The sequence below is a fragment of the Lithobates pipiens genome, unplaced genomic scaffold (genome assembly GCF_037356315.1).
Source record: "Lithobates pipiens isolate NorthernLeopardFrog02 unplaced genomic scaffold, aLitPip1_a1.2 Scaffold_23, whole genome shotgun sequence".
In the NCBI taxonomy this organism is placed as follows: Eukaryota; Metazoa; Chordata; class Amphibia; order Anura; family Ranidae; genus Lithobates; species Lithobates pipiens.
In genome coordinates this window covers 335,635,254-335,779,432 of record NW_027507785.1, presented here as the reverse complement: position 1 = coordinate 335,779,432, position 144,179 = coordinate 335,635,254, and the positions used below count along the sequence as shown (strand labels likewise).

Here is a 144,179-nt window from a genome sequence, read left to right as displayed (position 1 = left end):
AGCGACACGACTGTGCTAAATTTAAGATCTGGTCCCCAATTCCAGGGGGGGGGCACTTGACCCCCCCTTGCCCCTACCTGCGGACGCCCATGTATGTGGTCTACATCTGGAAACATCTGGAAACAAGGCTCAGTCTCTCCCTTCTGAAGGAGGTTTCTCTAGTTCTAGAATCTACCCAATCAATCTTCTGCGGCTACCCGCGGCCTATGTGCCTGGTCAGAAGAATCTTCAGGCGACGAGTCTGGACGACAATGAATGGTCCAGACTACCGCAAGCCTTTCGAGGACTAACAGCGCTTGGTATTTTTCTTCCCGCGGTAGACCGCTCACATCCCCAGTCAACACCAAGTTGATGAAGTTCCATTTCAGGGCCCAGAATCCGCAAGCGATCGGGGGGAGGTTCTGACTGCAGAGTGGGTCTCCAAAGCAGCCTATGGCCTTTCTGCTGCTCCCTCTGATTCTCTAGAGCAGTGATGGTGAACCTCGGCACCCCAGATGTTTTGGAACTTCATTTCCCATGGTTGCTCATCTACACTGCAGAGTGCCAGAGAATCATGGGAAATGTAGTTCCAAAACATCTGGGGTGCCGAGGTTCTCCATCACTGCTCTAGAGGCTGTGGCGGGGGAGGGTGACAGTTCTGGTGATGATCCCTGATTGGCCGAAGGGGCCTTGGTACCCTTTGCTCATCCTTATAAGGGCCAAACATTGACTCCCTCTGTAAGATCAGATCTTCTCCAATGTCCCATTCATCCAGCATTCGACAGGCTCAGGCTTAGGGTCGCCACCTTTTCTTCAAGTCAAACCCGAACACTTTAGCGGCGCACAGCAATGTTTTTTTTATAGTATAAACTATACATATATTTTGCTATTAAATAACATTTCTAATCATATGAAGTTAATAACAAGAGTTCCCCTTTACATCAGAGCCCACAGAGTTCCCCTTTTACATCTGAACTCGCAGAGTTCCCTTTCACTGTAAGGGGGGACTCTGCAGACTCTGATGTAAGGGAGATCTCTGGGGACTCTAACATAAGGGATGCTCTGGAAAACCTGATTTAAGGGGGAACACTGAGAACTCTGGTGTAAGGGGAAACACTGTGGCCTCTGGTGTAAAAGGGAACTAAGGGGTGCTCTGGGAACCCTGATTTACCTTTGTGTACTTACTCAGAGACAGGAGAGAGAAGGGGGGTGAGACTTCAATCACAGACAGGGATGGATGGTGAGCTCACTCACCCTTTGGCAGCACCTCTCATCCAGATGTATTTGAGACTGCTCGACTTCACATTTCTGGCCCCAACTTTCCTTTTCTGAGGCACAGCGCCGGGGACTGGAGTGAGAGCAGACAAAGAGGGGTAGGGGTGGAGTAAGAGGTGCAGATTGAGCCCTCTCTCCTCTCCCATCTGTGTTTTTTTTTTTGGGGGGGGGGGGTGTTAGTGCTGGCTTTGGGCAGTGTGAAAGAGTGTAACAGACACTCAGCTGAGACAACTGCAGGCAGCAATCCTGCTGGGAAGCCATAGTCCAGTCTAAATAATGTGTCCGGGTCTCAGACAGTCTGAAACCCGGACACATGATTCCAAACCCGAACTGTCCGGGTGAATCCTGGACAGGTGGCAACCCTACTCAGGCTGATGGCCTGGGTCTAGACAGGCAGAGGCTAAAATATATTGAACCCTCTGTGAAGATTGTAAATACTCTTATGCAAACAAGAAAGGACAGCGCTAACCGTGCCTATAGTAGAATATGGCATAAATTCCCAGTATTATTGCTGATCAAGATTTTACGCTGGACTCTTCAGAGGCATGTTCTGAAATGCCTGCAGGCGTGGCTTGATTGAGGTCTAAGTATACTATAGGCACACATTTCAGCTATCTCTGCCTTCCCCGGCATACTGTGGGCATCCAACACTTAATTATACTGTTTTTCAAGATGCAATTTGGTTGAAACCTCAAATTGTTTCCAAAAATGGGATCTCCCATTGCTGTTGAACGTTATTGCGTCAGATGCCTTCAAGCACCCCGTGGTACCTCTCAATGAAAACTGCTTTACCGGTGGCAATAACATCAGCCAGAAGAGTCGGCATTGGTGGCCTTGGGGTTTAACCACTTCCCGACCAGCGCACGCCGATGTACGTCGACAGAATGGCATGGGCAGGCATATTGGCGTACATGTACGTCCAATATTCAATGCCGCCCCGCCATCGGGAGCGTGCCGGCGGCGGCACGCTCCCGCGCTGGTTGGGACCCCCGTGAGTCCAGTCGCGGGACCCGTGGACTCGATCGACGCGGGCATCCCCGCAATCGTTTCACGGGACGGCTGAATGGAGGAAATGCCGTGTAAACAGCATTTCTCCATTCTGCCTAGCAACTAGTGACGCTGATCTCTGCTCCATGGGATTGGAGCAGAGATCAGTGTTCACTAAATGAAAGCCCAGCCCCCCCACAGTTAGTACCACACCCCTAGGAACACTTAACCCCTACACTGCCACCCACTGGTTAACCCCTTCACTGCCAGTGTCATTTACACAGGAATCACTGCATTTATATAGCAGTGATTACTGTATAAATGACAATGGTCCCAAAAATGTGTCAAAAATGTCCGATGTGTCCGCCACAATGTCGCAGTCACAATAAAAATCGCTGATCGCCACCATTACTAGTAAAAAAAAAAAAATAATAAAAAATTATTAATAAAAATGCTATAAAACTATCCCCTATTTTGTAAACGCTATAACTTTTGCGCAAACCAATCAATAATCGCTTATTGCGATTTTTTTTACCAAAAATATGTAGAAGAATACGTATCGGCCTAAACTGAGGGAAAAAAATGTTTTTTTATATATTTTTGGGGGATATTTATTATAACAAAAAGTAAAAAATAATGCGTTTTTTTCAAAATTGTCGCTCTATTTTTGTTTATAACGCAAAAAATAAAAACCGCAGAGGTGATCAAATACCACCAAAAGAAAGCTCTATTTGTGGGAAAAAAAAGGACGTCAATTTTGTTTGGGAGCCACGTCGCACTACCGCGCAATTGTCAGTTAAAGCGACACAGTGCCGAATCGCAAAAAGTGGCCTGGTCTTTGACCAGCAAAATGGTCTGGTCTGAAAGTGGTTAAAGAACCCATACTCACATACTTCCAGACAGGGTGGTACTCATGCCAATGCTCAGATTATGTATAGTCCATATCACACAAGAGTTGTCCTCCGACGTTCCTTTTGGGGAATACTCAAGAAATTAGCCCATCGGATGTGGGCCAAGCTTTAAAATGTTTAATCAAGGCGACTTCTGCCATCAGGAGATCGGAGCGTCTGTTTGTCATTCCAACACATCATGTTTATACGGCTTCCAGCAAGATTATTGTCTCTCGGTTGGTAAAGCTCATCTCCTTGGCCTGCAAATTGAAAGGGTTGGCCGTGCCAGGAGAATCACGGCACCCTTCACTAGAAGGGTCTCGACCTTGAGTGTGGCAGCAGGCCGAGTGTCTGAAATGATCTGCAAGGCAGCTACGTGGGCACCAAAATATTCATATTCATGGCTTAATGACAGTTGAGTTTGGCCGAGGCACCCTGGCTTCTGTGTTTTTAGTCAGAATTGAGGAGTGTGTAGCACACGGGTCTCAAACTGGCGGCCCTCCAGCTGTTGCGGAACTACAAGTCCCATCATGCCTCTGCCTATAGGAATCATGCTTTTAGCCGTCAGCCTTGCAATGCCTCATGGGAATTGTAGTTCTGCAACAGATGGAGGGCCACCAGTTTGAGACCCCTGGTGTAGCATTATCCCTCCCCTGTTTTGGCTAGTTAGTTCCCAGCTGTGCTGACCTGGAGCCGTCAGGAAAACGAAAAATGTCATTCAAATACTTAAAGCGGTAGTAAAGTCTTTTTTACAACTTTGACCTACAGGAAAGCTTATAATAAGGCCTATATTAAGGCTTATCTGTAGATAAAAAAAAATATCTCCTAAACCTGTACGGTTTAGGAGATATTCCCCTCGCAATGCGCCACTGACTGCAGCGGCGCATGCGCACAGGGGATTCTCAGGCTGAAAGTCCGGCAGACGCCAGACCCTGCCGGAAAGAAATCTCCCACGCGCATGCAAGTGACGATATCACAGCGCCGGAGCCACGATACCCGGAAGACACGCCGAGGGAACTTGTCAGCTCCCTCGGCATGGATAGGGCCAGATGTCGAGTCCTCATTCTAAGGTAAGTATTTCATAATGAGCTAGTATGCGGTACATACTAGCTCATTATGCCTTTTCCCTTGCAGGTCAGAAAAAAAAAAAAAAAAAAAAAAAAAAAAACCTCAGCGGGTTTACTACCGCTTTAACATAATTTTCCTTTCCTGATGAGCTCCATGGCAGCACAGATCCCACCCAGCTTGGTAGGACTAGTTACAGAACGCCGAGGCTGTAGGTGGGCTCAAATTTATATGAGTTAAGTCCTGGAGGCATGGAGGGGGGCGGAGCCTATACCCAGCTGTGCTGCCATGGAAGGAAAATTACGGTATTTGAATTAAATTTTCAGTTTTTTGCTCAGCAGCTACAAAGAGATCTTGCGCAGGGCTCCACCTGCTGGCGGCAGGTTGAATAACATGGAATATGCAGTAGCGACTATTTTCATTTGCTAAAAAATACGAAAACTGTAAAATAAAATGTGTCTAACACAGAATATCCATATGCAATGGTGTATATTTACTGTAAAAAAATATATGTATATTTTTTTATATATATATATGTAGCTAACAGTTGCATATTTAGCAATAAAAATAAACAAAAAATATATTTATTTTAGCGCTGATTATACAAAAATGGAATCAAAATGTAAATTAAAGTCCAATCTAAAGGAGATCCACATTTATTACTCTCTCACCAAATACTGAGAAGTCTATATATAAAAAAAATAAAAATAAATAATATATAATTCATAGGACAGACCCTGGAAAATAATGTTACTGATGAGGATTGGGGGGGGGGGGGGGGGGGGGCGTCTTTTTTTTAATGTAAAAATCAAATCTTTATTTCATTGTAGAAATTCACGTAAAACGATTTTCAGAACTCCTCCCTCCACATTGTCATCTCTTGTACCGGACGTCTGTCCCTAGAGTATAGTCCATAGTGTACAGTCCATATGATACTGTATATCTTATTTGAAGGCTACATATTGATTATGATTACATCCTCTATTGATTGGGTGGTGTAAATTGATCTGCATTCAGCACTTTATTGGGCACACAATCGCACTCTGACACCTGAGTGTGTCACACATTATTGTTGTCTCACATTACAGCAGAACTTGTTTATTATTTCGATTCTCACACAACCTTTGCCAATTGTGGTGATTGCAGCTTCTTTTTTTTGCACTATTAGCACAGCATTGGTTTATGTAATAAATTGATGATTATGGGTAGCATAATCCAGAATATGGGAAGACACTGCCATCTGCTGGATACATGCAGACATTACAAAATAAAGATCATTCATTCGCTTATCATCTAAATAATTTTTTATGTATTTTATCATTTTTTTTTTTTTTTTTTGCACTTTTATAAACAAAGAAAACTTCCAAAACAATAAAAAAGGAGCAAATTAGAAAAACTCATTCTCAGAGTTTACTTACACTTTAAAACTGAAAAAATAAAAAGTCCCATGCAGTTAAACTTCGCACCCGCGCTATAGCCAAAAGACTGCAGTGCGGACGCTGCCGGGTGGACGTCTCTGGACGTCCTCCTGTTTACTTCCCCTCTGCGCCGCAGGCATGCATCGGAAAAGTTCTGTGTTGCCTGTGTCCCCTGGACACAGCCAATCACAGAGGCCATTTAGCACTCGATCGACGTGTCCAATGAGTGGTGATCTCATATGAGATCATCTCATCACCGGTGTTCTGCAAATAACTGTCCCCCCCCCCCCCCCATTGGATAGTGTCTACCCCGTACTGCGCAGCATGGAGGAAAAGGAGACTCGGAAAGTCTCCGAAGATGAACGGTGTCTGCACACTGAGTAAAGGTTCGAGCCCCACCATGCAAGTGGACATACGGTAACAGGGCCGCTTGCCACACTTCGGGCACGGCCTCGCTTGGCAATTTTTTTATTCTAACTCTATGTCCACTTGGATGGTGGGGGTTGAACCTGGCAATACAGGGCGGACACTACCCAATGGGGGACGGTATGTGACACAAATTTGTCACTTGATGTTGTGTTGATGCCCAGATAAAGGTTCCCTCTGCAGTGGATTGCCCACAGCCCAGCAGATTTTGGAAGCAACATCTTGGAACTACAGTTTCTGCCTGGGTTCTATGACATGAACGAGTGGTCCGTCTCCCTATAGACATTGTTTACCATGTCATCTTCCATGCTCCCCTCATACAGTTACAAAAATTGTGCCCAGTGCCCTACTGGTGAGGGCAATGTAACGGCTCAGTTGGTGTGGGAGGAGGTTTTAGCAAAACTTTACATCATGGAGAAAAGAAAATGTCAAAGTCTTTGTCTGGTCATCAGTGTATGATGTCTATAGAGCGACAGGTTTGTGTTAGCAACAGTACAACCATGCATGCGCAACACCAACATTTAATTGGTGTCTGAACCGGTCACTGGGCTGTAGGGAAGACTCATGGACTACTAAGCCTAGTGACCGGAAGTAAAGCTTGAGGGCTCTGATGCAAACCCCCTCTCAATATGTAAAAAAAAATCTGAACATTTTGGAGAAGCCGCCCACATTGACACTTCTGCAATCCTTTTTAATACCCTGGATCTGATACCCCCTCCCAATATATGCAAAAAAGTCTATAAGAGTCCATCTAATTGGACTGAGGACCAAGGCTAAAAGCCAGAGACTGGACAGCAAGAAAGTCTTGTCAAAGTAGAAGTTGTAGGAATCGTGAGATTTCTACTCTGACAGCACCAGAGGACCTTCTCCCCCCCAATAACTTATGAATATAATCATCCATGACAGGTATAAATAAAATGTTCCCTGTAAAAGGTGGAAAAAAAAAAAAAAACATGCTTCCAATTGTAAAAGACCAGAGGGCACTAGGGACCAGGTGCCCGCATTGGTATCCCTACTAGGAGGATCCTGCGCTAGACAGGATGATCTGCCTTGTTTATATAGACTGCCGTTCTGTGCCTGATTGGTAGGTGTTGGCAGACAGACCGTGGTTCCCGCAGATCAGCTCCCACTGACCACTCAAATTTCACCACTTTAGATAGTATAAATAAGATCACAAGAACAGCAACGTGGTCTGCCTTTATTGTACTAACCTAGCATGGTACAGGAGACATCGAACCATCTCCTGTACCATGTCTGCATAATACCTCCTATAGGAGGTATACAGGAAGGGCCCCCCCCCCCCCCCCATACTGCCACCACTGTCTCTGCCATTGTTCTGTAGTGCTTGGGAAGCAACACACCACCCTCCCCCCATGTGCATAACAGTCACAGAAACCATCCCTACCCAATGTGGGGGCATGCGGTTGCTAGAGCAGGGTGAGGAATGGGTACCAGAAAGGGACCCCTTCACTATTCTCTGCTGCAGAACCCCTACACGTCAAATATTCTCCCAATTAAGGGCACATGGGCTTTGCCTAGTACTCCCCAGCTAGGGATCCCTGCCCTGAACAGAACCCTACTGGGACTGCAATCATTGTACAGGGACCAGAGCAAAATTTGCAGGCTGTCCAGGAGCCACATTTGGCCTGTGGAGCCCTCCGATGTGGCCTGCAACATCCTGCTCTGGGATTGTGGGTTGCCGACTCACCATCCCAAAGCAAGAATGTTGTGAACGAAGCCGGCGGTAGAGAAAGCAAGTGGTTGTGGAGCCACATGAGCTGACCCAAATGGAAGACTGATTTTAGTAATAAACTTAACTTTTAACAGTGTATATGGGCTGCTTTCAAACTGATCCGCAGGTGCAGCACAGAACACCTGAAGGTTACCTGCACTGAGCCATAGAATTCTATTAACTGCAGATTTGGTGCATTTCAGAAAGTGCATCACCCCTGCAGGATATAATACAATTCTACAGCAAAGTACAGCTAGGCCACAGGTGCGCTGCACCACCCTTCGTGTGCGCAAACCACAGCGTGTCAGCAGCCTTAGGCTGCTTAGGACACAATTGGTTCACTAGAGGTGAATGGAGTTCTATTTGCGACGGAACCACAGATGCGAGTGGACTTGTGGCCATTTACACCCACATACCTTCAATCCGATTTAAAAAAAAAAAAAAAAAAAAAAAAAAAGGGGGGAATCCATCCCTTCTATCTGGGCAGATCTGAGGGCCCATAGAGTTGAGGGGGCTGCATCAGCTCCGCATATGCAGAGCGCACTTGGACCCATCATCCACCTGCTCATTGTGGCCTGTGACTAGTTGCTTAAATCGCCCTCGCTCTTCAAGAGGTTGGGCACCCCTGCTTTAGTGCCCAGGTACAATTCCAGCGCACAATATTGTTTTCATAGTTCGTTGGGTTGAATAATGACACCAGTCCATCAAGTTCAACATGAGTGTCTACAATTGTCCCTATCCCTGTACATTGCACACTCACATCGGTCCATGCCCTTAAGGAGCCCACAATCCAAAGTCCCCATTCATATACTATGGCCAATTTCTTTTTGGACAGAAGCCAATTAACCTCCCTGCATGTCTTTGGATTGTGGGAGGAAACCTGAGTACCCGAAGGAAACCCACAGGCACAGGGAGAACATGCAAACTCCAGACAGGTAGTGTCGTGGTTGGGATTTGAACCAGCGACCCTTCTTACCGCTAGGCGAGAGTGCCGCCCTTTTTTTGATAAGCAATATCTGTAAACTGCCATCTGTTAAACCCAGAGACTGCCTAATGAATCACATTTATGTGCATTTTGTGTTCTGTACACGCTTCAGCCATTGAAGTCTATGGAACCTAAACAAGTCCCTGGCCTTTCCATAAAATGCACAGATATGAACTACACCCATAGGAAGCAATGTTAGTGCGTTCCTGAAAATGTGCCAAAAAAAAGTCACTGCAGCTTATTACCTTGGTGCCTCCCCTGTTTATGGGGGCTGCAGCCTGTCACCTCAAGGCTAATCCCCTTCTGGGGGGGGGGGGGGGGGGGGGGGGGGGGGGTAACCAGAGGGAAATGAGCCACTGGCATGCGGCCACATGACATTTGCTGCCTAGCTGTAGTAGTTCATCTTAGTATCCAATAACCTGAAGGTGGCAGCATGGTTTTATTATGGGTATGAGATGATACCCCCCCACCTCAGATGTATGATAGATTGCAGTTGGCATGCAAATCTTATGGCTGAAGTTTCCCTTTAAAATTAAGGCCATAGCCAAAATGCTGTTTAAAGGCGAGCAACATTTTGTTATCAAACAGGGACAAAAATCTCAGGTCTGCACTCTGATGAGAACCCCTCAGAGGTCTGCCGTGTCCTTGAAGACTACAAGTTACAATAGAGCAACATCACATGACCAGTTCAACTGTCATCACTGAGGGCTGAACACCCCACAAATCCCTCGTGCATCCAATAGGCATTCAGTATCACAATTACCAAGAGCAGCTTTTTCCTTTTTATTTAACCTTTATTTTGTTTTACAAAAAGATGCTTTGAACAAAAGTGGAAAAAATACAATTTATATACAAAAAGTCCCTTTAGGGTATATGCATCATGCAGTACTCTCCACTGGTGTGGTCTCCATTGGTGTCTGCTTCTCTGCCTGCGGGTGGAAAGATTGAAGTTAGTAACTAGCACAGATCTGTGCAATGCACCACCAAATGTAAAGGCCCCACCCAGCTCACCTCTTCTGCCTTTTCCACTTCCTCATTCGTGGGCACCACAGCATCCCCGTTCCCTGACCCATTCTTTGCTCCGTTCTCTACAGGCTCTGCCTTTGGTTTCTTGGCCTCTTTCAGGGGACTTTCCTCCTCAGGTTTCCTCTGGAAGTCCAAAAGGTTATATTTAGGCCATTATACAAACAGTCACCTCCCAGAGTTAACAGGTCATGCTTCCCAGATTGAAAAGTAAAAATCAGTTTGAAGGCCAAGCCTGTGGCCCACTAGTTATTACATGTAATAGTCAACTCAAGTAAAAATTAAACATGCCCACTACAATCATTGATAAGTACTTGCATTAACCCCTTCCTGCTGGCTTAAAGTCATGTCCAGCTATAGTTTCTAGTGCAGGTTTGTTTACTGGTTCAGATGGGCATTTAAACCTAAAGGGAGGACCCAAAAGCAGGACTTCGGAAAGTCTTGCAATGGTTCCATTGCACACAATCAAGATGTCCCACCAGCATAGTTGTCACATTTTATTTAAGCCCAGAGAATTACCATTTACTGTTAAAATGTAAAAAATAACACAATAAGGGAGCCCCCAAAGCTGCATAACCCATAAGTATACAAGTTACTGTTAAAATTACCCACAGCAGAGAGTACAACTAGCAGGACCAAGTTGTCACCTCATTAACCACTCAACTTTTACTGCGACAGGTCAGCTCTACTGCACAAAATGTACTTGTACATCACTTTGTGCAATAGACAGTGAGTGTGCGTTGCTGGAGGCATGAGAGTGTGCTGATTGGACGGTGAGGAATCCAGTCAGTGAGCCTGGTGGACCTGATGTCAGCTGGCCATCCACGATAATTTTTCAAAGCAAAGCAGAATAGGGATCTGCCCATGTAAATAACGCCAACCACCATTCTGCCAGAGGAGGAAACATGGATCTGTCTTTCCCTAGTCAGAAAGCACTAGCTAGGGACACCGATTACCTCCTGGTGTTAACCCCTTCCCACTACGGACCACCAAGGTTACCCCCAAAAAAGTGACAGTGAGGTGTCAGATTTGTCTGTGGCAGTCAAAAAAAAAAAAAAAAAAAAAAAAAAAAACGTACTAGTAAATAATGCCACAGAGTTAGTCTGTAGATGCAGTGACTTTTACACTAATACACTTATTGGGATTTTTTATTTATTTTTTTAAACCAAACGTGTAGCGGAACACATTGGCTTAAAAATTTAGAAGTTATATTTCACTTCTATTGGTTTTGTTGCATAAAGTAAAATTCTCTCCACCCAAAATGGTTGGTCTTTGTTTACAGCACAAACTGCAGTGGTGATTGTATAACAAAAGAAAGCCATGGGGGTGTAACAATTTGGATACAGGGTCAAATGGTCTGGTCATTTAGAAGGGGGGGGGGGGGGGGAGTAAAACCTTCTGGGGCTGGAGTGGTTAAAACCAATTTACAAACTGGATGTACACAACACTCACAAGATCAATAGTGCTGCATTTACCAAGCAATGAAGCCTGCAGAACCTGTGCTCAGCTTGTGGTGGATGCAATACACAGGTATTGGCCCAGTTTGAGGACACAATGCCAACTGACCAGTAAGAGGGACCCCTGTCACTGCATAGTCCAGTGCAGATAGGGCCAACTTCCATTAATTGTTCCTGATGTTAAGGAATCTAGTGTACATAATGATAATCATGTGTATACATGTTCCTTACTTATGTAGTATACAGATTGACTGTTCGGAGTTTAAAGCGGGAGTCCGCCTTTTTTTTTAAAGCCAGCAGCTACAAATACTGCAGCTGCCGACTTTTAAAATAATGACACTTACCCGCCCACGATGTCAGCACCCGAAGCCGATCTCAGGTGCTGCCGCCGCCATCTTGGGTATGGGAATCAGGAAGTGGAGCCTTTCAGCTTCATTTCCCGGTTCCCTACTGCGCATGCGCTGTCTCTGGGATCCATGTGTTACCCAGCAGGCAGTGGGGGGGGACTTTTGGAAAGGGGCGTAGATTCTGCAGAATCTATGCCGGAAGCGGGTGCAGATACCTGTACTGTACAGGTACCTGCATCCCCTGAAAGGTGCCAATTGTGGCGCTGGAGGGGGGGGTTCCAATGAGCGGAAGGTCCGCTTTAGGGTGGACCTCCACTTCAAGATGGCGTCTACATCCCATGCGTTAGAATGCATTTGAGATAAGGGAACCAGAAGCATCAAGTTTCTTCATTTCTCTTGTATTTTAACCAATAAGATGTACCAATTAGACTGACATAGCAATGACGTATCTTTCTGTACAAGATCAACACCGCCCACCAATAAATCACAAGTTAGAAGTACCCGAGCTGAACGCATCTCAGAGAGTGTTTACTTCTAATGTGCTGCACATTTATACTTTTTAATTGGAAATAGCAGCAGATAACCAAGAACTAGTTTGTAGTTCTTATCCATTTCACTGAATGTTGACGTAGCTGTGAGAAGCCAACACCGGATTCCCCAGAAGATGGAGGTTTCATGGGTGACACAGCCCAATGCAGGTCTACTGGCACCCACAAGAACAGCAGCGACATGGGACCAACTCCATGCATCACTGGTCATTTTTGCCTTGTACCTCATGGCAGCACTGCATTAGCTTGCTAGCTGGAATTCTAAGACAAACCTGCAATAGAGGATCCCAACCTACCTTCTTCCTCACAAGATGGGATATGTCAGACACGCAGTTGGTAGGCACAGTGCTGTCCCCATTTTTCTCTGCTGGAGCCTGAGGGTCAGAATAAAAAGTCAGTGGCTTGTCCATGTCAGAGCATTACAAACAACAAAACACGTTGGCAACTTACAGATGCTGCAGAGACAGATGATGAAGATACAGAGGATACAGCTGGTGCTGATGAAGATGAAGAGCTTCCATTCTCTTGGGAGAAGCCTGATGATCCTCCAATCTAAGAAAGGAAAAAAAAAAAAAAAAAAATAGCAAGTTTGAAGACAAATGTACATCACAGGACTGCAGATTTTTGCACTTGGTGCCACAATGCTGTAAACTGATCACAGAAATAGGTACAATGTAAACGTGTTTTTTCCATGGAAGATCCACTTTTCACCATACAATGGGCCCGTTATGCTATCAATACCGTTTCCATGTATACTAGGTTTGCATGTGATGGATATTTTACAATACGTGTTCTCAAACTAATCTTTCAGCCACCAACACCCACCTCATTTAAAGTAAAGGTTCACACAAAAATTGAACATCTGCTGTTTTTCAACCCTACCCCCTCCTGTAGGGCATTTGGCACCTTGGGGGGGGGGGGGGGGGGGGGTGCAGATACCTGTCAGAGTTGTTTGCACCCACTTCCAGGCATAGACTCATCCCCTCACACTGCTGGAACACACATGGGTTCCAGGAGATGCAGGAACCAATTAGGATGTGCAGCAGGGAACCAGGAAGTGAAGCCACTATACTTGGCCAATTCTCACCAAGAATGGTGGCAGTAGCCACCACGATTGGCTTTGCTGGACCCTGTGTTTATTTAAATTCAGCAGCTGCTATTTATTGGTGGACATGATCACATGTGTCATCTGCCCCCCCCTTTAAACTACCAAAATGCCCTTTTGTGACAGATATGGGGGGCGTGTAGTATGATGGAGGGGCCACAGGTCTGCACACCATTCAAGTAACATTATCTGCATCAGGCCAGGCTTTGATCTGCCAGTTTATGCCATTTAAGTTCTAAAAAAAAGGAAGTATAACTTATAGTATATGCATTAGAGTTAAAAATAAAACTTCCCCCCCCCCCCCCCCCACACAGGCTTCAAACAGTGGGAGCCATTGGCCACTACTAGTAAAGTCCAGCGAGGGAGCAGGACCAAGTGATGCTGCCTGTTACAGCCTGGCTTGGACCCACAAGCTTGCCAAGGGGCAAGCAAGAGCCTAGCATGCTGGCAGAGAACACCAGTAACACCACTGCCTGCCGAAAGCAACTTTCTTTCCTTTTAGAAATGTTTAGCCTTACACTAATTGCTATACTACAAACTGATCAGCTCTGCAGTTACTAACCAAAGTCTCTTTAAGTGCCTTTTCTGTTGCATCTGCAGTTTTCTGCGCTTCTTTGGAGTCTTCAATCTTCTCCTTGATGTCTGGAAGAAGTCCCTTCAATTCCTCCATCTCCTTCTTAAGTTCCTCAGTGGATTCGCCTGCAGCTTTTTCCAACTGTTCTGTGAGCAGAGCTGTAGAAGTGAATGGAAGGTTTGAGTACCAACAACTCTGCATTGGTTTTGTGTGAATATACCAATGGGGGGGGGGCACAGAATCTAAGGCATAATCCAGCACAATTGAGCCCCCACCTTGGCATTTTAAACCTCTACACGTTTCCTGCAGTATTCCAGCTCACCAGTCCAAACTGCAGCCCATGGGCCAGACGCATTTGCCTTTTTCTGGCCCCTGGGGCACCATTCTCAAGCCCCATACACACTATCAGATTTTCTGCTGATTTACCAAAACCATATAATATGAGGTCAAACCTTAGGAGTTTCAATTTGTATGCAATCAGACAGACCCTCACACTACATGGTTTTGGTAAATCTGAAGACAAAAATCAGCAGAAAATCTGATGGTGTCAGTAAAGCCCCATACACACTAACAAAGAACTATTCCTTCCACCGACAGTGGGGCATCATACTGAGAGCCATATTAACAAAAGCTATTCTTAACCACAGGCAACATGCATTCTTTACTGTTGGGGGGGCCCCAGTGGACATTAAGTGACTTTGTTTAGAAAGGCCCAAAGCAGATTCTTCCAGGAATGAAGAGGACTGTTATATGCAAGTGATGCTCAGTCCTGATACTGCAAGCTCAGCCTCCGTGATGTGCCCCCCCAATATTAAGGCACACGTTCCTGCAGAAATGGCTGTATTGTCAATTGAGTGCTGAAGTGACCACTGACTAGAACAGTAAACAGTCAGGAGTAAAGTCACCAGCACACCAGGATTTCCAATAGGTCAATTGTTAGAAGATACTGGTGACATTACCCTCCACTCCAGGGGCAAGTAATAAACCTAGGCAGGGCTCACAGGAAATGAGGGGGGGATACATGACAGACTAGTACTGGACTGAGGAGGAAGCTGGAGACTGGAAGTAGAAATGAAACTAGCATGGGGGGGGGGTCTATGTGGAGACTCCCTCTGGGCTAGAAGGGCACATCAATTCCATGAAATGCTTGCCTTTTAAGAAAGGGCAAAGGACTGGATTCACAACTCCTCCCATTCTGCACCTCAGGGTCACATTTGGTCAGTTCTTTTGCTGTCAGTCACATGGGGGGGGTTAAGTTAACTTAGCAGCACTGTGTAGACTGCTGTACTCACCCACTCTCTTCTCTATGGCCTCAGTGGACTGGGTGAAGTGGGATATGGCACTATCATGCTTGGTGCTGTACTGGTAGGCCAAGCCAAGCTGGTAATGGGTCTCAGCAAGGAGTCTGTCGTGCTCTTCTAAGTGCTCTTTCTGGATGTTCAGACATGCAAGGAAATCCTCTATTGCCTGGCCATAGTTCTCTATTACAGGAAGAAATAATGTGTAATAGATGTATATCCAATGATAAAAATAAAAGCTAGAAGTGGAAAGTTTTAATAATCTCACCTGATTCTATGCTGACCTCTCCCAGCTTGAGATGAGCTTGTGCAGCCTTTAGCTGGGATTCCTTGTTCTGCTGCCTGAAAGAACAATACATTTGATTGTAGTAATGCAACAACATTTTCAGATTTAAGTAATCCTTGTTTGTCCAGACTGAGCTGTCCAAACTTGTCACATGCAATAGAAGCAAACTAGAATACAGCCAATGAAAACCATTAATGATCATTGTTTGCTGGTATGAGTTACCTCTTGAATATAACTTTGGAAAGGTCCAGCATCTCCCAGGCTAGTTGCAGATTGTCAACATCTTCCTCGTCATTTTCCTAGAATGAAGGGGGGTCTTGTTAGAACTTTGCATGATGTGCAATATGGTAATAAAGACTGTCAGAGGCTGGAGGTGCAGAGTAGTGTTGGAACTGACAGTCACTCTGCTCAGGGCAGAGGTGATGCCCGAGTGACGGGACATATGCAGCACCCTCTTGGAGTAATTGTTACCCTGCACTTTTAATACTGCATTACTGGCAATTTGGTATCCAGACAGTTGTGATTGATGACCAGCATGCCAAGGTTTTGACACACATTGTGAAGCATAACTACAGATGACTGAAAGCAGAACTATGCCAAGTGTAATCAGGGCTTGTGAAGCTTCAGCGGGGCAGCATTGGCTGCCATTCTTTGAACCAGCATAATGCCAGGTTTAGTTAGACCTGACATCCTCATTACTACAAATGGATGAAAAGCCAGCTATACCCCTGTACAGTAATGAACTAACTTCTCATTCCTTCCACACTGGGTTTACCTAAATATTTTACATCCCAAATTAACTCCAGGGAAATTGGAGACCTGGCATTCAATATGCCAAACACTTGTTTCAACCCCCTCCAGGACAGGGTAGTTTTTACCTAAACCAGGATTCATTACTTGGAAAATAAAGTGTTGGGGAGGGGAGATTTTTTTTATTTTACCCCTCTAGAGCCAATATATTTGGTCTCTATGAATGATGTACAATTTGTCATGGAAGAACTTGTGTTTTTCATGTGCTCAGATTTCATACGATGCATACAAGATATGCTGGTAGGTATATTTGTTCTAGTACGAGTGGGTGCATACAATACCTACCAGCATATTTGCTCTAGTATGTATGCAAATAAAATACCATTGATTGTAAGCATCAAAACAGGGACTATGAGTGTACAGCAGGTCAAGTTCTATGCAAGATATCCAATGTTACCTTCTCTTCCGTTCCTTCATTCTCCTCCCCTTCTTCAGAGTCAGCACCTTCTCCCTCTAGAAAGCAAAGACCAGTTTAGATACAAACTGCTATGAAGTGGATGGAGACTTCAGTGTAATGCACATGCAGTGTCAGACTAGGCTATGTGTAGCAGAGCAGCCACTGTGCCACCAACACCACAGACTGGATGAAGTAGTGATCAGACCTCTGACTTCAGACTCAGGTGCAGGAACTCTCCAGACCATCGGCTGACATCAGTTTTCTATTAGCCATGCCTGTAACTTAGGGTTCTGCAGGCATTAGGAAGACAGGTAAACACAAAAGGCCATCTTCACCTCTGACACCCAGAAACGTCACATCCCCTCAGTTACCTTCTTCACCCTCCATTGGCTCAGCTTCCTCATCTTCAGTCTCCTTCTCAGGCTGTTCTTTTGAAGCCTTCTCCTCAGCTGGGGGTTTGGCAGCCTCCGTTTCTTCAGCAGGGGGTTTAGATTCTTCAGACTTCTGTGATGGGGGTTCAGGGTCAGAGGGTGTTTTAGAAGAGTCAGCTTCAGGAGCTGGGGGTTCAGAGGACTCCATCTTCTCTGTGGCTTCGGTCTCTTCTCCCTTGGATTCCTCAGTGCTCTTCTCTACCTTTGATGCCTCTGCACCCTTGGATTCCTCCTTGCCCTCTTTTGATGCCTCTGCACCCTTGGATTCCTCCTTATCCTCTTTTGATTCCTCTGTACCCTTGGATTCCTCCTTGCCCTTCTCTACCTTTGATTCCTCCCCACCTTTGGCTTCCTCTGTGCTCTTCTCTACCTTTGATTCCTCTGCAACCTTCTCTTTTGATGCCTCGGCACCCTTGGATTCCTCTTTGCCCTTTTCTACTTTTGATTCCTCAGTGTTTTTCTCTTTTGATTCCTCTGCACCTTTGGATTCCTCTGTGCCCTTTGATTCCTCTGTGCTCTCTTTTGATTCTTCTTTGCCCTTTGATTCCTCAGTGCTCTTCTCCTCACCCTTAGATTCTTCCATGCTCTCCTCTTCATCCTTGGCACTCTTCTCTTCAGAGACACCTTTAGCAGCGCTCTTCTCACCTTCATCCCCCTTCTCAGAGGTGGACACGGTAGGAGTTTCTTCCTTAGTTTTCTCTTCAGTGCTTTTCTCTTCAGATGGCTTGTCAACCTCTTCCATGTCCACATCACCATTCTCTGTCTTTCCATCAGTCTTGGCCTCTTCTGCATTGGATTTCTCCGGCTCAGCCATGGCATCATAGACCTGCTCTCTTAACTGCTCCCTTTCTTTCTCTAAAAGTTGTGGAGAGAAAGCCCTCGCTTTTACTGATGGGAATGGGACCATTTGTAAAGCATTACATTTACTTACATGTATGGGGCTAAAGAAAACCATGCACTATACAAGCCAAGAGTACATCAAGTCAGTGGAGGACATGCCGATAGATTAATGTCTGCAATACCAATGGAAAGCAAGCTACATAAGGGAGGGGGTAGATTTAGTGCCCAGACACCAAGGGCCTTGCACTCAGCATTTACACTACTAATTGGACTATGCAGTCCAGGTTTGGGCATTAGTTCAGTTAAGATGTTGTAGAATTTACAGCAAAGTGGCATGAAGGAGCTCAGTTATGAAAACTGCATTCACCTCAAGTGGGGCGATTAAGATTATGCAATGACATGTCTGCAGAAAAAAGGTTTAGCCTCTGTATATGGCTTTAAAGAGCCAAAAATGTGGACTAGTTGACCATGGGAGCCAATTCTAACCATTGCAAAACTTCTTGTGGTAAGATCTCATATTCCATTATAGGTAAAAATTGGAACTACACTCCGACACAGGTTTTTAATTCTCATGCTGCTAGCATTAGTAGCTAGGTTAGATTTACCTGTTTAAAATTTCTTCCTGGTTTCTCACCTAGGCAAATGTTATACATCCCAGAAGGGGGGGGGGGGTCTCAACCAAGCATGCTCTCCTGCCTGAGCCAAAGGCAGATTGATTCCAGGAAGCAAATGCTACATGAATCTGCCCTTACTCAAGATTGCAAAACCACCCCCTAGAATTCCTGGCTGTGGCAGAGTGATTTCTCATAATAAAGCATGGAGAAGGGGAGGTTGCTTTGAATATTATTTTTGGTGTGAAGCTCTGCTTTAAATACTGTATATTGTTGGTCTTGGAACATTGTATCACCTTTGCCCGGAGGGGGATTTTTTTTTTTTTTATTAATCTTGATTGCCAAAAGTTAACCAAGTTTGAAAAGACCTTCCCTTTGATCACTTGCAGGTTTTTAATTCTCTTGTTAACTCAATTGTAGAGGCAAGAAGTATAAAACAAAACCTCAGCTTGTTTTTCATTAAATGCCAGGCAGGCTGCCTGACCCCCTAGCCACCATACTCCAACTTCATATGCACCCCCCCCCCCCATACACAGAATGACTGGAAGTTTTAGACAAGCCAGTCTACACTTATGTAGTGACAATAGTGTCAGCGGCTCAGGGAAGGGGCAGATCTGTAGTCCATGGCATGTTCTGGTAGTCCAGTGTTGCAGTTCATTGTAAGACTGACTGACAGGCCCAGCACAGCACATGTCGTGTGGAGTTTGGTTAACACTCCCATGTTCTCATGAAGACTGAATATTGGACAACTTTTTGGCAGCACAATTCAACCTGCAGTGATCCGCTCACCAATACGACTAAAGGAAGCTGAAGAGAGAATCTTACCATCTAGATTAGCAGCACTGGGAATATTGGGGTCATCATCCTTCTCCTCAGCGTCTCCCTCTTCACCCTCAGGGATCCCTTCCAAGGCATTTCCCAGGACACCGTCCTCCATTCTGTACAGACAGGTGTACAATCCCAATTATAGAACAGTCACAGGGCAGAAGACACATTTTAGCTGAACTCTGGGCATAAAGTGATTTACATGTGTTCCAGGACCACCACAAAAAGGATAAATAGACTGAACGCCTCCACACACCCAGGTTACAGCATATGAAAATCCCAGCTGTGGGTATAGGATTGTGCATTTGTTTACCTGGTGGAACTGGATGGACATTTCCCCACCAGATGGAAAAAAAAAAAAAAAAAAAGGTGTAGCTATATACAGGCTGCAGTGACATCACCATGGTGCACCTAGCACAGGGGTAGGCAAACTTGGCCCTCCGGCTGTGGAAAACTACAAATCCCATCATACCCGTGAATGGCAGGGTCTTGTAAGGTCTCATGGGACTGAGACCACAGCTGGAGGGCCGAAGTTACCTACCCCCGATTTCTAGCCTTTGCAAAAGTGACCCAGAAGGTCCACAGAACACTATATGGGGGGGGGGGGGGGGGTGCGCTACAAGGCAAAGCCAGTCACCCCACACAAGGGGAGAACAGTGACTGGTCTTGTTTAAGACCATCATGCAATACTTGTATTTAGACAATCTGTTTATCCCAGAGTTCAGCATTAGGTTTTGTAAAGTTTATTTCAATCTAGCAAGGCCAATATAGTGTGTGCTTACCGTGCCAGCTCCAGGAGAGCCATGCCATAGGAGAAAAAGGCATCTGCACACTGGTCTGCTGTCTCACCATATTTCTTCCCTCTGAGAACAAAAAGATTGTGTTGGATATACAATATGCACATTTCAAACTTCTATACATCTAAAATAGAACAATGCAAAACTGATCAGAACCCCCCCCCCCCCCCCCCCCAACTACACACCTGGGCCATCCTTTGACAGACAAAGGGTGCCCCCTAGTACTATGGGCACTGCTCTATAAATAAGAAGCTTTGCCAGGACACGAGGCGCCAGCACTCGGTGAGTAGATTAAGATTTGTGAGCACTGGCCTGAAAGGAGTGGCGCTTGTATACTGCAGTGCACTTACCTCAGGGCTGGGAGTGTAGTACTGGGGAACTTAGAGGAAGTAAACCCTGATGAGTTTACTTCATCTTTCATTCCCTGTAAAGGCAAAGCATAATGGACTACATTATGTGTCACTTACCTGACATAGGAGCCAGCGAAGTCAACGCTGTCCCCTGTAGTTCCGAGCGTCCATCTTCTTGGTGGGTCTCGCTGCTCCGGCACTGATTTGCCGGAGCAGCAATGACGTCACTCGCGCATGAGAGCAGGGACTCGCGGCATTGCTGTCGATGATGCCCTGGGTGCCGCTTTCTACGGCGCATGCGCTGTAGATAGTGGTGCCTGTCTTCGGGCAAATATCTCCTAAACCGTATAGGTTTGGGAGATATTTCTTGGACCTACAGGTAAGCCTTAATCTAGGCTTACCTGTAGGTCAAAGTGGTTTGTAAGGGTTTACAACCACTTTAAGATCAAATAGCACAATTGCCAAAGTGATTTAACTGTCTCACCAGCAATTTGGGGCAAGACAATGGGGATGATTGACTAAAACCAAGTGCAAAATCTGGTGCAGCAGTGCAAGGGAGCCAGCCAGTTACTATGTAAAGTTCAAAATAAACTGAAGTTAAAAAGCCAATTGTTTCTATGCACAGCTGCACCAGATTTTGCAGAAAATTGGAAAAGCTTAAAATAACCGAATATCTCCAAAAACCCCCTCCTTGTGTGAAGTGTAGCATGTCCCTGAGACATGATCTAAGCCACGGGGTAGACAATCTTTGTCCTCCAGCTGTTTTGAAATGACAAGTCCCATGAGACATTGCAAGACCACAATCACAGGCATGACGGGATTTGCAGTTTCACCACAGCTGGAGGGCCAAGGTTGCCCCTTTTCATGACTTTAAAGGCTGTTGCATTAGCTTAAATTACCTTCAACTTGTAGGTAGTTAATGGGCGCTTTTGATCCTGAGAAATTGGTGCATTTTTTTTTAATTTTTTTTTTAAAGGGGGGGGCAATCACAAGGGATAGAGATGAGAATTTCTCAATGAGCCTCCTCTTGGCCTCATGAAGATCCAATTCAACCCCCCCCCCCCCAGCTTGTATATACACACACCTAGCCTCACCCCAACCTGCCTTTGAAGGGTGTACCCCCTTATGAAAGTTCATGGTGACCAGTCTGACCTTCCTTAGACTTCCAAAGAAGCCCTCACATGGCAGTGTTCTCTAGAGTTAGAAGGGGGGTCTGTATACACAAAGCCCATACTGTGCACAAGGAGAGAAGGTACTCAACTGGCATGAGAGCTCCAATGAAAATTAGAAGGGTCATTTGCAGCCCAGTTCCTCACACACCACAGAACTAGTCCAGGCTGTGTCTCCTGTGCACATTTGATGCTCTTCTACCCCCTTAGCATTAAACACTTGTTAGTTCATAGTACGATTACACATTTGTGATTGAATGAGTAATGTGAGTATTCTTACAGCAGGCTGCTGGCCTCTTGAAATGCATTCACCGCAGAACGGATGTCCTTCATGACCATGTGTCTTCTACCGGCTCCCATCAGTTTCTTGGCTTCAGTATCTACATCTTCACCCCTGAAAAAACAAAAGGTTTATACGCATTTCTGTACAGTTGTAGGAGGGTTTCTATACAGGGGTATCATCAGTGGGAGTTCCTATACAGCAGTGGTAAAATACTTACCCTTCAACTTGCTCAGTAGATGTTGAGGGTGCTTCAGTTTCCTCCATTCTGAAGAGAAAGAAGATTGTAACAATTAGGACCCTTCAAGCAATTCTCTACAACAAGCCAATGGCTGCTGAACACTGGTATACTACTACAAATCTATACAGCTATGAACTCAGCATTTTACTCGGCTTTAAGTGCTTCAATACCACCTTATGTACATACATGTGCTGGTATTGAAGCGGTTATAGCAGATTATAGTTGAGGCAACAAACATTAACTGTATTTTTAGAGCTGACAATTACACAAAGTAAAAGTAATCCTAGTGGCTTTACAGCCATTTGATTAGTGTGGCAGAAGGGTGTCACCCCCATCTGACCCAGTAGCTTGACAAGGATGCAACCAGCAGTACCAGCTTCCCCAGAACACAAGAGCCAATGTTATTCCTCCCACTGTGATGTCAGAAATGTGGATTTCATCACTTCTGATTTGTACACAAAGTAATGCCAGCTTGTGAAGCAGCTAAAAATGATCTTGGTTTTATCTGCCGCTTTGGAGGTCAGAGGAGAGATTTGGGGGGGTCTTATAGACCTCTCCATAATGAGGACCTGTCATGGCCCATGCTGTCACAGATGTTGTTCATACCTTGTGATAGCAATAAAAGTGGTCAGGTTAAAAGTAGAGTGTAAAGATGACATTTTAAAGCGCCCACAAATTCCCCACCGCCAATCTGGATTCACAAAGGCGAGTGCATGCGTTAGCCCCACATGTGAGGCATCACCGCAAACAGATGGAGAACTCCTCTACCACCAGACCACCCCTGAAACTCTAAACTGGGAACATGTAAAAGCTTTTAAAGTGTTACCTACGGATAATTTAAAGAGGAAGTTAAAATGATCGGTTTTTACTTCCCCTTTGTTTTCCTGCAAAAGTAGAGCATAATGGGCTAGTATGAATTGCATACAGCCGATTAAGCGACACCCGCAGGAGTAGCCAGCAATATCCCCGTCTTCCTCTCTAGCAGCGAGCGTCCATTCCTCACCCCTCTTCCTGGGCCACGAATGCCAGCTCTGTGACTGGCCAGTGCCATGTGACACCAATCTTGTGAGGCACCAATCCTAGCATGACCTGCGCTAGAAAAAGGCACAGCGTTCCCTTTCCAACTCGAACGCATGTGCAGAAAAAATCACCGTAAGGCGATTTGCAAATATCTTCTCAGGGTTAGGACATATTTGAAGCACCTACCTACAGGCAAGCCTTAATCTAGGCTCACCTGTAGGGGGTTCACAACCACTTCACAATGTACTACTGTAGCTCCCGGTTTCTTGGACTCAAGCAGTTTAAAGCTTGAAAATTTTGAAATCCATTGAATCTGCAAATCTTACATTTAACCAAAAGCTGGGTATCATTGTCCGATTAAAAAGGCAAAAAAAATAAAAAAATAAATAAAAAACACAAAGTTTGAAAATCTGTTGCACAAATACCATGTGACAAATCTATTAACACCCACCATTTTATTCCCAGGGCCTCTACTTTATAAAGAGAAGTTTACATGTAAAAACACAGCTTGTTTGGGAAGCAACATTTTGCAGATACACCACCAAGTACAAGTTGAATTGCCAGAAAACCAGCTTGCAGTTGCCAACCTGATTTGCTTATCAATTTTGCACAACTGACCCCCCCCCCCCCCCTCCAGGTTACCATGACAATCATGATTTTTAGGATGGTCATACATGTTACAATTTTCTTACTCCATTTCCTCTAGAAGTACCTTCAACTATGTAGTGTAATGATTAACCCTTCCATGCAAAGTTATTTTGCAAATAACCCACCACATGTTATACTTACCTGTTCTGTGCAGGTTGGATCCTCTTCTGGGGTCCCTTGCTTGCACTCCATGCCCCTCCCTCCTGCCAGGTGCCCCCACAGCAAACAACTTGCTAAGAGGGCACCTGAGCAGAGCCACTGCTGTGCCCATTCAGATGGAGCTGTGGTTTGGCTCAATGGCTGCAATTAACAGCAGCCCTGCTGCCGACAAAAGCCAACCCGAGTAGCACAGCCATGGAAGGTAATAGTGGAAGGCTTCAGATGCAGAGTATAGAGGGGCTCCTGGTTGAGGCTGACCATACATTGTACAATTTTCTTCCTTTAGACATAATGTAGCACTGGGGAGGCCGAGTCGCCTGTCCTCACTAAACACAAGAGATGTAATCTGCATGAAGTGGAATGTCCTTTGGGGCTGTACCTGGTTACTGCAGCTTTGATCTCACAAAACCGGAATGTCCGCCTGGCCCCGAAGGGATAGGAGGAAACCGAGGGGAAAAAACCCCCATACATACCACTAAAGTCACAAGATCAACACCAACCCCCCCCCCCCCCCCTAGAAAAACCAGGTCTCCTGAGCTGGGGCCCCTCAATCAGGAGAGGGGGCCCGCAGAATGCACAGCGGACAGGCTGTGCAAGGGGGTACTTTGTAAAGTTGCCCCAGCAGGTGAAAGATCAGAACCAAACCTGTCAGGTAGCTGAGCCCCCATTGTGAGCTTCGTTTCCTGTGAACCTAACCCAACTTTTGGGGTCTCCTCTGCAGCATCTATTGCCCCCCCCCATTCAGTGTGATCCATTGAGGGTGCAGGTCCAGCCGACTTCATGAGATCCACAGAGGAGAAGCCTCAGCCGCCATACAAGCCCAACAATGGCAGCCTCAACCCAACTCCATCCAGGCCACAGCCCAACGCGTTTCCCACAACTTAAAACCCATAGCTGGGGGTGAAACCTGTTGGGGTGTGGCCTGGGTGGAGTCAGGCCGCCATCACTTACATGTTGGGCTTGTATGGTGGCTGAGATTTCTTCTTTACCTTCTTGTGTGCCCAGTTTTAGGTGGGCAGAGCCACATGTGATGTCACACCACAATTAGAGAAATAAGAGCCCACACCTGCGCACGTAGTGCAACAGTACAAAAGCCTGCCACCCAGGGGGGCATTCAGGTAGAATGTGGGCTCTGTACACCATACAGCTGGTGGTCCATGGCATTGTGTGTTCTCTGCTGGTGAGAAGGCAAGCCCCCTGTTCACCCCCAGAGGGGCGCTTCAGTCAACATTTTTTATAATGCTCAGAAGACGGGGCATTGTGTACGCAAACCAGGGAGAAAGATGAAGCCGGGGCAGATTTTCCTTCTGTGGGGTCATTTAGTAGCTGTGCAATTACCACAGCTGAAGACTCAGGAAGAGGGATGGGGGAAGGTCTGAGCTGACGAGTTCTAGGTGTTCTGTTATACGGGTGAAGGGCCCCAAGAATGGACTGACCACAGACAAAGCTTTATTCAGCGATTGACAGAGACAAAGCTTTATTCAGTGATCACATCAATCACAAAAGGGGACTTCTGGAGCCGCACAGGACACCATCTGTCATGTGACATAGCTAAGGGGGGGGGAGGGGCGCTACGAGTACAATGCTACTGTCATAATACACCATGGCCCCCCCCGATACACAAGTATAGCAATGGGGGTCCCCCACCCTGGATACATCAGTCACCCTACACTGGAGACACGAGTACACCATGGGGCCCCCACCCACAATACACTGGTATGGTATTGAGGGGGGTCACCCTACACTGGTATGGCCATGGGGCCCCCCTTACACTAGAGGTACAAGTACAATGCAATTATAGCAAGCCATAGGGGTCCACCTACATTGGGGACAACACTGGTAGTTGGGGGGTCTCCTTACACTAGAATGGCCATGTGGGGGGACATGAGGTACCGGTACACTGGAGACACCGGTATGGTATTAGGGGGTGTCACACTACACTGAGGTATGAGTACAATGCTATTGTTAGTACACCATGGGGGTCCCCCCATCCTGGAGAAACTGGTATGGCAATTGGGGTCCCCCTACACTAGAGGTACAAGTAAAATGCGGTTATAGTAAACCAGGGGTGGTCCACCTCCATTGGGGACAACACTGGTAATGGGGGTCTTACACTAAAGGCAGTAGTACGGCTATGTGGGGGGGGGGGGGACTTGAGGTGCCACTATGGCAATTGGGGGTCTCTCTACACTGGGAGGTGTCAGTGGGGCAAATTGGGGGTCTCCTTACACCAGAGGCACTAGACTGGCCATGCAGGGGTCTCCAGTGGACCCCATATTACCATAGTGGAGACAACACTACGGTAATAGAGGTCACCATACACTGGTATGGTATTTAGGGGTCCCCATACACCAAAAGTGTATGGTGACCCCCCAAATACTGTCTTCAATATACCCCCCTCCCCCAGAACTGCTCCTATATTATTGGGGGCCCCACACTGGAGGGGCCAGTATGGCAAATTAGGGGGGTCTCCTTACCCCAGAGGCCCTGGAATAGCCATGTGGGGGTCTGGAGATGCCAGTATGGCAATTGGGGGTGCCCCTACACTGGAGGGGCCATGCAGGGGGTCTCCAGTGGACCCCCTAATACCATAGTGTGGACAACACCGTGGTATCAGGGGGTTTCCTTACACTGGTATGGTATTTAGGGGGTCCCACTACACCAGAATTGTATGGTGACCCCCAAATACTTCATCTTCAATGTAGCATATCCCCACAGCTGCTCCTATATTATTGGGGTCTCCATACACTGGAATGGCCATTTGAGGTCTCCAGTAGACCCCCTCTTACCATAGTGGAGACAATACCATGGTAATGGGGGGTCTCCTCACACCAGTATGACAGTTGGGGGATCCACAGACACCAGAGGAGCTGTACAGTGACCCCCAAATACAGTGTCTTCAGTGTACCCCTCCCCCCACAGCTGCTCCTTTATTATTGGGGTCACCATGGGGGGGTTGTATTGGGGGTCCTAGTGTAGTATTGGGGGGTCACTACACACCGAGGCCCAGTGTAGGGGGAGGGTCCCCTCTGCGGCCTATTGGAGGTCAGTATATGGGGGTGGATGGTTGGGGGAAGGGGAGTCACATTCTCAGTCAGTACCCCGGGTGGGGGTGATGAGGGGGTCGCTGTGTTGCCCCCTCCCCCCTCATGTTTTGGGGTCTGAGGTAAATTGGCGCCAATCCCCTCCTGTCACCTCCTCACACAAAGCGCCACGCGCTGCTCCCGCCGCGGCCAATCAGAGGCCGAGCTGCCGGCGGGCCTGTGCGCAGCAGCCAATAGAGAACCGCGATGTCCCCCCTGTTACCAGGAGAGCCCAGCGCTCCGCCCCCTCCCCGGACTGCGGCGGGAAGCGGTGAGAGAGGCCGGAGACCCCCCGGGAGGAGCCCCGCACACCCCCCGAGGAGAGGAGTCCGGAGGACCCCGGGAACACACTTACTTGTCGGGCTGGGCGGTGAGCGGCACGGGTTCCTCTGCCATGGTGAGTCGCGGTGTGTGTGATCGGTGCTGAGTGAGGAGAGAAGATGGCAGCTTGTATCCCCCGCGCCGGGATCTCCCTCTTATACCCGCCTCTGATCTCACCACGCCCCCCAGCTTCCGATCACCTCTGACCTCCGCTCGGTTTCCCGCGCTCTCCGCGCTATTGTCTGCGGGTCACGTGGTTCCCGGGGCGGGGGGGCCTGACCACGTGACAGGAGGCGCCGCCCCCTTAAAGTGAACCCGCCCCTCCCCCATTCATTCTATACAAGTCAGAGAGGGGAATGCGGGGCGACACGTGCGCCGTCCACAACTCCATTGTTTTCTATGGAGCTCCCCTCCCCCAATACAAAGAGGACCTGTCATGTCACATCACAACATCACCCCCACACTGCCAGAGCTGTCACTGATCAGTGCAGGCCTGAGGATGACCTACCCCCCCAATACCAAATACCACCCCCCCCCGGATACCAAACCCCCAAATACCAAACCCCCCAATAATAGACTCCCCGAATACCAGACCCCCCAACTTCCAAACCCTCCCGAATAATGACCCCCGAATACTGAACTCCCAAATAATAAACCCCCCAAATACCAAACCCCCAATAATAGACTCCCCCGAATACCAGACCCCCCAACTTCCAAACCCTCCCGAATAATGACCCCCGAATACTGAACTCCCAAATAATAAACCCCCCAAATACCAAACCCCCAATAATAGACTCCCCCGAATACCAGACCCCCCAACTACCAAACCCTCCTGAATAATGACCCCCGAATACTGAACCCCCAAATAATAACCCCCCGAATACCGAACCCACAAACCCCTCAAACAATAAACCCCCCCGAATACCAAACCCTCCAAATACCAAACCCCCCAAATACCAAACCCTCCAAATACCAAACTGCCACAAATACCAAATCCCTCGAACACCAGACCCCTCACATACTCAACCCCCCGAACATCAAAGCCCCCAAATTCCCTACCCCTCGAACACCAACCTCCCCCCCCTCCCTTTTACCAGACCCCCCCAACATAAAACCCCTGAACACCAAATATCGTCTGAAAGAAGAGAACTCGGAGAATACAATGGTGACGGCTGCAATTTTTTCTTCACATGACATCAGAGCGATGCTTCATCAGGTGCAGATTTCCAATAAGGAAATACACTGAAGGTACAAATAGGACCCGATTGTTCATGAAATATAAAAGATGAGGCCGTGCCCCCCCCTCCCCCGCTACTGTTATATACAACCAGTAGGGAGAGAGCGAGGGGCATGACTGAGCCATTGTATCCATGCCTCCATCCATGTCTCCATCCATGTCTCCATCCATGCCTCCATCCATGTCTCCATCCATGTCTCCATCCATGCCTCCATCCATGTCTCCATCCATGCCTCCATCCATGTCTCCATCCATGCCTCCATCCATGTCTCCATCCATGCCTCCATCCATGTCTCCATCCATGCCTCCATCCATGTCTCCATCCATGCCTCCATCCATGTCTCCATCCATCCATGTCTCCATTTACCCATGTCTCCACCCATGTCTCCATCCACCCATGTCTCCATCCATCCATGTCTCCATCCATCCATGTCTCCATCCATCCATGTCTCCATCCATGTCTCCATCCATCCATGTCTCCATTTACCCATGCCTCCATCCATGTCTCCATCCACCCATGTCTCCATCCATCCATGTCTCCATCCATCCATGTCTCCATCCATGTCTCCATCCATCCATGTCTCCATCCATGTCTCCATCCATCCATGTCTCCATCCATGTCTACATCCATCCATGTCTCCATCCATGTCTACATCCATCCATGTCTACATCCATGTCTCCATCCACCCATGTCTCCATCCACCCATGTCTCCATCCACCCATGTCTCCATCCATCCATGTCTCCATCCATGTCTCCATCCACCCATGTCTCCATCCATGTCTCCATCCATCCATGTCTCCATCCATGTCTCCATCCACCCATGTCTCCATCCATGTCTCCATCCACCCATGTCTCCATCCATGTCTCCATCCATGTCTCCGTCCACCCATGTCTCCATCCACCCATGTCTCCATCCATCCATGTCTCCATCCATGTCTCCATCCACCCATGTCTCCATCCATCCATGTCTCCATCTACCCATGTCTCCATCCATCCATGTCTCCATCCACCCATGTCTCCATCCACCCATGTCTCCATCCACCCATGTCTCCATCCATGTCTCCATCCATCCATGTCTCCATCCATGTCTCCATCCACCCATGTCTCCATCCATCCATGTCTCCATCCACCCATGTCTCCATCCATCCATGTCTCCATCCATGTCTCCATCCACCCATGTCTCCATCCATGTCTCCATCCACCCATGTCTCCATCCATGTCTCCATCCATGTCTCCATCCACCCATGTCTCCATCCACCCATGTCTCCATCCATCCATGTCTCCATCCATGTCTCCATCCACCCATGTCTCCATCCATCCATGTCTCCATCTACCCATGTCTCCATCCATGTCTCCATCCATGTCTCCATCAAACCATATCTCCATCCATGTCTCCATCCACCCATGTCTCCATCCACCCATGTCTCCATCTCCCCATATCTCCATCCATGTCTCCATCCACCCATGTCTCCATCCATGTCTCCATCCACCCATGTCTCCATCCATCCATGTCTCCATCCACCCATGTCTCCATCCATCCATGTCTCCATCCACCCATGTCTCCATCCACCCATGTCTCCATCCATGTCTCCATCCATGTCTCCATCCACCCATGTCTCCATCCATGTCTCCATCCACCCATGTCTCCATCCATGTCTCCATCCATGTCTCCATCCATGTCTCCATCCATGTCTCCATCCATGTCTCCATCCACCCATGTCTCCATCCACCCATGTCTCCATCCACCCATGTCTCCATCCATGTCTCCATCCACCCATGTCTCCATCCATCCATGTCTCCATCCATGTCTCCATCCACCCATGTCTCCATCCATGTCTCCATCCACCCATGTCTCCATCCATGTCTCCATCTACCCATGTCTCCACCCATGTCTCCATCCATGTCTCCATCCACCCATGTCTCCATCCATGTCTCCATCCACCCATGTCTCCATCCATGTCTCCATCCACCCATGTCTCCATCCATGTCTCCATCCATGTCTCCATCCACCCATGTCTTCATCCATGTCTCCATCCGCCCATGTCTCCATCCACCCATGTCTCCATCCACCCATGTCTCCATCCACCCATGTCTCCATCCACCCATGTCTCCATCCATGTCTCCATCCACCCATGTCTCCATCCATCCATGTCTCCATCTACCCATGTCTCCATCCATCCATGTCTCCATCCACCCATGTCTCCATCCACCCATGTCTCCATCCATGTCTCCATCCATCCATGTCTCCATCCATGTCTCCATCCACCCATGTCTCCATCCATCCATGTCTCCATCCACCCATGTCTCCATCCATCCATGTCTCCATCCACCCATGTCTCCATCCATGTCTCCATCCACCCATGTCTCCATCCATGTCTCCATCCATGTCTCCATCCACCCATGTCTCCATCCACCCATGTCTCCATCCATCCATGTCTCCATCCATGTCTCCATCCACCCATGTCTCCATCCATCCATGTCTCCATCTACCCATGTCTCCATCCATGTCTCCATCCATGTCTCCATCAAACCATATCTCCATCCATGTCTCCATCCACCCATGTCTCCATCCACCCATGTCTCCATCTCCCCATATCTCCATCCATGTCTCCATCCACCCATGTCTCCATCCATGTCTCCATCCACCCATGTCTCCATCCATCCATGTCTCCATCCACCCATGTCTCCATCCATCCATGTCTCCATCCACCCATGTCTCCATCCACCCATGTCTCCATCCATGTCTCCATCCATGTCTCCATCCACCCATGTCTCCATCCATGTCTCCATCCACCCATGTCTCCATCCATGTCTCCATCCATGTCTCCATCCATGTCTCCATCCATGTCTCCATCCACCCATGTCTCCATCCATGTCTCCATCCATGTCTCCATCCACCCATGTCTCCATCCACCCATGTCTCCATCCATGTCTCCATCCACCCATGTCTCCATCCATCCATGTCTCCATCCATGTCTCCATCCACCCATGTCTCCATCCATGTCTCCATCCACCCATGTCTCCATCCATGTCTCCATCTACCCATGTCTCCACCCATGTCTCCATCCATGTCTCCATCCACCCATGTCTCCATCCATGTCTCCATCCACCCATGTCTCCATCCATGTCTCCATCCACCCATGTCTCCATCCATGTCTCCATCCATGTCTCCATCCACCCATGTCTTCATCCATGTCTCCATCCGCCCATGTCTCCATCCACCCATGTCTCCATCCACCCATGTCTCCATCCACCCATGTCTCCATCCATGTCTCCATCCACCCATGTCTCCATCCATGTCTCCATCCACCCATGTCTCCATCCATGTCTCCATCCACCCATGTCTCCATCCATGGCTCCATCCATATCTCCATCCATCCATGTCTCCATCCACCTATGTCTCCATCCATGTCTCCATCCACCCATGTCTCCATCCATATCTCCATCCACCCATGTCTCCATCCACCTATGTCTCCATCCATGTCTCCATCTACCCATGTCTCCACCCACCCATGTGTCCATCCATGTCTCCATCCACCCATGTCTTCATCCATGTCTCCATCCACCCATGTCTCCACCCACCCATGTGTCCATCCATGTCTCCATCCATCCATGTCTCCATTCATCCATGTCTCCATTCATCCTTCCATCCATCTATCCATCCATCCATGTCTCCATCCCTCCATGTCTCCAACCTTCAATCCCTCCATGTCTCTGTTCATCCTTCCATCCATGTCTCCATGCTTTATTTTGCTGAGAAATCACTCTTTGAACCCACCCCAGCATTTCTAGCCATGGCCATCTTGAGTAAGCGTAGATGATTCATGTAGCATTTACTTCCTGTAATCTATCTGCCCTTAGCTTAGACATGCAAGAGGGTGTGCTTAGCTGAGAAAGCCCCTGCTCCCATGAAGACTCCTGGGATGTCTGACATCATGTTGGCCTAGGCCAGATACCTGGAAGTAATATATATGTAGCGGCCATAACCCGTTGCAGGGGGGCTTTGACTGAATGGGCTTACCGGTTACCTTCTGTCGGCCTGCTCCTCCACTTCTAGCAGTTCTCAGGGTTGATACCCAGCAACTTGTACACTGACACAGATGAAGTCCTTTTATTTTGCAGTAGAACAGAGGGCACGGGTGAAGAACTCAGGTACCTTAAATTGCAGGTTTAACAAAGTCTCTACTTCCACCCAGAGAGTAGCCACTCGCAGCTGGGCACTTCAAGGCTGAACAGACCTCTAGCCAGAGATCATGGCGGTCGGCACATTGACTCAAAACTTGAACAATCAACTGAAGGTGAACAGGAACCTTTTTCCTCCATACCTGGAACGTTTCCCACTTGCTTTGTGGTACTGGAAAAGTGTTGATTCGTCAATGTCCTTCCCAACTCAGTGACCAGGCACTTCTCAGGACTTGCCGGCCCTCCTCCGAAGAGTCCTCCCCGGTCACTTCCACGAGCTGCAGTGCCACTCCAAGCCGAGAGCACACCCGGACACCCGGACACCCTGAATCCTCCCTCAGTTATAGCTCTTCGGAACAATCGGCTCCGAGACTCGGGAACAGACGGATCCCCATCCCAGACCAGACGGGTCTACCAGGGGCCACTGACAGGAACATGCTGTGGGATGTCAGACACCCTGTGACCGGGACCCCTCACGGGGCTACCCCGGTCCTGGAACCAGAACAGACCACACAGGTCTCTCGAACAACTCCGGAACCCCGAACACGTGACCCCCACCTGCTTAAGTACCCCTTCCCAGTCTCCTCAGCGGGCCCTCCCACTGATTGGCTCAGAGAGGGCCGATACCCAAACATCCAACCAGACCTGGTTCTAGCCTGTCATGTGCCCCTCACCACCCACATGACCAGGCAGAACTTCAGACATGGCCTGGCCAGACTGGTGTTAGGCCTACCTACACAATTACCCCTCAGCACCGTAGGGTCCTGAGGCAAAAACTAAATTTACAATGCGTGTGACTTTTGATCCCAAATGTCATCCACTACATATATATATATATATATATATATACGGTAAATCTGATCTCCCTTCCTATCTGTTACTAATGATGGCAGTATGAGGATCACACAGAGTTCCTGGTGATGGAGGGGGTATAGTTCCCCAGTAATCTCCCTTCCTATCTGTTACTAATGATGGTGGTATGAGGATCACACAGAGTTCCTGGTGATGGAGGGGTATAGTTCCCCTGTAATCTCCCTTCCTATCTGTTACTAATGATGGTGGTATGAGGATCACACAGAGTTCCTGGTGATGGAGGGGGTATAGTTCCCCAGTAATTTCCCTTCCTATCTGTTACTAATGATGGCAGTATGAGGATCACACAGAGTTCCTGGTGATGGAGGGGGTATAGTTCCCCCGGTAATCTCCCTTCCTATCTGTTACTAATGATGGTGGTATGAGGATCACACAGAGTTCCTGGTGATGGAGGGGTATAGTTCCCCCGGTAATTTCCCTTCCTATCTGTTACTAATGATGGCAGTATGAGGATCACACAGAGTTCCTGGTGATGGAGGGGTATAGTTCCCCCGGTAATCTCCCTTCCTATCTGTTACTAATGATGGTGGTATGAGGATCACACAGAGTTCCTGGTGATGGAGGGGTATAGTTCCCCCGGTAATCTCCCTTCCTATCTATGTACTAATGATGGCAGTATGAGGATCACACAGAGTTCCTGGTGATGGAGGAGGTATAGTTCCCAAGTAATTTCCCTTCCTATCTATGTACTAATGATGGTGGTATGAGGATCACACAGAGTTCCTGGTGATGGAGGGGGTATAGTTCCCAAGTAATTTCCCTTCCTATCTATGTACTAATGATGGTGGTATGAGGATCACACAGAGTTCCTGGTGATGGAGGGGGTATAGTTCCCTCAGTAATCTCCCTTCCTATATGTTACTAATGAGGGCAGTATGAGGATCACACAGAGTTCCGGGTGATGGAGGGGTATAGTTCCCCCAGTAATCTCCCTTCCTATCTGTTACTAACGATGGCAGTATGAGGATCACACAGAGTTCCTGGTGATGGAGGGGGTATAGTTCCCAAGTAATTTCCCTTCCTATCTATGTACTAATGATGGTGGTATGAGGATCACACAGAGTTCCTGGTGATGGAGGGGTATAGTTCCCCCGGTAATCTCCCTTCCTATCTGTTACTAATGATGGTGGTATGAGGATCACACAGAGTTTCTGGTGATAGAAGGGGTATAGTTCCCCAGTAATCTCCCTTCCTATCTGTTACTAATGATGGTGGTATGAGGATCACACAGAGTTTCTGGTGATGCCGGGGGTATAGTTCCCCTGTAATCTCCCTTCCTATCTGTTACTAATGATGGCAGTATGAGGATCACACAGAGTTCCTGGTGATGGAGGGGTATAGTTCCCCCAGTAATCTCCCTTCCTATCTGTTACTAATGATGGTGGTATGAGGATCACACGGAGTTCCTGGTGATGGGGGGGTATAGTTCCCCCGGTAATCTCCCTTCCTATCTGTTGCTAATGATGGTGGTATGAGGATCACACAGAGTTCCTGGTGATGGAGGGGTATAGTTCCCCCGGTAATCTCCCTTCCTATCTGTTACTAATGATGGTGGTATGAGGATCACACGGAGTTCCTGGTGATGGGGGGGTATAGTTCCCCCGGTAATCTCCCTTCCTATCTGTTACTAATGATGGTGGTATGAGGATCACACAGAGTTCCTGGTGATGGGGGGTTATAGTTCCCCCGGTAATCTCCCTTCCTATCTGTTACTAATGATGGTGGTATGAGGATCACACAGAGTTCCTGGTGATGGAGGGGTATAGTTCCCCTGTAATCTCCCTTCCTATCTGTTACTAATGATGGCGGTATGAGGATCACACAGAGTTCCTGGTGATGCAGGGGGTATAGTTCCCCCGGTAATCTCCCTTCCTATCTGTTACTAATGATGGTGGTATGAGGATCACACAGAGTTCCTGGTGATGGAGGGGTATAGTTCCCCCGGTAATCTCCCTTCCTATCTGTTACTAATGATGGCGGTATGAGGATCACACAGAGTTCCTGGTGATGGAGGGGGTATAGTTCCCCCGGTAATCTCCATTCCTATCTGTTACTAATGATGGTGGTATGAGGATCACACAGAGTTCCTGGTGATGGAGGGGGTATAGTTCCTCAGTAATCTCCCTTCCTATCTGTTACTAATGATGGCAGTATAAGGATCACAGAGTTTCTGGTGATGCCGGGGGTATAGTTCCCCCGGTAATCTCCCTTCCTATCTGTTACTAATGATGGCAGTATGAGGATCACACAGAGTTCCTGGTGATGGAGGGGGTATAGTTCCCCCGGTAATCTCCCTTCCTATCTGTTACTAATGATGGCAATATGAAGATCACACAGAGTTCCTGGTGATGGGGGGGTATAGTTCCCCCGGTAATCTCCCTTCCTATCTGTTGCTAATGATGGTGGTATGAGGATCACACAGAGTTCCTGGTGATGGAGGGGGTATAGTTCCCCTGTAATCTCCCTTCCTATCTGTTACTAATGATGGCAGTATGAGGATCACACAGAGTTCCTGGTGATGGAGGGGTATAGTTCCCCTGTAATCTCCCTTCCTATCTGTTACTAATGATGGCGGTATGAGGATCACACAGAGTTCCTGGTGATGGAGGGGGTATAGTTCCCCCGGTAATCTCCTTTCCTATCTGTTACTAATGATGGTGGTATGAGGATCCCACAGAGTTCCTGGTGATGGAGGGGGTATAGTTCCCCTGTAATCTCCCTTCCTATCTGTTACTAATGATGGCAGTATGAGGATCACACAGAGTTCCTGGTGATGGAGGGGTATAGTTCCCCCGGTAATCTCCCTTCCTATCTGTTAATAATGATGGCGGTATGAGGATCACACAGAGTTCCTGGTGATGGGGGGGGTATAGTTCCCCTGGTAATCTCCCTTCCTATCTGTTGCTAATGATGGTGGTATGAGGATCACACAGAGTTTCTGGTGATAGAAGGGGTATAGTTCCCCAGTAATCTCCCTTCCTATCTGTTACTAATGATGGTGGTATGAGGATCACACAGAGTTTCTGGTGATAGAAGGGGTATAGTTCCCCCGGTAATCTCCCTTCCTATCTGTTACTAATGATGGTGGTATGAGGATCACACAGAGTTTCTGGTGATAGAAGGGGTAAAGTTCCCCAGTAATCTCCCTTCCTATCTGTTACTAATGATGGTGGTATGAGGATCACACAGAGTTCCTGGTGATGCAGGGGGTATAGTTCCCCTGTAATCTCCCTTCCTATCTGTTACTAATGATGGCAGTATGAGGATCACACAGAGTTCCTGGTGATGGAGGGGTATAGTTCCCCCGGTAATCTCCCTTCCTATCTGTTACTAATGATGGTGGTATGAGGATCACACAGAGTTCCTGGTGATGGGGGGGTATAGTTCCCCCGGTAATCTCCCTTCCTATCTGTTACTAATGATGGTGGTATGAGGATCACACAGAGTTCCTGGTGATGGAGGGGGTATAGTTCCCCTGTAATTTCCCTTCCTATCTGTTACTAATGATGGCGGTATGAGGATCACACAGAGTTCCTGGTGATGGAGGGGTATAGTTCCCCTGTAATCTCCCTTCCTATCTGTTACTAATGATGGCAGTATGAGGATCACACAGAGTTCCTGGTGATGGAGGGGGTATAGTTCCCCAGTAATTTCCCTTCCTATCTGTTACTAATGATGGCAGTATGAGGATCACACAGAGTTCCTGGTGATGGGGGGGTATAGTTCCCCCGGTAATCTCCCTTCCTATCTGTTACTAATGATGGCGGTATGAGGATCACACAGAGTTCCTGGTGATGGAGGGGGTATAGTTCCCCAGTAATCTCCCTTCCTATCTGTTACTAATGATGGTGGTATGAGGATCACACAGAGTTCCTGGTGATGGAGGGGGTATAGTTCCCCCGGTAATCTCCCTTCCTATCTGTTACTAATGATGGTGGTATGAGGATCACACAGAGTTCCTGGTGATGGAGGGGGTATAGTTCCCCTGTAATCTCCCTTCCTATCTGTTACTAATGATGGCAGTATAAGGATCACAGAGTTCCTGGTGATGGAGGGGGTATAGTTCCTCAGTAATCTGCTTACCTATCTATGTACTAAAGATGGTGGTATGAGGATCACACAGAGTTCCTGGTGATGGAGGGGTATAGTTCCCCAGTAATCTCCCTTCCTATCTGTTACTAATGATGGTGGTATGATGATCACACACAGTTCCTGATGATGGAGGGGTATAGTTCCCCTGTGACGGTGAATAATTGTCAGAGAATAATGGAGCTGCAATTTTTGATTGGCGTGCACAGCGATGTGTAACATGCGAGGTGAAGACTGAGGACATCTTGTGGTGAATAACGGGGACTGCAGGGGACAGCATCATAGAGAACACGAGTATTGCAGTGGTATCTGCTTTTATATTTATGGCGGGGAGGTAAGTGCCTCTTTCTGGGGCATTGTTTATGAACGGCCCAGGAGGCGAGTTCACCGCTAAATCTTTGACACAGAGGGAAGGGCCGGCAGGGGGCAGATCATGGCTGATGGGAGGGGCCGGCAGGGGGCAGATCATGGCTGGTGGGAGGGGCCGGCAGGGGGCAGATCATGACTGGTGGGAGGGGCCTACAGGGGGCAGATCATGGCTGGTGGGAGGGGCCAGCAGGGGGCAGATCATGGCTGGTGGGAAGGGCCGGCAGGGGGCAGATCATGGCTGATGGGAGGGGCCGGCAGGGGGCAGATCATGGCTGGTGGGAGGGGCCGGCAGGGGGCAGATCATGGCTGGTGGGAAGGGCCGGCGGGGGGCAGATCATGGCTGGTGGGGAGGGCCGGCAGGGGGCAGATAATGGCTGATGGGAGGGGCCGGCAGGGGGAAGATCATGGCTGGTGGGAGGGGCCGGCAGGGGGCAGATCATGGCTGATGGGAGGGGCCGGCAGGGGGCAGATCATGGCTGATGGGAGGGGCCGGTGTGGGGCAGATAATGGCTGGTGGGGGGGATGGCAGGGGGCAGATCATGGCTGGAGGGTGGGGCAGCAGGGGGCAGATTATGGCTGGTGGGGGGGGGGGGGGGGTCGGCAGGGGGCTGTACTTCACTTCCTGAAAACATCACAGCACCCTGCCCCAATACTCCACTGAAGAGCCCTCAGTGGGAGGAGCTATGCAAATATCAAAATGCCTTGCTATATTTGCATAGGTAACCCCCATGTGTGATGCTGAGCCTTAATGAATGAATGATTAAAAGTGCCCATCAGTGCAGCCTCATCAGTGTCCATCAGTCTCATCAGTGCAGCCTCATCAGTACAGCCTCACCAGTGCTGCATAACAGTGCAGCCTCATCATTGTTCATCAGTGCAATCTCATCAGCGCCCATCAGTGCAGCTTCATCAGTGCTGCATATCAGTGCAGCCTCATTAGTTTCAATCAGTGCATCCTCATCAATGTCCATTAGTGCACCCTCATCAGTGCTGCATAACAGTGCAGCCTCATCAGTGTCCATCAGTTCAGCCGCATCAGTACCGCCTATCAGTGCATCCTCACCAGTGCCCACCAGTGCCTCCTATCAGTGCAGCCTCATCAGTCCCCTCAGCGAATCCCCTCCAGTGCCTCCTATCAGTGCAGCCTCATCAGTGCCTCCTATCAGTGCAGTCTCATCAGTGCCTCCTATCAGTGCAGTCTCATCAGTGCCTATCAGTGCAGCCTCAGTGCCTCCTATCAGTACAGCCTCATGAGTGCTACCTATCAGTGCAGCCATATCAGTGCAGCCTCATCAGTGCTGCCTATCAGTGTTGCATATCAGTGCCGCCTCATCAGTGCTGCCTATCAGTGCAGCCTCATTAGTACCCATCAGTACATCCTCATCAAGATCCATTAGTGCACCCTCATCAGTGCCGCATAACAGTGCAGCCTCATCAGTGTCCATCAGTTCAGCCGCATCAGTGCTGCCTATCAGTGCATCCTCACCAGTGCCATCAGTGCCTCCTATCAGTGCAACCTCATCAGTCCTCTCGGTGAATCCCCACCAGTGTCTCCTATCAGTGCAGCCTCATCAGTGCCTCCTATCAGTGCAGTCTCATCAGTGCCTCCTATCAGTGCAGTTTCATCAGTGCCTATCAGTGCAGCCTCAGTGTCTCCTATCAGTACAGCCTTATGAGTGCTGGCTATCAGTGCAGCCTCATCAGTGCTGCCTATCAGTGTTGCATATCAGTGCCGCCTCATCAGTGCTGCATATCAGTGCAGCCATATCAGTGCAGCACATCAGTGCCGCCTCATCAGTGCTGCCTCACCAGTGCCATATATTAGTGCAGCCATATCAGTGAAGGAGAAATATTACTTATTTGCTAAATTTTTTTACCAGAAAAACGTTTTATTTTTTTACATTTCGGTCTCTTTTTGCTTGTTTAGCAAAAAATAAAACGACCAGCTGTGCTAAAATGCCACCGAGAGAACGCTCTGTTTGTGTGAAAATTGATTCTTATGTGTACAATGTTGCATGACTGAGTAATTGTCATTCAAAGTGTGACAGCGCTGAAAGCTGAAAATAGGCCTTGGCAGGAATGGGGGGGGGGGGGGGGGGGGTTGGTTAAGAATCATGGAAAGCGCTTCACCCAAAGGTTTGGGTAAAAAGCACTTTATTACAGGATATTGTATTCAGATAGAAGATATGATTAGCGATCGGTATCTCTGGTAGCGGTGATAGACGCAGCGTCACCAAGTGGGATCCGGTTCCGGCAGAAACCTCACACACACACACCGACATTCCTCCGGCAGGCTGCCGGATTCTGTACATGAGCCCTGAAGAAGGGAGCTCAACCTTTAGACACGTTTCGGCTCCATGTATAATATTTGAATAAATTGCAACATCTGTCCAGATCTCTATGATTTTGGTGCCCCCAACACCTACACTTACCTGTTTACTACACATGACAAATTTCATTAGCCCCTTCTTCTACCCCTCCCCTTTAAAAAGTTCTAAATGCCCGGCGATCATGTGACCTCTGTGATTGGCTGAATGTGGATATTTGCCAGCACACCGTGGATCAACAGGTAGCATCCAAACGCATTTTTATTGAAGCATGGTCACATCACAGAGCAGGTAGTGCAAGGTTTCGGAGTCACGCAGGACCCCTTCGTCAGGAATTTCACGGTGCAAAGAAATGTCACCAAGGATTGCTCAAACGGGGTCCAAAACTTTATTATGTGATACATACAAAGGCAACGTTTGTCCCGCAGGGCCCCTTCATCAGGCATGTGACTAACCCGCCTGATGAAGGGTCCCTGCGTGGCCCTGAAACGTTGCCTTTGTATGTACCATGTGACCACCGAATAAAGCTTTGGCCCCATTTAAGGAATCCTTGGTGTGCTGGTTGCATTGAGCGTCTACGGTTCCCTGGCCGGGGTCACTGCAGCACCCACCAATACTGAACAGCCACCTGCAGGCGTGTGCCTTAAGGACTATTATGATTGGCTGTCACAGTGGTAGGGTTGCCACCTTTTTTGTCAAGCCATACCCGAACACTTTAGTGGCCTGAGATACCTCTGAGTGCCCCAAGGTATAGTGTGCTGCAGCGAATAGTAGGTGTGGCCGAATTGCTCTTGCTGACATCATCGTCCTGCCCCCGGCCCCCCCCCCCCAAGTGATGCAGAACTTGCCCCCAGACAGCTGCCCCACAGCTCCCGGGGCGGCAACAGATTTGTGCGCCACTATCTTGGTTACGTGGGGAGCCACAGCCCAGTCTGAATAATGTGTCCGGGTTTCTGTCCCCCTAAAACCCAGACACATGATTTAAAATCTGGGCTGTCCTAAACAGGTGGCAACCCTACACAGGGGGTCACGTGATTGTGTGACCGGTTACCGACTGCTAGTGGGGACTGAGAGCCGTCTCTGTGCTGGGAGCGGCTCTCATTGGCCACCCAGTAATGCATGTGAGAGCATTATAGCCCCTCCCTTTTGCTGCTGCACATGTGCTTTATGTGGGTGGCAAGAGGTTGAGTCTCTGTTTCCACTGGTGTGACTTGTCATGCGATTTTGGAGACACAAAGTCGCAGGACAAGTCACAGCCCATCGATTTCAACGGCACCCGTTCCAATCTATGCGACATAAAGTCACAGCGACTTTGAAAAGGGTCCTGCACTACTTTGATGAGACTTTTGATGCAACTTTGATCCAGAGACTGTAAAGTTGGATCAAAGCTGCACTCCAAGTCGCATCAAAGTCGCACTCTAGATCTCGCAAACTTTGGGGTCGCAATAGAGGAAATGTAGCCTAAAGCAGAACTCTCAATCTGTTCAATCCTCAGGCTGCTAGTATTAGTAAATACATAGGAAAGGAGATTATATTTACGTCTCTTCCTGGTTTCTGGCTTAGGCCAAGATGATGTCATACGTCCCTGGGGGTCTACAGGATGGGAGGAGGGGCATCTCAGCTAAGTGCACCCTCCTGCCTGTGTTCCGTCAGGACGCAGCGACAGCCATCTTGGCACACCCCGCACTCGGCCGCAGTAAGCTTCAGTCAGAAGGCGGCAGCGGACATCTTTTTACACCCACCCAAGTCTTATATTTTCCACTTATTTTTACCAGTAAACTCAGCTTTTTATAGTAATATGCAGTATTTAGAAATCCGTCTGACTGTTTTGATGTTGAATTTTCTGAGCAGCGGCAAGCCTGCGGATCTCACATGTTTGCTGATCTGACAGAACACCGCTGCTTTTAAAGTTTCGACATCAAAACAGTCTGATGTATTTCATAGTTCTGTATTTCACTATATAAGTGCATCAGTGTGCAAGACTTAGGTGGGTGCTGCCGCTTTCTGACTGCAGTCGAGTGCGGGGTGTGCCAAGATGGCCGTCATGGTGTAGTGACAGGAACATCACTTCCGTTACCTTATCTGACAGGTCGGCGATTCTGATGGAACACCTGCATGCCTGACTGAAGGGCAGATGGATTCCAGGAAGTCAATGCTACATGCCCTTACTCAAGATGGCCACAGCTAGATAATGCTAGGGCGGGGGGATTTTCTCCACAAAATAAATCATGGAGAGATGGATGTATGGATGGGGGAGTGGAAGGATGGATAGAGAAATGGATGGAAGAATGGATGGAGACATGGATGGAAGGATGGATAGAGGATGGATGGAGACATGGATGGAAGGATGGATAGCGACAAGGATGGATGGAGACATGGATGGAAGGATGGATAGCGACAAGGATGGATGGAGACATGGATGGAAGGATGGAGACATGGATGGATGGAGACATGGATGGAAGGATGGAGACATGGATGGAAGGATGGATTGAGACTTGGATGGGAGGATGGATATAGAAATGGATTTATGGATGGATGGATAGAGACATGGATGGAAGGATGGATGGATGATGGATTGAGAGAGACATGGATGGAAGGATGGCTAAAGACATGGATGGATGGAGACAGGGATGTTAGGATGGATGATGGATGGATAGAGACATTGATGGATGGAAGGATGGATGGAGACATGGATGGAAGGATGGATGGATGGAAAGATGGATGGAGACATGGATGGAAGGATGGATGGATAGAGACATTGATGGATGGAAGGATGGATGATGGATGGAGACATGGATGGAAGGAAGGATGGAGACATGGATGGAAGGATGGATGGAGACATGGATGGAAGGATGGATGGAGACATGGATGGATGGAGACATATATGTTAGGATGGATGATGGATGGATAGAGACATTGATGGATGGAAGGATGGATGATGGATGGAGACATGGATGGAAGGAAGGATGGAGACATGGATGGATGGATAGATAGAGACTTGGATGGAGACATGGATGGAAGGTTGGATGGAGACATGGATGGAAGGATGGATGATGGATGGATGGAAGGAGACATGGATGGATGGAAGGATGGAGACATGGATGGATGGAAGGAGACATGGATGGATGAAGACATGGATGGAAGGATGGATGGAAGGAGACATGGATGGATGGATGGAAGGATGGAGACATGGATGGGAGGATGGAGACATGGATGGATGGATGGAAGGATGGAGACATGGATGGAAGGATGGAGACATGGATGGATGGATGGAAGGATGGAGACATGGATGGATGGATGGATGATGGATGGATGGAGACATGGATGGATGGAGGGATGGAGACATGGATGGAGGGATGGAGACATGGATGGGGGGGTTATTATGAATGCTAAAAATGAAATATCATTGTGGGATTGTGGTGCTCAGATGCATTTAGTGTTTGTAAACCTCAGACATGAAATATGACCAAAGCATATCTCTATAGTGTGTACTTGTCTCAGTCCGGAGAACTAAGGGGTGGACTTACTAAAACTAGAGCGTGCAAAACAGAAACCAGACCCAGAAATCAGCTTTTACCAGATTTTATTGTGAAAGCTCCATTGAACAAGCTGAAGGTAGAAGCTGATTGGCTCCCATGCTCAGCTGCACCAGATTGCACTCTCCAGTTTTAGTAAATCAACCCTTGAAGTTGAACTCTTGGCAAAACTTTTTTTTTTTTTCATTTTGGATAAAATAAGGGAGGGTTGTTACCCCTAGAAGATACCTTTTTTTGCCATCTGTGTCCCATTGCTGAGATTTCCCTTCACTTCCTGCCCCATCGACAAACAGGAAGTGAGAGGAAATGCTTGCAAATGAAGGGAATCCCTTGGGGGCCCCCCAGGTTTACCAGAACTAGTGACCTCATTGGACGTTTTCTCCTCTATTACTTTTATGGGGACAACCCCATTTTCTTTTACTTTCGATAATAGTAAACAGGAAAAATAGAGGGGGGGGGGGGTCACAGACAGCAATAAAAACCTGACAGGGGTTCTAATCTCTCTCCCCACTCTATCCAAAAGTTAAAAAAAAGTTCTACTTATCGCTTCTCAGCCTTTTGGCTAAGATCGAGTGTAGTATCTGTTCCTATCAGTTGCCAGAGGAGGCGCTGTGGTGCTCTCATCGGGGAGTGCTATGGAGGTCCTCTGGTGTGGTGGTATCTGGATGGTCCGTTTCATCAGGGACCGAACCGGAGTGCTCCCGGGTATGGGAAGTTAGTACTCGGTCCAATCGGGGCGGGTCAAAAGGGTACTGCTGATGGGGATGGGTGCTGGGCTGGTGGTCGCTGTTCCTGTCAGTGCCCGGTGGAGGAGGCGTCAGCCTGCCCACGAGATCAGGGTGTCACCATGCAAATCCGCTGGACCACGATGGAGGCCTGGAATTATTACCGGTGGAGGCTGCATTTGGTGTCTCTGAGAAAACCTGGAAGGGCTCACTATCTGGCAGGGATAGAGGGCCACACTGGTCCGGGTAAGGGTCGGGTCTGAAAAGAAGCCCCCGGTGTATGTGCCCCTGGAGTGGCAGTTCAAGGGTGCCGTACAATCACTGTGAGTGAGGGGCACTCCGATTTCTGGCACCACGGTCACCGCACCACTCACACCTTTTTCTCTCCTGCCTCCTTGGCCGGGCCTATTGGCTGGGACTGGAGGAATCTTCTATTCCTGACCGGAGGGGGCCTGGTCATTGTACCCCGCAATGCCCACTTTTCACTCTCCTCTCCACTTCCTTCTCCCCCCCCCCCCACTTTCTTTTATTTAAGCCCCTTTGTATGTTTGTACACAGTTTTTGTATGTGTGTTTAGTGGGGTGGAGGTCCTTGGGCCTGCCCTGAAAGTCTTGGGGGGCGCATGGCCTTCCGGCTTGGTTCGCCCTCTCTCATGGGGTCTCCCTTCAGGGGGGGCCCACATATTACTCGGGCGGGTCTGTTTCGGCAGACTCTCCAGAGAACAGGGTCCGTCTAGTTTTGGCCAGATGGGCCAAGTGTAAAGTACCCCAGTCCCCCCCCCCCCCCCCCGTCTGGACCCTCGCGCCCCGGGGGCTCAGGACTTGTGTACACCCGTTGCACATGTTTCGCTGTTTATGTGTCTGCACACTTTTTTGGCACCGGCTGAAGTTTTTGAAGTGTGCTCACACACCACGCCCTTTCAAAAAAAAGAAAAATTCTGTCTGCCGCCTCCTTCCTCGGCCACTTTTGCCAGTTTTCCTGACACCGAGAGGGGCCAGAGGTGACAGGAGAGAGATCTCCAGCACACAGCCTGAGATTGGTCCCTTCCCTCCAATCAGCTCACAGACCTTTTTTCACTAGGTGTAACTTAAGGTCCCTGCCCCCCCCCCCCCCTTTTTTTTTTTTTTTTTTCTTCTGAAATCTCAGACAAGCTGTATAAATTTAGAAATGTGAATGGATGTACCACCACTTTAAGTTCAGCATTAACCACTTCAGCTCCGGAAGATCCCCCCCCCCTTTCAGGACCAGATCATATTATGCGATACGACACTATGTTACTTTAACTGACAAACAAAATTGACGTCTTTTTTTCCCATAAATAGAGCTTATTTTCGCTGGTATTTGATCACCTCTGCGGTTTTTATTTTTTGTCCTATAAACAAAAACAGAGCGACAATTTTGAAAGAAAAACATTTTTTACTTTCCGCTATAAAACATACAAAAAAATAAATAAAAATAAAATAAAATCGAATTTATTCATCAATTTATTCCAATTTGTATTCTGCTACATTTTACTAGTAATGGAGGCGATCTGCGATATTTAGCAGAAATGCGACATTGCGGCAGACAAATTGGACACTTCACACTTTTTGGGGACCAGTGACACTAATACAATGATCAGCAAAAAAAAATGTATATATATGTATATATATGCACTGTCACTGTACTATTGGCACTGGCAGGGAAGGGGTTAACATCAGGGGTGACCAAACTGTTAAACAGGGAGCTCTTAGTCACTGTGTGGGGGAGGTGCTGTGACTTGGGGAAGGCAGAGTTCTGTGTGCTGACATATAGAGTTCAGCCATCTAAAAGTGTCCGCCCCGCACTGCGCAGGCACAGCACGGAGCAGAAGGAGATTCGGAAAATGTCCGAAGATGAACGGCGCCTGCGCCGTGAGTCGAGGTGCAAACCCCACCACACATATTAGGAGGGCCGCTCGCCACGCTTCGGGCTCGGCCTCGCTGCGCTTGGGTCTTTTTATTCAGACTCTATGTCCACTTGGATGGTGGGGCTAGAACCTGGACTCAGTGCGCAGGTGCCGTTCATCTTCGGATATTTTCAGAATGTGGTTGTCCTGTGTAATGCGCATGCACAGTAGACAGTGGACACTATCCGACGGGGGACACTATCTGACAGGACACCTGCTTGAGAACAATCGGGCGAGTCCACCGGACCCGCTGATTGGATACAGCAGGAGCCAATGACAGCGGGAGCAGGTCGCCGGCAGTGCGCACAGCCCAGACCCCGAAGAAAGAAGTCAGGTACAGGTATAGTATACTGCCGCGGTATATGTACGTGGGGGGCGGTCCTTAAAGCGGAGGTCCACCCTAAATAACAGTACTAGGTCTATGTGATCCTCCCTTCCCTAATTGCTAGGTAACCCCCTTACCTTTCTGCTGTCTTCTTCTGTTTTCTTCTTATTTTAAATTTTCTGCCTCTGGAGATTGCGGAAAGGGGCGGAGCCCGATGCGGAAAGGGGCGGGGCTTCAGCGGCAGGTCACTTCTTCCTGTCTGCCGCAGGGGCTCCTGGGATCGTGTTTTTTTCCCCAGGAGTCTGTGCGGCGCTCCAGGCTGAGTTGTTGTGTTCGCTTGAGCGGATTGATCTGCGCATGCGCGAGATCGCAGCTCATAGGGGCGGTGCATGATGGGAGATTAGGAGGACTGTGCCCCGGAAGACAATGCCTGTGGGCTTCACATGCCCACAGGCAAAATGGAAAACGCCTGGAGACGTTTTCCTAGGCAGTTTGGAGGAATGAAAAAGACTTGGAAGAGAATCGGACAGCACATAGAGGTATGTGAAATATTTAGTAAACTTAATTTAAAACATTATTGCGGGAAAAAAAAAAAAAAACGGCGGTGGAACCCCCGCTTTAAGTGGTTAATAAACTTTTTTTTTTTTTTTTTTTTAACCACGTATAGTTCCATCGAAGCTGCAGCCGTCACTGTGAAAGCTTCGTCTGTAAACAAACCCCATGTGATCACCATAATTGGAGCCGTCATGATGATCGCTAAACCAGGCTGGGCGGCGGTCAGTGGGCTATTTCTACGTTCTGAATTTGTTTTTTTAAAAACGCATTTTGACAAATTCGTTAATTTGGAAAATATCCGAATGAACCAAAACCTGTTTAAACAAATTTTAAAATTTAAATATTGATAGGTTGGAAAATTAGTAATAAAAAAAAAAAAAAAAAAAAAATCAAAAGAACGTAAAATGTGTAAACCCGAAAATTAAAATAGTCGTAAATTTATCAATTTTGTAAGTTCATAAATTTAGAATTTCTGGAAATATATAAAGGTTCTAAAAATGTGTAAATCTGAAACTAAAAAGAGAAAAAAATTCTAAATAATAGCCAATAATAATAATTAACTATTAAATTATAGGTATTGGAATTTTCTTTCAAATTTGGCTGTCAGTGAACGTAACGAATACAAATTTACGAAATTATCCGACATAACGAATTCCGCATCTAAATGAATTCATAATAATGAAAACTTTATTATTATTAATAATTTGTTACCTTTTTTTTTTTTTTTATTTATTTTTTTTTTTTTTTAGATACATTCGTTATTTCAGGTCATTCGTATTTGTTACATTCACTAACAGCCAAATTTGAAAAGGAAATTCCAATATCTATAATTTAAATAGTTAATTATTTAGTTGGCCATTAAAATTTTTGGATTTTTTCTCTTTTATTTTCGGATTTACACATTTTTAAAATTTAGAACTTTATAAAATTTTCCAAATTGACAAAATTTATAAATTGACAAAATTTTAGAATTTTCTAATTTCAATCATAACGAATGACTCAAAAAAGGAACGAAACTAAAAAGCAGATGATTTCTCGGCAGTGCACACGTCTAATAACGCGGCACGCCTTGCGACTTTCTAAGGCTGGGTTCACACCATAGCGATGCGGGAACGCTGCGAATCCGCAGCGTTTTCCCGCATCACATGCCTCCCGCCGGCAGTTCACACTGCCCTATGCGAACTGCTGGGAGTGTCAATGAAATGTTAATGACACCCCCAGATCAGTTCACATATCGCAGTGCGATCTGCACACTCGCACAGGAATCGGATTGTATGGTGTGAACCCCCATGCGATCCGATTCTGCTGCGGACCAAAAAAAGGGTCCCGTGCGAGTTTGCTGCGGGAGCGATGCGAATTCAGCCGATACTATCTGTATACTATCTGTATACTATCTGTATACTATCTGTATGGCTGAACTCGCATCGCTACGGAGATCGGATGTGATTCGCACTGCAGTGCGGTGCGAATCACATCCGGATCTCTCACCCGCAGCGGTGTGAACCGGACCTAAGGCTCGGTCCTCACAATGAGCTGCATGTGAAATCGCACGGAAACCGCAGCCCATTCCTGTGCAATTCACATGAGATTCAATGCGGGGCGATCATTTTGAAGAGGCTCAAAATGGCACAACCATCTTGCACCAAAGTCGTGCATGCGGCAGTTTTGGAACTGCAATGCAACCCATTTAGGTGCCGATCTGCATCCCTCTGATTGCACCGACACCCGCAGCGGATCGCAAGGGCAGTGCGTTTCGACTGCGGTGCGGGAAACACGCACAGGTTACAAGGTTTTCCGCATTAGTGTGAACCTCGGCCAAGTATCTATTTATTTTTAATTGCATTTCCAACCAATCAGGCGCTCCTTTTATACAGAAGGCTTCAGTACAAATCGTTTCCCTCTTGTGATTGGCTCCCACAAATCTGAAAATTCTCATGACATGCGATTTTAATTTGTTAAAGTTTCATCAGTTTACATTTTTATCAGTTTCCTCGGTTCCCCTCCTCCCCTTTATCAACATATTAATGACAAAAAAAATTAAAACAAACACCGTTCCCGTTCTTATTCCATAGCGGATGTCACCGGGTCCCTGCGCTTCTCTATGCAGTGCAGGTAGATCATGGCTGGTGGGAGGGGCCAGCAGGGGGGCTGTACATAGCTTCTCAAAAACATCCCAGCCCCGGCCTCAGTATTCAAGAGACCTCAGTCCTGATAAAAGTGGGGGGGGTTGGGGGTTTATGCAAATATCAAAATGCCTTGAGGGGCGGGTGTCAGTCTAGAGGAGTGGGCGTTCCTAGGCAGGCTGTATTTGCATTGGTAACACCCACATGTGGTGCTGAGTCTTCATAATTGAAAGAGCTGAAAGCCAATAAATGAAAGGGGCGGGGCCTGGGACAGTCAGTCAGTTTGGGGAGGATGTCCTCCAGCCAGGAAATGGGGCGGGGCACCGACTTTCTGCACCTTCTAATGCACATGGTGAGAAGCTCACAGTGTGCGGTCATATCAGAGGAAGCAGTTTTAGTCCAGGGGAGGAGCCGCTACACCTGTGCAAGAGTGAAGGAGAGGCTTAACAACTAGCGCTGTGAGTGGGATGAGGGGAGGAGCCTTACAGCTATGGAGGGGTGGAGTCAGGTTTAACAATTGAAGCTATGAGGGGGAGGAGCCTGTTTACCTGTGCAAGACTGAAGGAAAGGGCAGAGCCAGACTTAACAATTAGCGCTGTGAGCAGGATGAGGGGAGGAGTCTGTGCAAGACTGAAGGAGGGGCGGAGTCACGGTTAACAATTGGTGCTGCGAGCAGGATGAGGGGAGGGGCCAGTACCCCTGTGCAAGACTGGAGGGGGTGGAGTTAAGCTTAACAATTGGCGCTGTGGGCAGAACTGTGCAAGACTGGAGGGGGTCAGCAGTAGGGGGGGGGGGGTTCTGTGCATTGTCTCCTCACACCCCCATCACGGGGAATTCTCCGCTCACATCACCCGACTCACCCAAGCAGCTCTACATGCCGCTATCTCTCCTGCCAGCTGGCACTGGGCACACCCACCACCGCTCTAATGTGAAGGGGGGGGCCATGTTGCACTTTGTTGTGCTAAGGGTGGGATGGGTTGACATTGACAGAATAGAAGGGCCTTCTGTTGACCCAATGGGGATTGAGCCTGTACACCCCTATTGGTTGCCCTAAGCCCACTTGGGTCCCTCCCCCAGCCACTCATCAGTATACAGGAGTAGCCACGCCCATAACAAGCCTGATTTCAGCTTCCATCGGCCAACTAGTATAAAGGAAAGGTTTGCAGCCTCCGGTTTGGCTAAATTATCCCAACAAACTAGAGGAGAATACATTTTTACTTCCCTCCAATCACAAAAAAAATTTCTCATTTATAAATTGAGAAGTTAATGAGAGGTCAAAAAATAAAAAAATAAAAAAAACACCACGATGCACAAATGTCAGAAACCGAATGAAACAGTCACTGTCATTTTTCTTAGACTTTGGCTTTATACCCGTTTTATTAATTTTTCCCTCCAGGTAAGCCTATGATAACCGGTACTGTTTAGGAGATCGTCACTGTGCATGCAGGCGCTGCTGGATCTTGCTGGGAAGAAGACTCCCGCTACGCATGCGTGGGACCGACGTCATCGCAGCTCCGGCCACTCACAGCGCTGTTGCTGCAAACCCAGGAGACACGCCGAGAGCAAAATGTCAGCTCCCTCGGCGTGAACCGGCCTGCGATACGAGGACCTCATTCTAGGGTGAGCATTTTATAATGAGCTTGTATGCAGTGCACACTAGCACATTATATATCTTTGCCTTACAGGGTTTGTTTTTTTTTCCCCCACCCCGCGGAGAGTATACAACCGCTTTAAAGAGGAAGTAAACCATAATATGTTTACTTCCTCTGATTCCCTGCAAAGGTAAAGCATAATGGACTACCATGCATCGCATAATAGTCCCCTATGTGTCACTTACCTGACACAGGAGCCAGCGCTGTCACCGCTGTCCCCTGCATTTCCGAGCGTCCATCTTCTTGGTGGGTCTTGCTGCTCCGGTGCTGTGATTCCCGGGAGCAGCGATGACGTCACTCCCGCGCATGCGCCGTAGACAGCGGTGGCTGTCTTCAGGTAAATATCTCCTAAACTGTGTAGGTTTAGGAGATATTTCTTGGACCTACAGGTAAGCCTTAATCTAATCTAGGCTTACCTGTAGGTCAAAGTGGTTTGTAAGGGTTAACAACCACTTTAAAGTGGTTGTAAACCCTTGTAACACAAAGTCAACGGCAGTATGCCGCGAGTGGCGGCTCCCGTGCGCATGCGCGGGAGTGACGTCATCGCAGCTTGGCCGAATGACAGCGGCGGAGCAGCGAGACCCATGGAGACCCACCAAGAAGATGGACGCTCGGAACTACAGGGGACAGCGGTGACTTCGTTGGCTCCTGTGTCAGGCAAGTGGCACATAATGGACTACTATGCGATGCGATGCGATGCGATGCGATGCATATTTACCTTTGCAGGGAATGAAAGAGGAAGTAACACTCATCAGGGTTTACTTCCTCTTTAAGGCCCATTTATTTATCATTAGCCCCACCTAGTGGCCAAAATGCCTTTCTCATTGATTTATTTCAGAGAAATATATTGCATTCTGACCACTAGATGGAGCTGATGAGACCAGTGTTCTGACGAGAAAGGTCCCCTCCATCGGATAGTGTCTGCCCTATACCACGCAGGCGCAGCGCAGTACGGAGGACAAAGGAGACGCCGAAAGTCTCCGAAGACGAACAGCCGATTATCAGCTCTGCATGGCGCCTGCGCACTTAATAGTACATTTTGTCAGATGCTGCCGATGTTGTAAGCACTTTGTAAGAGGCCAGCTTGCGTGCTCGCCTCGCTGCGCTCGCCACGCTTCGGGCACGGCCTCGCCACGCTCGCCATATTTATATTCTGATGTTGTGTCCACTTGGATGGTGGGGCTTGAACCTGGACATAGTGAGCAGGCGCCGTGTAGAGCCGACGATCAGCTGTTCATCTTCGGCATCTCCTTTGTCCTCTGTACTGTGTAGGGCGGACTCTATCCGATGGGGGACTGTTCTCACCAGGACACCGGCACAAAAAAAAAAAAAAATTTTACAAAAAAAAAAAAAAAAGGATGGTGATGTTTTGTTCAGTTTGTACAAATACTTTGGACGTTCGTGCAACGAATGTTTAAATAGACACCTTAATGATTTATGAAGGAATACTTATAGACACACCCAATGATATTTTTCACATGCTCACCCCCGAGGGAGGGGGGGTTGTTGATTTGTAAGAGAAATAAAAGACACAAGTCTTACTGTCTACAAAGATTCTATTTATTGCACCATCCGGAGGACAAAGCTGTAATAGGCACAAAGTGAAATACAGAAACAGCAAAGGCTTCTGGGAGTGCGGAGGGAGGGCGGAAGGCACGGGGGTGACTCTGGTTTACATCCTTCCCAGTAAGGATTAGTAGGGATCATTGAAGGGGTACATGGGGTGAGTGGCGTCTCTGGGAACCGACTTTCCGTCCACCTACAAAAAACACAGAACAGACATTAAGAAGGGACATTCCTGATGTTCTAATGTCACCACATTATGGATAATAGGCAACCAAGGGTTATACTGCCACCTACAGGAGAAATGTGATGCAGAGCCCCTACCCCAAAGCATCCCTCGATGTCTGGGGCATGTGGCCTGGTATGGTTTGGGGGGGGGGGGGGGGGGAGACGTCAATCCACCCCCTTTCCCTGCCAAGCTGCATGTTGGGATAAGGGTCTGGTATGGATTTTGCTGTGGGGGGGGGGGGGGGGGACCCCACACACTTTTTTTTGTGGTTACAGAGAAACAAACAACTATTTTCTTCACAATAACAAAAAGGAAGGAATTTGCTACAAAGTTTGTTACATTCCCCTAAATATACAGCAATCACCCAGGTGGGGGGGGGGGGGGAAGTGGAGTTACTCTTTAAGACTTTCTGGATCCCCCAAAAGACAAGAAAGATATAGATTTATTGTTGGCGTGTGAGAGACAGCAGTGTGATCAGTGAGGGATTTGTTCTTAGGAAGCCATCAGGAAGAAAAGCAGAAAGGTCGCCGCTCTGCTATTGTAGCCGTCGGTATCCCCACTGGGGGGTGGGGGGGGGGGGGAACTTTGTGTAGTCGCTGCAACAGGAAATGAGGTGTAATCTCCCTGGTAATCAAACGTTTTGGTGGATCTTGGGCCCGCCGCACATCATTCAGATATCTTCTCTTTCAGCCAGCGATTTCGTTCACCATAAGAACGATCATAGCTGCTTGATCGTTCTTACAGGCGGTGAGAGGGGACACCCCCCCCCCCCCCCGATGCTTCTCCTAGCTCACCCCTGCCATCGGCGAACCCGGAGAAGGGACCCGCCAGCATATTTCTGTCATGCCAAATGGTCCCTCTATGATCGTTCGGAGGCCGGGCGCGATGTTATGATGTCACGCCCGGCATTCTGCATTCTAAAAAAAAAAAAAAAAAAAAAAAAAAAAAAAAAAAGGCACCGCCTCGGCCGGGAAGCCGAAATTTTATTTTTGATTTCACTAAATGGAGAATATGAAAATAAGAGATATCAGAAAGCACTTCGTGGCTGAACAGTGGATATCTCAAATGTATCAATGTAGGGAGGCATTTTTGATTTCAGGCTTTCCAGCCTAGAGGTGAGATGTGGAGAATTATTGACCTCGGATCTCACTGTAAAGAGGAGGACCGGTCATATTTATTCCCATTACAAGGGACGTTTACATTCCTTGTAATAGGAATAAAAAGTGATCAAAATAAAGAAGGTAAAAAAAAATATTATTGTAATAATAAAAATAAAGTGTCAAATTAGAATAATAAAAAAAAAAAAAAAAAAAAAAAAAAAAAAAAGTTATTTTTTTTTTAGTAAAGTGCCCCCGTCCCCGTGAGCTCACATGCCAAAGCAACCGCATACATAAGTCGCGGCCACATATGTAAACGGTGTTCAAACCACACATGTGAGGCATCACCACGAACGTTTACTTGGCGTAACATCTTATACAAAAAGAATTGAGCTAACTTTACTGTTTCTTTTTTCCCCCATAAAAAGATGGAAAAATTGGCCGCAGAAATAACGCGCAAGAGAAATTATATATATATACACACTTTTTTTTTTTTTTACATATAGAAGAGAAATGTCAGAATTGGCAAGTGGCTAATCAACAAAATTTAGACACATCTACAGTTTTACTGGAGACCCCCTTTAAAGTGCCCCCCCGTCATGTACAATATATTCAGCTTTCATTTGATTCTTTTTTATAAAACGCGGTTTCGAGCTTTGCTCGCCACTTTTGCCAATTTACCGTTATTAATGGGATGATGTATCTCCAGCCTTTGTTCAGACTTCCAATTTGCGTCATCTCCTCCTCCGTCAGACAGAAATCAAACACCTAATAGAAAAGGAAAAATGTTCCATCAATCCAGTGAAGGGTCAATAACCTCAAAAAAAAAAAAAAAAAAATGATAAGTCATCCATTTACTATTTTTAATCTTTTTTTGCAGTATTTTTTGTGCATTTTGAAAGTTTTTAATTAGAAATATATATATTTTTTTTAAATAAATAAAGGAAAGAAAGGGGGTCAGGGGTTTAATCCCCTCCCCCCTAAAAAAAAAAAAAAAAAAAAAAAAAAAAAAAAAAGGGGGTTGGGGTGGGGTTTGGCTATGCCTACACTTCAAGGGTGTGTTTACATTAGCGTTGCTGAAGAGCGATCTATGTTTTAAAAACCAAAAAAAAAAAAAAAAATCCCGCTCTTCAGAGTGCATTTGGCAGATTGAGGAGGTTTTGTACCACCTGTTTTAACCCCCTAAATGCGGCACCACTGCACCGTCACCCCCATGCATTGCACATGACTGCAGGGCGGTTGCAGTGCGGCTCCGGGTGTCGTATGCAGCAAGAAGAAGCCCCTGCAGGGGGTACAACTCCTGCGACGCCCATGAAACAAAAGCATCACAGCTGTGACACATGCGCTGCCCTGGCCGCAGCCTTTTCAGCTAAAGGAGGAGAAGTTGGGGGGGGGGGGGGGGGGGTGATAAAAATGCTGCTCAACTATGTGTGATATTTTACCAACCCCCCCAACTGCTAGTGAAAAACGAGACGAAAAATATGGGAAGTACAGTTAGCAAAGCATGCTCATGCTCGACTCCCACTCTCCACCCCCCCTTTTTTCTTTTCCCCATAATAATATTACAAAAGGGAAGGGGGGGGGGGGGGGTCACCACTGCCTGCATTTATAGTGGAAAAAGGTTTGCCCCGCCCCTGAATCATCGTGTATGTAATCTGATCTCCCCGGCTCTCATGATCTGTGGGCTGATAGGAAATATTCGGATGGAGTATTTAAAATTTTTACCTTATTAAAAAGAAAAGGAGATATAGAGATAGAGATATATTTTTTAAAAAGGCATTTTTTTTTTTTTTTTTTTTTTACTGGGTACCAGAGATATTACTTTTATACCAGAGAGTATTTTTATAATACGTCATGTTGCCTTTTTTTAATATATATATATATATATATATATATATATATTTTTTTTTTTTTATGTCTTTTTAATGATTATTTCATGCTTGGACGATCGAACAATTTTATGTACAAGCAATAAATATATATTTGCTAATCTATTCATGTGGGGTTGTTGCCCACAAAGTCCCAATGAATGATCCTCTCTCTTTTTTTTTACTGAACACAAAGACAATATATATTAGCTGGGATTATGTATATCATATTTTCCTTCTCCTCATGTCTGCCAGCAACCCCTCCCCCCCCCCCCCCCCCTTGTATCTTAAACAAAGAGAACTCTGCAGGTGTGTGGGCGGGGCTTAGACACCTTATACCCCAGGTGGAGCCACGACAACCCTGAACCTTCTAATTATCAGATGATGCGAGAGCGCCGGGCAGATCCTCCGACATACAGAACCGATTAAAGAATATCGGCAGCACAACTGGGAAATTTGTATAACCCTCCCCTCCCCCCCCCCCCCCCCTTTTACCGCAATTTAAAATTTACACTATTTGCTGCCATAACATAAAACATGCTGAAATGAAAAATAAATACACACATTCTCACCCCCCTATAGGCTGAACTGGACGGACTTTTCTCAACTAGACTACCTATGCAACTATATTTGCACATCCAGTGGGGAGAATAACGATCGTCTCCCCTGCAGATTGTGTGAGTTTTGCCCCCTTACATAGAAATGAAGGTCTATAATTGTTATCAGAGGTGCATTTTATATGATGGAGACAGAATATCAACCAAAACTCCAGAAAAAAAAAAAAAAAATCACACATGATACAAATGTTATAAATGGGGTAAAATAAGTATTTGATCCCCTCCCAACAATACCCCTCCCCCCACAGACTGGCTCCAGTAGGGGCTCATGTGGTACACAGATCAGTCCTGACAATGTAAGAAGGTTCTCCTAACGACAACTCGTTATGTGTATAGAAGACGCCTGTCCACAGAATCCCTTCCCTCCAATCCTCATCATCATGGGGAAGAGCAAAGATCTGTCAGAGGAGGTCGGGGAGAAGATTGGAGACCTGCACAAGGCTGGAATGGGCTACAAGACCATCAGCAAGAAGCTCGGTGAGAGGAGACGACTGCCGGAGAGATTATTCACAAATGGAAGAAATACAAAATAACCATCAATTGTCCTCAGTCTGGAGCTCCATGGAAGATTTCTCCTCATGGGGTGAGGATGGTCATGAGAAAAGTGAGGGATCCGCCCAGAACTACACGGGAGGAGCTTGTGAAGGATCTCAAGGCAGTTGGGACCACAGTCACCAAACAAACCACTGGTGACACAATACACCACCATGGATTGAAATCCTGCAGCCCCCGCAAGGTCCCCCTCCTCAGGAAGACACGTGGACAGGTCCCCCTCCTCAGGAAGACACGTGGACAGGTCCTCCTCCTCCTCAGGAAGACACGTGGACAGGTCCTCCTCCTGCTCCTCAGGAAGACACGTGGACAGGTCCTCCTCCTCCTCCTCAGGAAGACACGTGGACAGGTCCTCCTCATCCTCCTCAGGAAGACACGTGGACAGGTCCTCCTCATCCTCCTCAGGAAGACACGTGGACAGGTCCTCCTCCTCCTCCCCAGGAAGACACGTGGACAGGTCCTCCTCCTCAGGAAGACACATGTACAGGTCCTCCTCCTCAGGAAGACACATGTACAGGTCCTCCTCCTCAGGAAGACACATGTACAGGTCCTCCTCCTCAGGAAGACACATGTACAGGTCCTCCTCCTCAGGAAGACACATGTACAGGTCCCCCTCCTCAGGAAGACACATGTACAGGTCCTCCTCCTCAGGAAGACACATGTACAGGTCCTCCTCCTCAGGAAGACACATGTACAGGTCCTCCTCCTCAGGAAGACACATGGACAGGTCCCCCTCCTCAGGAAGACACATGGACAGGTCCCCCTCCTCAGGAAGACACATGTACAGGTCCCCCTCCTCAGGAAGACACATGGACAGGTCCCCCTCCTCAGGAAGACACATGTACAGGTCCCCATCCTCAGGAAGACACATGTACAGGTCCCCCTCCTCAGGAAGACACATGTACAGGTCCCCCTCCTCAGGAAGACACATGGACAGGTCCCCCTCCTCAGGAAGACACATGGACAGGTCCCCCTCCTCAGGAAGACACATGGACAGGTCCCCCTCCTCAGGAAGACACATGTACAGGTCCCCCTCCTCAGGAAGACACATGTACAGGTCCCCCTCCTCAGGAAGACACATGTACAGGTCCCCCTCCTCAGGAAGACACATGTACAGGTCCCCCTCCTCAGGAAGACACATGTACAGGTCCTCCTCCTCAGGAAGACACATGTACAGGTCCCCCTCCTCAGGAAGACACAGGTACAGGTCCCCCTCCTCAGGAAGACACATGTACAGGTCCTCCTCCTCAGGAAGACACATGTACAGGTCCCCCTCCTCAGGAAGACACATGTACAGGTCCTCCTCCTCAGGAAGACACATGTACAGGTCCCCCTCCTCAGGAAGACACATGTACAGGTCCTCCTCCTCAGGAAGACACATGTACAGGTCCTCCTCCTCAGGAAGACACAGGTACGGGTCCCCCTCCTCAGGAAGACACGTGGACAGGAACGTCTGAAGTCTGCCAATGAACATCTAAATGATTCAGAGAAGGATTGGGGAGAAAGTTCTGTGGTCGGATGAGACCAAAATTCAACTCTTTGGCATTAACTCGCCTCGCCGTGTTTAGAGGAAGAAAAATGCTGACTGACCCTAAGAACACCATCCCTACAGTCACACATGGAGGGGGGAACATGAACACCATCCCTACAGTCACACATGGAGGGGGGAACATGAACACCATCCCTACAGTCACAAACGGAGGTGAGAACATGAACACCATCCCTACAGTCACACACGGAGGTGGGAACATGAACACCATCCCTACAGTCACACACAGAGGGGAGAAACATGAAGACCATCCCTACAGTCACACACGGAGGTGAGAACATGAACACCATCCCTACAGTCACACACGGAGGTGGAACATGAACACCATCCCTACAGTCACACACGGAGGTGGGAACATGAACACCATCCCTACAGTCACACACAGAGGGGAGAAACATGAAGACCATCCCTACAGTCACACACGGAGGTGAGAACATGAACACCATCCCTACAGTCACACACGGAGGTGGAACATGAACACCATCCCTACAGTCACACACGGAGGTGGGAACATGAACACCATCCCTACAGTCACACACAGAGGGGGGAAACATGAACACCATCCCTACAGTCACACACGGAGGTGAGAACATGAACACCATCCCTACAGTCACACACGGAGGTGGGAACATGAACACCATCCCTACAGTCACACACGGAGGTGGGAACATGAACACCATCCCTACAGTCACACACGGAGGTGGGAACATTAACACCATCCCTACAGTCACACACGGAGGGGGGAACATGAACACCATCCCTACAGTCACACACGGAGGGGGGAACATGAACACCATCCCTACAGTCACACACGGAGGTGGGAACATGAACACCATCCCTACAGTCACACATGGAGGTGGGAACATGAACACCATCCCTACAGTCACACACGGAGGTGGAAACATGAACACCATCCCTACAGTCACACACGGAGGTGGAAACATGATGATTTGGGGCTGTTTCTCTGATAAAGGTCCAGGCCGACTTTGCCGCATTGAGGGGCCAATGGACGGGGTCATGTATTGTAAGATCTTGGAGGAGAACCTTCTTCCCTCATCCAGAACACTGAAGATGGGTCATGGATGGGTCTTCCAGCATAACAATGACCCAAAACATACCACCAAGGCAACAAAGGAGTGGCTCAAGAAGAAGCACATTAGGGTCATGGAGTGGCCTAGCCAGTCTCCAGACCTTAATCCCATAGAACAATTTATGGAGGAGCTGAAACTTCGAGTTGCGAAGAAACCTTCAGGATTTAGAGAAGATCTGTAGAGAAGAGAGGAGAAAATCCCTCCTGAGATGTGGAAACCTCATCACCACCTACAAGAAACCTCTGACCTCTGTGATCACCAACAAGGGTTTCTCCACCAACCACTAAGGGGATCAAATACTTATTTTACTCCCTGAACTGCAACTCCATTTACAACATTTGTATCATGTGTGTGTTTTCTGGATTTTGGTTGATATTCTGTCTCCATCATATAAAATACACCTCTGATAACAATGATAGACCCTTCATTTCTATGTAAGTGGGCAAAACTTCCACCATCTGCAGGGGAGACAATCATTTTCCCCTCACTGTACCACAAAACGAAATCCGGGAACAGGATCTGCAGTTTCAATAACAACGAACTTCTCTTATTTACCGCCCTTTGGTCTGATAAATATACAATTTGAAGCTTCTTTAAATATCTGCTCATTAAAATGAATATTAAACCTGTGCAAGTTTTAGTTGAACTCATTGAGCACTACAGAATAAACATTCCCCAGTAAATTTGGCAAATCTCTCACCCCAACACTCGCTGTATAGCTTTTATGCTGCTGGTTCCTGCCTCCTCAGTACCGCTTCCCTGAACTTCCAGAAAATTATCATCAGTGGACAGCGCAGTCTGCAGCAAGGCTTTTAGCTTGGGGAAGGAGGAAGTGCCTCGTCATCCTGGGCTGGGGTAGCTGTGTGTTTGTATTGATCAATGTACGGAGACAACTAGTCCCGGAATGCAAGGGTGGCCCCCATACGATGCTGCAAGAGGAAGGAGCCACCCTGAAACCTGGGTCATGGAACCAGCTCAAACTGGAATATAGACAATGATGAGGAGGGGGGGAAAAAAAGAGGGGGGCGGAAGAGAGGTGGGAGAGGGAGAGGGGGAAGAGAGGTGGGAGAGGAGAGGGAGCGGAAGAGAGGTGGGAGAGGAGAGGGAGCGGAAGAGAGGTGGGAGAGGAGAGGGAGCGGAAGAGAGGTGGGAGAGGAAGAGGGAGCGGAAGAGAGGTGGGAGAGGAAGAGGGAGCGGAAGAGAGGTGGGAGAGGAAGAGGGAGCGGAAGAGAGGTGGGAGAGGAAGAGGGAGCGGAAGAGAGGTGGGAGAGGAGAGGGGGGCGGAAGAGAGGTGGGAGAGGAGAGGGGGGCGGAAGAGAGGCGGAAGAGAGGTGGGAGAGGAGAGGGAGCGGAAGAGAGGTGGGAGAGGAGAGGGAGCGGAAGAGAGGTGGGAGAGGAGAGGGAGCGGAAGAGAGGTGGGAGAGGAGAGGGAGCGGAAGAGAGGTGGGAGAGGAGAGGGAGCGGAAGAGAGGTGGGAGAGGAGAGGGAGCGGAAGAGAGGTGGGAGAGGAGAGGGGGGCGGAAGAGAGGCGGAAGAGAGGTGGGAGAGGAGAGGGAGCGGAAGAGAGGTGGGAGAGGAGAGGGAGCGGAAGAGAGGTGGGAGAGGAGAGGGAGCGGAAGAGAGGTGGGAGAGGAGAGGGAGCGGAAGAGAGGTGGGAGAGGAGAGGGAGCGGAAGAGAGGTGGGAGAGGAGAGGGAGCGGAAGAGAGGTGGGAGAGGAGAGGGAGCGGAAGAGAGGTGGGAGAGGAGAGGGAGCGGAAGAGAGGTGGGAGAGGAGAGGGAGCGGAAGAGAGGTGGGAGAGGAGAGGGAGCGGAAGAGAGGTGGGAGAGGAGAGGGAGCGGAAGAGGAGAGGGAGCGGAAGAGAGGTGGGAGAGGAGAGGGAGCGGAAGAGAGGTGGGCGGAAGAGAGGTGGGAGAGGAGAGGTGGGCGGAAGAGAGGTGGGAGAGGAGAGGGAGCGGAAGAGAGGTGGGAGAGGAGAGGGAGCGGAAGAGAGGTGGGAGAGGAGAGGGGGCGGAAGAGAGGTGGGAGAGGAGAGGTGGGCGGAAGAGAGGTGGGAGAGGAGAGGGGGGCGGAAGAGAGGTGGGAGAGGAGAGGGAGCGGAAGAGAGGTGGGAGAGGAGAGGGAGCGGAAGAGAGGTGGGAGAGGAGAGGGAGCGGAAGAGAGGTGGGAGAGGAGAGGGAGCGGAAGAGAGGTGGGAGAGGAGAGGGAGCGGAAGAGAGGTGGGAGAGGTGAGGGAGCGGAAGAGAGGTGGGAGAGGTGAGGGAGCGGAAGAGAGGTGGGAGAGGAGAGGGAGCGGAAGAGAGGTGGGAGAGGAGAGGGAGCGGAAGAGAGGTGGGAGAGGAGAGGGAGCGGAAGAGAGGTGGGAGAGGAGAGGGAGCGGAAGAGAGGTGGGGGCGGAGAGGGGGCGGAAGAGGAGAGGGACTGGGAGAGGCGTTCTGTAGTCCTTTCCTATGGTGGCAATGCTGCTCCTCTACACAGTACAGTGTTGTCACCCTAGGACAGGAAGTGTGTTACTGGCAGGATCACCAGATGAAAATAAAGGAACAAGTCTGAAAAAAAGAAAACTGATGCAGCCACCACATGTCAGGAACATGTCTGCAACTTTATATTAATTGCTGGGAGCCGCTAAACGAAGGATTACTCCGCCTGCTCCTGACCGCGAGTCCCTCCCTGTTCCCGGCCTCTTCTCCTGAACTGATGGGGCCCCGGGGAAGTTTTATGATGGGAGCCACAGCCCGTGAGATTATGATGCATGGGTGCAGAGGCTCCTGGGCCCCCTACAGGAGGGTCGGCTCTACCCCACAATTGTTGGACGGGTCGTAGAACAGTTTTTTTTTTTTCTCGGGTTCAGAGACTTCATTAGAAAGGACGCGCCGTGCTCTGCAATGACATTCACTGTCTATAGAAAGTCATCTGTTCAGCCGCATTACCTGCAGGTTCTGGAGGATCCTGGAGGGGGTGACACTCTTGGGAATAGTGACCACCTTCCGCTGCACCTGCCACCTGGAAAGACACATGAAGGTTTAGCTGATACTGAGCGACCAATGACATCGTTCAATGTGGAAACAAAATATCAGTTTTATGCATTTAAATGTGAATCTGTTGCATTGTTTATATTTATGGCACGTTATACGCCAAACGTGAATAATCAATCATTGAGGTTAGGATCACACCTAGCGCCTCGTGAACGCACTTTCTTATCGCGAGTTTTCACACTACATGCATAGGGCAGCCTATCCATTGCAACTGTTCTATAGGCAAAGCAGCTCATGGACCTCGTCAGCGCTGAGCTTCGTGCACTGCTTGTACCCTTTTGGGTGCTATTAATATTGGCGCCGCAAAGTGACGCGCGTTTTCTGCACGTTTCTTTTAGTATTATCAAATTTATTATTATTAAGTTATTTAGCATAATAGTTTGTGCAGCACCTAACGATCGATGTCCTGTGGCCTCAGTTCACAACAACCTGCTGCATTAGTGTGCTTCTTTTTTTTTTTTTGGGGGGGGGGGGGGGGCAGGGAAGGAGGGTGTACCTGGTTTTGAAAAGGAACCTGCTGGCACTTCCAGTCATATCACTGCAGAGTATCCAAAAGGTTCTCTTCCCCTCCTCCCTGCCGGCAACCTTTTCATTTCGTTGACATATTTTCGTCTACTAAATGAACACTATTTTAGTGTTAATTTAGGGATGCCCATCAGTGCCCATTAGGATGGCACTCTGTGCCCATCAGCGATTGCCTGTCAGGGCATCCTTATCAGTGCTGCCTACCAGTCGCATGCGCAGTGTGAAGCCATAAGGAGTCACAGCCGGCTGCCCGCAGTTAAGTTTGCTGCCGCTGGGAACCCGAACAACACCAACGAAGAACCGACTCGCGTGGGGGACACCGCTGTATCCCTGGACAGGAAAGGGTCCGTTTATTTAAAAAGTCTGCAGACTTAAAAGTTTCCAGAACTGATTGACGCTCCTCTTTAAGTGCTGTGCACCGCGGCTGGGATTAAATGGGTTGTAAAGGTTTGTTTTTTTATTTTCTAAATAGGTTCCTTTAAGCTAGTGCATTGTTGGTTCACTTACCTTTTCCTTCGATTTCCCTTCTAAATGTTTTTTTTCCTCCTTTGTCTGAATTTCTCACTTCCTGTTTCTCCTCAGTAAACTTCACACCATCATCCAAGCGGTGTCTGGTCAGCCAGAACAGCTTACTGAGGAGGAACAGGAAGTGAGAAATTCAGACAAAAGAAAAAAAAAAAAAAAACATTTAGAAGGGAAATCGAAGGAAAAAAAAAAAAAAGGTAAGTGAACCAATAATGCACTAGCTTAAAGGAACCTATTTAGAAAAAAAAAAAAAAATGAACCTTTACAACCCCTTTAATAAGGAGGTTTCAGGGATTTTTTTTTTTTTTTAATTATAAATAAAGCCCTGCAATGTGTGTAAACAATGCAGCACATGTCAAACCTGACACTAGCACACGCGTGGTATGTGCACTGTGGTGTAAATGGGTCCCAACTATTCTTCTCTCACAATGAAAGTGCATCGTTCTAGAATAATAAATCTAGCTGGAAATACACTCCAAACGTTTACCACTTTCTGGTTTTCTATAGATATCACCTGGGGGTATGCAGCTGGGCATTAGGCAAAAGTCGAACAACCAGTTATCCAATTTAAATTATCTGCCCCTCCTAGGGCCGAAACAACTAGATAGATAATTGATTAATTTCATAATGGATTAGGCTGCTTTCACACTGGGGCGGGAGCAGCGTCGGCGGTAAAGCGCCGCTATTTTTAGCGGCGCTTTACCGTCGTTTTAGCGGCGGTGTGCGGGCGCTAGCGGGGTGGTTTTAACCCCCGCTAGCGGCCGAAAAGGGGTTAAACCCGCCCGCAAAGCGCCGCTGCAGCGGCGCTTTGCCGGCGGTATTGCCGCGGTGTCCCATTGATTTCAATGGGTAGGAGCGGTTTAGGAGCGGTGAATACACCGCTCCTTCACCGCTGCAAAGATGCGGCTAGCAGGACTTTTTTCACCGTCCTGCCAGCGCATCGCTCCGGTATCAGAGCCCCTCTGACTTTCACACTGGAGTGAAAGGGGCCGGTTTTTTTCAGGCGCTACACAGGCGCTATTTTTAGCGCTGTAACGCCTGAATACCGCCCCAGTGTGAAAGGGGCCTTAATTATTTTTATAATCTATTAAATCAGCCAGTAACCTAATTGGGGGGGGGGGGGGGGGGAGGAGGAACATCCCACACACTAAAATTAGCCCTTTAAAAAAGTACAAAGAGCAAATAATTGCTACTGTAAATATTATTAGTTTCACAGAAAAAAAAAAATAAAAAAGGAGAACCCCTCACAGTAGGGTTTTGCTTTTTTGTACTATAAAAAGGCTAATTTTAGTTTTTAACCCCATTGTGTTACTGAAGGTCCCAGGCCTGGTTCACATCTGTGTGTTTTTTTGGTGGTTTTTTGCAGAAACGCACCACAGTTCATGTAACATTGATTTGCTATGGGACACGTTCACATCTGTGCTTTTTTCAGCCGCTGCGTATTTGGAAAGGGTCAGGGCTTTTTTTTTTGTGCTTGTGATTTTTACGTATTTTTTGCATTTTTTTTTGGCCAATTTGTTGGGCAGATGGAAAAAAAAAAACAGTGCTTTTTTGGGTTCAATAGACTTCAATGGAGAAGCTGCGAAAATGCATGTAATGCGTTTTTTGCAGCAATTTGTGTTTTTTTTTTTTCATCTGCCCAACAAATTTGGAAAAAAAAAATAAAAAATACGTAAAAGTCGCAGCAAAATCACGAGCACAAAAAAAAAAAAAAAAAAAAAAAAAAAAAAACGCACAGCAAACAGGGCTGCAGAAACACGATCAAAAGCAAACTGCATAGGTGTGTACCGAGCCGTATGCTGGTCACACCGATCAAATTTCAGACGAAAAATCTTTGTACATTCGCTGAATGAAACAATGTTTGAAATTTTCACTTGTTTTTAACATTCTGTTTAAAATTAATGTAATTTCTGAACGGAAACCAAATACATTGTCTGAGAATTCCTTTTACCAAGAAGTTTTCTATTATTTCTAAATGTTCCCGTCACGGTGGTTGAAAACGAACGTCGATTTGACCTCAATAGCGATTAGAAAATCGAATGAATGTTTTATTTTATGAAGGAAGACATTTGTTTTTGTATGTCCAGCATATAATATATTACAGTTCTGTCTGAAAATCTTCAACCACCTTCAGACCGGACCATTTTGCTGGTAAATGACCAGAGGTCTTTTTACAATTTGGCACTGCGCTGCTTTAACTGGCAATTGCGCGGTCATGCAATGTTGTACCCAAACGAAATTTGCGTCCTTTTCTTCCCACAAATAGAGCTTTCTTTTGATGGTATTTGATTGCCTCTGCGATTTTTATTTTTTGCGATATAAACGTAAAAAGACCGCAAATTTTGAAAAAAAATTATATTTTCTACTTTTTGTTATTAGAAAAATCCAATAAACTCAATTTTAGTCATACATTTAGGCCAAAATGTATTCAGCCACATGTCTTTGGTAAAAAAAAAGTCAATAACTGTATATTTATTGGTTTGCGCAAAAGTTGTCACATCTACAAACTAAGGTACGTTTTCTGGAATTTACGCAGCTTTTAGTTTACGACTGCCTATCTCATTTCTTGAGGTGCTAAAATGGCAGGGCAGTACAAAACCCCCCCAAATGACCCCATTTTGGAAAGTAGACCCCCTTAGGAAATTGATAAGTGGCATGTTGAGCCCATTGAATATTTTATTTTTTTGCCTCAAGCGATTGAATAATGACAAAAAAAAAAAAATTTTTTTTTTTTTTTTTACACAAAGTTGTCACTAAATGATATATTGCTCATGCATGCTATGGGCATATGTGAAATGACACCCCAAAATAAATTCTGCTGCTTCTCCTGAGTACGGGGATACCACATATGTGGGACTTTTTGGGAGCCTAGCCGCGTACGGGGCCCCGAAAACCAAGCACCGCCTTCAGGCTTTCTAAGGGCGTTACAGTTTTGAAGGCCATAAAATGCCAAGATGGCACAAACCCCCCCCAAATGACCCCATTTTGGAAAGTAGACACCCCTAAATTTAGGGGTACACTAGTGAGACTAGGTAATAAATGGCGGGTGCCCTGAAACTATAAAAAAATAACTAACCAACCAGCGTCACCTGTAACAGTTATATGGTGATCACTGGTGAAAGGGTTAACTAGGGGGCAATCAGGGGGCTTTATGCGGTAGTATATGGGGGTCCCTGGCGCTATAAAAAGCTGCGGCGAACCTAAATACCTACCTGCCTAACTAGCGTCACCTGTAACACTAATACAGCGATCAGAAAAACGATCGCTTATTAGGCTGGGTTCACACTGGAGCGATGCGGGAACGCCACGAATGCGCGGCGGGTTCCCGCATCGCATGCCTCCCGGCGGCAGTTCACACTGCCCTATGCGAACTGCTGGGAGTGTCAATGAAATGTTAATGACACCCCCAGATCAGTTCGCATATCGCAGTGCGATCTGCAAACTCGGATCGCATGGTGTGAACACCCATGCGATCCGATTCTGCTGCGGACCAAAAAAAGGGTCCTGTTCGAATTTGCGGCGGGTGCGATGCGAATTCAGCCATACTATCTGTATACTATCTGTATGGCTGAACTCGAATCGCACAGAGATCGGATGTGATTTGCACTGCAGTGCGGTGCGAATCACATCCGTTCTCATAAACCGCTGCAATGTGACCCAGCCTTAGTGACACTGGCGGCAGGGGGTGATCACGGGGTTAAACCTTTATTGGGGGGGTTAGGGGGGTACATTAGAACTAAAGGGGGCTAACCCTAACTGCCCTAACAGTTATTACAGTCACAAATGACACCAATGCAAAAAAAATAAAAAATGACATTGGTGTCACTGTGACTGGGGGGCAGGGGTAATTGGGGGGGGTAATTGGGGGGGTGATCGGGGGGGGGTGTGAGTGTGCCTGGCATGTTCTACTGTGAAGTGTCGTGTTGGTGCAACTCACCGATCCTCTCTCCTCGGTGTCGGAACGAAAAATACCGACACGGAGGAGAGATTACATCACTTCCTCTCCTGTGTTTACATTACAGGAGAGGAAGTGATGTCACGGAGGATTTTCATTCGTCGGGAGCGATCGCGAGGGGGTGGCCATGAATGAATGGCCGTCCCCTCATCCGGGATCGCTCCTGAACGAATACCGACCGCCGCAGGCACCGGGCGGGGGCCCGGTCGGGCCCCCGACCCGCGGGAAGGCAAGGACGTACATGTAAGCCCTTATGCCTGCCTGTGCCATTCTGTCGACGTACATCGTCTTGCGGCGGTCGGGAAGTGGTTAAATAAAAAAAAAAAAAAAAACAATTATTGATCTCAGAGTCTGATGATATTTACCAGATTCACCCTCTAATACTATACATCCCCTCTAATAGTATATATCTCCTCTAATACTATACATCCCCTCTAATAGTATATACTGTATATATCTCCTCTAATACTATACATCCCCTCTAATAGTATATACCGTATAGCTCTCCTGTAATAGTATATACAGTATATATCCCCTCCTAATAGTATATACAGTATATATCTCTTTTGTCTGTTATTCTCAGAGTGGATTAGATATTTTGCTCTCTAACCATATAGTTGGTTATTTAGATTTACCACTGCATAGAGATATTTTAAGAATAAATTGCCTTTTTTTTTAAACTTTAAATGTTAACTAAATTATTCATCACACTTTAAGGTCATTACCGATTATTTGGAAGAATCGGCCAACTAATCGATTATGAAATTGATAGTTAGTTGCAGCCCTAGCCCCTCCCCTCTGCCCCTCCTAAGCTATTGAATGCTGGTTTCTGATTGGTTGCTGTAAGTCTGTTCTCTGCACTGGACGATGACAGAAGCTGTACGGGTGGAGTACATGGTTAGCGGAGCGCATCTACCAGTCAGGCCACTGAGGTTCTACAAATACCTGAGAAGAATCTGGGCTTCGGATTTTCCGTATTTCTTGGCCATCTCCAGGATGCTGGGCTCCTCCAGCAGGACCGGGTCTTCCGGTTTTCTCCAGCTGCGGTCCGGAGATCCCAGAGGACTGTAGCCTGTAACGACCAGTCCATTGGCCCGACAGTGAGCGATGAGCTCGTTCTGAGCCAGGTACGGGTGACACTCCACCTACAATCCGGGAAGGTAAAACACTTTAACAAATCACTATTTAAATATCCCCGACTCCCTCAACTTCATTTAAATCCCAACTCCAGGCTAACTTTTTAAAGTTTGCCGCTGGAAGTTAAAAAAATAAATAAAAATAAAACCTCACTGACCTTCAATTTGTATGTCCTCGGCAGTACCTCTTTTTCCCCACAAGATGTCCTCAGTCTTCCAGGTGAAATGTCACCCAGTGTCACTCCACCTGGAAGACCGAGTGCAGGGTGTCAAGGCCCCGCCCCCTGAGCACAGCCCTGTGCATTGACAACCTGTTGAGGCAGATGGTTGGCACATCAGCACTGCTATGGGCATCATTTACAATCCTCTATCGCAGGCAGAAGACCAAAGAGTAAAATGACATGCAGTGCAACTCCATGTCTCCAAGTGCAACCCCCTGTGTCTTCGGGGGCCCCCTGTGTCCGCACAGTCTCTCTGGTCGGCTGGTCAGCTACGCTCCTCCAAAAGTACCTTCAGTTCCTTCTGACAGAGGGTAGGGACCTTGGTCCATGACAGGGGAGAATTATTTGCAGCAGTGGGCGTGTCTGGGAATGTTCCTTCTGCATCACAATTAGGGGTCTCCAGATTACTGATAAAATGAAAGTGGTGGGATGTCTACGGGAAGCCTGGATGGGAAAAAAAATCCAAAGCCTTGACCAGGTAGGGTGCACTCCCTGGATACATTATCAACTTTTACTGGAGCACACCTTTTACATTATGACTCTTCTGTGCTTTTCAGCCCTGTCTTTATACAATCAGACAAGGTTCACAGCCGCTGCCCTTGGATACATTGATTTGACATAAACCATTGATTTCGGCTCCCAGAGTCTTCATCTTCAGAAGTTTTCGGATGACTCTGCGGTAGTGGGATGTATCTGGGATGGGGAAGAGACGGAGTAAAGGACGGTGGTGGAGATCTTTGTCACATGGTGTGAGGAGGAACATCTCTATCTAAAATGTGACAAAGACAAAAAGTAGCCGGTTGTGGATTTCAGAAGGAGGAAGCCACCAGTGACCCCGATCTCCATCTGAGGAGTGGATATGGGAGGTAGTAAAGAATTACAAGTATCTGGGGTAGGGGCGGCCCATCCATTCAGGGTGCCTCCCCCTCTATTCGCTCCACCATCTATATCAGCATGAATAGCATAGCTTGAATCCATCCACAGCCGCTGAGGCCACCCCCCCCCCCATTCATGCTTCTGGCCCCCTTCAGGATGCCGGGCGCATGAGTTACAGCGGCGGGGGGGCGGTTGTATTTTGAAGCACCTGATTAGAGCCAGAGGCTCCAAATAGGCTTCACAAAATGGGGTGAACTCGTGGTGCAGAGCATTGCTCTCCGAGCCCGCCCAGGTGTGTAATGCCGTGTACACATGATTGAAATTTCGCCCAGCAAAAGACCGATGAGAGCTTTTCATCAGAAAATGCGGCAGTGCATAGGCTCCATCGGAAATTTAGCTGTCTCAATTCCCGCCAGCAAAAATTTGATAGCATGTTCTCAATTTTCCAGACGGAAAAACTTTGTCGGAAATTCCGATCGTGTGTAATGCAATTCCGATGTGAAAAAAACTCTAGTCTGCATCACCCTCCAAGGCAATACATAAAACCTGGCCTGCTAGTGGGCCCTGAGGACGGGGTTGATGATCACTGCTCTATAGGATGGGCCAGAGCCACTTCTACTTTGAGTAGACTGGAGGTCCTTTATCATCTGCCGGACAATGCTGAATGTGTTTTATTTATTTTTTTCTTTTGAGTCTGTGGACGTCAGCGCTCCCCCATATGCGGGGCCCCCGGCGCTCTCCTGTATGCGGTATACGATATGTCCGTATTTCATCCATCCGTTTGCGGATGAAATACTGGCATACATTCATCCCTATGGGATATCGGGTGTCTGCGGATGAACATCCGCTATTTTCCGCCTCCGCTACTGTCCGATTCTGCAGATGGAGGAAAATCCTATTTTTCTATCCGTCTGCAGAGCGGATCGGATGAACACGGACAGACGTTCCCCCCATAGAGGAGAGCAGAGAGCTGACAGGGTGGTCCCTGCACAGTGTCCGGAGACCGCCCTGTCTGCTGCCGGCTCAGCGGAGACACCGGAGCGATCCCGCTGAGCGAGCGGATCATCATGGGGCGGATCATTACTGATCCGTCCCGTGTGAAAGGGGCCTTAGGTGGGTCTATGTTTGCTGTATGACTGCCACAAACATTTTCACTTTGTCAGCTCCATCTGCTGGCCATAAGCCGGTATTTTCCTGACCGAGGCATTTTAGGAAAATACCCCTTTATGGCCACTAGATAGAGATGATCACCATAGAAAATAATATGCGGATTATTTGTGACTGCGGTTATAAATAGTCTCCATATGTTAGAAGAAGGAAAGAGGGAGGAAGATGGAGGAAGAGGGAGGAGAAGAAACTGCTATATAATCTTATATACAAAAGCCGGTTGATGCAAGTTTGGACAGTGGATTCATGCAGATTTCCTACCTGCAGCACAGCCGGCTTTATGGTGGCAATTCTGATAATATCGTCAATCTGTCGCTTGTTGAAGTTGGATAAGCCGATTGCCTTGGTCAGACCCGTCTCCACCAGCTTCTCCATGGCTTTCCACGTGTCCCTGTAGTCGGTGAAGTCGTACTGCAGAGACCCGTTCATGCTCTGAGGGAAGATGTTGTCTCCTCTCCTAAGACACAAAAAATATTCATGTTACCGGCAGGTAAAAAACACCCATCTCCTCACCATGCTGGGTATCCCAGGTATAATTTAATACTTCTGTAGCACCCTTGTCCTAAAACAGGGCCGATAGCACAACTAAATTTACTAGGTGGTAACTAGCCTGGCTAATTTGAAGTCTTTGATCAAATGAGTTTCTCCTAGAGTTTAACTGTGATTACTCTCTTGTCAATAGGGGGCACTGTTACCTTTGTCTTTTCAAATGATAGATTACAGTGAATATGTTATTCTCAGGCAATCAGCAGGAGTTTCTTTGGCTGCTGAGATATAGTCTATTATTTGGAGAGAGTCAGGCGATCTGGGTTCTTTTTCTACCCGGGCTGCAGCCTGGGTGGGTGTGTGTGGGGAGCAGCAGCAGAGGTTTAGGCCTGAAGCCTAACCACATGTAAAAAGGAGCTCAGCCTGAGGGGGGGGGGGGGGGGGATTTATAAATAGAAGGTGCAATCAGCGCAAAAATAAGCAACCCCCCAAAATGCAAGCTGAACACTGAATGATTTTCACAAAATAAAATGATAAAAATAACGAAAGTGCAGCGCAAATGCAACAATATAATCCAAAAAGCTGGGGAACTACAATTCCCAGAAAGATGACTCCACCGGTCAAGATCAACAGTTTCAGTAATGGTGACAGACCCTTCACCTTTGAGCCAAGTTCTACGCTCACCTCTAGGGATGGACTCCTGAGCCAACAAGAAGTCATGCGAGGAGGTCCCACACAAAAGGTAATCAGAAACAAATCAATTAGAACTTCTCCTCCAGGTCGGTATTCTCTCTCAATGGGGGCATCAAACTTTCGTAGCAATAATCCAGTTCGAATGTTTGTAGAAATATGTATACAGACCGGGAGGACGCTACGAAAGTTTGATGCCCCCATTGAGAATAACGATTTGGGGGAGAAGTTCTAATCGATTTGTGATTACCTACCTTTTGTTGAAACTGTTGATCTTAACAGGTGGAGTCATCTTTCTGGGACTTGTAGTTCACCAGCTTTTTGGACGTTATCTTATTGTTAAATTTGCATTGCACTTTTATTTTTATCAGTCTGATGGGAGCCTGGATCATTGCCAGGAGGCATAGGAGAAGAAGAACTTGCCAGAGGATCAACCACTCCTTGCTGGCGGCAGGTGTCAAAGTGATGGAGTTTTGATGGAGTACCAGAGGAGATTATCTTTTTATAACAGCAGGTAAAGCGGGATGGAGCACGGCGGGTAGCGGCGAGTAAAGCGGGATGGAGCACGGCGGGTAGCGGCGAGTAAAGCGGGATGGAGCACGGCAGGTAGCGGCGAGTAAAGCGGGATGGAGCACGGCAGGTAGCGGCGAGTAAAGCGGGATGGAGCACGGCAGGTAGCGGCGAGTAAAGCGGGATGGAGCACGGCGGGTAGCGGCGAGTAAAGCGGGATGGAGCACGGCAGGTAGCGGCGAGTAAAGCGGGATGGAGCACGGCGGGTAGCGGCGAGTAAAGCGGGATGGAGCACGGCGGGTAGCGGCGAGTAAAGCGGGATGGAGCACGGCAGGTAGCGGCGAGTAAAGCGGGATGGAGCACGGCAGGTAGCGGCGAGTAAAGCGGGATGGAGCACGGCGGGTAGCGGCGAGTAAAGCGGGATGGAGCACGGCGGGTAGCAGCGAGTAAAGCGGGATGGAGCACGGCGGGTAGCGGCGAGTAAAGCGGGATGGAGCACGGCGGGTAGCGGCGAGTAAAGCGGGATGGAGCACGGCGGGTAGCGGCGAGTCCGAGGAATCCAGCAGGTAGTGGTGGCTGAAGCTTGAAGAACACAGCGGGTAGCTGTGAGTGAAGCTAGAGAAGTCCAGCAGGTAGCTGAGAGCTAAGATTGAGTATCTACAGTGGGATAATGTGAGTGAATTTGTTGCCATAGGAGACAGCAGTTGCTACGAGATACAGATCGCTGCATTCAGCTTAAAGGCCCTTTTCTGTATTGCCGTCTGCCTAGTTGCTATTTAATTTGCCCAAGGGTGTCCTGTGCCCTACCCTACCCCTCTCTCCCCTCTTCCTGTAGTTTTATTTCTCTTTTTATTCATCTTTAAAAGTGACTGGCGCCCATCTTTCCATCTTGCATCACACCCACTATGCCTAGTAACCTGCACCCTGAGGAGGAATGTCAGCCCTCCCTGACTTTGGGGGTCACCACCAGGCCTCCGGAGGTCGGGGAGACCGCTGCACTGATGACAAAGAGGCCCCCCGCTATGCTGCACTGATGACAAAGAGGCCCCCCGCTATGCTGCACTGATGACAAAGAGGCCCCCCGCTATGCTGCACTGATGACAAAGAGGCCCTGTCACAGGATCGCCAATTATCAGCTTTCCTTTCCTCAGGCAGTGACAGCACTAAGGAAGGAGAACACTGATAACCGGCATTTGTTTACATGCGCTCAGCTGTGATGTCATCACATGCCTGATGAAGGGGTCCTGCGTGGCCCCGAAGCGTTGCACTTGTCCTTGTGATGTGATCTTCCTGCAATAAAAGCTTTTGGACCATATCCGAGGATCCTTGGTGTTCTGGTGAATATGTACATTTATCAGCTGTGATTGGACACAGCTGATCACATGGTAAAGAGCCAACATCACCGGCTCTTTAGCTTGATCGATGATCTCCTCCGAGAGACACCGATCCCCACCGATCCCCACACTGTATGGCAGAACCAGAGCGCTCCCACCAGATTGTCATTTTACTATACAGCGAGCTGGAGACGATTAATGTAGCTCTGCAATTTATTCTTAAAGAAAACCTTCACTTCCTCCCACCACACTCCAGAGACATGCTGGGGGGTCAACTGGCTCCTGTCTAGATTGGCCCTAGTAGGTGCATGTATGAATTACCTTTAGATTGTAAGCTCCTTGGGGGCAGGGAGTGATGTGAAATGTAAAATTATATATATATATATATATATATATATATATATATATATATATATATATATATATATATATATATATATATATATATATATATATATATATATATATATATATATATATATATATATATATTGTAATGGACGCCGTGGCTGGGTCCTGGAAGGACGCTATATTTCCCCTCTGTTTGGGTTGTGCTCTCTTTAGGGAATGAAAATTGATTAACCCACCTGTTAGAGGAAGTGTCTTTAAAAGGCAAGACAGGAAGTGGTAGAAGGGTGTGGAGGAGTGGAGAAGACATGGTGGATGGTGTTTGGCGTTTGTTTTGGGTTGCAGCAAATGAAGTGGACAGCAGTGTCCTGTTTGGAAGGCTCCTGGCAGGAGAAGCTACCTGCCATCAAGACCAAGCTCTGTTTCTGATAAGGACAGCTGTTCTGAACTTTGCAAGTCGTTGAGACTACAAACCTTTTTCCTTTTGTTTTTGGCTGCTGTAAAGCTATTTAAGTTAATAAACCCTTTGTTGTATGAAAAGCCTGTGTCCTGCGGTCTACCTGGTCCCCCGAACATTACAAGTGGTGCTCGAATGCGGGCAGGACAAATTTAACAGGCATTTTTTCTTGCTATTTTTTTTTTTTTTTTTTTTTGTGGATTTGAACTGACATTTAAAGGGACAGTACAGTGAATTTATGTCCTGGGTTAAAGCTGCACAACTGCGGAAAGCTGAAACCATGGAGGAGCTAATTAAACAGCTGTCCTTGGCGAATATACAAGCGCAGACCCGCCATGAGGAAGCTAATCAGCGCTTAGCAACGCAGCACAACGAGGCACTGGCTTTGCAGCAAGAAAATACTCGCCTGTTGGTGGCCCAGTTAGCAGCCCAGCAAGCGACCCAACAAGGGGTTATGCAGGATCAGATGGCGGCCTTAAAAGAAGCAGTGCAGCAGCTTTCTCAGGGCCGTGAACAAGTGGCCGTTGCCCCTGGCAACCAGGTGACCATAAGGGCAAGCCATTTCTTGCAGAAGTTGTCCCCGAGTGATGACGTAGAGGCGTTTCTGGCAACATTTGAGAGGACGGCAGAGAGAGAAGGGTGGCCCCAGGACCAGTGGGCCGGCTTAATTGCTCCTTTCCTCACCGGAGATTCTCAAAAAGCCTATTTTGACCTACCACCAGAAGATGCTAAAAATTATCAAAAACTAAAGGCAGAAATACTGGCTCGGTTGGGGGTGACTACGGCCGTTCGGGCCCAACGAGTGCACCAATGGAAGTATCGTCCAAACCGGCCACCGCGATCTCAAATGCATGACCTGGTGCAACTAGTAAAAAAATGGCTGCAGCCCGAAGTGTTGTCTGGCCCCCAAATTGTGGAGCGGATCGTGCTGGACCGGTACTTAAGGTCACTGCCAGATGACCTTCAACGGTGGGTCAGTCATGGAGACCCCAAAACCGCGAACAGCCTTGTTGAGATGGTGGAACGATATACGGTGGTGGAGGATCTGCTTGGCCCCCCCAAGCATCAAGGGCCCAGTCGGCCACGGCCCTTCCGATCAACTGCCGCCCTTCGAACGGATGTCCCCAGGAGCCCTGGAACCAACACCCCGGAAGGCCAAGAGTCACACCCATTACCCCCTCAGCGACCTGTTCCTGATCGGAGAGGAGGGGATGTACAATGTTGGCGATATCATGCCTGGGGCCATACCCGGGCCCACTGCCCATTGCAGGAAGAACCCATGGAATGCGGGGTTCTTCGGAGGGGGTCTTTTTATGCCCATAAATCGTGTACAACACATCTTGACCTTGGAGAGAGGAATTTTGAGTGTGAAGTCCAAGTGAACCACCACCCTGCATGGGCCTTGCTGGACTCTGGAAGCATGGTGACCCTGGTTCACACTAGAGTAATTGGGAAGATCGGTCCGGTAAGCAAAATTTTGCGGGTTGTGTGCATTCATGGGGACACTAGAGAGTACCCTCTCATCTCGGTGTCCATCTCCACAGCATGTGGCACTGGTACTCAAGAGGTGGGGGTGGTAAAGAACTTGGTACATGACGTTATCATAGGACGAGACTGTCCATTATTTGCAAAACTTTGGAGACAAGGAGAACTATCTGAAAGGTCCAGAGACTGGGAAGAAACTAGTCCCTCTGTTCCTGTTGTAGAGGGTAATAACCCTGAGATGCCACATGTTCATAATATGGACCCAGTTGATAAAAACGCCAAGACTTTGGTTAATAATGATGAAAATAGTGCTGATTCTGTTAAAGATGTCAATATGTGGGGTTCTCAGACCTACCTGAATACTGAGGGGGGGGGAACCTTCCCCGCTTCAGGTAATGCTGGGGAAAGATGATGAGGAAATGGCCTCTACCCCTGACTTGCCAGATTTGGGTGTTCCCCAGGGGGCATTTGGTACTGCCCAGATGCAGGATCCCACTTTGGCCAGGGCACGGGAACAGGTTGTAGTAATAAATGGGGAGCCCCAAGAGCCAGGTGCGAATGAGCGGTGGCCACATTTTTCAATACGTAATGAATTGCTTTATCGGGTTACTAAAGTGAGAGAAAATGTGGTAGAATAATTATTGGTACCCCAACAATATAGACGCAAGGTCCTGGACCTGGCCCATGATGATGTGTTAGGGGGACACCTGGGAGTTGAAAAGACGGAGGCACGGATCGCCGACCGGTTTTACTGGCCAGGCTTGAAAGCAGAGGTAAGGAGATACTGTACCTCTTGTCCCACCTGTCAGTTGACCGCTCCGGCGACCCATTTCCGGAGCCCGTTGGTCCCTCTACCCATAATTGAGGTCCCATTCGAGAGGATAGCCATGGATATAGTGGGTCCCTTGGTAAAGTCGGCTCGAGGTCATTCTTACATACTAGTGATCCTTGACTATGCCACTCGATATCCTGAGGCGCTACCCCTGCGGAATACCTCCTCTAAGGCTATTGCACGAGAGTTATTCCAGTTGTTTACACGGACAGGTTTTCCCAAGGAAATACTCACAGACCAGGGCACCCAGTTTATGTCGAAGGTTATGGCTGATGTATGCAAACTGTTCCGGATTAAACAGCTGCGCACATCGGTCTACCATCCCCAAACAGATGGATTGGTAGAACGTTTTAATAAGACCCTTAAGTCTATGCTCAAGAGAGTGGTACAAAGGGATGGGAAAGACTGGGACTGCCTGTTACCAGCTCTCCTGTTCGCTATCCGAGAATTCCCCCAGGCCTCCACTGGGTTTTCACCCTTTGAATTGGTATATGGGCGGAGACCTCGCGGACTACTGGACTTTGTTAAAGAAGAATGGGAAAGTGAACCAATCCAGCATAAAAGTGTTCTTGAATATGTCTCTCAAATGCAGGAGAGGATCCGAATTGTGATGCCGCTAGTTAAGGAACACTCACAAAAAGCCCAGGAGGCTCAACGACGGGTCTATAATAGGGCAGCCAAAATTAGGAACTTCCAAGTGGGGGATCGAGTAGCAGTGTTGATTCCCACTGTGGAAAGTAAATTCTTGGCCAGATGGCAAGGCCCTTTCGAGGTTGTAGAAAAAATGGGAGAGGTAAATTATAGAGTCCACCAACCAGGCAAGAGGAAACCCTTCCAGATATATCATGTAAACTTGTTAAAGCCCTGGACAGACAGGGAACCAGCGACCTCCCTGGCTAGTACAAAACTTGAGCCTCGGGTTGGGGTGGAGAGTGTCCAAATAGCAAATACCCTGTCTAAAACCCAAAGTCAGCAGGCAAAGGAGTTCTTGCAGAGAAATAAAGAAAAATTTTCAGACTTGCCCGGGCTCACTAGTGTCGTAGAGCATGATATTGTCACAGAACCAGGAGTCAAAGTTTTTGTCCGGCCCTACCGCATTCCAGAGGCTCAAAGGAAGGCCGTTTCAGAGGAAGTAAAAAAGATGTTAGACCTGGGGATTATTGAGGAATCGCAGAGTGAGTGGTCGAGCCCGATTGTGTTGGTACCGAAGCCCAACGGGACTCTGCGATTCTGCAATGATTTCCGGAAACTTAATGAAGTTTCCCGGTTTGATGCCTACCCCATGCCCCGGGTAGATGAGCTTATCAAGAGACTAGGTCCAGCCAGGTATATCACTACGTTAGACCTTACCAAGGGGTATTGCAAATACCGTTGACTAAGGCTGCTAGAGAGAAAACTGCTTTTTCTACCCCAGAGGGGAGTTTTCAGTACAAAAGGATGCCTTTTGGATTGCAAACTGCTCCAGCCACTTTCCAGAGAGCAATGGATAGGATTTTACGACCTCACCGGAAGTATGCCTCAGTATACTTGGACGATATAGTCATTTTTAGCAAAGACTGGGAATCACATTTGCCCAAAGTGCAGGCAGTGCTGGACTCTCTTTGGAAGGAGGGGTTTACAATAAACCCTGAAAAATGTGCTTTGGGAATGGAGGAGGTGAAATACCTGGGTTATATCGTGGGTAGAGGGGTAGTGAAACCTCAGGTCAACAAGATAGAGGCTATACAGAATTGGCCCCGCCCCCTCACAAAAAAGCAGGTACGTGCATTCCTGGGCATGGTGGGATACTACAGGAGGTTTGTACCCAACTTTGCCACGTTGGCGGCTCCGTTGACCGATCTGACTAAGGGTCGGAAATCGGTCATGGTGGAGTGGAATGCAGACGCTGAGAAGGCTTTTTTGGAGCTCAAGTCGGCGCTGTGCCAACACCCTGTCCTTGTAGCACCCAATTTTTCAAAAGAATTTATTGTCCAGACTGATGCTTCCGATGTAGGATTGGGAGCGGTGTTGTCACAGGTTATTCATGGCGAGGAACACCCGATAGTCTTCCTCAGCAGGAAGTTAACACCAGCGGAGAAAAACTATGCCATAATTGAACGAGAGTGTCTGGCCATTAAGTGGGCTCTGGAATCCCTCAGATATTACCTTTTGGGGAGGAAGTTTAGGTTGATTTCTGACCATGCCCCTTTAACATGGCTGAGACAGGGAAAAGGGACTAATGCCAGGGTTACCCGGTGGTTCCTGGCACTCCAGGAATTTAAGTTTGTAGTGGAGCATAGGCCCGGGAGACTGCATCAAAACGCAGATGCCCTCTCCCGAGTCCATTGTTTGAGCTCCACTGTTGCCTCCACCTCCTTGGCGTTGGGGCACAGGGGGGGGATATGTAATGGACGCCGTGGCTGGGTCCTGGAAGGACGCTATATTTCCCCTCTGTTTGGGTTGTGCTCTCTTTAGGGAATGAAAATTGATTAACCCACCTGTTAGAGGAAGTGTCTTTAAAAGGCAAGACAGGAAGTTGTAGAGTGGTGTGGAGGAGTGGAGAACACATGGTGGATGGTGTTTGGCGTTTGTTTTGGGTTGCAGCAAATGAAGTGGACAGCAGTGTCCTGTTTGGAAGGCTCCTGGTAGGAGAAGCTACCTGCCATCAAGACCAAGCTCTGTTTCTGATAAGGACAGCTGTTCTGGACTTTGCAAGTCGGTGAGACTACAAATCTTTTTCCTTTTGTTTTTTGGCTGCTGTAAAGCTATTTAAGTTAATAAACCCTTTGTTGTATGAAAAGCCTGTGTCCTGCGGTCTACCTGGTCCCCCGAACATTACAATATATTCTCACTGTGTAAATTGATGGAACTATATAAAATATCCCTAATAAATCATTTATGACAGGACGTTGCACTCACTTGAAGGCATAGGGCCAGTGCATGAGATAGAGGTCCAGGTAGGAGAGCTGGAGATCAGCGAGGGTCTTCTTCAGAGCCCCCTCTACATCGTCTGGGTGATGTTTATTATTCCACAGCTTGGAGGTCACAAATATCTCTTCTCTTTTCAAACCCTTCCAGAAACAAACAAAAGCCGTTATACATGATGTACAGAAACAAGACCCGGTACCATTGATGGACAGTAGATGTGGATATTTTGCTGGAATTTGTAATATATACAGGTGAGACTCGGAAAAAAAAAAAATTGTGAATATCAGAAGCATATACAGAAGTTGGTTGACTTTGCCACCCCCTGTGACCAGACCCCGCTTGTTCCTGGGATATACCCAGTTTGCCGTCTGATCATGACGTCTGATCTGAACTCTATCCCAAATGATGAAGTTCGGATGTTTCCAGTGAAGGGTGATCCTGCATCATACAAAGACATTGTAAACAACGGTGTTCTCCTAACCTTGTGGTAACAGTTTGGTGAAGACCCTTTTCTGTTCCACTACAACTGTCTGTGACCCTGTGTACAAAGCCAGCTCCATAAAGACATGGTTTGACCAGTTTGGTGTGAAGGGACTCGAGTGTCCTGCACAGAGCCCTGACCTCAACCCTACTTTTGGAAGAATTGTTTGTAGAAGGGCTTTTCATCCAACATCAGTACCTGCCCTTAACCCTACAGAACATCTTTGGGTTGAGGTCTTCTCATCTCAAAAGACATTCAGAAGGTTTCAGGACATGGGAGGAACTTGAAAGTCCTGCACAGAGCCCTGACCTCAACCGTACAAAATGTCTTTGGGATGAATTGTAATGCAAGTGGTGAGCCAGGCCTTCTTATCCAACATAAATACCGGACCTCATATGGGCAAAATTTCCCACAGACACCTTCTGTCAGGGCTGGGATCAGCCCTTCCTTCTCAGAGCTGGCCTCTCAGCTAATTTCCAGCTCCTATCTCTCTCCACAGTTACTCAGCTGTTGATGATATCCTGCTGGTCAGTCCTGCCTACTTAAAGTGGAAGTAAACCCATCGATTTAAACAGTTAAAAAAAAAAAGGCATGCCGGGAATGCTAACTGCACATTGGCTGTGCTCTCAGCCAAACTATCTTACCATCCAATGGCTGGTGTGATAACAAATCACATGTGCAGCACCATAGCAGTTGAAGATTAAACAGAGGCAAAGATGGCAGCTTCCTTAGCTGAAAACGATAGGGGAGTTTACTTCCACTTTAAGCCTTTCAGCCCAGAGGATCTCTGCCTTCACCTTGGTCAACATCACAAGAGACAATCTCCTGCGTTCCTGTTTAAAGATTTGTTTTGCTGACGTCCCTTCTGGCTCCAGATCCTGCTTGCTGTTCTATTACATTGATCCCTGACTTCTGGCTTGTCTGACTATCCATTCAGGTTACTGAACTTTGGCTATGTTTTGACTACGTTTGTCCTTTTTACTATTAAACAACTTTATTTAACTGTACTTCTGTCTCGGTCTGATTTCATGGTTTCTGACACCTTCCAAAGTCTTGTGAAAAGCCTTCCTAGAAGAGTGGAGGATATTATGGAGGCAAAAAAAGGGGGCAACTCCATAATGACCTTGGTTCTGAAATGGTATATTGAAGAAGCTTGCATAGCTGCGGACAATCTTTTTGCCATAATGGGTACACCTGTTGCCCAAAACAAGAAAGGAAGGCTCACTGACCTAGTGCATTACCATAGACAGAGCTTTATTAAAAACAGAACATATAGCAAAATGGCTACTCACAAACGAGTATTGATAAAAGGCATAATCAATAAAATTGGGTCCATCACACCGAACATCCACACATCCAGATCTGATGTCAGATGAATCGACTAATACCCCAACAGAAACGGCTGACACGTTTCAGGGGAGAACTCCTTTCCTCAGAGCCAAGAAACGCGTCAGCCGTTTCTGTTGGGGTATTAGTCGATTCATCTGACATCAGATCTGGATGTGTGGATGTTCGGTGTGATGGACCCAATTTTATTGATTATGCCTTTTATCAATACTCGTTTGTGAGTAGCCATTTTGCTATATGTTCTGTTTTTAATAAAGCTCCGTCTATGGTAATGCACTAGGTCAGTGAGCCTTCCTTTCTTGTTTTGTTTTCTCCAGTATTTGAATACCCAATATTCCGAGGAGGGCTGCAAGACCTTTTTTGACACTACCATTTAAAACTGTCGGTATCACACTTTGAAGGCAGAGACACCAGAGCGCAGGAGAAGTTCTCTGTTACACCTGTTGCCGCCCCCCCATACCTGAACTTGCAAGGAGTACAAATTCCTACAGACACCCTCCAAATTCTTGTGGAAAGCCTTCCTAGAAGATTGGAGAATGTTCTAGCCATAAAAAAAAAAAAAAAAAAAAAAAAAGGGGGGGGGGGGGGGAGCAACTGCCTCACAAAGGCCATGCGGGAAGGGGGTGCCCATCAACTTCAAATTAAAGGGTCATGGTTTGGAAGTGGGATGTCCATCAAATTCAGAGATGTGATGGCCAGGCACCCACAAATCTTGGCCCTACAGGCTACAGAACCATAGTCCGCACATGCCAACTAAGATAATAGCAAAATCAAGATGGAGGAACTCATGTGCACGTCAATTATTTTACCGGATCTCCGAGACTTTCCTTGATGGCTTCTCCAACTTCAGTTTCATTTCCGTATACGGAGGCACAGTCTATGTGCCGATAACCGACACTGAGGGCGTACTTCACAGCGTCCTTCACCTGCCATGAGACAAGAAGACAAGTTCACAAGACTCAAGCCTTGGATGGATATTACTTGTGGCCATCAAGAAAGTCATTGGTGAATTTAAAACAGGGTTGGGAAAAACAGATCTATATGCAATGACTCTTATAAGCTTACTTCCACTATTTATGCACACCTCCTCACTCCTCGGGTTACGACCCACGCATATAGTCTCAAACCTAAATGGGAGGTTGATGTTGGCCCGATGGAGGATGAGCAGTGGGGAGAGATACTATCGGTATCGACGGAGGTGTCCCCAAAAATGTCGGATAGGTTGACGCACTTATACGTACTTCACCGGGCCTCTATCACCCCTGGGCGGTTATCTAAGTACAGACAAGGATTTGACCCTCTTTTCCCCCCTTTGTGGTGACCCGGCCAGTACATTCTATCATCTCATTTGGACTTGCCCCCCCATCCAGAGGTATTGGGCTCAGATAATCCAGTTCCTACATGACCATATGGGGTCCCCCCTCACGCTCTGCCCACGACAATGTATACTTGGTCTCCTTCCCCTTCAAGATGAAAGTAAATATCTTAGAATATTCTTACAGGAGACCCTCTTCGCTGCTAGGATGCAGATAGCCAGATTGTGGCTTAGACCTGATCCCCCAACGCTCCAGCAGTGGAAGAGAGCTGTTAACCAAACTCTACCCTATAAAAAAGACTCATTTATGCCAACCGAGGTTGCCCTATGAAATTTCATAAGATTTGGGATGAATGGATGAATAGTCCTCATTGCTGCACAGGATAAACGTTGTGCGCGGTTGGTGGCAGTATTCCCCTTTAATAAATTCGCCTAGAGACTCTGTTATATGTATATGTGTATTACCTGTGGTCATGCTATTGTGTACACTGTATTTTCTAGTCTATCCTGCTGGACATGGACTGTCTTTCTTCATGGTGCTTGGCGCTTGTTGCGCCTACCCCTTTTTGTTTGAGTATTGCTATGTAATCTTTTTTTTTCATGTATGCTCAATAAACTTTACTCTGGTTAAAAAAAAACAGATCTATATACTCTGGGAAAAAAAGGTTAACCTGTTCCTGCTGGCTGTCCGTATGTATGCAATGGACGGCATGGGAGTACCTCACCACCCAGCCATTGCACATATGCATCCATAAGGCACTACCATTCAGGTCATCAACAGCTCCTGGTCATTATTTAGCATTGGGGGCTCCTGACCACCGTGACAGCCAATCATAGTGGTTACAGGATCAAGAGGTCTTCATTTCCCTGAGTAAATGACCCTTAAAAAAGTGCTGCCTAGTGGCAAAAGGTTAAATATATATGTATATATTTTATCTTGATGAACCACTTGGTCTTTTGCTGCTTCTATCATTTTCATTACGTGGGATCCGATCCCCTATAACCTGCATATTTATAATTATTCATGACACCCTTTCATCTATTCAGTGTGAGAGGTGAAGGGGCTGAATATCTATTATCTTCCCGTGACATAAACGCTCATCTGTGGCGGACAGCTGCAGGCTCCATAATAACATCCATTAAAAAAAAAAAATGAGGAAAGATTTATTCAGAGATGAAAGAAAAACCGCACAGAGTATTTTCCAGCGATCAAGGCGGCTGCGTCTCAGAAGTGGAAATAACCCGCAAGCACATTACATATTAAGGACGTCCAGATAAAATGAATCAGAGAGATGTAAAATGTAATAAAACAAGAAGATTGTGTTTAATATCGGAGATGGTCTCCTCCCAGTACAGATCATAGTGTGGACATTCAGCAAACACAATAGTGAACACAAATTGTTGTCCTTTGAAAATTAATTGGAATTTCACACTATGCGGGTCTTGGTTGATGCGCCCGGCTAGACTTTCCCTGAAATAAACACTGGAAACAAATTCTACAAATCAGATTTTTTTGGTTTCCTAAATACGAAACATTGTTCTACTGGAAGTAGGCTTGGTCTGGCGTTCTCCTTCACGTTTTATTGAGAATGTTGGGAGTATTTGCCACAGCTCCTCCAGTTGACGTTTCCAATCATGCAACTGGGAGATGCTTTAAAAAAATAAAATAAAAATTAAAATAAAAATGGCTTCTTTTGGTCGGAGTTCCTGATGTAAAGGGGTAGACCTTACAGAAGCAAGCTTCTGAGCCTAAAGAGTCTGGGAGTTCTGAGCAGAGAAGGTCACTCCATCACCACCCCTCTTCAACAACAGTCCACATACCTGGCTATACTCATCCATGTTTTATTGATGTTGGGAGTATTCTCCACAACACCTCCAGTTGTCAGGCCCAAGCCACTGAGTGATGCTTTCAAAAACAATGGCCGCTTTGGGTCTGAGGTCCTGATGTAAAGGGTAGAGCCTATAGAGGAGCCCTTCTGAGCCCAGGGAGTTTTAGAGGGCTGGGCAGAGAAAGTAATTCCATCACCACTCTACTAACAGTTGCCATGTCTGGCCAGTGTCCATCACGTTTTATGAAGAATGTTGGCAATATTCTTCAAAAACGCCTCCAGATAACGCTTCCAATCCCCCAGCTGGGTGATGTTTTAGAAATCATGCCCACTTTTGGTCTGAGGTCCTGATGTAAAGGATAGACCCTATAGGAGGCAACCTGAGCCCAAGGCAGTGATGGCGAACCTTGGCACCCCAGATGCTTTGGAACTACATTCCCCATGATGCTCATGCACTCTGCAGTGTAGTTGAGCATCATGGGAAATTTAGTTCCAAAACATCTGGGGTGCCAAGGTTGGCCATCACTGGCCTAAGGAGTCTAGGAGGGCTGGGCAGAGAAAGCCACTACATCACCACTCCCCTCCAACAACAGTCACCACGTCTGGCCATTCTCCATCACGTTTTATTGAGAATGTTGGGAGTATTCCCCACAACAGCTCCAGCTGACAATTACAATCCTCCAACTGGGAGATTCTTTAAAACAATGGCCACTTTTGGTCTGCCACCTTGATGTAAACGGTAGGCTCTATAGAGACGACCTTCTGAGCCCAAGGAGTTTGGGATGGCTTGGTATAGCAAGTCATTCCATCACCACTCCATTCAAGCCTCTCTTATCCCACAAATGCTGGGAGTTGTAGTTCTGGTCCCAATTTTAGGTCTTTGACTTGTGATCTCCTCAAACGACCAATGTTGAACACTTTGGCTTGCCACAAAGGATATTAGGAGGCAATTTTCAAAGTGTGATTTAAGGCTTTCATTTTTTGTTTCCCTCCACCATGACGGCTTGTGTAGATTGAGGTTCTCCTATGTCAGGGGTTTCTTAGAGATAGAAGTTCCTTGTAAAGTATTACCTGGCCAGGTGCACTTTTCCACGTGCCAAGTCCAATAAGCGGAATCTTCTGACCGGTGTACAAAGTATCACACTCAACAGCATTCGCCATGTTTGCCTTTAGGTGAATCTGTCATGAAAGAATGAAAAAAAAAAAAAACAAACAGTCATGATAATAAGCAGATGGAGCTCTTGTCTGTACATAGGAGGGGGGGGGGGGGGTCAGAGATTTATAATCATTCAGAAAAGGACATTGTGAGAGCATCATCCCTTCGAGCCAACAAAGTGGCAACATCTTTTATTTTTTTTTGCTGTGTCCAGGAAGGAAACTCAGATGGGAAAAGATGAATGGTTTTGCTCATCCATTTCCTCCTGCAGATAGAAATATTCACCAAGCAGGAAAACAACCAGAAAGCCGCCTGTCAGGATATATTACATCAAATGCCCAGCTCACACAATGGCCTTCGCGCCAGACCTCACTTTCTGATTGGTGGACATAGAAGATAAAAAAAATAAAAATAAAACTGCCTTATCAGCCAGACTGGTTCCTGTATATTCTCAGAGCGAATGTCCCAATTAGCAAACGTTAAATACTAACGACATCATACAAATGAGAAATTTCTCGATTATTATACAGGATTTAGAGAGCGCCAACAGCTTGCGCAGCGCTTAACAAAATAAAAGGCGGACATTACAGATACATTAGAATTTGGTATAAGAGGAATCAGAGGACCCTGATCATTAGAGCTTACAATCTAAAAAAGGAGGGTTAATTGATACAAAAAAAAAAGTTAATAGCTGTGGGGGGGGGGGGGGGGGGGAGCTGATGGAGAAAGTAAAAAACAAACAGTGTTAGTTAGAAGCAGGATAGGCTTCTTTAACCACTTGCCGACCGCCGCACGATGATGTACGTCGACAGAATGGCACGGGCAGGCATATAGGTGTACATGGGGCCCCCCCCCGGTGCCAGCGCCGGTCGGAATCCATTCAGGAGCGATCTGGGATGAGGGGGCGGCCATTCATTCATGGCCACCCCCTCGCGATCGCTCCTGACGAATGGAAGTGCAGCATGACATCACTTCCTCTCCTGTAATGTAAACACAGGAGAGGAAGTGATGTAATCTCTCCTCCGTGTCGGTATTTTTCATTCCGGCACCGAGGAGAGAGGATCGGTGAGTTGCACCAACATGACACTACACAGTAGAACATGCCAGGCACACTCACACCCCCCCTTTACCCCCCGATCACCCCCCAATTACCCCTGCCCCCCCAGTCACAGTGAGACCAATTGCATTTTTTTATTTTTTATTTTTTGCATTGGTGTCATTTGTGACTGTAATAACTGTTAGGGCAGTTAGGGTTAGCCCCCTTTAGTTCTAAGGTACCCCCCTAACCCCCCCCCCAATAAAGGTTTAACCCCGTGATCACCCCCCGTCGCCAGTGTCACTAAGGCTGGGTTCACATTGCAGCGGTTTATGAGAACGAATGTGATTCGCACCGCACTGCAGTGCAAATCACATCCAATCTCTGTGCGAAGCGAGTTCAGCCATACAGATAGTATACAGATAGTATGGCTGAATTCGCGTCGCACCCGCCGCAAACTCGCACGGGACCCTTTTTTTGGTCTGCAGCAGAATCGGATCGCATGGGTGTTCACACCATGCGATCCAATTCCTGTCCGAGTTTGCAGATCGCACTGCGATATGCGAACTGATCTGGGGGTGTCATTAACATTGCACTGACACTCCCAGCAGTTGGCATAGGGCAGTGTGAACTGCCGCCGGGAGGCATGCGATGCGGGAACCCGCCGCGGATTCGTGGCGTTCCCGCATCGCTCCAGTGTGAACCCAGCCTAATAAGCGATCGTTTTTCTGATCGCTGTATTAGTGTCACAGGTGACGCTAGTTAGGCAGGTAGGTATTTAGGTTCGCCGCAGCTTTTTATAGCGCCAGGGACCCCCCATATACTACCGCATAAAGCCCCCTGATTGCCCCCTAGTTAACCCTTTCACCAGTGATCACCATATAACTGTTACAGGTGACGCTGGTTGGTTAGTTATTTTTTTATAGTTTCAGGGCACCCGCCATTTATTACCTAATAAAGGTTTAACCCCCTGATCACCCGGCGGGTGATATAAGTTTGAGGGTCAGATAAGGTCTGCGTCGCCCCAGGCAGCGTCAGGTTAGTGCCAGTACCGCTAACACCCATAAAAGCATACACCTCCCTTAGTAATATAGTATCTGATCAGATCTATATTAGCGTCGCCAGCAGTTTAGGTTTCCCAAAACGCATTGTTAGCGGGATCAGCCCAGATACCTGCTAGCACCTGCGTTTAGCCCCTCCGCCAAGCCCAGCCCAGCCCACCCAAGTGCAGTATCGATCGATCACTGTCACTTACAAAACACAACACACATAACTGCAGCGTTCGCAGAGTCAGGCCTGATCCCTGCCATCGCTAACAGTTTTTCTTGTAGCGTTTTGATACAGTCGCTGACAGGCTAGGTGCTTTTTTTACCTGTGAGTCTCACTAGTGTATCCCTAAATTTAGGGGTGTCTACTTTCCAAAATGGGGTCATTTGGGGGGGGGGGGGGGGGGTTGTGCCATCTTGGCATTTTATGGCCTTCAAAACTGCGATAGGTAGTGAGGAGTGAAATCAAAAATTTACGCCCTTAGAAAGCCTGAAGGCGGTTCTTGGTTTTCAGGGCCCCGTACGCGGCTAGGCTCCCAAAAAAATCCCACACATGTGGTATCCCCGTACTCAGGAGAAGCAGCAGAATTTATTTTGGGGTGTCATTTCACATATGCCCATAGCATGTGTGAGCAATATATCATTTAGTGACAACTTTGTGAAAAAAAAAAAAAAAAGTTTGTAATATTCCCGCAACTTGTGGCAAAATATAAAATATTCCATGGACTCAACATGCCTCTCAGCAAATAGCTTGGGGTGTCTACTTTCTAAAATGGGGTCATTTGTGGGTGTTTTGTGCCATCTTGGCATTTTATGGCCTTCAAAACTGATAGGTAGTGAGGAGTGAAATTACAAATGTATGCCCTTAGAAATCCTGAAGGCGGTGCTTTGTTTTCGGGGCCCCGTATGCGGCTAGGCTCCCAAAAAGTCCCACATATGTGGTATCCCAGTACTCAGGAGAAGCAGCAGAATGTATTTTGGGGTACAATTCCACATATAACCATGGCATGTGTGAGCAATATATCATTTAGTGACAACTTTGTGTATTTGTGTCATTATTCAATCGCTTGAGGCAAAAAAATAAAATATTCAATGGGCTCAACATGCCACTTATCAATTTCCTTAGGGGGTCTACTTTCCAAAATGGGGTCATTTGGGGGGGTTTTGTACTGCCCTGCCATTTTAGCACCTCAAGAAATGAGATAGGCAGTCGTAAACTAAAAGCTGCGTAAATTCCAGAAAACTTACCTTAGTTTGTAGATGTGACAACTTTTGCGCAAACCAATAAATATACAGTTATTGACTTTTTTTTTACCAAAGACATGTGGCTGAATACATTTTGGCCTAAATGTATGACTAAAATTGAGTTTATTGGATTTTTCTAATAACAAAAAGTAGAAAATATCATTTTTTTTCAAAATTTGTGGCCTTTTTACGTTTATATCGCAAAAAATAAAAATCGCAGAGGCAATCAAATACCATCAAAAGAAAGCTCTATTTGTGGGAAGAAAAGGACGCAAATTTTGTTTGGGTACAACATTGCATGACCGCGCAATTACCAGTTAAAGCAGCGCAGTGCCAAAGTGTAAAAAGACCTCTGGTCATTTACCAGCAAAATGGTCCGGTCTGAAGGTGGTTAAAGAGAAGGGATTTCAGGGATCGTCTAAAGATTGATAGATTAACACACAATACCCTAGCTGAGGTCTTGGAGGCAAATTCATTTGCTGTATGCGGTCCAACGATTAATTTAATTATTAAACTATGGCGAACAATGAGAACCCTGCTGGGATACCAGGGGGGGGGGGGGGGTAATCAGAGTTGGCTCCCTTGTGGGATAATAAGAATCTGGCAGAGTTAGCTAAAGTGGAAAGATCTAGGGAATGGGTATCCCAAGGGATTACCCGAGTAAAGCAGCTATTTGAAAGTGATGATGTTATGAAATCATTTTCTGATTTGAAACAAGAATTCAACCCAACAAATGGCTAATTCTACAAATATCTCCAGGTCAGACGCACAATCCAGACGCAATTTGGACCCAAATCCCGATCCTTACGCAAATAATGTCGCTGGCACCAACTAAGGGAGCAATATCTCGAGTATATACCAGACTTAGAGAAATGGCATTGGACCATGGTGGTACAATGAAGAACAGGGCAAGCTGGGAGTAGGGCCACTGTTAAATATGAAATGGGATCGGATCCTTAAAACACAGAACACTTGTCTCAATTTCCCCTTCTCATAGAGTATCACATCTTTACTTCTTTTATTTCATACTCCCAAGAAAATGTTTAAAATGGGACTGCGAGCAAATGATCAGTGTCTTAGATGCGGATCAACGGGCGATTTTATCCATATGTGTTGGAGGTGTCCGAAGCTGTTCAGAGATACTGGAAGACTATAATGGAGGAGATAAATAGGACCTTTGAGATTGCCTTGGATGCAACGATTAGGATTTGCAAAAAAACAGGGGGGAATAAACTGCGCAACGAGATGTTCAAAAATGAAAAAAATGGTCGGAAGCTGCAATTCTATTATTAACGATTAGGATTTGCCTTCTGGGCCTTTTCGAAGGAGAGAAAAAAATAAATAAATAAATAAAAAAAAAAAAAAAATAAAAAAAACACCGCTCCAGGCCGGTCTACCTGAAACACTGAAGTTTCTAGATGAGGGAGTCCCAGGTGCAGGCTAATTGCACAAACCTATAGATAGAGGAAGAAAAAATAAGCTCTGGACAGCTGCACTCCGGATCGAATCTAGAATAGTTGATGCTTTTATTGTTGAAATAAATAAACACTACATCACACGAACCACAGCAGAAAACGAGGGGCATAGAAGAAAAGATTGACGCATTTCACATTAAATTTAAAAGCTATGCGTAAGCGCTAAATTTAGAGTGAAACGCATCAGCATTTTTTCTTGTTCTATGTCCTCGTTTTCTGCTGTGGTTCGTGTGATGTAGTGTTTTTTTATTTCAACAATAAAAGCATCAACTATTCTAGATTCGATCCGGAGTGCAGCTGTCCAGAGCTTTTTTTTCTTCCTCTACCTTCTCGAAAGAGGTCGTATCCCCCCCCCCCCCCCCAAAAAAAAAAGTAGAACCAGTCTTAAGGTGCTTATTCCTTGCAAGGAAGCTGATAGCACAACACTGGCAAGAGTGTCTACCTCCGTCCCTCGAGAGGTGGTTGAAGGAGGTAAACTTAGTAAATAGGCAATGAATGAGTCTTCTATATAAAACAAGGAAACCTCAGTAAGTTCAAAAAGACAATGGGGGCCCAGGTTGGAAAGACTGGAGAACCCCCCATAAAAAATACAGGCAGTGCGATAGACAAGATTACAAAGGCTGAACGAGCTCCCTTCGTTTCTCTCTCTCATACTTTTCCTCCTTTTTATTTTTTCTCTTTGTAAAGGAGTGTGTAATAAGTATCGGGGGGGGGGGGGGTCGAGGGTAGGAAGCAATGCAAAGGAACTTGTATGCATAATATATTGGCTCTAACAGTCTAAAATTATTTGTCAATACTGTAAAAAAAGTGTTAAGCAATTGCCATGTTTTTTCCTTTTCTTTTTTTAAATTTTATATATATTTTTTTATTATGTGATAACAATGGAAAAAAAAAAAAAAAAAAAAAAGAAAAGAATTGATAGATTAGGGGGACAGTCGGATGGATTGGGGTAGGGAGTTCCAAAGGATGGGAGAAGCTCTGCAGGTGATCATGGGAGGAGGTGACAAGGGAGAGCAAGAGGTTTTGGGAGGACCAAAGAGACCGTCTTGGTTGGTATTTTGGGATTGGTTAGTGCAGGGGTCGTCAACCCCCGGGCCGCGGCCCACTACCGGGCCGTGGCCTTTCTTCAGCGGGGCCGCGCGCACGGCCGGGCAGCATGAGACAGCCGGGCGGCCAGCATATAAGCACCGGGTGGAAGAGATAGCGAGCGGGCAGGCAACATGACAGGTGACATCTTCTTTCTCCGCCCCCCGCATCGCTGCTCTTTCACCCTGTCAGCCTCAATGTCGGAAGTGCAGCGGGGAGCAGAGAGATGACATCATCATCTCTCCGACCCCCCGCATCGCTGCTCTCCCGTCCCATCAGCCTCAATGTCGGAAATGCAGCAGGGAGCAGATGTCATCATCTCTCACTGCTCTCCTGCTTTCACTGGGTGCCCTTCTGTGCTAGATGGACCAGTGCTGCCACCAATGCAGTGGCAGGCAGTGTAGCAAGTGACAGTCCACATCTGGTGACAGGCATCGTGACAGGGGACGTGGCAAGTGACATTCCGCATCTGGTGGCAAAGGACGTGGCAAGTGGCATTCTGCATCTAGTGACAGGCAATGTGGCAGGTGACATGGCAAGTGACATTCCGCATCCGGTGAGAGGCAACGTGGCAGGTGACGTAGCAAGTGACATTGCGCATTTTGTGGCAGGCAAGTGACATTCCGCATCTGATGAAAGGCCACATGGCAGGTGTGGTGGCAAGTGACATTCTGCATCTAGTGACAGGCAATGTGGCAGGTGACATGGCAAGTGACATTCCACATCTGGTGAGAGGCAACGTGGCAGGTGACGTGGCAAGTGGCTTTCCGCATCTTGTGGCAGGCAACATGGCAAGTGACATCCCGCATCTGGTGACAGGTGAAGTGGCAAGTGACATTCCACATCTGGTGAGAGGCAACGTGGCAGGTGACGTGGCAGGTGACGTGGCAAGTGACATTCCACATCTTGTGGCAGGCAACATGGCAAGTGACATTCCGCATCTGGTGGCAAAGGACGTGGCAAGTGGCATTCTGCATCTAGTGACAGGCAATGTGGCAGGTGACATGGCAAGTGACATTCCGCATCCGGTGAGAGGCAACGTGGCAGGTGACGTAGCAAGTGACATTCCGCATTTTGTGGCAGGCAACATGGCAAGTGACATTCCGCATCTGATGAAAGGCCACATGGCAGGTGTGGTGGCAAGTGACATTCTGCATCTAGTGACAGGCAATGTGGCAGGTGACATGGCAAGTGACATTCCGCATCTGGTGGCAGGTAACATGGCAAGAAACACACTCAGGGCTGCCACTAATTCTGCATTATGGTGAGTTGTACTATTTTATTAATTACTACAATGTAATAATAGAAATAAAGTGCTACAAACCGACCACGAAAAATCGCTTATCCCCTATGCCCCCCCCCCCCAACCGGGCCTTGGCACAATTTTCTTCCACGCAGCCGGTCCTCGATGCCAAAAAGGTTGGGGACCACTGGGTTAGTGGATGTAGCTGAAGGCCGAGTTATGGACAGCTTCATAAATTATTGTTAGTACTTTGAATTTTATTGGTTCAGTGAGTGGAGGGATTGCTGTGTGTTTAAAATCAGAGACATTCTGAGATATTCAGTTCCAAACAACGAATGTAACTCAGTGCTGCACGGTCACCAAGGTACGGATCAATTAATATCACAGCACCCGCCAGTCTGTGGCTCCCCCGGCACCCGCCAGTCTGTGGCCCCCTCGGCACCCTGGCGTGGGCATGTTTGGACACTCTTGCAGTCCATGTGTGCCAGGCCTACCCTAACCTCTGCATGGAATGTTCCAACCTGATCTGCCGACATTAGAAAAGAGAAGTGAAGGACTCACTATGACCGAGTGGAAAATGACGCAGCGATACGGAGCCTAAGATTCCAGCTATTGATAGAGGGAAATAGTTGGCAGACGTTGTATAGAGTGCAGTTGGGCGGTGTACACATACACAGGTATAGGCTTCCCAGGCTGATGGCTGGTTGTTGGCACAGACGGGTGAACTATTTATTGGGCGCGTCGGGTTATCTAAGGCAATTCATTCTCTAGACTATAAAAGAAGAATTAAACCCTTGTGAGTTTGTCTTTTACTATGAATGAGTTCCAGTTTTTTCTGCATTGTGAGGTTTAAATGCAAGTGAGCAACTGACCCCTGAATACAATTTGTCACACCAGAGGGCCATTGGTGCCAATTTCACGACAGTCCATACTTGTCATATAGGGGGCAGGTTGTCAAATAAGTCCTACCGGGGGATCATTAGAGTTCCCTAAAAAAAAAAAAAAAAAAGTGAAGTCAATGACTTGGCTATAGTCTCTGATAGGGGTGCCAGAATCACAAGACTGGCCAAACAGAACTACATATGTTTGTTTATTTCATCTCAGTTTTTCCTGAATATAGCTTCAAAGAGCTCAAGCAGGATGACCAGCAGAAAGTTCATTAAAGGGATTCACATGAGGATATCCAAGCACGCTTCTCTTTTTGCATACCAATTCAACATTTAAACCTGTGACAATGTTCTATAATACAAAAAAAAAAAAAAAAAGGAAGTAAAAAGAAAAACACACACACACACACACACACACACCCCCCCCTTTGTCTGCCTTACCAGCTCTTTCACTTTATTGGAAAAGCACGGCAGTACAAAAAGTGCAAATGCTCTTATAAGCTGCATTCCTTGAAAATGGAGCTGAAATAAATCTATGCAAGATAATTTCCCGGACTAAGCTTTGCAACTCTGTTTGGAAAGTCCTGTGATCCAGACACCTGCCAGAGAACACAAGTCATTTCATTGACCTCACTCTTTACATTGCAGTGAAGCAATACAAATTGGTCACTGAGCCACCCTCAGCCAACACCCCATTGATGAGGTCATCGTTCCAATTTCTTCTATTATTCATGAGTTCCTATCATTGGATGGACAATATTATGCCATGTAGTGGAGTCCGATTGGCTCATACTACTTGTCATGAATGGAAGTCCGTATCCACTTGAACGGGCTAACCAGGAATTCAGGGAATGAATTGGGCTGTTTGGAGGCACAAGCCTCAAGAGAGACACCAAGAAGTATTGGTTACCCGAGGGGCATCAAGGCAACACTGGAAAATTGTGGTCATGGAGGGGCAGAGGAAAGTGGAGGCAAAAGAGTGTCTGTAGAGGCTGACATGACATCAGATACATGGAAGATAGCCCACGCAAGGGGAAGCGGGGGAGGAGAAGCCCACGCAAGGGGAAGCGGGGGAGGAGAAGCCCACGCAAGGGGAAGCGGGGGAGGAGAAGCCCACGCAAGGGGAAGCGGGGGAGGAGAAGCCCACGCAAGGGGAAGCGGGGGAGGAGAAGCCCACGCAAGGGGAAGCGGGGGAGGAGAAGCCCACGCAAGGGGAAGCGGGGGAGGAGAAGCCCACGCAAGGGGAAGCGGGGGAGGAGAAGCCCACGCAAGGGGAAGCGGGGGAGGAGAAGCCCACGCAAGGGGAAGCGGGGGAGGAGAAGCCCACGCAAGGGGAAGCGGGGGAGGAGAAGCCCACGCAAGGGGAAGCGGGGGAGGAGAAGCCCACGCAAGGGGAAGCGGGGGAGGAGAAGCCCACGCAAGGGGAAGCGGGGGAGGAGAAGCCCACGCAAGGGGAAGCGGGGAGGAGAAGCCCACGCAAGGGGAAGCGGGGAGGAGAAGCCCACGCAAGGGGAAGCGGGAGGAGAAGCCCACGCAAGGGGAAGCGGGAGGAGAAGCCCACGCAAGGGGAACCGGGAGGAGAAGCCCACGCAAGGGGAAGCGGGAGGAGAAGCCCACGCAAGGGGAAGCGGGAGGAGAAGCCCACGCAAGGGGAACCGGGAGGAGAAGCCCACGCAAGGGGAACCGGGAGGAGAAGCCCACGCAAGGGGAACCGGGAGGAGAAGCCCACGCAAGGGGAACCATGACTCTAAAATGCATGCTTGTTCAGGACAGGTGAGAGTCCTAAGAAGGGTCAATGTGAAGAGTGTAAGGAGCCACCTAGTTTTTAACAAAGCACCCTACAAGGGACGATGGGCTTTACTGCAGGACAGCTTCCAGGTTGTAGCCCTCTGATCCACCCAAAGAGGCAGCTATAGAGGAACAAGCACTCCAGAGCGAGAATCTAAGAAAACAGGGGTGTCAGAGTCACGGGAACACGAGTTGCATGACTAGTCGCACAAGTAAGAATGGAGCCTAGCAGCACCATTTGTCTGACTGGAGCGCTCCGTAGATTGCATCGTGTGGCCCCCCCGATAGAGATGTTGCTGAGAGAAGGCTGAAAAGACGAGACCTCGCTGCATCCGGGACAGGTGACCCTAAAGTGGACCTTGCATGAAAAATGCCAAGTCCACTTTAACAACAGCTCTCCAGCCCCGAAATTAAAAGAGTGATATAAAGGTTGCAGAAAAGCAACATTAGAAGGGAAAAAAAAAACTAAAAAAAAAAAAGACTTACTTTTGACTGACTGTCCTGGAAGTGATAGAGAAGTCCTCGTGCCTTACCTCCCAGGTGCTTTATACCTTGCAAAAATCTGCTTCTGATTATCATGTACGGTCCCCTTTAAAAAAAATAAAATAAATACATACATGTGACTGCACTGAAAGTTCATATATACTTCAATCTATCTATTGAGGTGAGCGCAGAGAACTCAGAACACCGGACACACACGGGATGTGGTCATCAAATACTTTGCACCGTCAACAGGCGCTCTAGGCCTCCGTCCAGCTCCGGGGATTACTGACTAAACAAGAAATATCACTTCTACAAAAATACAAAATTCCTTTAGAGCTCGGCTCTGCTAAAAGAAAACATTTCCAGGATCTTGATAGTAGGGTCAAATAAGGTACCAATATGAAAAAGATTATATATATATATATATATATATATATATATATATATATATATATATATATATACATACACACGTATTTGATAATTTTGCATCTTGTATTTCACGATTTTGCAGGTTTTCCTACTTACAAAGCACATAGAGGTCTGTAATTTTTAAATTTTTATCATATGTATTGTTCAACTGTGAGATACGGAATCTAAAACAAAAATCCAGAAAATTACATTGTACGATTTTTAAATAATTAATTTGCCTTTTCTTGCATGACATAAGTATTTGATCATCTACCAACCAGTAAGAATTTCGGCTCTCACAGACCTGTTATTTTTTCCCCCCTTTAAGAAGCCCTCCTGTTCTCCACTCGTTACCTGTATAAAAGACTCCTGTCCACACACTCCAACAATGGCCAAGACCAGAGAGCCGTGGAAGGACATCGGGGATAAAATTGTAGACCTGCACAAGGCCGGGATGGGCTACAGGGCAATAGACAAGCAGCTTGGTGAGAAGACAACCGTTGGCGCAATTATTAGAAAATGGAAGGTCCCCCTCATGTCCGCCCTTGGGCTGCTTAGAGGCCGGAGACGGTCTGATGGGGGTTCTTGGAACCCCCCCCCCTCTTTCGGGGGTAGCCTTCTTAGTGAAATGTTACTCACTGGCATTCCCACCCATACGGGGGAGCAACAGTTATTTGCCTAGTAAGGCCATTGAAGCACAGTTGACCCTAAATCAAGCGGGGTAGCTTACTCTCTCCCCGGGAGAAGGACCCTATAATTGGAAGAGTGAGTGTGGCTTATCACTGCTTGAAGAGTCTTTAGTATTGAGATATTGCCTTCCTGTTCTGTGACAATCCATGCCCAGTCTCTGTATTGGCATGTCCAGTTTGTATACTTTTTCTTTCTTTGTTTCAATAAATAAAGATTATATAAAAAAAAAAAAAAAAAAAAAAAAAAAAAAAAAAAATGGAAGAAGCGGAAGATGACGGTCAGTCTCCCTCGGTCGGGGGCCCCATGCAGGATCTCACCTCGTGGGGCATCAATGATCATTAAGAAGGTGTGGGAACAGCACAGAGCTACACGGCAGGACCTGGTCAATGACCTGAAGAGAGCTGGGACCTCAGTCTCCAGGAAAACCCATTAGTAACACACTACACCGCCATGGATTAAACTCCTGCAGCGCATGCAAGGTCCCCCTGCTCAAGACAGCGCATGTCCAGGCCCATCTGAAGATTGCCAGTGACCATCTGGATGATCCAGAGGAGGAATGGGAGAAGGCCATGTGGTCTGATGAGAGAAAATAAAATAGAGCTTTTTGGTCTAAACTCCACTCGCCATGTTTGCAGGAAGAAGGAGGATGAGCACAACCCCAAGAACACCATCCCAACCGTGAAGCATGGAGGTGGAAACATCATCCTTTGGGGGCTGCTTGTCTACAAAGACGACAGGACGACTGCACCGTATTGAGGGGAGGATGGGTGGGGCCATGTATCCTGAGATCTTGGCCAACCACCTCCTTCCCTCAGTAAGAGCATTGAAGATGGGTCGTGGCCGGGTATTCCAGCATGACAACGTCCCAAAAAAAAAAAAAACACACCCAGGGCAACTAAAGAGCGACTCCGTAAGAAGCATCTCATGGTCATGGAGTGGCCGAGCCGGTCTCCAGACCTGAACCCAATAGAAAATCTTTGGCGGGAGCTGAAAGTCCGCATTTCCCAGCGACAGCCCCCCGAAACCTGAGGGGTGTGGAGAAGGTCGGTATGGAGGAGGGGCCAAAATCCCTGCTGCAGTGCGTGCAAACCTGGCCAAGATCTACAGGAAACGCATCATCTCTGTGATTGCAAACAAAGGTTTCTGTACCAAAGATTAAAGTTCCGCTTTTCTGATGCATCAAATACTTATGTCATGCAGAAAAAAAAAAAAATGTGAATCAATTACTTAAAAACATCATATAATGTGATTTTCTGGATTTTTGTTTTAGATTCCGTCTTTCAGGGCCGGTTCACACGATTGCGATGGCAGACATCGCATGTAATTCGCAGCGCACTGCTGTTCACATTACATGCGATGTCAGCCATACAGATAGTACAGCTGATATCGCACCGCATTCCATCCAAAACACGCACAGGACCCTTTTATCTGTTCGGACCAGAATCGGATCGCATGTGTGTTCACACCTACGCGATCCGATTCATGTTTGAACTGTCAGCTCGCATATCGCACTGCGAACTGAAATGGGGTGTTAACATATAATGACACTCTCCAGCAGTTCGTGTATGGCAGTGTGAACTGCCGTGCGTGTCGGGTGCGATGCGGGAATCCGCAGTTGATTCGCAGGGTTCTCGCTTAACAATAGTGTGAACCGGCACTCACAGTTGAAGAGAACCTATGATAAAAATGACAGAACTCCACATGCTTTGTAAGTAGAAAAAAACTGCAAAAATCATCTGTGTATCAAGTACTTGTTCTCCCCACTGTGTAATAAGAGAGATATATAGATACACACAGTATTTTATATATAATAAAACGTATTACATTTGATATACTGTACATTATATTTATATCCCCAACAATATACACAGCGCTTTGCATGCTGTACATTCATATGACTCCCCACTAGGGTTGCCACCTGTCCAGGATTCACCCGGACAGTTCGCGTTTGGACTCATGTGTCCGGGTTTCAGACTGCCTGAAACCCGGACACATTATTTAGACTGGACTATGGCTTCCCAGCAGGGTTGCTGGCTGCAGTTGTCTAAGCTGAGAGTGTCTGTTACACTCTCTTTCATGCTGCCCAAAGCCAACACTAACAATCCCCCCCACATGCAGATGAGAGAGGGCTTGATCTGCACCTCTTCCTCCCGGTCCTACCCCTCTGGGTCTGCCCACACTCCTTAGAATAGGAAAGCGTGGGCTGGAAATTTGAAGTTCAGCCGACTGCCAAGGGGTGAGTGAGCTCACCATCCATCCATGTCTGTGACAGAAGGAGGAGACTTCAGGTCTCCTGTCTCCGAGAGGGTACACTAAAGGTAAATCGGGGTTCTCAGAGCATCCCTTATATCAGAGCTCCCCTTTACACCTGAGGCCACAGTGTTCCCCCTTCAATCAGAGTCCTCTCCGTACATCAGAGTTCTCAGTGTCCCCCCTTAAATCAGGGTTCCCAGAGTTCTCCCTTACATCAGAGTCTGCAGAATCCCCCCTTACAGTGAAGGGAAACTCTGCGAGTTCAGATGTAACTTCATATGATTAGAAATGTTATTTAATAGCGAAATGGAGGAGGAGGAGGAGGAGGAGGAGGAGGAGGAGGAGACCCATAAATTGTTCGGGTTTGGCTTGAAGAAAAAGGTGGCAACCCTACTCCACAAGGAACTTAAAACCCCCGCCCGCCCACTAAAGCTTTACCTGGGTCTTGAGGTGGGACGGACCTCTCGATCAGGTGAGCACTGTGATTGGCTCTCACCCGATCATAACTAAAGACCGGGAGTGATCTGTAGCAGCTCGGGCGAAGTGTTTGGCGCGCGCTCTCTCAGCACAGAGACTTTGTAAATCTGGCCAATCTTATTGGAGTGCAGGGAAGACATCGGGGGCCTAATAGACCCCTGAGGGGTTTATTTACTAAAGCTGGAGAGTACAAATCAGGCTCGCTTCTGCCAACCAATCAGCTTCCAGCATTTATTGCCAAAGCTTAATTGAACAAGCCGATTGGCTCCCACGCCCAGCTGCATCAGACTGAGTTCTCCAGTGTTAGTAAATCTACTCCATAAAGAGGACCCGTCACCTGCCCATCCTACCACATGAGGGCACTTTTTAGCCCCCTTGTGATGTCAAAATTAAATGTAAATAAAAGTAATAAAATTATTTAAAAACAACCCAGTTGTCCCGTGTGTTGTACACGTATGTAAACAGTAAATACACCACACGTGAGATATCGCCAGGAACACCGGAGAGAGCACAAATGCTTGGGTCACCATTCACGGGGGTGGGGGGCTTGGTCTATATTGACAACTTGTAAAGTCTTTTAAAATGGAATTAAATGATTATGGGGGGGGGCGTGGCCTGACGCGAATGGCGGCAGACGCTTAACTGAAGAGCTCCGGTCATCCACGGAGCTATCCGCCGCCATCCTCTTGATATATAGCGGATTGTGCCTCCACGATTGCCCTGCCAGGACCGGACTGTGCCGCCAAGTGACCTGGGCCCTATATTCGCCGGCGCTGAGGCTTCTAGCCGCCTGGACCCGCCGCTCGAGTCCCCGCCGGCCGCCGCCATCTTGGGCCTCCCGGACCACCGGAGAACGCCGCTGCTGCACCGGAGGGAGAGGTAAGGGGCTACCATCGGTCCCCCACCATCATCCCCCCCTTCGCCCAGGACCCATCTGAGCCGTTTTCGGACTCCCGCGGACCCCGGGGAGCCCGCGGCCGGCTCCGGCCTAGCGCGGCCTACTGAGGCCTGGGAATCCCCGGAGTTTCCTGCGGCTGCTGCCCGGGGAATCGTTCCGTGGCCGCTCCGGCCCACATCCACGGCTGCAATCTACCTCCCTACGCTGGCCTAGCTGCTCCCCCGCATCCCCCCCTATAGGAGACCTGCTTCGCATGCCATCTCCCTGTGGCTCTGCATCCATGCTGAATTGCTCCCTTTAACTTGTTTTACTGGCTCGCTGTACCAAGCATCCTGCCTCAAGTACCCCCTGCAGCCTCCTATTCCCCCTGCTTGCGGACCTGTTCTGGCTTGCACCGTATATTCATTTATTCTACTGCAACGGGGGATTAACAAATTTCTTTTGCTCCTACCTAGATGAACTTTCCATCCTCTCAGATCGCAAGCCAGTATACCTCTCAGAATTACTACTGTGGATGCTACCTCGCATTGCCGCATGCCTATGCAATCACGTCTCACCGTATGCAAGCCCCTCCTAACTAACTGACCTGAACTTTCTTCTGTGAGGGTCTGAGCGGACGTATGGAGCGTTGAGTCGGGCCACACTCGGCTCCTGGCTCCCCCGGGATTCATTTTTAGATTGTAAACCGGACCATACCCAGCTCCATGGGGGGGGAAGGACAAGCCCAAGGCGCACAGGGGCGGCAGTAGCCGTCACCCAGGAGGGGGATTTGGATGACTACTTCGGCCATGGAAGGTTGTCTTCACAGCACCGCCCAGCACCTAAAGAGCCGCCGGCTCCTCCGTCCCCAGCTCGCTCTGAACCGACCCTGCAATCTCAAGTGCGTTCCCACAACTTACTCTCACACCCCGAGGACGTTGCCCTCTCCCCCAGGCTTACCAGAAGCCGCTCGAATGCCTCATTGGGATCCGGGGATGGGTGGGACATGGAATCGCAAATCAGATCCCTGCACGGCTACCTGAGGTCCCTTCCCACTAAAGATGACTTTGAACGCTGTGTGCATAGGATTGAGGAAACATATCGGAAGGAGATTTCGGACTTGAGAAAAGATGTGGGGGGTACGTTTTGATGATGTGGACAACATGGTTGATAGCCTGCGGGACACTGTACAGTCACACGACCAGATCCTCAATGCCCACACTGTCCTGCTCCAGCAACTCTCATATCAGCAGGATGACCTCGAAAACCGCAGTCGCCGCAACAACATACACATACGGGGGATACCTGAGTCGGTTGACCCCAAGAATCTCCCTGCTGCGGTTACGGCCACCTTTAACCAGATACTCCAACGACCCAAAGATGACCCGATCGAACTGGACCGGGTGCACCGTACATCGGGTCCTCGCACCCCTGACCCCTCCTTTGTCCGTGACACTCTTTGCCGTGTCCATTTTTACAAAGTAAAGGAGGACATTATGAGGGCCGCCAGCACACAACAGTCGATTCTATTCAACGACACGCCTATCATGCTCCTTCCTGATCTCTCACGCCAAACTTTGGCAATGAGGAAATCCCTGAGGCCCCTCACGCAGCTCCTACAAGCAAGACAAATTAAATACCAGTGGCGCTTTCCGTTCCACCTCCGAGTGCACCACGCGGGTAAAACCGCCATATTCCGTACATTGGGGGACCTGCCTACATTCCTCAGTACACTTGAACTGCCTCAAGTAGCGCTGCCAGATTGGCCGTTTGCGCCGACCACACCTGGTCTACCCTACACTCCGCAGTGGCAGAAACAAGGTCGCAGACGCACCCCTCGATCTCCGTTGCCTCAAGATCCTAACGGCTGACCCATGCCTGCGGGCCCACCTGGACCTGTTCTCTCTTTTTTCACTTCTGGGGCCCTCCCCCGGGATGTGCCTGGACCCGAATGGGTTGAATAGCTCTACTGTTGATTAACCCTTTTGTTTACAGGTTTTTTGTATGTTTCTTGCGCCCTCTGTTGCTGTGCGTCCCCTCCCTTTTCCTTATAGTTGGGGTGCTCAGTTACGCCTTATTGGATGGTTCTTGGATTGACCTCAGGACTTGTTCCCGCACCCCGCTATCTGCGGCAGCCCCCCCCTGGGGTGCCCTTGCTATACCTACCAGTTGTTGCTATGTCTCCTCTAGATGTTTCTATTTCATGCCGGTTTACAAATGCATTTATTGATGACCGCTAGAATAATTTACGTTGATATGTTATTTGGTTTACTTTTCAGGTCGCAACAGACTCCGGTTTACCCGTGGGGCCGGGGAGCTGCCCGGCTTGGTGATTCTGCTCCTCGCCCCCCCCCCCCCTTTTTTTTTTTTACGGGTTCTTTGTTTGTTTTTTTTCTTTTGTTTATTTTTGCTGTGCGCCCCACGGTGTTCCTATGACCGCTGTGGGGCGCACCGATTTGTGCCTTTTTGACAGGCTTTTTTCCTGTATGCTGCTTCCTTTTTGGAGCCACCTAGTGGCCTTTTTTGTTTTTGTTCTACTCATTACTGTTCTATACCAGACCTCCTGGGCCTGTTCCCCACGATTGACGTTTACAGCTATTGTTTTCTATATACCTCTGTTTATTTTATTGGGAACGGGTAACTCTGCCTATATTTCTTACTACTCCCTATGCGGGGTTGTTATGCTGTTTTTTCTCTCTCTTCTTACCTTTTTTCCTCCTTCCGTCTTCCCTCTGCTTGTACCCTCCCACCCACTGCCCCTTCCCTTGCCCTCCTTGCCCGACCTCTATTCCCGCTCCCACACCCCCCAGGGTCTGCCCATGGTGCCACTTATTATATTGATTATATTGATTCTCAGCTCCTCCCTACAACCCCCCCCCCATGGCTAGTGACAGTTCCATAACCTTTGCTTCCTTTAATTGTAGGGGTTTCAACTTGCCTGAGAAGTGGAGCCAGACACTATACCATTTCCACAAGAAGCGTGCGAAAATTCTGCTGCTTCAAGAAACGCACCTTTCGCGTGGGAGCTGTCCCAGCCCTACGCAATAGATATTACTCACAATGGTTTCACAGTGTTAATCCTCAGGCCAAATCTAAGGGGGTATCTGTTGCCTTTCATAAATCTTTTAACCCGGAGGTCCTAGACCAGTGATGGCGAACCTTGGCACCCCAGATGTTTTGGAACTACATTTCCCATGATGCTCAACTACACTGCAGAGTGCAGGAGCATCATGGGAAATGTAGTTCCAAAACATCTGGGGTGCCAAGGTTCGCCATCACTGTCCTAGACTCTCTCATAGATGACTCAGGTCGCTATATTTTTCTGAAACTGAAACTAAATGAATTTCCTTTTCACAGTGGCTAACATCTACGTGCCGAACGTGGGCCAGGCTCGGTTCCTCTCCTCGGTCCTCACCAGACTATCCTCCTTTGGAGGGTCAACTTTCATTATTGGCGGTGATCTCAACGTTGCCCTCTCCCCATCCGCAGACACATCCTCGGGTAAGTCTTCTGTTCCTCGCTCCACCTTGACACGCATTAAATCACTTTTACATTCATCCCATCTGGTGGATGCCTGGCGAATCCAGCATCCCACGGAAAGGGATTACAGTTACTTCTCCGTCGCACAGAACTCCTACAGTAGATTGGACCACCTTCTCATATCACAATCCCTACTTGACACACCTCTCCAGACCTCGATCGGTAATCTTCTGTGGTCCGACCATGCCCCCCCCGTCTACCTGACTCTGGTCCGCCCCCCTGCTAGTCGCCGGGGAGCGAGCTGGAGAGTTAACGACAATCTGCTGCGGGACGCCGTGTGTATGGCGGATGTCCCTAAGGCCATTAAAGACTTTATAGGTGACCATTCCGCTGACACTACCTCCCCTATGAACCAGTGGGACACTCTCAAATGTGTGCTCCGGGGTACCCTTATACAACACGGTTCTCGCCTTAAAAAGGCCCGAGCTCATGACATACGCAGACTCCTTACTATCATTGCGGACCTCGAACCCCTCCACAAAAAGGATTTGGACCCAGCTGTCTTTGTTCAGCTTTCTAATGCCTGCTGGGACCTACTCCAGCTCCTAGACGCGCACTCCCTGATCGCCAGGGATAAAGCGCGGAACCACTTCTACTCACTAGCAAATAAATGTGGTAAGCACCTGGCTAGGATTATTCATCCTAGACCCCCACGACATTCTATCCCATTCATTGTTAGATCAGACCATACAAAAACGTTTAACACCTCTGGGATATCTGCGTCCTTCAGGCAATACTACTCACAACTCTATAACCTCCCGCATTCAACCCCCCCAGTTAGGTCCCCTCCGTCTTCTGACCCCACGCAGGCTTATATTCTGGAGACCGCTCTACCTACTGTGGACGCAGCGACCTTTGGACGAGCCCCTGACTACCTTTGACTTTCTACAGGCTATTAAAATCCTTAAAGTGGGAAAATGCCCGGGCCCTGACGGCTTTACACCCCGGTTTTACAAAACTTTTGCCCCCCAGCTTGCTCCCCTTCTGTCGAAAGCGTTTAACTCGGTGGACAGTTCTAACCTCCCATCCAGGGAATCTTTATCTGCTAACATCTCTATTATCCCTAAACCAGGCAAGGACCCATCCCAATGCAGCAGCTATCGGCCCATCTCCCTGCTCAACATAGATATTAAGCTATTTGCAAAAGTCCTAGCCACCCGTCTGTCCCCTCTATTACCTAAAATTATTCATAAAGATCAGGTGGGGTTTGTCCCTGACAGGGAGGCAAGGGACAACACCACCAAGACGATACATCTCATATCCCTGATCCAACGTAAAGGTCTGAGAGCTTGCCTCTTATCCTTCGACGCTGAAAAGGCCTTCGATAGGGTCAGTTGGAGGTTTCTACAGCTGTCTCTAGCACAACTCGGCCTCGGAGCTCCCTTCATCTCTAAAGTTATGTCCCTTTACTCCCGCCGCTCAGCTACGGTCCTGGTCAATGGTACCACATCGGCTCCCTTTGACAGTGCAAACGGTACTCGACAGGGCTGCCCCCTGTCCCCCCTCCTCTTTGTCATCATCATTGAGCATTTGGCTTGTGCCATACGACAAAACCCCTCCATTCTTGGTATTCAAACTCCGTCTGCCCATCACAAACTTTCCCTGTATGCCGATGACCTCCTTGTGTATATTCAGAATCCACACATCTCCCTACCAGCCCTACTCAGTGAATTTCAACGTTTTGGTATCTATAGTAACTTTAAGCTCAACATCTCTAAGACAGAAGCCCTTAACATATCCCTTACCCCCTCCACGCTGTCCCTTCTGCAATCCAACTTCTCATTTAAATGGCAGACCAAGGGGGGATCTCTTACCTAGGGGTCGTTATAACCTCCAACCCAGCTGATTTGTTTTCCCTGAATTATATCCCCCTGCTTAACCGTATACGGAAGGACCTCGAGGAGTGGGGGGATCTCCCTTACCCTGGTTCAGACGGATTAATACCCTAAAGATGGACACTCTACCCAAGTTCCTATATTTATCTCAAACAATCCCCATCCACGTCCCCAAATCTTTTTTTTATCTCCCTACGCTCGTTGGCAATCAGATTCATGTGGAACCGGGGCCTCCCCAGGGTTAAATTTTAGCTACTAACGATCCCGAAGACTATGGGGGGGGGAACAGGCCTCCCTGACTTTGAGACTTACCATAAGGCCGCTCACCTGACTCGCATCATAGAATGGTTCTCTCGCCCTTCCTGCAAGGCCTCGGTGTCTGTTGAACAGGACCTTTCTCCTGTGGATCTCCGAGCTCTTCCATGGGGTTATAAACAGGACTACTCTCGTATGACATCCTTGTCCCCACTGACTCTGGCCTCCCTGACGATGTGGTACAGAACGGGACTAAACTCCACTCTCTCCTCGGATCCGGGCCCCCTAACGTCCCTCTTTGACCATCCTGCTTTACCACAAAGTACAGGGGCGGCCTCCCTAGGACCCTTTAAGCGCACAGAATGGCCGCAAGCCCGTACATTTGTGCACCCCTCTCAGGGGACCCCGGTCTCCGTGACAGATTCCGGAGATTGGCTCACGGCCCTACATGTGTCCGCATTTGCCAAACGCCTACACTCCTCCTCTCAAATACATCGCAAGCTTACCGACTTCGAGGAACTGTGCTCGCTTCCGGAAACTCCCAAACACTTACTGTCCTCCTTATATAACCTACTGCAGACTTTAGCACATGATCAACTCCCACATTACACCAGGCTGTGGTCTGCGGATTTGGGTGAGGACATCTCTTTGCTGGAATGGAATACCTCTTTTCATTTCACACATAAATCTACAATCTCCTGCTACTCTCAAGAAAAGAACTACAAACTATTGTCCAGGTGGTACAGGGACCCTGCTACTTTACACAGGATTTTCCCGTCTACCCCGGCCACCTGCTGGCGCTGTGAAGCTTCAGTCGGAACTTACATGCATGTCTGGTGGGACTGTGAGAGGATCCGCCCCTTTTGGACGCAGGTTTTTGAATGTTGTTATAATCTCTTAGCTGATATTCCGGTTCCTATCTCTCCAAAAATTGCATTACTCTCTATTCTGCCCGGGTCTATTAAATCACAGAGACAAAGATTGCTCCGTTTCTTTATGTCCTCCGCTAGACAGCTGATACCTGCTTATTGGAAGACGACGACCACTCCCCCATTGTCACGGTGGGTGTCGATTATGAATGACACCATGAGAATGGAGGAGATGTTGGCACTGGACAATGACACTTACGCCAAATTTATTTCTCAATGGTCGATCTGGCTCCGCTTCTCTTCCTCTGACACCTTAAAGCGGGATTCCACCCTAAAGTGGAACCTCCGCTGATCGGAACCACCCCCCCCCCCCCCCTCCGGTGTCACAATTGACACCTTTCAGGGGGGAGGGGGGTGGAGATACCTGTCAAAGACAGGTATTTTCACCCACTTCCGGGCATAGACTCCCACGGGAGTCTACGCAATTTCCTGCCCTGCCGCGCTGTCTGCTGGGGACACACACGGGTCCCAGTGACAGCGCGGAGATTTCCTATTGCGCGGCGCGGCTCGTGCATGCGCAGTAGGGAACCTGGAAGTGAAGCCGATTCGTTTCACTTCCTGATTCCCTCACCTGGAATGGTGGCGGCAGCAGCCGAGGGCCGAGCGATCGATCGGCCTCGGCATCGCTGGAACCCGGGACAGGCGAGTGTCCATTTATTAAAAGTCAGCAGCTGTAGTATTTATATTTTTTATGGGCGGAATCCCTCTTTAATGAACCAAATCTTGAACGCATGAGGACACTGTGGGCTCTTCCTTACCCTACCCCCTCCCCTGCCCATATTCCTTCCCCCCCCCCCTCCCACTTTCCTCTCCTCCTCTCTTGCTATTTAGCTTTCCCCTATACCGCCTTGCTCCTTTTTACTTTGCTCCTCTCTCTTCTCTCTCTTTCTTTCTATCTTTTCTATGTTATTGTTTAAATATTGCCTCATGTAGTAACCCAGGAGTATTTCTCACTACTGTGGCCTCGTGGATCGGTGAGCGGGCCGTCTTCTCTACTCTCCAAGCTTCCCGTCAGGGACCGGCTATGGCCAATAGTCGTTAGCCGGCCTCCCGTAAATGTACTCCTGTTACTGTTCCTGTCTGCATTTGCCTCATGATGGTTACTGTTTATTGTTTTTACTTGAAATGTTTCAATAAAAATATTTTCAACACTAAAATGGAATTAAACTTTTTACCTACAGGTGAGCCAATAATAATAATAATAATAATAATAATAATAATAATAATAATAATAAGAAGAAGAAGAAGAAGAAGAAGAAGAAGAAAACGACAATTATGGAAGATGACTGAAGACGGTGAAGATCCACTTTATACATTTTATTCATCAGTTAAAATGTCTCTGAAGCCAAAATGATCATTTTAGTTCTGGATGAAGGGAATGTTTAGAAGTCGGTTTGTAAACATTGTATTTATAGAAATGCAAGAACCCCCTGAAGAAGACCGTAACCTTTGAGGTCGAAACGCACTGGGGCATTTCCACACATGGGATGGTGCAATTCCAAGTGTAACAATGTATCAGCCTTGAGGTAGAACCTTTCCTAGCCTGATTTGTCTCGCCTTGTATATAGCAGAGCTCATTATATATATATATATATATATATATATATATATATATATATATATATATATATATATATATATATATATATATATATATATATATAATTTTTTTTTTTTTTTGTGTCTAACCATTTGTTGAAATAAAAAAATAAAATCTGTGATTTTTACAAAATATTTGACTCCTATTTGCTGCTAAAAAGCCCCGGGGGGGGGGGGGGGGGGGGCGACTTTCCACTTTTTTTCTTTTCAAAGGCTTTACTTGGGGTGTGCCGCCCTCTCAGACTCTCACATGCGTGTCGCTCTATGATATAGAACTCGGGTTCTTTCCTTATTGGTCTATAAAGTAAAGGGAAATGCCCTCTTATCACTGGACTGGGTGTCCCCATTGGAAGATTTTCTTACTTCCTGCTTCAGTGACACCTGTAAAATGTTGGGATTTTAATTTTACCATCTGCAGTGAGGGGAGTATTCAGGACAAAATTAGAGGGCAGTGAAAAGATGGTGAAAATATTCACCTGTTTCCTCATGTTGCTTCCTCACCAGGTGGATGGTGGGGGCCGGGGGGGGGGGGGGGGTGTCGCTCGTTTTCTGATGAAAATGCTGCAGAATGAAAGTCACCAGTGGGGAGGGGGGGGGGTGACTTTGCGCTCATCCAGCTGACAGGATCACGAGGGCGACTTTACCCTAAACTGGTTAAACTATTATTAGGACTGATGGGGGGTCGGCTGGTTGGGGGGGGGCTTCATCCAGGTGTCACGGCCCCTTACTCAGCAAGGACTTTGAGATTGTCGGATCTCATCACCTAATACAGAATTATTAACATCTCCGGCCCTCTAACCTTCAATAAATAGATAATAATTGATGGGGAGGGACACGGAGGGATGAGCGCTCAATGGGGCAAGAAGGGGAGGCTTCAGGGCAGATTACATCCCTCACAAAACAAAAAAACCCTTGTACAATGTACCCCATACTCATTCACATTGGGGGGGGGGTATCTGGGTACCCCCCCCTTGTTAAATGCCGATAAGCCCCCCACCCACAGACCAGGTCAGGCCAGGGTTGTAGGAGAGAGGCCCTTGTCTGCATCAACATGGGGATGAGATGCTTTAGGTTGGTCGGGCACATTACCCCCCCTCCCCCATGTTGAGTGCATGTGGCCTGATATGGGTTGGGGGGGGGGGGCTGCTGCACACTTATCGTCACCCCCCCCCCCCTTTTCCTGCATGTTGGGATACCTCACACAGGGATTCCCCCCCCCCCCCCTCATGTTGGTTCCCCTAAAAATACAGATGGGGGGGGGGGGGGGGGGTTTGGACTCCTTTGCCATCTTTATCACATTTTTGTGTTGCTGATAATGTTTTTTATTCAGCTGTCAGTTGGGGAAGCCCGCTGACAGCTTATGGCGCATTGGACACGGTGGCCGGCTTCCCAGCCTGCTCCTTAACAAACGGCTAATCACTAAAGGAATCTGGAGGCCGACACATCAAAAACAAAAAGAAAACTGATAAACACTGGTCACGGCGTCCCCTCACCTCGGAGGGATCTCCTCTCACTTCCTGTTGTGTCTCAGGGACAGGAAGTGAGGGGAAATCTCAACAAAAAGGGACACAGATGGCAAAGAAATAGACCAGACGGGGGTTATAACCCTTATTCTATCCAAAACGAGAAAAAAAAAAAAAAAAGAAATAAAAGTTTTGCCTATCGGTACTTCAATCTTCCTCTCTTGGTGTCCGGAGGGCCAGAAAACTATTTGGGATCTTCTTACAGACGGCAACTAAACCGGACAGAAATATTTCCCAGTATTTGGGCTTTATATCCGAATATTGAGAGATTCTGACAGTCGCCTCATCGGCCAGATCTCTGGAGGAGGGGGGGGGTGTCAGATCTCTGGAGAGAGAGAGGGGGGGGGGTGTCAGATCTCTGGAGAGAGAGAGGGGGGGGGGGTGTCAGATCTCTGGAGAGAGAGAGGGGGGGGGGTGTCAGATCTCTGGAGAGAGAGAGGGGGGGGGGGTGTCAGATCTCTGGAGAGAGAGAGGGGGGGGGGTGTCAGATCTCTGGAGAGAGAGAGGGGGGGGGGTGTCAGATCTCTGGAGAGAGAGAGGGGGGGGGGTGTCAGATCTCTGGAGAGAGAGAAGGGGGGGGGTGTCAGATCTCTGGAGAGAGAGAAGGGGGGGGGTGTCAGATCTCTGGAGAGAGAGAGAGGGGGGGGGTGTCAGATCTCTGGAGAGAGAGAGAGGGGGGGTGTCAGATCTCTGGAGAGAGAGAGAGAGAGGGGGGGTGTCAGATCTCTGGAGAGAGAGAGAGGGGGGGGTGTCAGATCTCTGGAGAGAGAGAGAGGGGGGGGTGTCAGATCTCTGGAGAGAGAGAGAGGGGGGGGTGTCAGATCTCTGGAGAGAGAGAGAGAGGGGGGGTGTCAGATCTCTGGAGAGAGAGAGAGAGGGGGGGGTGTCAGATCTCTGGAGAGAGAGAGAGGGGGGGGTGTCAGATCTCTGGAGAGAGAGAGAGGGGGGGGTGTCAGATCTCTGGAGAGAGAGAGGGGGGGTGTCAGATCTCTGGAGAGAGAGAGGGGGGGGTTTCAGATCTCTGGAGAGAGAGAGAGGGGGGGGGGTGTCAGATCTCTGGAGGAGGGGGGGGGGTGTCAGATCTCTGGAGGAGTCAGATCTCTGGAGAGAGAGAGAGAGGGGGGGGGGTGTCAGATCTCTGGAGAGAGAGGGGGGTGTCGGATCTCTGGAGAGAGAGGGGGGGTGTCGGATCTATGGAGGGGGGGGGTCGGATCTATGGAGGGGGGGGGGGGTTGTCAGATCTCGGCTGCTCCACCAACGTTGTATTGATTATTGGGAGTAGAACTGATTGATAAAGTCAGAGTAAAAAGGCCCCCCATGGGGGAAGCTGCATGTTCCGTGTGATCAGCAGAGACAAGATGACTACTACATACTCCCCGGGGAAGTACCCCAGAGGATCACTATGACATCACAGCAACCAGAGGTTGTACACACAATCCACCCATCCCCGGAGTTTTCTATATACAGACAGTACATTATATACAGAGCGTCCTATACACAGATTATACACGGAGAGGAACGATAGATACATTGCTGCAAACAGGAGATTATATATATTATTATATACATAGAGATGTATAGAGAGGAAGGTATGCGCAGTGACTGTCACACATCAGCCCCATAGGGGGACATCACTCACCTCTCTCCTGGAGAAGGCTGCCTGTTCTGGGGGAGGGCTGAGCACTCAGTGCAGGGGGAGGGGAGGAGGATAGAAATGGGAGGAGAAGAGGATGAAGGGGGAGGAGTCTGATTGCAAAATATTAACCCAAAAATCCCAGAAATCCCTCTATAAGCAGCCGACTCAGCTCCAGCCAGAGGAAGCCGGATTAACCCCTCTGTGCCCAGTCTGGGTCTGAGCCGGATTAACCCCTCTGTGCCCAGTCTGACAGTGAACTTTATTAACCCCTCTGTGCCCAGCCTGGGTCTGAGCCAGATTAACCCCTCTGTGCCCAGTCTGACAGTGAACTTTATTGACCCCTCTGTGCCCAGTCTGGGTGTAAACCGGATTAACCCCTCTGTGCCCAGCCTGGGTGTAAACCGGATTAACCCCTCTGTGCCCAGCCTGGGTCTGAGCCGGATTAACTCCTCTGTGCCCAGCCTGGGTCTGAGCCAGATTAACCCCTCTGTGCCCAGCCTGGGTCTGAGCCGGATTAACCCCTCTGTGCCCAGTCTGGCAGTGAACTTTATTAACCCCTCTGTGCCCAGTCTGGAACTGAGCCGGATTAACCCCTCTGTGCCCAGTCTGGGTCTGAGCCGGATTAACCCCTCTGTGCCCAGTCTGACAGTGAACTTTATTAACCCCTCGGTGCCCAGTCTGGGTGTAAGCCGGATTAACCCCTCTGTGCCCAGTCTGGGTCTGAGCCGGATTAACCCCTCTGTGCCCAGTCTGACAGTGAACTTTATTAACCCCTCGGTGCCCAGTCTGACAGTGAACTTTATTAATCCCTCTGTGCCCAGTCTGACAGTGAACTTTATTAACCCCTCTGTGCCCAGTCTGGGTGTAAGCCGGATTAACCCCTCTGTGCCCAGCCTGGGTCTGAGCCAGATTAACCCCTCTGTGCCCAGCCTGGGTCTGAGCCGTATTAACCCCTCTGTGCCCAGTCTGGGTCTGAGCCGGATTAACCCCTCTGTGCCCAGTCTGACAGTGAACTTTATTGACCCCTCTGTGCCCAGTCTGGGTGTAAACCGGATTAACCCCTCTGTGCCCAGCCTGGGTGTAAACCGGATTAACCCCTCTGTGCCCAGCCTGGGTCTGAGCCGGATTAACCCCTCTGTGCCCAGTCTGACAGTGAACTTTATTAACCCCTCTGTGCCCAGTCTGGGTCTGAGCCGGATTAACCCCTCTGTGCCCAGTCTGACAGTGAACTTTATTAACCCCTCTGTGCCCAGTCTGGGTCTGAGCCAGATTAACCCCTCTGTGCCCAGTCTGACAGTGAACTTTATTGACCCCTCTGTGCCCAGTCTGGGTGTAAACCGGATTAACCCCTCTGTGCCCAGCCTGGGTGTAAACCGGATTAACCCCTCTGTGCCCAGCCTGGGTCTGAGCCGGATTAACTCCTCTGTGCCCAGCCTGGGTCTGAGCCAGATTAACCCCTCTGTGCCCAGCCTGGGTCTGAGCCGGATTAACCCCTCTGTGCCCAGTCTGGCAGTGAACTTTATTAACCCCTCTGTGCCCAGTCTGGAACTGAGCCGGATTAACCCCTCTGTGCCCAGTCTGGGTCTGAGCCGGATTAACCCCTCTGTGCCCAGTCTGACAGTGAACTTTATTAACCCCTCGGTGCCCAGTCTGGGTGTAAGCCGGATTAACCCCTCTGTGCCCAGTCTGGGTCTGAGCCGGATTAACCCCTCTGTGCCCAGTCTGACAGTGAACTTTATTAACCCCTCGGTGCCCAGTCTGACAGTGAACTTTATTAATCCCTCTGTGCCCAGTCTGACAGTGAACTTTATTAATCCCTCTGTGCCCAGTCTGACAGTGAACTTTATTAACCCCTCTGTGCCCAGTCTGGGTGTAAGCCGGATTAACCCCTCTGTGCCCAGCCTGGGTCTGAGCCAGATTAACCCCTCTGTGCCCAGCCTGGGTCTGAGCCGTATTAACCCCTCTGTGCCCAGTCTGGGTCTGAGCCGGATTAACCCCTCTGTGCCCAGTCTGACAGTGAACTTTATTGACCCCTCTGTGCCCAGTCTGGGTGTAAACCGGATTAACCCCTCTGTGCCCAGCCTGGGTGTAAACCGGATTAACCCCTCTGTGCCCAGCCTGGGTCTGAGCCGGATTAACTCCTCTGTGCCCAGCCTGGGTCTGAGCCGGATTAACCCCTCTGTGCCCAGTCTGGGTCTGAGCCAGATTAACCCCTCTGTGCCCAGTCTGACAGTGAACTTTATTAACCCCTCTGTGCCCAGTCTGGAACTGAGCCGGATTAACCCCTCTGTGCCCAGTCTGGGTCTGAGCCGGATTAACCCCTCTGTGCCCAGTCTGACAGTGAACTTTATTAACCCCTCTGTGCCCAGTCTGACAGTGAACTTTATTAATCCCTCTGTGCCCAGTCTGACAGTGAACTTTATTAACCCCTCTGTGCCCAGTCTGGGTGTAAGCCGGATTAACCCCTCTGTGCCCAGCCTGGGTCTGAGCCAGATTAACTCCTCTGTGCCCAGCCTGGGTCTGAGCCGGATTGACCCCTCTGTGCCCAGTCTGGGTGTAAACCGGATTAACCCCTCTGTGCCCAGCCTGGGTCTGAGACGGATTAACCCCTCTGTGCCCAGTCTGGGTCTGAGCCAGATTAACCCCTCTGTGCCCAGTCTGACAGTGAACTTTATTGACCCCTCTGTGCCCAGTCTGGGTGTAAGCCGGATTAACCCCTCTGTGCCCAGCCTGGGTCTGAGCCGTATTAACCCCTCTGTGCCCAGTCTGGGTCTGAGCCGGATTAACCCCTCTGTGCCCAGTCTGACAGTGAACTTTATTGACCCCTCTGTGCCCAGTCTGGGTGTAAACCGGATTAACCCCTCTGTGCCCAGCCTGGGTCTGAGCCGGATTAACTCCTCTGTGCCCAGCCTGGGTCTGAGCCAGATTAACCCCTCTGTGCCCAGCCTGGGTCTGAGCCGGATTAACGCCTCTGTGCCCAGTCTGGGTCTGAGCCAGATTAACCCCTCTGTGCCCAGTCTGACAGTGAACTTTATTAACCCCTCTGTGCCCAGTCTGGAACTGAGCCGGATTAACCCCTCTGTGCCCAGTCTGGATGTGAGCCGGATTAACCCCTCTGTGCCCAGTCTGGGTCTGAGCCGGATTAACCCCTCTGTGCCCAGTCTGACAGTGAACTTTATTAACCCCTCTGTGCCCAGTCTGACAGTGAACTTTATTAACCCCTCTGTGCCCAGTCTGACAGTGAACTTTATTAACCCCTCGGTGCCCAGTCTGGGTGTAAGCCGGATTAACCCCTCTGTGCCCAGTCTGGGTCTGAGCCGGATTAACCCCTCTGTGCCCAGTCTGACAGTGAACTTTATTAACCCGTCTGTGCCCAGTCTGACAGTGAACTTTATTAACCCCTCGGTGCCCAGTCTGGGTGTAAGCCGGATTAACTCCTCTGTGCCCAGTCTGGGTCTGAGCCGGATTAACCCCTCTGTGCCCAGTCTGACAGTGAACTTTATTGACCCCTCTGTGCCCAGTCTGGGTGTAAGCCGGATTAACCCCTCTGTGCCCAGCCTGGGTCTGAGCCAGATTAACTCCTCTGTGCCCAGCCTGGGTCTGAGCCGGATTAACCCCTCTGTGCCCAGTCTGGGTCTGAGCCGGATTAACCCCTCTGTGCCCAGTCTGGGTGTAAACCGGATTAACCCCTCTGTGCCCAGCCTGGGTCTGAGCCAGATTAACTCCTCTGTGCCCAGCCTGGGTCTGAGCCGGATTAACCCCTCTGTGCCCAGTCTGGGTCTGAGCCAGATTAACCCCTCTGTGCCCAGTCTGACAGTGAACTTTATTAACCCCTCTGTACCCAGTCTGGAACTGAGCCGTATTAACCCCTCTGTGCCCAGTCTGGATGTGAGCCGGATTAACCCCTCTGTGCCCAGTCTGACAGTGAACTTTATTGACCCCTCTGTGCCCAGTCTGGGTGTAAACCGGATTAACTCCTCTGTGCCCAGCCTGGGTCTGAGCCGGATTAACTCCTTTGTGCCCAGCCTGGGTCTGAGCCGGATTAACCCCTCTGTGCCCAGCCTGGGTCTGAGCCGGATTAACTCCTCTGTGCCCAGCCTGGGTCTGAGCCAGATTAACCCCTCTGTGCCCAGCCTGGGTCTGAGCCAGATTAAACCCTCTGTGCCCAGCCTGGGTCTGAGCCGGATTAACCCCTCTGTGCCCAGTCTGACAGTGAACTTTATTAACCCCTCTGTGCCCAGTCTGGAACTGAGCCGGATTAACCCCTCTGTGCCCAGTCTGGGTGTAAGCCGGATTAACCCCTCTGTGCCCAGCCTGGGTCTGAGCCGGATTAACCCCTCTGTGCCCAGTCTGACAGTGAACTTTATTAACCCCTCTGTGCCCAGTCTGGAACTGAGCCGGATTAACCCCTCTGTGCCCAGTCTGGGTGTAAGCCGGATTAACCCCTCTGTGCCCAGCCTGGGTCTGAGCCGGATTAACCCCTCTGTGCCCAGTCTGACAGTGAACTTTATTGACCCCTCTGTGCCCAGTCTGGGTGTAAACCGGATTAACTCCTCTGTGCCCAGCCTGGGTCTGAGCCGGATTAACTCCTCTGTGCCCAGCCTGGGTCTGAGCCGGATTAACCCCTCTGTGCCCAGCCTGGGTCTGACCCGGATTAACTCCTCTGTGCCCAGCCTGGGTCTGAGCCAGATTAACCCCTCTGTGCCCAGCCTGGGTCTGAGCCGGATTAACCCCTCTGTGCCCAGCCTGGGTCTGAGCCAGATTAACCCCTCTGTGCCCAGTCTGACAGTGAACTTTATTAACCCCTCTGTGCCCAGTCTGGAACTGAGCCGGATTAACCCCTCTGTGCCCAGTCTGGGTGTGAGCCGGATTAACCCCTCTGTGCCCAGTCTGGGTCTGAGCCGGATTAACCCCTCTGTGCCCAGTCTGACAGTGAACTTTATTAACCCCTCTGTGCCCAGTCTGACAGTGAACTTTATTAACCCCTCGGTGCCCAGTCTGGGTGTAAGCCGGATTAACCCCTCTGTGCCCAGTCTGACAGTGAACTTTATTGACCCCTCTGTGCCCAGTCTGGGTCTGAGCCGGATTAACCCCTCTGTGCCCAGTCTGACAGTGAACTTTATTGACCCCTCTGTGCCCAGTCTGGGTGTAAGCCGGATTAACCCCTCTGTGCCCAGCCTGGGTCTGAGCCAGATTAACTCCTCTGTGCCCAGTCTGGGTCTGAGCCGGATTAACCCCTCTGTGCCCAGTCTGGGTCTGAGCCGGATTAACCCCTCTGTGCCCAGTCTGGGTGTAAACCGGATTAACCCCTCTGTGCCCAGCCTGGGTCTGAGCCAGATTAACTCCTCTGTGCCCAGTCTGGGTCTGAGCCGGATTAACCCCTCTGTGCCCAGTCTGGGTGTAAACCGGATTAACCCCTCTGTGCCCAGCCTGGGTCTGAGCCGGATTAACCCCTCTGTGCCCAGCCTGGGTGTGAGCCAGATTAACCCCTCTGTGCCCAGCCTGGGTCTGAGCCGGATTACCCCTCTGTGCCCAGTCTGGGTCTGAGCCAGATTAACCCCTCTGTGCCCAGTCTGACAGTGAACTTTATTAACCCCTCTGTGCCCAGTCTGGAACTGAGCCGGATTAACCCCTCTGTGCCCAGTCTGGATGTGAGCCGGATTAACCCCTCTGTGCCCAGTCTGACAGTGAACTTTATTAACCCCTCTGTGCCCAGTCTGGGTCTGAGCCAGATTAACCCCTCTGTGCCCAGTCTGACAGTGAACTTTATTAACCCCTCTGTGCCCAGTCTGGAACTGAGCCGGTTTAACTCCTCTGTGCCCAGCCTGGGTCTGAGCCAGATTAACCCCTCTGTGCCCAGCCTGGGTCTGAGCCAGATTAACCCCTCTGTGCCCAGCCTGGGTCGGAGCCGGATTAACCCATATGTGCCCAGTCTGACAGAGAACTTTATTAACCCCTCTGTGCCCAGTGTGGCGGTGGGCCGGTTTAGCTCCCTTGTCATCGGATATCTGAGCACTCGGTGACCCTCGTCATCCTCATCCTCATCTGCACAGATCTTGTCTGCAGCCCGCGTCCTTCCTCCCGGAGAGGGAACACGATGGTCAGCATGTTGGATTGGTTGGTAGTTCCCCATATGTGGCGCCTGCTGGTTTCAGATGATGAAATCTGTCCAATCATTGCCCTGACTCAGATCTGTACGGTTGGATGTCATTTATGTCCCCCCCCTCCCCCATCATCCATTAACCCCGAACATTAGAGGTAACGTTTAATCTGCTTTTATTTTGCCTTCCAGATTCCTTCCTCGCCCCTCATCAACACGATCATGACATTTTAACCCCTTGCCTACCGGGCAGCCTAAAAAAAAAGACGAAACATTATGAAAACAGAGTTTTTGTTAGAAAATTTTGCCAAAAGTAATTTTCTCCTTCATTGATAGGCGGCACTAATAGGTGGCACTGATAGGTGGCACTGATGTGCAGATAGGCGGCACTGATGTGCATTGATAGGTGGCACTGATAGGCCACACTGATGGGCACTAATAGGTGGCACTGGTGGGCAGTGATAGGCCACACTGATGGGCACTAATAGGTGGCACTGGTGGGCAGTGATAGGCCACACTGATGGGCACTGATAGGTGGCACTGATGGGCACTAAGTGGCACTGATGTGCACTGATAGGCAGCATTAATGGGCACTGATAGGCCACACTGATGTGCACTGGTGAGGAGGCACTAATGGGCACTGATTGGCAGCACTGATGGGTGACACTGTTGGGACTGCACTGATAATCCGTGTTGATGTCCCTTTACCACAAGCCACTCATCGGCTCTCCTCTCCCCTCCTCAGCACTGAGGAAAGAAAAGCCAATAAGTTTTGTTTACATCCGTGATCAGCTGTCATTGGACACAGCTGATCACGTGGTAAAGGGCCGCTGTGATTGGCCCTTTACCCCGATCTGTCATCAGCCGAGTGCAAAGGACTCAGTGATCACAGAGCACCCCGCCCACAAGCCCAGCGCGATCATGGGAGAAAAACTATGTACACCCTCCCAGCAAATTAGCCGTCTTTTGGCTGTAATGTGGGCGGAAAGCAAATAAAAGAAACGTTTTCATTTTACACCTGAATTTAGATCCATCGCTTCCATCACTCTGCGTCTCTGCGCTTCTCTATGCAATGCAGGCAGATCATGGCTGGTGGGAGGGGCCGGCAGGGGGCAGATCATGGCTGGTGGGAGGGGCTGGCAGGGGGCTGTACATAGCGTCCCGAAATTATCCCCACCCCCTGACCTCGGTACTCCTTCCAAGAGCCCTGGTGCCAAGAGTGGGCGGGCTCTTGGGAAGAGTCATCCAAATATGAAAATGCCTTGACGGGTGGGTGTCAGTCCTCCGGTTCTTAGGCAGGCTGGATTTTCCTGCAGATCATCCATATGTGATGCTGAATCTCCAAACATCTGACATCCAATGAATGAAAGGGGCGGAGCCAGGGACAGTCAGACTGGGGAGGAAAGAGCTAGATGATGCTGGACATCCTCCAGCCAGGAAATGGGGAGGGGCTCTGTATGACTTGCTGCAGCTACTAATGCACATTGTGAGAAGATCACAGTGTGCTGTGTTATCAGAGGAAGTAGTTTTAGTACAAGAGAGGAACCGCTACACCTGTGCAAGACTGAATGGGGAGGAGCCGGGACACCTGTGCAAGACTGAATGGGGAGGAGCCGGGACACCTGTGCAAGACTGAATGGGGAGGAGCCGGGACACCTGTGCAAGACTGAATGGGGAGGAGCCGGGACACCTGTGCAAGACTGAATGGGGAGGAGCCGGGACACCTGTGCAAGACTGAATGGGGAGGAGCCGGGACACCTGTGCAAGACTGAATGGGGAGGAGCCGGGACACCTGTGCAAGACTAAAGGGGGAGGAGCTGGGACACCTGTGCAAGACTGAATGGGGAGGAGCCGGGACACCTGTGCAAGACTGAATGGGGAGGAGCCGGGACACCTGTGCAAGACTGAATGGGGAGGAGCCGGGACACCTGTGCAAGACTGAATGGGGAGGAGCCGGGACACCTGTGCAAGACTGAATGGGGAGGAGCCGGGACACCTGTGCAAGACTGAATGGGGAGGAGCCGGGACACCTGTGCAAGACTGAATGGGGAGGAGCCGGGACACCTGTGCAAGACTGAAGGGGAGGAGCCTGTACACCTGTGCAAGGCTGAAGGGGGAGGTGTCGGGACAAAGGAAAAGGTCTGGTGTCCCCAGTGACACACTTCTATCCATGTAATATATAACAAACAACAAAGGATTCGCCCTGGGACTTTAAATGAAGTGGGTACTGTTTCCGCCAGTAAACATAACAGTAGTAAATATAATATATGGTTTATTCAAGTACAATTGTTTACATGGATAAATAACATCAACGGTTGCCAATATAAAATATATAAACAAGGAGTATTGGTACATAAATGTAGAAGTAGTACATGGTACACGGGCATCATACTACCCGACTAGTTTCGTGAGATCCAGCTCGCTCTTCAGGGGTGGATGTGTGTAACAATGTACCTAGGATGAACAAAAATATATATGTTTGGCAATATAGCACAGTATTACTTATAACAGCGCAGGGTAGGAGGGGTTGTAGGCCCCCCCATACTTACCACTGAGCTTGGCCATGGCTCCAGGTGTGCGGCCTCGAGACGGCAGCAGCGTATGCCTCCCCTGGGAGCTGAGGGGGCAGGATCAAATGGGACCCCATCCAGGGCCAAACGGAGAGCAGGCATGGCAAAGGTGTAGTGATGTATCCCTAGGGTCCTCATTGGTCGATAAAACGTATAGGCTGTGAACATAAGTATGTTTGTCAGGCATCTGAAGTAGTAAAATCAATAGATATTGGTATAAAGATATGTATGCATGTATGAAAGGCCTGAGCCAAAAGTTGTAGGGCCATGAAGATGGTTAGAAGCCTAGGACAACAGAGGGGCACTACCAGGTGACAAAGAGAGGGGGGGAAAGAGGTGAACTACAATTGTGTGGGTAGTGATGTATCCCTAGGAACCTCATTAGTCCATAAAGCGTATAAGCTATAAACAAATATGTTTATCAGGCATCTAAAGTAGTAAAGTAAGATCAATGAGTATAGGCATAAAGATATGTATAGCCAAGTAAAGCCTGAATCAAGAGGTCTCAGTGGTAAGTATGGGGGGCCTACAACCCCTCCTACCCTGCGCTGTTATAACTAATACTGTGCTATATTGCCAAACATATATATTTTTGTTCATCCTAGGTACATTGTTACACACATCCACCCCTGAAGAGCGAGCTGGATCTCACGAAACTAGTCGGGTAGTATGATGCCCGTGTACCATGTACTACTTCTACATTTATGTACCAATACTCCTTGTTTATATATTTTATATTGGCAACCGCTGATGTTATTTATCCATGTAAACAATTGTACTTGAATAAACCATATATTATATTTACTACTGTTATGTTTACTGGCGGAAACAGTACCCACTTCATTTAAAGTCCCAGGGCGAATCCTTTGTTGTTTGTTATAAGGGGGAGGTGCCGGGACACCTGTGCAAGACTGAAGGGGAGGAGCTGGGACACCTGTGCAAGACTGAAGGGGGAGGAGCTGGGACACCTGTGTAAGACTGAAGGGGAGGACACAGGACACCTGTGCAAGACTAAAGGGGGAGGAGCTGGGACACCTGTGTAAGACTGAAGGGGGAGGAGCTGGGACACCTGTGTAAGACTGAAGGGGAGGACACAGGACACCTGTGCAAGACTAAAGGGGGAGGAGCCGCTACACCTGTGTAAGACTGAAGGGGGAGGAGCTGGGACACCTCTGCAAGACTGAAGGGGGAGGAGCTGGGACACCTGTGTAAGACTGAAGGGGAGGACACAGGACACCTGTGCAAGACTAAAGGGGGAGGAGCTGGGACACCTGTGTAAGACTGAAGGGGGAGGAGCCGGGACACCTGTGTAAGACTGAAGGGGGAGGAGCTGGGACATCTGTGCAAGACTGAAGGGGAGGAGCTGGTACACCTGTGTAAGACTGAAGGGGGAGGAGCCGGGACACCTGTGTAAGACTGAAGGGGAGGAGCCGGGACACCTGTGTAAGACTGAAGGCCAGAGGTCAGATTTACATATTTGGGATGATAACACAATTTATTATATTATATATTTCTTTCCTTTGCTGCACACAGCAGTGAGAGCCCCAATACTTGATGTAATATGCATTAAACTACACCGGAGAAGTATTGGGCCTCTCGCAGTGGGAGCCCCAATACTTCTCCGGTGTAGTTTAAAGCCGAGGTCCACCCTAAAATGGACCTTCCGCTCATCGGATTCCTCCCCCCCTCCGGCGCCACAATTGGCACCTTTCAGGGGGGAGGGGGGTGCAGTTACCTGGATAATCCAGGTAACTGCACCCACTTCCGGGCTAGCTCTCTGTGGAAAGGGGCGTACATTACGCCCCTTTCCGCAAGTGCCCGCCCCCTTCCGCAAGTGCCCCGCTGCCTGCTGGGAAACACACAGATCCCAGAGGCAGCGGGGACCGTCCTCATTGCGCAGCACGGCTCGCGCATGCGCAGTAGGGAACCGGGAAATGAAGCCGAAAGGCTCCATTTCCTGATTCCCATATCCAAGATGGCGGCGGCAGCACTCGAGTGTCGATCTAGAGATCGGCTTCGGGTGCCGACATCGCGGGCGCGCTGGACAGGTAAGTGTCACTATTTTAAAAGTCAGCAGCTGCAGTATTTGTAGCTGCTGACTTAAAAAAAAAAAAAAAAAAATGCGGAGTCCCGGCGGACTCCCACTTTAATGTTTGGCCCATAGAGGGCGCTGCATATTACATCAATCTGACATCTGAAAGCAATTAGTAAACCAACAGGTGGCGCTGTGCGCCTTCTTTCTTATTATCACAGGTGAATAAAGTAACAATATAAGTGACAGATTGTGTTTTATACCCATCCCAACCTTTCCCATTAATTATGTTAATTAACTTTGGAAAAGGCATGTATCACCCCCCCCCCCATGTATTTCATGTCCCCCCCGCATGTATTTCATGTCACCCCCCCCGCATGAGTATCTTGTCCCCCACCCCCGCATGTATTTCACGTCCCCCCCATGGGTATCATGTCCCCCCCATGTATTTCATGTCCCCCCCACCCCCAGCAGGTGTACTGGGAAGGTGAGAGGAATCTCCCCCTTGGACACTGATCACCAGAACTGGTGTCCCCGTTGGAAGATTTCTGTTTCAGTGACAACTCCAGATTTTGGATTTTCTCTCATTTTCGCACCCGGTAACAATGCTCATTAGGACCTCTAGAGAGGATGAACTACAGAACCCCTCCCCCTTCCTCCAATCTCCATAACATAAAGGAGGTGTTCTGTAGTCCACAGCATGGAATTAGACAGAACTGAGAACACTGCGTGAGATCTTAGTGCAGCAGGGGCCGTATTGTCAGATCAGTACAGGAGATGAGGAGCTCCCTGGATTTCTGGCAGATCAGCGGCAATGTTTCTGTACTTGTAATCTATTTAAAGGGACAAAACATGGGGATGCGCCTGCACTGCGGAGATGTACTGACTGTATACTGTGTGTCTATTTATATATATATATATATATATATATATATTTCTTTTTTTTTTCTCTCCCAGACATACACTTTGAAGTGCATATTCTCTAAATCCATGGGTCATGTGACTTCTGTAATCTCTGTGAGTTTTGTGTATTTCTCCAGATCTGTGCCGTCATCCCGCGTGAGACTTCTTGTAATAAAGACCGCCCACTGCTTCCCTCTCTCCTTGTCCAGGGTGACCGGTCTTGTCTCCGCCCCCTCCTGTAGTGGGGGGAGCCTGCTGGGCCCCTCCCACAGCTCTGCTTTCTCTCCTTGTGCAGGGTGACTGGTCTTGTCTCCGCCCCTCCTATAGTTTTCTGTAGTGGGTGGAGCCTGCTGGGCTCCTCCCACAGCTCTCTCCTTTTGCAGGGGGCCTGGTCTTGTCTCCACCCCCTCCTGTAATTTTGTATAGAGGGAGGCACTTACTAAGCCATCACCCCTTCTTCTCCCATGTCACAGTTACTTTTTCCAGCAGGAAATCGGGGGGGGGGGGGAAGTTCCGGCACCTCCAGCACTGTGAATCTATGTAAGGGCAAGGGGTGCTGGGTTGTGCTGCAGAGTCTATTGATGCTGGCTGCTGGGGCTCTATTTTTAATACAGGGGATCTTTTTTGCAGCATGGATCTATTGTTACTGGTGGGGGGTCTATTGTTGCTGGCTTCAGGGAGATCTGATGTTGCTGCTGGGTGTCTATTGGTGCAGAGAGGGGTATATTTTGTTGTAGGTGGTCCATTGTTGCTGGGGGGATCTATAGTATCTGGGGTTTCTATCAAAGCTGGCTGCGGGGATATTTGTTGCTGCTGAGGGTGTATTGGTGCTAAGGGGGGTATATTTTTTGTAGGTGGTCCATTGTTGCTGGGGGAACTATAGTATCCGGGGGTTCTATTAATGCTGGCTGCAGGGAGATCTGTTGTTTCTGCTGGAGGTCTATTGTTGCTGGGGGTGTATTTTGTCACAGGTGGTCCATTGTTACGGGGGGGGGAGGGGAATCTATTGTTGCTGATTGCAGGGGATCTATTTTACTGCTTTTCTTGTTATCATTAACAAATTCCATATAATTGACTTCCTACTTACTACCACAAATGATCCTTGGTTGTGTATTCTCTAAAAAGGGGGGGGGGGGGGTTATGGGAGGTGTGTAAGGGGTGGAACAAAGGAGCAGTGTTTGGAGGTGAGTAGGGGGCGGAGAAAAAGAACGGTGCTTGGAGGTGGGTAGGGGGTAGAACCAAGGAACAGTGCTCCGAGGTAGGTAAGGGATGGAGACAAGGAACAGTGCTCCGAGGTAGGTAAGGGATGGAGACAAGGAACAGTGCTCCGAGGTAGGTAAGGGATGGAGACAAGGGACAGTGCTCTGAGGTGGGTAAGGGGTGGAGACAAAAAACGATGCTCACAGGTGGGTAGCGAGTGGAGACAAAGAACGGTGTTCGGAGGTGGGTAAGGGGTGGAACCAAGGGACAGTGCTCTGAGGTGGGTAGGGGGTGGAGACAAAGAATGGTGCTCAGAGATGGGTAGGGGGTGGAGACAAAGTACGGCGCTCAGAGGTGGGTAAGGGGTGGAGACAAAGTACGGTGCTCGGAGGTGGGTAAGGGGTGGAGACAAAGAACGGTGCTCGGAGGTTGGTAAGGGGTGGAGACAAAGAACGATGCTCAGAGGTGGGTAATGGGTGGAGACGAGGGACAGTGCTCGGAGGTGGGTAGGGGGGTGGAGACAAAGAACGGTGCTCGGAGGTTGGTAAGGGGTGGAGACAAAGAACGATGCTCAGAGGTGGGTAGGGGGTGGAGACAAAGGATGGTGCTCAGAGGTGGGTAAGGGGTGGAGACAAGGGACAGTGCTTGGAGATGGGTAGGGGGTGGAGACAAAGAACGGTGCTCAGAGGTGGGTAGGGGGTGGAGACAAGGGACAGTGCTCGGAGATGGGTAGGGAGTGGAGACAAAGAACGGTGCTCGGAGGTTGGTAAGGGGCGGAGACAAAGAACGGTGCTCAGAGGTTGGTAAGGGGCGGAGACAAGGAACGATGCTCAGAGGTTGGTAAGGGGCGGAAACAAGGAGTGACTTGGATAGGGGGAGCTCTCGCACCTATTCTCTGAGAAGGAAAGCGCTGCTTTTACGTGGTAATATCTACAATGGTATTTGGTGAACACAAAGTGGATTTATATCCTTTTTGACAACTAAGAAATATATGAAAGTTTTCCTGCCCGGAGTTCTGCTTTAAGGGCTCTGCGGCCAAAGGACTCGGACTCACGATGACGGTGCAAATGTTGGGCTCCGCCGTCTCCAGGGGCCGCATCAATAACACATAAGAGGAGGAGGAGGAGGAGGGCGAGATTGTGAAACCCAGGAGGAAATGAAATTCCAATTATCAGATGAGGATCTGGATGTGTCAGCCGGTCACAGTGATATTATTAATGCTATACGAGTTACCCCGCCCCTCCCCCTCCCGGGGATGGTAAATAAGACAAAACAGAGTCATTACAGATTGTCACCTCGGAGTGCGGGCCTCATTAATGTTATATGATGGTAATGTCAGGTGACGTGTGGCGTGTTGATACGCCCAGGGACAGAATTTCCAGCAAGCAATGGGGGCTCCGCATGGAAGAACGGAGCGCGGGACCATTTCGTCAGCCCCCCCTTGTGACAGCAATAAAGTTAAACGAAGGAAAAAAATAAAAAAGTGTTAAAAAAAAATTAAATTCGTGTATATCAACAGCAACAAGGCCACATATGGGGGCTTCTGAGCCCTGTGAGAGCAATAAAGTTTAAAAAAAAAAAAAAATGTAAAAAAAAAAAAGAATGGTATAAAACAAATAAAAACTATTTAAAACATTTTATAAATCACCCTATATAAAAAGTGCAGCACAGGGCGAGCACATGTATGTGAATATCCGCTGCGCCACACATTTGGGGTATTGTCACAAATCAGCATGAGATCGATAATTCTAGGACCGCAATTCACGGCAAACTCTAAAATGATAACCTGCAAAGGCTTAGAAAGTGTCACCTATGGAGATTTTTGGGTAACAACGTTTTTTTTTTTTCTGATTTCACGGCGGGTGACATGTTTGGTGATTATCTCCTCGACACAACCCAATCTTTTGTATTTTACCCCAAAAAATTGGCTATAGTGTTGTGTTTGTGTGCGCTACAATTCCTTTTTAGTGTATTTTTCCCTACACATATATTGTGCAACATAAAACAAAATTCAACTACCATCGTTTTATTCTCCGGGGTCTCTGCTTCTTACAGTATATGGTGGGATGGGGTGGGGTGGGGGGTGAGGGGTGTGTAAGAGTAATTTCTACAAAAAAATAGAAAAAATCTGCGCTTAGTAAAAAACAATAAAGAAATCAGCAGCTGAACACCATAACCAAGATACTAGGCACAAAAAAATATAAAAGAAAAAAAGTGCAGCGCTTAACCAATAAATATTACTGTGACCATTAATGAAGTGCAAAAAAAGAATGCCAAAAAAATAAAAAATAGTGAAAACGAATACACAAAAACTATTAAAGACGAATCAAAAAATATAAATTCAAGTGCCCCTGATGACGTCAGACCTTTGACGAAACGATCGTCGGGTAGCCACGCTCACACCCATTGTGCATATGCCATCGCAATACAAACTCTTTTTGAGTTTTGAGTTTTATTTTTGTTTATTTTTGCCAGCATTTCTGTTTGTTTTTAAACGGCACTTGTACATTTTTTTCTGTGACTCGGTGGAGTCGTGTTATGTGCGCTTGAGCATTCGGCTCTAATAAATTTTTGTTGAAACCATATCACACGATTTGGCGCATTTTTTTTTTTTATGGTGACACTTCGTTGGGAGGCCTGCTGAGAGCAGTCGTGCGAGACATCCGAAGGTTGCGAGACATCCGAACGATCGGGATAATCTCCGGCATCTGGGTATCTGGACGTCTATGGGACCTGAGATCGAATTTGCGCAGTTTGACCTCCCCCCAATAGGGGGGGTCGCTGGGGATCTGGTAAGCCTCCATCTAATAGTGGTGTTTAGAGGTGACGGGTCCACGTGGTCAAATACAATTTGATTGAACAATCAAGTTTCAATTATTACTATACACACACTGGACATTTTATATATATTTTTTGTATCAATTCCTATATGGACACTTGAATTTATATTTTACGTATTCATTTATATATGGAAACTTGAATTTATATTTTACGTATTCATTTATATATGAACACTTGAATTTATATTTTACTTATTCATTTATATATGGACACTTGAATTTATATTTTACGTATTCATTTATATATGGACACTTGAATTTATATTTTACGTATTCATTTATATATGGACACTTGGATTTATATTTTACGTATTCATTTATATATAGACACTTGAATTTATATTTTACGTATTCATTTATATATGGACACTTGAATTTATATTTTTTGATTCATCTTTAATAGTTTTTCTGTATTCGTTTTCACAATTTCTTTTTTTTTTTGGCATTTTTTTTTGCACTTCTTTAATGGTCACGGTAATATTTATTGCTTAAGCGCTGCACTTTTTTCTTTTATAAGAGTAATTTCTAGCAACAAATGTCTATTTTTACATGCCCCGCCCCCCGGTAGGAAAATGGTTAAAGGGGTTGTAAAGCTTTGTTTTTTTATTTTCTAAATAGGTTCCTTTAAGCTAGTGCATTGCTGGTTCACTTACCTTTTCCTTTGGTTTCCCTTCTAAATGTTTTTTTCCTTTGTCTGAATTTCTCACTTCCTGTTTCTCCTCAGTAAACTTCACACCATCATCCGAGTGATGTTTAGTCAGCCAGAATAGCTTACTGAGGAGGAACAGGAAGTGAGAAATTCAGACAAAGAAAACAAAGAAAAAAAACATTTAGAAGGGAAATGGAAGGAAAAGGTAAGTGAACCAACAATGCACTAGTTTAAAGGAACCTATTTAGAAAATGAAAAACGAACCTTTACAACCCCTTTAAGGCTTGACGTGTTTGGTGTTTATATACTCAGCACAACACCGTCTTATATATTATATGGAACAATTCGGTATTATGTTGTGTTTGTACTAAAAATTCATTGCTGTGTGTTATTAAATGAGGGGATGTTGTGACTCCAGACATCCAATCACATGCCAGCAACAATCCCGATTATTTCATTTTCCTTGCACATCGTTGGGCATTCTTTGCCAAGGGAATTTCCCTTTCCTGGCGCCAACGTGGCAGCATTGTGGTGGTGGTGGTGGTGGTACGCTGCCACGGATTGGCTCCAGGAAAGGAAAATTATGGTAAGTATTTGATACAATGTTCTGTTTTGTTTCACCTCATTCACTAAAACAAGTGAAAATTCAGTTTTTTGACTCCTTTAATAAATGGGGGTCCCTGCGTCCGGCTGCCAATCACAGATGTCAAAGTGCACGCCACGCGCCAATCTGCGACCTGAACTTTTCTGGCGCAGCATGGGCGGGGCCACAGAGTCGGATGCCCTGGGTGCACAATTTGTGAGGATTCGGGTGGAGTTGAGGGAATCGAGCAGCGCGCGCTAAGTGTGTGGCAGTGCAATACTTACCTCGCCCTCGGGCGCTGGCAACCACTGCTACGCCGCGCTTCATGCATCGAAGTGTTCCCGCAGCGATGCTTTCATCGATCGTATTATATCATCTCATTAAACTGAGCTGAGAGCCCTTAATTAAGGTCAATTACTCTACTGAAGAGCGTCTTCCCACAGAAATGACGTCTGTCTGTGGTGGAGACGTCACCCGCAGAGCATCGCTCTGCAGAAGGTCTGTGAGCGCCAACCAATGCCGGGCAATCCATCTGGAGTAGGGTTGCCACCTCATCCCTTTAAAACTGAACACATATTAATTACACGGGTTCTGCGGCTGATTAAGGTGCCTTATCTGCATCATATTATCCTCAGAACCCGTGTAATTCATACGTGTTCAGGTTTAAAGGGATGAGGTGGGAACTCTAATCTAGAATGGCACCGAAGAGGATGGGAATGGCACCGAAGAAGATGGGAATGGCACCAAAGAGGATGGGAATGGTTGTGGAAAAAGATGGAAATGACGTGGAAGGGGATTGGTATGGCACCGAGGAGGATGGGAATGGCACTGAAGAGGATGGAAATGGCACCGAGGAGGATGAGAATGGCACAGAGGAGGATGGGAATAGCGCTGAAGAGGATGGGAATGGTTGTGGAAAAAGATGGAAATGACGTGGAAGGGGATTGGTATGGCACCGAGGAGGATAGGAATGGCGCTGAATAGGATGGGAATGGCACCGAGGAGGATGGGAATGGCGCTGAAGAGGATGGCAATGGCACAGAGGAGGATGGCAATGGCACAGAGGAGGATGGGAATGGCACAGAGGAGGATGGGAATGGCACAGAGGAGGATGGGAATGGCACAGAGGAGGATGGGAATGGCGCTGAATAGGATGGGAATGGCACCGAGGAGGATGGGAATGGCGCTGAAGAGGATGGCAATGGCACAGAGGAGGATGGCAATGGCACAGAGGAGGATGGGAATGGCGCTGAAGAGGATGGGAATGGCACAGAGGAGAATGGGAATGGCACCAAGGAGGATGGGAATGGCGCTGAAGAGGATGGGAATGGCACAGAGGAGGATGGGAATGGCACAGAGGAGGATGGGAATGGCACAGAGGAGGATGGGAATGGCACAGAGGAGTATGACAGTGGGCGGTATGTACAGGAGAGGAGTGTGGAGGGTATGACCGTGGGCGGTATGTACAGGAGAGGAGTGTGGAGGGTATGACAGTGGGCGGTATGTACAGGAGAGGAGTGTGGGGGGTATGACAGTGGGCGGTATGTAGAGGAGAGGAGTGTGGGGGGTATGACAGTGGGCGGTATGTACAGGAGAGGAGTGTGGAGGGTATGACAGTGGGCGGTATGTACAGGAGAGGAGTGTGGAGGGTATGACAGTGGGCGGTATGTACAGGAGAGGAGTGTGGAGGGTATGACCGTGGGCGGTATGTACAGGAGAGGAGTGTGGGGGGTATGACAGTGGGCGGTATGTACAGGAGAGGAGTGTGGAGGGTATGACAGTGGGCGGTATGTACAGGAGAGGAGTGTGGAGGGTATGACAGTGGGCAGTATGTACAGGAGAGGAGTGTGGAGGGTATGACAGTGGGCGGTATGTACAGGAGAGGAGTGTGGGGGGTATGACAGTGGGCGGTATGTAGAGGAGAGGAGTGTGGAGGGTATGACAGTGGGCGGTATGTACAGGAGAGGAGTGTGGAGGGTATGACAGTGGGCGGTATGTACAGGAGAGGAATGTGGAGGGTATGACAGTGGGCAGTATGTACAGGAGAGGAGTGTGGAGGGTATGACAGTGGGCGGTATGTACAGGAGAGGAGAGTGGGGGGTATGACAGTGGGCGGTATGTAGAGGAGAGGAGTGTGGAGGGTATGACAGTGGGCGGTATGTACAGGAGAGGAATGTGGAGGGTATGACAGTGGGCAGTATGTACAGGAGAGGAGTGTGGAGGGTATGACAGTGGGCGGTATGTACAGGAGAGGAGAGTGGGGGGTATGACAGTGGGCGGTATGTAGAGGAGAGGAGTGTGGAGGGTATGACAGTGGGCGGTATGTACAGGAGAGGAATGTGGAGGGTATGACAGTGGGCAGTATGTACAGGAGAGGAGTGTGGAGGGTATGACAGTGGGCGGTATGTACAGGAGAGGAGAGTGGGGGGTATGACAGTGGGCGGTATGTAGAGGAGAGGAGTGTGGAGGGTATGACAGTGGGCGGTATGTACAGGAGAGGAGTGTGGAGGGTATGACAGTGGGCGGTATGTACAGGAGAGGAGTGTGGAGGGTATGACAGTGGGCAGTATGTACAGGAGAGGAGTGTGTAGGGTATGACAGTGGGCGGTATGTACAGGAGAGGAGAGTGGGGGGTATGACAGTGGGCGGTATGTACAGGAGAGGAGTGTGGAGGGTATGACAGTGGGCAGTGTGTACAGGAGAGGAGTGTGGACCCCAGCACAAATCTTCTCCCTCCCCTTCTCAATCCCCCCTCCCAGCACAAATCGTATCCTATCTAGCATCTAAACCCCCCCCCCCCCCAAATCCTCTTTCACCCTCCAAATTCCCCCTCTCAGCACAAGTTCCTCCCCATCCCAGCTTCCCTGGTGACAGGCAGCCTGCAGGGACATATCTCAGCTGCCATAGAGTGAGCAATGGCAGGGTCTGGGACCTGGGGCACCCCGCCGGACCTATGGCACTGTGCCGTGTGTGCTCGGCACTAGTGTGTCCCTACCAGGTGAGTTAGTGGAGCCAAATGCTGGAACTGGTTTCTATGCTGGGCTTTGTGCCCGAGCCCAGATCTGTGGAACGCCAGGATTTGGTTGACATCCCGAGACAGTCCCGCGGATTCTGGGTCGGTTTGGAGGCATGCAACCGTCCTCCTCCAAAACACACAAACCTTCCAAAAATATCCAGCGCCCATTGGCCAATCCAAAACTTCCTTTGTGCCAAATCAGCAGGGAAGGGTTGTGCGGCGCGGCCTGCATGCCTTTATGCTGATTTGAAATAAAGAAAACTTTAGATGGCACTTTGACCATGCTTTGCAGCAAAACCGCACATGCGTTATTGTCATGTTTTTGGCGTGTTGAGTTTTACGGCAACGCATGGAGTGTTTTTGATGCGTTTGCATTTTAACCACCCCACCCCCTTTTACATCACAAAGATCTTCCCACAGGCGCGTTGCACTTTTGATGTGTTTTTGATGCATTTTCCATTCATTTCAATAGGGAGGTGCGTTTTTGGTGCATTTGTTTTGTTTTAACCTGACCAAACATGCACCATAAATGCAGCAGGCGGGGTTCTTTTTAAAAGCAACTAAAGTGCAACTGACCAGTGTGAACATCTACATAGGATTCAAAGGGATGCATTTTTCTTCCACTTTTTTTTAACTGAAGAACTGAGCAGAAGCGCACCTGTGTGAAAGCAACCGATTGGTCGATGGGTGCGGGGTGTTTTTGGACACACATTGTTGTCACCCTGTTACAGGACAAGGAAAAATAGTGGATTTATTGGCAGGATCAACAGGTATAAAAGGTTGTTACTGGGGAAAATTTGTAGAGTACAGAATGTTGGAATTTTATGGATGCCAAATGAGAGCGCAAAACTGGATAAACGGGATAAATAGATACATTTATTGTACAAATATAAAAGAAGAAGGAAATACCAATATTTATTGTTTAAAAACCTTCACAGCTTATACAAAAGAAAGAATTTTGGCTATTCAGAGATACATTTGTATCATATATACATGCATTAGTATCTGGTCTACGCGTTTTGTGGTATCCCCCGCTTCTAGACCGTACATACTGTATCTGACAAAAGTAAGTACACCCCTCAGTGACATTTCTTCTCTCTTTTCATGTGACAACACTGAAGAAGTGACACTTGTCTACAATGTAAAGTAGTGAGTGTACAGCTTGTATAACAGTGTAAATTTCCTGTCCCCTCAAAATAACTCAACACACAGCCATTAATGTCTAAACCGCTGGCAACAAAAGTCAGTACACCCCCTAAGTGAAAATCTCCAGATTGGGCCCAATTAGCCATTTTCCCTCCCCCCCGGTGTCATGTGACTCGTTAGTGTTACAAGGTCTCAGGTGTGAATGGGGAGCAGGTGTGTTAAATTTGGTGTTATCACTCTCACTCTCTCATATTGGTTACTGGAAGCGCAACATGGCACCTCATGGCAAAGAACTCTCTGAGGATCTGCAGATAAGAATTGTTGCTCTACATAAAGATGGCCTAGGCTATAAGAAGATTGTCAAGACCCTGTAACTGAGCTGCAGCACGGTGGCCAAGACCATACAGCGGTATAACAGGACAGGTTCCCCTCAGAACAGGCCTCGTCAAGGCCCACCAAAGAAGTTGAGGTCACGTGCTCAGCGACAGAGAGCACCGCTGAGCAGAGGAACTGCTGGAGTTAACCAGCAGGTGATTGGTTGCTAGGTAGTCCTAGCAACCAACCATTAGCTTGTTAATGTGATAAATAACTCCAGCAGTTCCCGCCCCCTGTTCAGCTGTTGTCTCCCCCATTGGCTGCATGATTCAAGGTAGGAAGGGGGGGGGCTGTCTATGTAACATGCATGGGGTACAGGGTGCTGTGTGAAGGGGTCCAGAGGTGCAGGGTGCTGTATAATGTGAAGGGGTCCAGAGGTGTGGTGGCTGTGTAATGTAAAAGGGTCCAGGGGTGCAGGGTGATTTATAATGTGAAGGAATCCAGAGGTGCAGGGTGCGGTATGAAGGGCTCCAGAGGTGTAGGGTGCTGTGTGAAGGGGTACAGATGTTCAGGGTGCTGTGTGAAGGGGTACAGAGGTGCAGGGTGCTGTATAATGTGAAGGGATTCAGAGGTGCAGGGTGCTGTATAATGTGAAGGGATCCAGAGGTGCAGGGTGCTGTATAATGTGAAGGGGTCTAGAGGTGCAGGGTGCTGTGTAAAGGGGCCCAGAGGTGCAGTAGCTGTTTAATGTAAAGGGGTCCAGAGGTGCAGGGTGATTTATAATGTGAAGGGGTCCAAAGGTGCATGGTGCTGTGTGAAGGGGTCCAGAGGTGTGGTGGCTGTGTAATGTAAAAGGGTCCAGAGGTGCAGGGTGCTTTATAATGTGAAGGGATCCAGAGGTGCAGGGTGCTGTGTGAAGGGCTCCAGAGGTGTAGGGTGCTGTGTGAAGGGGTACAGATGTGCAGGGTGCTGTGTGAAGGGGTACAGAGGTGCAGGGTGCTGTATAATGTGAAGGGATTCAGAGGTGCAGGGTGCTGTATAATGTGAAGAGATTCAGAGGTGCAGGGTGCTGTATAATGTGAAGGGATTCAGAGGTGCAGGGTGCCGTATAATGTGAAGGGGTCTAGAGGTGCAGGGTGCTGTGTGAAGGGGCCCAGAGGTGCAGGGTGCTGTATAATGTAAAGGGGTCCAGAGGTGCAGGGTGATTTATAATGTGAAGGGGTCCAAAGGTGCATGGTGCTGTGTGAAGGGGTCCAGAGGTGTGGTGGCTGTGTAATGTAAAAGGGTCCAGAGGTGCAGGGTGCTTTATAATGTGAAGGGATCCAGAGGTGCAGGGTGCTGAGTGAAGGGGTCCAGCGGTGCAGGGTGCTGTGTGAAGGGGTCCAGAGGTGTAGGGTGCTGTATAATGTGAAGGGGTCCAGAGTTGCAGGGTGCTATATAATGTGAAGGGGTCCAGAGGTGTAGGGTGCTGTATAATGTGAAGGGGTCCAGAGGTGCAGGGTGCTGTGTAACTCTCGGGGTGCATCTCAGCTGCCAGAGTGGAAGTGGAGGGTCCTGTGAATGTGTGTCAGGCTTTGCTTCAATGCATTTCACACTAAAGCGCACATCATCAGGTGACTTCCGCTCTGGCAGCTGAGATGCACGAGATGTTACACAGCGGTGATGGTTCGGTTTCTGCTTCACCCTGAGCTTTATCTTACGCCTGTTGTACTACACACTGGACTATGTAAGTGCTAAACCTAAAGTGGTTGTACACCCACTTTTACCGAGGCCGAATCAAGGAAGGGTTCGGCCTCGGGTGCCGACATGGCGGGCGCCCTGGACAGGTAAGTGTCCTTATTTTAAAAAGTCAGCAGCTGCAGGATTTGTAGCTGGTGACTTTTTAAAAAAATACATAGGCCGCGTACACACGCGCGGACTGTTTGCCCAACCTTGTTCGTCAAACAGTTTCGGCAAACAGTCCGCTCAAAATTTGCATGAGCGGACTTGCCCACACACGAGCGGACTGTTTCAACGAACTGTTTGCCAAACAGTCCGCTCAACTTTTGAAATGAACGGACTCGCCCACGTAAGGCGGAGGCAAATCCGCCCATTTCGAGCGCGTGTACAGGTAGGCGGGGCCCGCGAAGGAGACGTCGCGGGCTCCGCCGCCTGGAATGGGCTTAAAGGGGAACCCCAACGCCGAAAAAAATCGGCGTGGGGGTTCCCCCAAAGTCCACACCAGACCCTTGTCCGAGCACGCTACCCGGCCGGCCAGGAAAGGGGGGCGAGCGAGCGCGCCCCCCCTCCTGAGCCGTACCAGGCCGCGTGCCCTCAACATGGGGGGGTGCCTTGGGGAAGGGGGGGCCGCGCGGCCCCCCCACCCCAAAGCACCTTGTCCCCATGTTGATGAGGACAAGGGCCTCTTCCCGACAACCCTGGCCGTTGGTTGTCGGGGTCTGCGGGCGGGGGGCTTATCGGAATCCGGGAGCCCCCTTTAAGAAGGGGGCCCCCGGATACCGGCCCCCCACCCTATGTGAATGAGTATGGGGTACAATGTACCCCTACCCATTCACCTGTGAAATAAAGTACAAAAAAAAACACAACACAGGGGAAAAAATATTTTATTGCACAGCTCCGGGGGTCTTCCGTCTTCGGGGGTCTTCTCGCCGGACTCCTCCGCTATGTGTGTGTAGCTCTTTTACTAGCGGAGGAGTCCGGCTTTCTTCCTCCCCGCCGCCGGCCTCTTCTCCCGACTTCGGGGGTCTTGTCCCCCTCTTCGGTTCTTCTGCCGGGCCACCGCGCCTTCTTGTAGCTCTTTTACAGGCGGTGGCCCGGTCTTCTGTCGCCGCTGTCGCTGTCGCCGCCTTCCGTTCTTGTTCTTCTTCTTGTTCTTCTTCTTCTTCTCCAGGCGATGTTGACACGTCGCTCCCTCCGGCCGGAATGCCAGGGACACGCTCCGCTGCCACTTATATAGTGACAATGGGGCGGTGTCACATGGTATATGTCACATGGGTTGGTCACATGGTGACCCCGCCCCCTTACGATGTCATAGTCCCCATGTGACATCAACCCATGTGACCAACCCATGTGACATATACCATGTGACCCCGCCCCATTGTCACTATATAAGTGACCGCACAGCGCGGCTCTGGCATTCCGGCCGGAGGGAGCGACGTGTCAACATCGCCTGGAGAAGAAGAAGAAGAACAAGAAGAAGAACAAGAACGGAAGGCGGCGACAGCGACAGCGGCGACAGAAGACCGGGCCACCGCCTGTAAAAGAGCTACAAGAAGGCGCGGTGGCCCGGCAGAAGAACCGAAGAGGGGGACAAGACCCCCGAAGTCGGGAGAAGAGGCCGGCGGCGGGGAGGAAGAAAGCCGGACTCCTCCGCTAGTAAAAGAGCTACACACACATAGCGGAGGAGTCCGGCGAGAAGACCCCCGAAGACGGAAGACCCCCGGAGCTGTGCAATAAAATATTTTTTCCCCTGTGTTGTGTTTTTTTTTTGTACTTTATTTCACAGGTGAATGGGTAGGGGTACATTGTACCCCATACTCATTCACATAGGGTGGGGGGCCGGTATCCGGGGCCCCCTTCTTAAAGGGGGCTCCCGGATTCCGATAAGCCCCCCGCCCGCAGACCCCGACAACCAACGGCCAGGGTTGTCGGGAAGAGGCCCTTGTCCTCATCAACATGGGGACAAGGTGCTTTGGGGTGGGGGGGCCGCGCGGCCCCCCCTTCCCCAAGGCACCCCCCCATGTTGAGGGCACGCGGCCTGGTACGGCTCAGGAGGGGGGGCGCGCTCGCTCGCCCCCCTTTCCTGGCCGGCCGGGTAGCGTGCTCGGACAAGGGTCTGGTGTGGACTTTGGGGGAACCCCCACGCCGATTTTTTTCGGCGTTGGGGTTCCCCTTTAAGCCCATTCCAGGCTGCGGAGCCCGCGACGTCTCCTTCGCGGGCCCCGCCTACCTGTACACGCGCTCGAAATGGGCGGACTTTCCGAGCGGGAACAGTCCGCTCATTTCGAAAGTACAGCGGACAGGCCCACACACGGGCGGACTGTTCGCTCAAACACAGTTTCAGCGGACAGTTTTTCGGAATTTCCGAAAGACTTTGTCCGTCCAACTGTCCGCTGAAACTGTCCGCTGAAAGCCCACACACGAGCGGACTGTCCGCCCAAACACTGTTCAGCGGACAAGGTTGGGCGAACAGTCCGCCCGTGTGTACGCGGCCATACATTCGGCGGCCCTCCTCTTTAAAAGGATTAAAAAGCAATATTCCGTTATTCTTGTTTTCTGTGACTCTTTATGGCGGAGCCAATTTTACCGAATCTTATGATGAGAGTTGGATATATACAATAGAGAACACATTCGATTGAAGACAACTACGTTCAGATATCCTCACATATCGGATTGGGATTTGGTTTCTCCCTCATACAGATGATTGATTGGGCTAAATCATTGAAACAAGGAGTTTCCTATACTACATGCTCAATGGTCACTATCTGGTGAGTGTATTAGATTATCACTTCGGGTGAAGCTCCGCTGTATTTGAGAATTTGGAGCACGTTGCACTTTAGGAGCGCGGTGTTGGAATATTGACCGCAGCGTTTTGTTGTGGACTTTTAATTCGTATTAATTCATTGTGCAGATTAATTATTGCATAACACTGCATATGAATTTTTTTAATTATTAATTATATATGTCTATTTGCACCCTTCACAATTATTATTTTATAAGTTATTAGTTATTACTAATTTTAGGTGCAGCAATAGAATATTTAGAGATGTGCATTAGGCGCCGCACCCCATCACTTTCCTTCCCTCAAGCTGTGGGAGGGGCCCAGCAGGCTTCACCCAATACAAACTACAGGAGGGGGGCGGAGACAAGACCAGTCCCCCTGCGTAAGGAGAGAGAGCAGCAGTGAGCGGTCTTTATTACCCAATACAGGCAGCCTGCAAAAAAACTACAAGAGGGGGGCGGAGACAAGACCTGCCTTCCTGCACAAGAAGAGTGAGCAGAGCTGTGGGAGGGACCCAATACAAACTTCAGGAGGGGCGGAGACAAGACCAGCCCCCATACACAAGGAGAGAGAGAGAGAGAGAGAGAGAGAGAGAGCAGAGCTGTGGGAGGGGCCCAGCAGGCTCCACCCAACTACAGAATATGACAACAGGGGCGGAGACAATACCAGTCCTGCACAAGGAGGGAGAGCAGAGCTGTGGGAGGGGCCAGCAGGCTCCACCCAACTACAGAAAAATTCATCAGGGGCCCAGAGAAGACCAGTCATCCTGCACAAGAAGAGTGAGCAGAGCTGTGGGAGGGACCCAATACAAACTACAGGAGGGGGGCGGAGACAAGACCAGTCCCCCTGCGTAAGGAGAAAGAGCAGCAGTGAGCGGTCTTTATTACCCAATACAGGTAGCCTGCAAAAAAACTACAAGTGGGGGTGGAGACAAGACCAGCCCTCCTGCACAAGGAGAATAAGAAGAGCTGTGGGAGGGACTTAATAAAAACTATAGGAGGGGCGGAGACAAGACCAGTGTCCCTGCACAAGGAAAGAGAGCAGAGCTGTGGGAGGGGCCCAGCAGGCTCCACCCAACTACAGAAAATGACAGGAGGGGGCGGAGACAAGACCAGTCCCCATACACAAGGAGAGAGAGTGGAGCTGTGGGAGGGGCCCATCAGGCTCCACCCAATACAAACTACAGGAGGGGGCGGAGACAAGACCAGTCCCCCTGCACAAGGAGAGAGAGTGGAGCTTTGGGAGGGGCCCATCAGGCTCCACCTGATACAAACTACAGGAAGGGGCGGAGACAAGACCAGCCCCCCTGCACAAGGAGAGAGAGCAGAGCTGTGGGAGGGGCCCATCAGGCTCCACCCAATACAAACTACAGAAGGGGCGGAGACAAGACCTGTCCCCCTGCACAAGGAGGGAGAGCAGAGCTGTGGGAGGGGCCCATCAGGCTCCACCCAATACAAACTACAGAAGGGGCGGAGACAAGACCAGTCCCCCTGCACAAGGAGAGAGGGCAGCAGTGGGCGGTCTTTATTACAGGAAGTCTCACATTGGATGACTGCACAGATCTGGAAGAAATACACAAATCACACTGAGATTCAGGAAGAAGTCACATGACCCATAGATTTATTATTCCGGAGTTCCTCTTTATGCTCCTGATATATCGCATTATACCTGAGCTCCGCGGCTCCCATAGTTGCACAGCTATGGGGGGGGAGTCTATTAGACGTCCCGGATGCACATCATGTACTTCATACACACAGAACAGGTTTGTCCTCCTCCTCGGACCGCCAGCGACAAGTTCTGACTCATCACTCCAAATATGAGAGAGGAACGAAGATTCTGCGAGAAGTCGCAGGCCGCACGTCGCCTGCAGGAAATGGAGATCTGTGGCCTGGAAAATGCCGAGTCATGCTGGCTGTGCAGCCATTGTGCTGGGAGCGGGAAGACGAGGATGGGGGAGGGGGAGGGGGGGGGTTGTGACGGATGCTGCACACAGCAAATAAACGCAGACAGAACGTTCTGCCGAGAGCGATATGTGACAACTGCCAATCAGAGTTCACTACTCATCAGTCAGAGCCATGAGAAAACTTTTCTGATTGGCTGATTTTTAGCTTGTTAAAGTGTCAGACTTTCCAATTCACCACATTCCTGACAAGTCACAGGAAACTGTATCCTTTATAATAAAACTCCACTTATTAACCCCTTCAATACCGGCCACTTTCACCCCCTCCTGCCCAGGCCAAAGTTCAGCTTTCAGCGCTCTCACACTTTGAATGACAATTACACGGTCATGTGACACTGTACACATAGGATACTTTTATCACTTTCTTTCTTCTGGTGGTATTTATTCCCTGCTGGGGGGGGGTTATTTTTTGCAAAATAAACAAAAAAAGACTGAAAATTTTCAAAATAAAAACACTTTTTTCTTCAGTTCTGTTTTTTTATTTATTTTGTAAATAAATCTTCTTTCTTCATAAATTTCTGTCAAAATGTATTGTGTGTTATTTATTTTGTGAAAATTACTCAAATCAGTGTATATTATTTTATATTATAGGAAAGTTATAGAGACCACAAGCTATGGGATACACAGTATATATACAGTGGTGTGAAAAAGTGTTTGCCCCCTTCCTCATTTCCTGTTCCTTTGCATGTTTGTCACACTTAAGTGTTTCGGAACATCAAACCAATTTAAACAATAGTCAAGGACAACACAAGTAAACACAAAATGCAATTTGTAAATGAAGGTGTTTATTATTAAAGGTGAAAAAAAATCCAAACCATCATGGCCCTGTGTGAAAAAGTGATTGCCCCCCTTGTTAAAACATACTATAACTGTGGTTGTCCACACCGGAGTTCAATTTCTCTAGCCACACCCAGGCCTGATTATTGCCACACCTGTTCACAATCAAGGCATCACTTAAATAGGAGCTGCTTGACACAGTAAGGTCCACCAGAAGATCCTTAAAAGCTACACATCATGCCGAGACCCAAAGAAATTCAGGAACAATTGAGAAAGAAAGTAATTGAGATCTATCAGTCTGGAAAGGGTTATAAAGCCATTTCCAAAGCTTTGGGAATCCAGCGAACCACAGTGAGAGCCATTATCCACAAATGGCGAAGACATGGAACAGTGGTGAACCTTCCCAGGAGTGGCCGGCCGCCCAAAATTACCCCAAGAGCTCAGCGACGACTCATCCAAGAGGTCACAAAAGACCCCACAACAACGTCCAAGGAACTGCAGGCCTCACTTGCCTCAGTTAAGGTCAGCGTTCATGCCTCCACCATCAGGAAAAGACTGGGCAAAAATGGCCTGCATGGCAGAGTTCCAAGGAGAAAACCACTGCTGAGCAAAAAGAACATCAAAGCTCGTCTCAATTTCTCCACAACACATCTTGATGATCCCCAAGACTTTTGGGACAACATTCTGTGGAGCGATGAGACAAAAGTGGAACTCTTTGGAAGGTGTGTGTCCAAGTATATCTGGCGTAGAAGGAACACTGCATTTCAGAAAAAGAACATTATACCAACAGTAAAATATGGTGGTGGTAGTGTGATGGTCTGGGGCTGTTTTGCTGCTTCAGGACCTGGAAGACTTGCCGTGATAAAAGGAACTATGAATTCTGCTGTCTACCAAGAGATCCTGAAGGAGAATGTCCGACCATCTGTTCGTGTACTCAAGCTGAAACCAACTTGGGTTCTGCAGCAGGACAATGATCCTAAACACACCAGCAAGTCCACCACCGAATGGCTGAAGAAAAACAAAATGAAGACTTTGGAGTGGCCTAGCCAAAGTCCTGACCTGAATCCTATTGAGATGTTGTGGTATGACCTTAAAAAGGCCGTTCATGCTCGAAAACCCTCTAATGTAACTGAATTAGGACAATTCTGCAAAGATGAGTGGGCCAAAATTCCTCCAGGACGCTGTAAAAGCCTCATTGCACGTTATCGCAAACGCTTGGTTGCAGTTGTTGCTGCTAAGGGTGGCCCAACCAGTTATTAGGTTTAGGGGGCAATCACTTTTTCACACAGGGCCATGATGGTTTGGATTTTTTTTCACCTTTAATAATAAACACCTTCATTTACAAATTGCATTTTGTGTTTACTTGTGTTGTCCTTGACTATTGTTTAAATTGGTTTGATGTTCCGAAACACTTAAGTGTGACAAACATGCAAAGGAACAGGAAATGAGGAAGGGGGCAAACACTTTTTCACACCACTGTATATACATAAACACACATACAGTATCTGACAAAAGTAAGTACACCCCTCAGTGACATTTCTTCTCTCTTTCCATGTGACAACACTGAAGAAATGACACTTGTCTACAATGTAAAGTAGTGAGTGTACAGCTTGTATAACAGTGTAAATTTCCTGTCCCCTCCAAATAACTCCAATGGATTGGGCTAATAGGGCCCAATTTGGAGATTTTCACTTAGGGGTGTACTGACTTTTGTTGCCAGCGGTTTAGACATTAATGGCTGTGTGTTGAGTTATTTTGAGGGGACAGGAAATTTACACTGTTATACAAGCTGTACACTCACTACTTTACATTGTAGACAAGTGTCATTTCTTCAGTGTTGTCACATGAAAAGAGAGAAGAAATGTGCAAAAGGAAAAAATTTGTTTAGTTTTGTTTAGTTTTAATTCATTAATTCATTAATTTCGTTTAGTTATATTCGTTAACTTCCTTAAATTCGTTTTCGGATTTTGTTTAGTTTTCTACCGAATTTGAAAAATCGGCCACATTCGAAAATATTTCTACCGGATTCGACATTATTTCAACCACATTCGAAAATATTTTGTGACCCGACTTTAGGGCCATGTATCTCGGGGTCACTTTGAGTTAGACACTTCAAATTTGGATATGTTGTAGAGCTAGTATTATTGTGTTTTCATACCAAATTTGGGGTTTCTAGCTATAAGTGACCCCGAGATATGTGGCCCCAAAATCGGGTCGCAAAATGTAATTCTCTGCTTTAATAACTAATAACATTTTGCGACCCGATTTTGGGACCACATATCTCGGGGTCACTTATAGCTGGAAACCCCAAATTTGGTATGCAAACACAATAATACTAGCTCTACAACATATCCAATTAAGTGTCTAGCACCAAGTGACCCCGAGATACATGGCCCTAAAGTCAGGTCACAAAATATTTTCGAATGCGGTTGAAATAATGTCGAATCATGTCGAATTAATTCGAATTCATTCGCTATATTTCTTTCGTATTTGTTGTATTTTGTTATTTTTTTTATTGATAAGATGCAAAATTCGGCCGAATCTCGATTCGTTACGAAACGAATTGCACAAGCCCAAAAGAGAGAAGAAATGTCACAGAGGGGTGTACTTACTTTTGTCAGATACTGTATTTGATCAATCCTGATGTACTGACGGCCGATTTAATTTTTTTGAGGCCCAAAAATGCCAGGAAAGTACAAATACCCCCCATATTACCCCCTTTTTGGAAAGTAGACAGTGCAAGGTGTTCAGTAAGAGGCACGGCGAGTTTTTTTGAAGTTGTCATTTTTTTTG

General features: G+C 48.3%; 2 protein-coding genes, 1 long non-coding RNA gene and 1 pseudogene across 7 annotated transcripts; 1 reads left to right on the top strand and 3 right to left on the bottom strand.

Moving 5' to 3' along the window:
- Positions 1 to 9,530: 9,530 nt before the first annotated feature.
- Positions 9,531 to 27,613, bottom strand: NASP (nuclear autoantigenic sperm protein). 3 transcript variants are annotated; one of them, XM_077450774.1, is made up of 15 exons: positions 27,412 to 27,608; positions 22,126 to 22,173; positions 21,906 to 22,019; positions 20,092 to 20,172; positions 19,310 to 19,422; positions 16,974 to 17,888; positions 16,603 to 16,658; positions 15,618 to 15,694; positions 15,378 to 15,451; positions 15,104 to 15,292; positions 13,800 to 13,969; positions 12,583 to 12,684; positions 12,429 to 12,506; positions 9,769 to 9,906; positions 9,531 to 9,686 (listed from the first exon to the last, which is right to left on the bottom strand). In XM_077450774.1, the coding sequence occupies exons 1-15, from the start codon at positions 27,450 to 27,452 to the stop codon at positions 9,636 to 9,638; spliced, it is 2,247 nt and encodes a 748-aa protein (XP_077306900.1). In that variant the 5' UTR covers positions 27,453 to 27,608; the 3' UTR covers positions 9,531 to 9,635. The 3 variants fall into 3 exon arrangements, with proteins under 3 accessions (XP_077306900.1, XP_077306902.1, XP_077306901.1); XM_077450776.1 differs by lacking the exon at positions 15,104 to 15,292 and having other exon boundaries at positions 27,412 to 27,613; XM_077450775.1 differs by lacking the exon at positions 20,092 to 20,172 and having other exon boundaries at positions 27,412 to 27,610.
- Positions 27,614 to 44,533: 16,920 nt separating this feature from the next.
- Positions 44,534 to 44,694, top strand: LOC143928550 (U2 spliceosomal RNA; annotated as a pseudogene).
- An 8,148-nt stretch (positions 44,695 to 52,842) lies between these two features.
- Positions 52,843 to 112,897, bottom strand: AKR1A1 (aldo-keto reductase family 1 member A1). Of its 3 annotated transcripts, none has more exons than XM_077450772.1 (10): positions 112,798 to 112,897; positions 96,773 to 96,875; positions 86,396 to 86,503; positions 82,990 to 83,106; positions 80,344 to 80,495; positions 71,565 to 71,760; positions 68,849 to 69,048; positions 62,794 to 62,866; positions 54,869 to 54,955; positions 52,843 to 53,057 (listed from the first exon to the last, which is right to left on the bottom strand). In XM_077450772.1, the coding sequence occupies exons 2-10, from the start codon at positions 96,863 to 96,865 to the stop codon at positions 52,992 to 52,994; spliced, it is 1,092 nt and encodes a 363-aa protein (XP_077306898.1). In that variant the 5' UTR covers positions 96,866 to 96,875; positions 112,798 to 112,897; the 3' UTR covers positions 52,843 to 52,991. The 3 variants fall into 3 exon arrangements, with proteins under 3 accessions (XP_077306898.1, XP_077306897.1, XP_077306899.1); XM_077450771.1 differs by lacking the exon at positions 112,798 to 112,897 and adding an exon at positions 107,180 to 107,205; XM_077450773.1 differs by lacking the exon at positions 96,773 to 96,875 and having other exon boundaries at positions 112,798 to 112,852.
- Positions 112,898 to 121,149: 8,252 nt separating this feature from the next.
- LOC143927064 (uncharacterized) lies at positions 121,150 to 121,619 on the bottom strand. The gene is made up of 2 exons (XR_013262239.1): positions 121,444 to 121,619; positions 121,150 to 121,348 (listed from the first exon to the last, which is right to left on the bottom strand). It is a non-coding gene; the product is annotated as an uncharacterized LOC143927064 (long non-coding RNA).
- Positions 121,620 to 144,179: the final 22,560 nt, after the last annotated feature.

Bases quoted from the DNA above. Each gene is read 5' to 3' on its own strand.
- NASP (XM_077450774.1), bottom strand. From the start codon at position 27,452: ATGGCAGAGGAACCCGTGCCGCTCACCGCCCAGCCCGACAA. The intron at 22,174-27,411 runs GTAAGTGTGTTC...CTTTCTCTTCAG, and splicing joins CTCACCGCCCAGCCCGACAA to AATGGAGGAAACTGAAGCAC. The intron at 19,423-20,091 runs GTAAGCACACAC...CTGTCTGTACAG, and splicing joins GCTCTCCTGGAGCTGGCACG to AATGGAGGACGGTGTCCTGG.
- AKR1A1 (XM_077450771.1), bottom strand. The intron at 86,504-96,772 runs GTAAGTCTTTTT...CTTTCATGACAG, and splicing joins TCCAGGACAGTCAGTCAAAA to ATTCACCTAAAGGCAAACAT. The intron at 71,761-80,343 runs GTGAGTGCAACG...TTTGTGTCTTAG, and splicing joins CACTGGCCCTATGCCTTCAA to GAGAGGAGACAACATCTTCC.